At 39.8% G+C, this 144,179-nt stretch overlaps 1 protein-coding gene across 1 annotated transcript; it reads right to left on the bottom strand.

Annotated features, from left to right (window-relative positions):
* Window positions 1-30,784: 30,784 nt before the first annotated feature.
* Window positions 30,785-109,252, bottom strand: LOC122794409 (XK-related protein 6-like). Its single transcript, XM_044062774.1, has 2 exons — window positions 108,573-109,252; window positions 30,785-30,954 (listed from the first exon to the last, which is right to left on the bottom strand). The coding sequence occupies exons 1-2, from the start codon at window positions 109,235-109,237 to the stop codon at window positions 30,861-30,863; spliced, it is 759 nt and encodes a 252-aa protein (XP_043918709.1). The 5' UTR covers window positions 109,238-109,252; the 3' UTR covers window positions 30,785-30,860.
* Window positions 109,253-144,179: the final 34,927 nt, after the last annotated feature.

Below are 144,179 nucleotides of genomic sequence, written 5' to 3'. Positions count from 1 at the left end.
TCCGCTTGCCACTTGTCTGGAGCTGGATTTTGAGGTGGCTACTTTTACAGTGTGGGTTCTGTCAGCAAGCCAGTTGGCAAACCATCAAGTGACGTAGGGATTAATGCCCAGCTTAGTAAGTTTAACTATGATTCCAGAGTGGGGGATGGTGTTGAAGGCCTTGGAAAGGTCCAGATTGGCTATGTGGACTGCCTTACCCTCGTCCACAGCTCTGGAGACTGATTCAAAGTCGTCAATCAGGTTGAGGAGACAAGATCGGGCCTTTACGAAACCAAACTGGGTGGGGTCCAGTGTCTGAAGGTTGCCAATGTTTTTGTTTATAAGTTCCATGATAATACGTTCCATGGCTTTGCAGATCAGGCTTGTCAGACTGATGGGACGATAGTTCCCGGGATCCAAGGTGGATCCACCCTTGTGGAGTGGGATAACTGTAGCTGTGCACCACTCATTGGGCACAAAGCCTGAGGTGAGGCTATGATTAAACATGACACTTAGGTGAGGTGCCAGTTCATTTTGTAGTTCATGTAGTACACAGCCCGGGATGTCATCTGGTCCCATGGATGCTGTATTCTTAGCTTTGGAGTGTGGGTTTTTTTACCTGTGTGACCATGAGTACCAGAATTTGGCAATCTTTTGGTACTGAGATTGGTCCTTTAGGGGGGTGAAGTTGGCACTGAATCGATATATATATATATATACACACACACACACACACACACCCATACATACACACACACTGTATATATATATATATATATATATATATATATATATATATATATATATATATATATGTATGTATATATATATATATATATGTATATATACACACACGCACAGATATATATATACATATATACATACATATACTATATATATATATATATATATATATATATATATATATACATACATACATATACACATACACGTATATATATATATATATATATATATACATATATATATATATATATAAATATATATATATGTATATATATATATATATATATATATATAGTGACAGAGAGATGATTACATGATTATAGATTGTTTTTTCCTTCTAATACTAGAGACTGTCTAAAGACAAGAAAGCTTGAAAGAAGTTGGATTTGAGACTATACTGCAGCACTGATCCCTTACTCAAACATTTACTGATAATATAGTGAGTCATAATGTGAGGTCGGTAAGGACCCACTGGATCGTGCATGAATGGAGGCATGGGAAGGAGGACAGGTATACTGACAAGGTTGGATCTTCTCATATAGATTCAATTTTCCTATCTGGGATAAGAAGGTGCGTCCCTATTAAAAGCCAGACAAAGGTTTCCTCCTGGGTGGTCACCTTCATGGTATCCCTAATAATAATAACCCTGAAGGAAAACCTAGATCTAGAGGTTGTATCTGGTTTAGTGTCTTGCAAATGTCTTCAGTAAAGCCCACATAGCTGCTGCGCAAGTTATCCAAGACTACATTCCTGACAAATGATTTAGAAGTAGCCACTGCCCTTGCTGAATGACCTACATACATTGAAGGTAGATGTTTACTGTAGTTCTAACATTAGAATTTAACGTAGTCGCTCAATCATCTGGATAAAGCAATTTTTAGAAACTTTAACCACCCATTTCTTGTTGAAATACAAATAAACAATTGTGAATCTTTTCTGATAGACTTGATTCTATACAGATTAAATCTGAGCTTCCTGTGGACATCTATACAATGCAACAAACACGTCCATCTGTTACAGTAACTGGGAAAGAATACAAGCAAGTTAACACACTGATATTTGTCTCAGTGGTTACCTTTGGACATGGACAAGTTAGTTTAATTTAACTCTATACTTATGAAAAATTAAGTATGAGTGGGAGGGTGGCCTAATGGTTAAGGTGTTTGCCTTACAAACACAAGGTACAGGGTTTGAATCTCACAGGGGATAATTGGCTAGGCTTAAAATGGCTCGCAAGGGCAGTTAGCCTAGTACTAACCTATGAACCTATGAACACACAAGGCCCGTAACTTAGGCATACTCCTAGCAGATGGCATGGAGACAGAAAAGACAGTCTTTCAGGATACACATTTTATCTGCCACAGTAGCTCATTCAAAAGGAAGCACATTTCTGTAAAAGAAAGTATGTTCAAGTCTTAAGTACGTACACAAACCTTAATAGATGGCCAGACGAGAAAAGTATTTCTGAGAAAGAATTCACAGACTTTCAAGGATGCTAGTAATAAGGGTACTTGTTAAGTATAATGCAATGCAAGCAAATGGAGATTTTCTCCACTGAAAATAGATATTACACAGTTAAGCTTTCCCTGTAAACAAAGACAAATAATAAATAAATAAGGGGTTACCAACCTTGATAAAAGTTAGAAATGGATGCTACGAGTGCACCTTAAGAGAGAAAGTTTAATGCTGTGACAAAGATCTGAGAAAGGACTGTCACATAGTTCATTGATCCACTGCTCCTCAGAAATCACTTGCTTACTCTTAAAGCAAAAACAGTGACAACTCCAGACAGGTGTCTACTGTTTTGGGGAGATTCACCTTTTCCTAATGGTGTGCAACCACGGAGTTGGTATTATGCTTGTGGGGTTGCAAGGGGGGCTTGTCCCCTAAAAAACACATTTTTAAATCTGTTTAATTGGAATTGTCACAGGTAACTTATTATTGGATGTGAAATTATTTCTATGTGATCACTTTATATCCTGTGTAGTAAAAGCACAGAGAGAAAAAGTAGTCTGATACTGCAAGAACAGCAGCTGTGAAGAGATCTCATTCTTTGGATGTAATCCATATGGTGATGCTTCGCTACTCATGCACATTTTTCTAGTATTATGGCAAAAGCTGGCAGGCTGAGAGTCCCTGGCCATTACATGAACTGAAGTAATCCTGCGGTTAGATTTAGGGCTTCAAGGTCTGGATGAGGCTTACTAGAGAAATGGGTCAAAAGAATTCTGAAAGGCCTCAAATGAAAAGGCTTATTCAGAAGATGGGCTTTAAGCTAAGGAAGCTACACCAGTCAAGACCAAAATGGGATTATAAGAATGACTATGGACTTCTTCTAACTGGCTTTCTGTGTGAACTTTGAAATAATGGGTAATGGGGGGGGGGCAGAAAAGATACACTGATGGCTGTTTTTGGATGACTGCATCCATGGGATGTTCCTTCACAGGAGGTATGAGCAAAATAAATCTGTGTACTTGATGATGGCCAGGGATGCAAACAGGTTACAGCAAAGTTTACCCCCAGTATCTTCCGCATTACTGACAGGATGAGGGATCATTCATATGGCACAAGAAAGTACAACTGCCATATGCCATACTCATCCACTAAAAAACTGTCTAATGCATGGAATGTGGCAGGGAATCGGAAAACAGACTGTGGACATAGACCATTTCTATGCCCTTATCTTTTCTTGATAGGCAGAAGCAAGTTCTACCCTGCTTGTTTATGTCTCAGATTATTGTCATGTTGTCAGTGTGAATGGCAACAGCAGGATGAAGTCCTGAAAGGACTCCAGTGAGAGGACCGCCCTTCTCTGTAGGAAGTGAATGTGTAGACTGGCATTTGTCTGTGATCATACACTTTGGACAGTCTGTCAAAAGTCCCAGTACTTTGATGTAAATAAGTGACAGCCTGAACAAGCTGAAGTACCATTTTTTTAAGAGTAGGATCCTGTCCTTCATGGAAAACATGGTCTGCCTAACATTGCTTCCAGTATCCATTCGATAAATGTGAGCAACCGAGTGCTTCTTCTAAGACTATGTGATATTTACTATGATTCCCAATGACTGGAAGAGACTCAAGAAAAAACTCCCAAGCAGAAATGGGTCTATTATATGTTACAGAAGCTAGAAGCCAGTCTTCCAGATAAGGAAACCCCCTTATCTCTTGCGGACCCCTTGTTCTCTGCAACTTCTAACATGCATTGGGTGAACAGCCTGGAGCTGGGACCCAAATGGAACTGTTAGAATAGATAACAGCTGGCTCCCACCCAAAACAGCAGGCATCTCTGAGACTCCTTGAAAATCCTGGTGTGGAGGTAGGTACCTTGTAGGTCTTAAGAGAAAGTACAGTTGTGTAAAATCTTACCCATAGCAATAGATGTTCTTCTCGTCACTGCTGAAGTATTCTTTTCCTAATGAATCTCCTGCTAAGGACAGCCCAATATTCAGACAGTATATCAAAGCCTTTAGTTCTTATAGGCACTGTATGTCACATGTATGCTCCGCCCACAAGGTATAGGGTATAAAGGTGACACACAGACACATACTCAGAACTGAAAGAGCCACAGATGAAGAGAATACCCTCAGGGACAAGAAGAACATGTGCATCCATAAGGAAAAAAAGAAAGAGGAACTCCTCAGCCAGGATAGCAACAAAAATACAGGGCAAGAGCTAGGACAGAGGGGAAGAGGAGGGAGGGGCTGACTACCAAAACACTGAAGAGAGAGACATCTACTGTTATGGTAAGATTTTACATAACTGTACTATGTCCTGCAATATCACTGTTGCAGTATTCTTTATCTAAGGCACAGTACAACAGCTTAAGAGGAATCCTAGCAGGAAGAAGGCACAGAAGAGTCCTCTACAAACCCATGCAGGATAGCCCTGGCAAAGCCTGCCCTGGCTCTGGAAATAATATCCAACGTGTAGTGTTTAGTGAAAGTATGAATAGAGGACCAAGTAGCAGCTTCAAGGATGAAACTGGTATCCAGACCCTTAAAAAGGCACCAATCACAGGAGGCAACTGCTATAGCAGAATGCGTCTTTACAGATGAGGAAGGACATTAGCCATGAAAAGAATAACAAAAGTAAATGGCCTTATAAATCCAGGAGGAGATGGTTTGCTTGGAAACAGCAAAACCCAATGCTGGGATGATAGAAAACAAAAAGCTGCTCAGATCTTTAGTTTATCCAAATATCATCTGTGCTGTCTATGCACATCCAAGGTGTGAAGAACGTTCTCACTGGCAGACTGCACAGAAGGAAAAAAAGGAAGGAAGATTAATAGACTGATTAAGGGACAACTTGCTGACTACCATGGGCATAAAAAAAAGATTAGTATGAAGAGACTCCCTGTCTCTGTGAAAAACTAAGAAAGGGAGAAGAGCCATGACAGCTTCAAGTTTAGACGATCTCTTGGCTGAAGTGAAAGCCAAAAGGAAAACAGTCTTCCAAGTACAATATTATAAGGAAGCTAAAGATGCAGGCTCAAAAGAAAGCCTGGTTCAGCTTTTCAAGTACAAAACAGAGGTCCCAGGAAGGTGTAATAGGCTTCCTGGGAATCCTGATATGAAGGACGCCTTTGGGGAAATTGCTTGACCTCAAATCTATAGGTCAGAGGAGGAGACAAGGGAAGACCAGCAGAAATTGCTGACAGGTGAGCTTTCACTGAAGAATATGCTAACCCAGCATGGAGCAGATCACACAGATCCAGAAGAACCTGCACAGATAGGGGATCCTGATAGAAACAGAGGTATCAGACAGAAAATTGCTTATATTTGTCAATTTAAGAGTTGACAGGTGAGGATGGACAAGAGATCCCTTACCTTGTGTGAGAAGATCCACCTGATGAGGTAAACTTGGGGTGATTGCCCCGGGTCAGCTGAGAACAAAGGGGAACCAATGCTGCCTCAGCCAAAAGGGATTCAGCAGCAAAACTTTAGGAGAGTCTAGCTTGATCTTGTGTAGAACTTGGGGCAACGGGGGGCAGGGACACACAAAAGCACCCCCTTCCAAAGAAAAGGCAGAGCATCCACTTTCTGAGCCAGAGGACTTAGGACTCCGGAACAGAACAGAGGAAGATGTTGGTTCAGAGGGGAGGCAAAAGGATCTACTTGAGGAATACCTAACAGATGTCCAGGAACACATCTCTGTGAAGCATCCATTTGTGAGCTTGTGTGCTGGACCTGCTCAGTGTCTGTCACTAGACGGTGCTCTGAGGGAATGTAAACCACCTGAAGAATCACTTGATACTGGACAGCTAGACCCCAGACCTGAAGAGCTAGTCTGTAAAGGAGATAGGACCTTGTACTCCCTACTTGTTGATGTACCACATCACTGTGGTATTGTCTGTGAAGATGTTAAGGGGCAGGGGATTAAACAGGGAATAAAAAGCTTGGACAGCCACAACCAGAGCCCTCATCTCTTGTATGATGATGTGGTCTGACCTCTGATGAGGAGCCAGAGACCATGAAATTTCAGGGAGCCAGAGGCAGCACATCACCCACTGTCTGATGCATCTGTGAAAAGCTCCTGAGTGGGAAATGGAGCTTGGAAAAGGTAGCCCCAAATTGAGAGAGTTGATGAGTTCACCACTGAAGCTCGAGCTTGAGGGGGAACTCCAGGTGATGGCAATGCTGAAGCCACACCAATTTGAGATACCCCTGAAGTTTCCTCATACAGAGCCTGGCAAGGAGGAGCACTGGGGTGGAAGCCATGCACCCCAGGACTCTCAGAAATTCCCTGGCAGTGACGGATGCCAGACAAAGAAGGTATTGGAAAAGGGCCATCAGAGAAAGGGACTTGGGGGCAGGAAGGGATGCCAACATGAGAACTGTCTGGAGGCTGCATCCCAGGAAAATATGATCCTGGGAAGGTGTCATAACCGATTTCTGGAGGTTTATGGTGAACTCCAGATAGTGCAACAAGCAAGTAGTAAACCGGAGATCCTGAAGCAGACTCCAGGGAGAATGATTTTGAATAAGCAGGTTACCTAGATAGGGAAAAATCTGAATACCTCAAAGCCTGAAAAAAGGAATGACAGGAACAAAGCATTTGGTGAATACCCTTAGATAGTACAGATGCCAAAGCAGAGAACTGAAAATGCAAGGAAGAGACAGAGAAACACACTAATTTCCTGAACAGAGGATGGATGGGGATGTGAAGGTGTGAAACCTTGAGAACCAGAGACACAAGAAAGGCCTGAGGAAGAAGAAATGTCTGAAGAGATAATATCCACAAGGAAGGAATCTTGAAAAAAGCTGTTGACCAGGGAAAGATGCAGAATTGGTCTCCATGTACCCTTCTTTCATGGGACCAAACATATTCTGAAATAAAAACCCTTCTCTACCTGGGTGGGAGGCACAGCTTGAATGGTGCCTTGATCCAAAAGTGAGTGAAGAACCTCTGGGAAATGAGAAAGCTGTTCCTGGGGAGGTTGAAGAATTCCTGAGCAAGGAGGAAGGGACTTCCAGGCCAAAAAATATCCCTGATGGATAACAGACAGTACCCAAGAGTTTGAGGTGATTTGTAGACAATTTGGAAGAGACAGGGAAAGGAGGAGGGGCAAAGGAACCTGCCTGAGGGAAGGGGGGAGAAAACTGTCAAAACCAGGCTTGTACTGAAAAGGTTTCAAGGAGGCAGGAGTAGGAGTAGACTTAGCAGGATGCACATGTCTAGAACCCTTCTTCCCCTTAGGATCAGAACATTGCCTACAAATAAAGGCAGACTTGGAAGGATAATTTATCTGAAATTTAGGAATAGGAGAAACAAAAATGTTTCAGGTCCTGTGAGTCTTTGTCCTGGAGGAATATGAAAACGTCAGCAGCAGATACAAAGACTTTTGTTATTCAAAGGAGCATCGATGTCATCAGGCAAAGTTGAATACAAAGCCAAGAACACAACCCTGGAAGAGGCATCAGCTGCATCATAGCAGCACTTGACTGAATAGCAAGCGACTTGTGAAATGCAGCCCAGCAGGGAAAGGGCCAAAGGCTCCCCTCAAAGTCAAGAAGGTCAGAAAGCACCTTACAAACCTGAGAAAAGATAGCCAAAACATGCATGGTCATATGAGTCTGGTAGTTGATGGCCCAAAAGTGGTAGCAGTAAAAACCTCCTTACCCAACCTTTCCACTGCCCTACTATCCTTATCAGAAGGCAGTGGCTTGGTGGAAGGCAGTAACTTAGATGGCTTGTCAGAAGAGACTGACACTACACAAGAGTCAGGAGGAGGGCATTTATAAAGAAATTTGCACTCCTCAGGTACTTTGTAAAACCTACCTGGCTTTTCAGGTGCAGGAGGCTGACAGTCAGGGGTTATAAGTGGCAGAAAAGGTATCTAAAAGGGCAGCCAAGGCAGAACAGCAGGAAGTTTGTGAGACTCCATCAGACATTGTAATACCTTTTTTTGAGTATCACACACCTGGGAACAATCCTACTTAAAATAACCCAACATGCAGGCAATGGTATCCCCAAAAGAGAGCACTTCCAAAGCAGAGTCTGGACTTGAGGAATCCTCCTCCTCTGAACTGTAGCCCAAAGAGGGAAGGGATTAGTAAAGAATAATCTAGGGATTCTTCCCCAGAGTCCAGATCCTCATCTAAGGAATCCAATCCCTAGGTCTCTTGACTGGAGTGGAAGACCGGGGTGGGGGTAGCTGGAGCAGACACACCATGAGCTGGCTTCAAAGCAATCAAAGTAATGAATAAACCCCCCAGAAATCCTGCCATTCATGTTGGGGATACTTCACAATAGGGGAAATATACTTTTCTTTTGCTGTTTTTTTTTTTCTTTTATGGGATGTCTGCACAAAACATCCTTAGACGATCAGACTCCTGAAGAGACTATATAATAGTTGTAGGAATCTCTTCCCTCCCTAAAATCTAAGGAATCCCATCAGTCCTTCAGATATTATCAGCCAAGGTTCTCCTTCAACATCTGAAAAGCATCTAAGGACTTGTGACAAGCTGGATACATGCTGGCCTCTGATGGGGTTAAGGCAGAGGAATCCAAAGCAAGCACTGGACGGTCTTCAGGGGTTTCACCACCCTCAAGAGAGGCATTCATGGGAGGCTGGAGAGCAGCCAGATCAGGCCTGACTTTGACCTTTTTCTTGGCAAACAGCTGGCCCTTGGGATGAAAGGATTCTGCCATAGCACCCAGAGCCAATAAATTAGATGTCGGTTCTCCAGTTATATGGACAAAAAGGAGAAGTGACTATGGATGGTCTTGGACACAAACATCTGGCAGATAGAATACTGCATATAACTGTGGAAAGCACCCAAACACACTGGTATTTTCCCTTTCTGGAAGGCATGAGCATAACAACAAACATTAAGAAAAGGAAGGGAAGAAACCCCAATGGGGCACTTATCTGAAAAAATGGCTTGGTAACCAGCACAGCAGAAGGGCGTTCAGACCAACGTTCAATCATGGCATTCAGACTGGTGACAAAGAAGTTATGTGTGTGTGTGCGCATCTGTAGGTTACCTTTATGCCCTATGCCTTGTATGGGTAGCATATGTATGATGTACAATGCCTATAAGAACTAAAGACTTTGGGATACTGCCCAGACATTTGCCTATTCTTAGCAGAAGATCCCTTAGGTAAAGATTACTGCAACAGTGATGTGGAAGGGAATCTTCTGCTCACCTTCTGATAGACGTGGAACTATAGACTGTATCATGATCATATGAAAGGACTCTTTTGGAATAAGTCTATTTAGGCCACATAGCTTGTGTGTGCACCTGAGTTCCTTTGTCTTTTAAAAATTATAAAGAACCCAGAGATATAGCATGAGCTTTTTTGGTCTGGCAGACCTCTTAGATTACTCTTCTCTGAGATGAAAGACTTCTTTTCTTGATGCACTGTTTGGATGGTGTGGTATTGTCTGGCAAGAAAAAGTGGAGCTGGGGAGGGGTGAGGATGGGAATCCTATATCCTCTGGCTATAGCTGACCTTGCACAATGGCCTGTCAGTCTCTAAGTGGAAGGAAACATGACACCTGACCACCTCTAGAGCGAGACAGTTCCTCTAAAGGAGGACCATGGCACTAGTACTGTTTTGTGCTGGCAACAATATTTTTAAATTTAGCACGGAGGATTAAGGATATGAGTTAACAAGCTCTTTCCTGTAGTTCAGGGTGTGTCTCTCAGCCTCCATTTGCCTACTGTGTGAATGAGCAAGTCACTTTTATTTATTTAGCCTTTGTTAGGTTAGTCCCATTAGGCTAGTAGCCTCCTTTCAGGGCAGACCAGAGGTGGCATTTATACTACTAGGGGAAAGCTGGACAGAGAATCAGCAAACTCCCCCCTACTCTTTTTTGATAGCTCAGGTGGATGTAAAAGATCCCACTGCACCTTTTGCAAACTCAAGCAGATGGGGCCTCAGTTTGACATCTCATCTGAAGAATGACACACTCAGGGATGCAGCAACAATGTTATGCTGCACCGCAGTGTTTGCAATCCATCTCCCTGGTCTGGGGGCAGAACCCACAGCCTTTTGTACCAAGTGTGTATGCACTACCTGTTGCTTAATCAGACAGTTTTCTGAGGCAACTGGGAAAATGGTCAGGGTTCCTAAACAGTCTGATGGACTGTATGTCTTGTAGCTACCAATGAAGCACAGTCAGACACATTTCTTTCATAAACTCGGATTATCTTGCTGCTGTTGGCAACATCAAAACTACAGCTGATGTGGATTCTGAAGCATTTTCAAAAGGTGCTCTGCAGAGTTTGGAACTTCATATCAAGAGGCATGAGTACATCTTGCCCTCTTTTTCCATATTCTCTAGGTACTCATTCAATAATGGAATAGAAAAAGAAAGAAACATTAAAGGGTGCATTAATAAAGATCACTTTGGTGTCCCTGGAAAAGTCTGTAAAGAACTCCCAGAAGTGTCAGCCATCTGAGACTGCAAAAAAACTTCAGATCTCCATCAGGCAATTATTTCAGTGACTTGCCCATTTCATCAGCAATGCCTTATGGAATCTTAATATGAGAGACAAATAGCTTAACACCTTCCAAAACCTTAGAGGACATGGAAACATGTTTACCAAACCTGTCCATAGCTGTAGATTCTTTATCCTGGCAATGGAGAGCAAGCCTTTATGAATTAGGGTCACTTCTATAGGTTGCTGCAGCAAAATGTAAATCTGGCTTGGGGGCATCTGTCTGCAGACTTGGCCTTTAAGAGTTTGAAGGATCCTGTCTGATCTCCTTGAGACAGGTACCACAATATGGAATTAATGTGCTGGGGCCTATGATTTATTAACTCACCCTTTCATCTTTTAAGAGTGGTACCTTTCCATCTGTTCTAAAGGAGGGTTTGTTAACCCCTATTATGGATGACCTCATAATAGGCATATATTAATGCTATTTATTCAGTTTTTCTTGGACACTTTACAGCACATATGGTTAACCACAAAATCTCATATGATTTCTAGACTTACTGTGAAACTGTGTCATTCTGCATTCGTTTGTCTCCTACTTTTACAGAGTGGAAAGTTTGACATCTAGTGTACAAGTCGATTACTGTATCACTTCTAGTGTCTCAGACAGATTGGTATTGCGTCCTTCACTTTTTTGGTAGGTATCCACTGGGTACACACATGCAAATGCAAGGTTTACAGTATCACTGCTATACACCCAGCTTTACCTCTCCTTTCTGCAGGACAGTTTCTCTGGTGTGGACTCCTTAGGTAAGAACTTTGGAATGCATCCACAACTGAAACTTAAAGATGTCCAAGACTATGTCCTTGGTTACTCATGCCACTCTTAGGCAATCAGACTTCCCAGTCTTGAATACCTCAGTCACATCTGATGGAGACAAAATGCAGTATGTCAAAAAGGTAAGGAATCTTGATATTGTTTTTCAAAACATACTGATGCATGTGAACCAGATGACCTCTGCCTCTACCTAGTTAACGTGTTTCCATCTGTGAAACATTCCCATATGAAACACTGAATCCTGCCTCAGGACTTTGTGAGCGATGGTACAGGCCTCAGTCTCTTCTTATCTTGACTTTGCTTTACACCAAAATCCTCAGACATAGAACTTTATCAGTTGCAGTCAGGGCAGAATTTCGTAACCAGTTAGTTTCTGGTACCTCATACTAATATGTTATTCCTGTCTTATGAAGCATTTGATGGTTCCAAACAGACTCTCACATTACCTTTAAGATTCTCATGAAGGTTTACTTTAGCCCTATATGACATGGGTCTTCCATACATGAAACAGCTCAGAGTCCTCTACAACCCTTTAAAAGCCTGGAACACACCACTGTATGTGCTTTTTTTTTTTTTATCACAAAGCAGCACATCTTTAGAATCTTCTCCTTGGATAGTTAATGGTGTCGCTCACACTGGCTAGTTAAAAATAAAAAATACCCAGTACCAATATTTGAGATCTTCATGTGAACATGGTCATTAATTTTGTTCCGTCACTAATCTTAATGCAAAAACGCCATCATTGAATAGTATAGGTTGTAACTGTGTTTTTATTGCAACTGTTATTAAAATTTTAATTAATTTGAATCTGAATTCCCATATTGCCTTGACCAATAAACATCCCATCCTGTCTACATGAAGGACAAAAGACTGGAATGGTTCAGATTGGGAGGTCTCTTGTAGGATACTTTCTGGAGAAATTGTGGTGTCTGTAGGCTACCCCTCATTGCGTCATCATCTCCAGAACTTCTCCAAATGTGGAGTCATATGGACAGACAGTGGGGAATCAACACCCATATCCACATAAACATCTGGATAGCTGACTCCTGAATGCCTCTTCTTGCACTTGGGTTTTCTACCAGGCCTCAAAGGTGACAAATTTAAGGACAATGAAAAAGCCTGTAAAGAACCAGATACCCCTTACAGATCATGCAAATGGCCTCCAAAACTTCTTGCTGATGAAAGAGTAGATGGCTAAAATGTCAGGTGAAGAAATGTCCCCAGTGGAGGCTAAAGCTGGTGTTAAACAGCCATGGAAGTCAGTAAAGTAAACGCAGGACAGTTGTCAATACTGAAGCCAATGTCACATAATGAAGGCCTACACAAAGTACGGCTGCATTAGGTGCACAGTTGTAGGTGTTTAAGAATATTGATTGTTGCAGTACTGACTCTTGAAATTCTTACCTGCAGAAGCTGATGCCTAGCCTGACTTCTACAGCTCTATGGCTTTACTCTCTAAGCCTAACAGACACTCTCCAACATAGAAATCAGGCAGCTAGTGGAATAAAGGGAAGCTGGCCAGCATCACCTTTGGCTCACTCTTACCTTAATGAGCGCAGGTTTGATTGCTGGAGCATGACCTGCCCCAAGGATAACACTTCTCAGGTAAAAGTTCCAAACAGAGAACTGCCTCCCATGGCAGTTGCTGAACCTCGAGTATTTACTGACATTTGATAACAAGGAAGGTGGACAGGTCATCAGTCCCTTTTGAGCCATGACCAGGATCCATTAGGACAAATGTTTAGTACATAAAGTATTCCCAAATATCATACCAGTTATAAAGGTAAACTATTTACAATGCAGACAGAGAAACACAGAAAAATGTAGATTTACAACAAATATTTTGAGTAGATAAATATTTATCATGCAGAGAAAGACAACTGCAGATTCTACAAACGATATTCTGAATGCAAAGACTATGGCAGTGACATCTTCATTCTATAGTGGGTTTACAGTGTACAATGGTAAATGTTTTATTCTTTACAGTTGCTAGTACAAAACTATTCAAGAACACTACACTTGTTAAAAATAGCACAATAATCATAATAAAGCTTTTGATGTCCAAGCAGCAAGAACAGTAAAAAGCATATTCAGGAAGTTAAGTGTCTGCAGCAGGAATATTGTACACAGTGGCAATGTTGTGGCTATGTGCTTGAAGCTATTTCCTATGTGTGCTTAACCATTTTCTTTATAGCAGGCACAGCTGTATTTCTTAAGAATGGACTTCTTCAGCTTGCTTTTGGAGTAGGAAGGTGCCTGGTAAGGTTTTATAGAGTGCTGCTCTTAAAGGGATAGTCTTAACTATCCATCCCAACTCTTAGGTATCCCAGTGACAGATGGGAAGAAGTGAGGGTACTGGTATGGCAACAGTGAATATACTCAAAATTCTGCAACTCTGGTAAGCACCTAAACACAATTATACTATGTTCTTCATAATTCACTGTTGCAGTACTAATTCTTTGAAAGAGTCCCAGAAATTAGACACCAGATGGTGGCTGGCCTACTGAAAGGCCAGGGAATAGCAGGCCTTGCAGTATGCCCATTACAAAACATACTGTGGCCCAGGAAATGCCAGCTATGCTTTAATGTTTGTCAGAGGTATGCACTGTAAACCAGACAGCAGCTTCCAAAATGGCTTTAGTAGTAATCCCTGTTAGGAATGCTGTGATAATGGAAGAATGAGATTTCACTATGTCTGGGGAAAGGCTTGCCATGATGAGTGAATCAGAAAGCAATACAATGAGCCATACATTCTGAAATGGTTTGCTTGTAGACCAGCTTTTCCTCCCTTCTTGCGGCAAAGGGAATAACCTGGTCAGATTACCTAAAGTGCTTTGTTCTATCAAGGCAGAAATTTAATTGCCTAATAACATTTACAGAATGCAAAATATTTAGTCTGGAGAGTCAAAAACAGCATAGGCAAGGTGAAAACCTAGTTCAGTGATAGTTCTTAGAGAAAAAATATGGGTTAATTTAGAATGCAACTCTGTTCGTATGGAAAACCAGTAAGGGCTTCCCAGTGATCAGAGCCTGCAATGCTGATGGCAATGCAACCATAAAATGTTAGGTTTCCAATATAAAAAGTTGTATGGAGACAAAACAGCTGGCTCAAATGGAGAGAGTGTGTTTTTCAATTTCAAAACTGAGAACCAGTGGTAGAAAGATCTCCTTTTTTGGTAGTCTCAAATGTGTAACTCCTTAAGGAACTCTTTCACTTTTAACTAGGAAAAAGGGAGACATCCAGATCACTGACACAGAAATGGCTGAAGGATGACTACAGAAGCAAAGGAAAGGCCAAGTCTGTATAGCTGTGACAAGGAGACGAGACCCAGAGACAGATGTGCAGAGTTTTGGTCTGGTTCTCTACTACAGCACCAATGGAAAAATCTCTTCAACTTTGCCATACAAGACAACCATGTACTGCATTTCCTTGCTTACCTCAAAATCTCTAACATGCCCTCAGAAAAAGTGCCCGGAAAGGATGATTGATAGATCAATCTGCCACCATTACTGTCTGTAAAATAGAAGTGAATCACATGCCTCTTGCTCTGAGCTAAGAGGTGCACACACTGAGGCAGCACAAATGGAAGATACAGTGTACCACAGTAGATGTCCAAAGTGGTTGGTCTGTACAACTCTTCACCCTACAGAGCATCATGTAGAGTCTGCTGCTGCCCACAGTTCCATTCTTGGCTGAGTTTAGACAAACTCAGCATGTTTTTTTGGCGGTGGAAACCCACAGAGACACTGGGAGAATATGCAAATTCCAAACAGACATTTGCTGGAGGTCAGGATTAAACCTTGTAACCTGTGCATGGGAGGCAAAAACCTTAACCATTATGCCAAAAGGTCAATAAATTTACCTAGGAAATTACAGATGAGGACTAGTTGGGCTTATAGGTCTATAACACTATGGGAAGGATCATTATGGAATTAATAAATAAAGACAAACGTAACCAACAAACTCTCAACCCAAGCCAGTTCAGATAATCTGGTTGATTTCTTTGAGAAGATTACCAAAGCAATGGATGAGGGTAAATCAGTACACACCTCATATCCAGTCCTTGCAAAGTCATTCAGCACCATCCTTACTTTTATGCCTTTTATTGACTGAATCCTTTCAATCTTAAAAGGTTTAGGAATTCAAATTACTTAGTCAAGGACTTACTAATCCTATTATGATTTAATGACCCCAATTCCAGCAGCTATACCCATTTCTCACATACCTCGTCTTTGGGCAATACTTGCCATTGCAAGAAAAGTTATAACAAAGAATTGGAAATGTAAAATTGAACTGGCATTTGGTGAATGTTGTGCCTAGCTAAGCCTGTCTGCAAAAATGAGTTGTCAACTCTAAGAATGAGAACTTTAAACATAACTCATCAATATTTTTCTTGGCAAAAGTTCAATGATTTACTGGAAAAGTACTAATGATAAGAATATATAAATATTTTTGTTATGGATTTTTGTAAATAGTTATCATTTATCTTGTTATACATCGTTTTAAATGTTGATGGACTTGTTCAAACCAAATATATATATATATATATATATACACACACACACACACACATGGGTCTATATTGGATCATAGAATGCTTAAAAAAGCGAACGGTGATTAATCGACCCTATGTAAGCGAAAGCTTACAATGTCGAAGTGTCAGAGCAGCAATTTGTTTCTAAGGGAAAAAAAAAATCACTGTTCCAACAAAAAATTATTAAATAAATAAACAGTTTCAAAGTTTACAGTGACAACTTTAACAGTTTTCAACTTTACTACAGTGCCGAAAATGGCAAAGTACCAAAGCAGCCAAGCAAATTCTTTCCCAGGGAAAGAATTTGCTCAACAACCGCTTCGATATTTTGCATTTGCAGCCTTTTATGTTCGACCAAAACGCATTATATATACGCATTATATATACATATATATATATATATATATATATATATATATATATATATATATATATATATATAAAAAAGCATATATATATATATATATATATATATATATATATATATATATATATATGGGTTCCATACACTAGATCGAATTTTCACTAATTCGAAATAGTGCATGGAATGCTCACGGCAGCTAAAGTGCACTTAATCAAAAGTGCACTTACGCGAAGTTCAGTACAATGAACAGGTGTTGTACTGAACTTCCGTGCAGTATTCACGGACCTTAGGGCTTGGGCATGGGTCATAGTAAGGGGATAGCCTGTAGGGCAATCCCCTTAGCATGACCCATGCCCTAACCCTAAGGTCCATGACGACTGCAGCTCAGTGAAGGGCACAGCAATGTCCTCCACTATGGTGCAATAGTCACGAACCTTAGGGTTAGGGCATGGGTTAGGGTAAGGGGATAGATTTACTAATTATCCCCTTACCCTAACCTGTGCCCTAACCCTAAGGTCCGTGAGTAACGCACCATAGTGGAGGACATAGCTTGTTTTTTATGTCCTCCACTATGCTGCGGTGTTTTCGGTGAAGTGCACTTACTCAAAAGTTCACTTTTGTTAAAGTGAACTTTCGCAGAAGTGAGGCTTCCTATTACAAGTTCAAAGTAGTGAACATTCGTTCTTGTAATAGGAATCCATATATATGTACGTATAAATATAAAATTAAAAAAAACAAAAGTTATTCAGCACCATCCCACATTCAGGCATCATAGATAAACTTTCCAAGTTAAATGTCTCTGTGTAACTCACTGGATAACAAACTAGTTCACACAAAGTTCAACCACCAGTTCAAACAAAGCTCCTCATTAGCATTCTTCAAGAAAAATCTTGATGATTGGATGGGAAATAGGAAATTCACCCCGGGGATCACTTCTGTGGCTCTGCTCAACAGTGGCACAGGAAAATAATTTTATTGGGTGGCAAAAGCCAGTGTACCTTTTTGGCTTGTACAGGCCCCAGGGCCGATAGCCTAGTACCTACCTATGAACCTATATATCAAACAAATAAAATCCAAGAAATTAGGGTGGGCAGCTCTACATCTTCCAAACTATCACTAGCAGTGTACCCCAGGGTTCAGACCTTGGGCCACTCCTCTGTGGCATTTACTTCTCAGACATCAAAGCAAATGTTTAGGGTTTATGGTTAAAGAAGTCTGCACAGGACTGTAAACTTAGTAACATCATAAACTCTCCAGAGGACACCAAGATCCTCTAAAAGGGTCTTTCCCAAATACCTGCTATCAAAACAAGAGACAAACTAAATGCCAAGAAATGGGTTCAGGTGCCTAGGCAGCGAGACATTTCCCCGAGGTACATTTGGTTGGGGAAACATTCATCTCTGAGAAATATGGCTTTTTTAGAATCCCCTGTGGGCAAAGAGAAACACAGACTGCTTTGCCCACAGCTTAAATAGCCAGGTACATGGAGGCAGAAGAAGGAATGAGTGTTGTGCTCAGCATACAGCACATGCTTGTCTAACTACAACATGTAGAAGTGTGGTACAGCATGGAGAAAGTCTTGCATGCTACTGTAGTCACAGTTATGGTCCAGCATGCATTTTAGGTAATGTTCCTTAGACACTGTGAAAGGGGTACTGACTGACTGACACACACATACACACACATACACATACACATACACATACATACACACACACACACACACACCACTTATAAAGGCACTGTCCATTGTGCACTGCATTTTTGCTGCCACTGACCAGCCTGCTGCTGATGCCAGGCATGGCACCACAGTCTTCGCTTTACACGCAAGCAATTTGTAACAGCAATTTGTAACAGCCATATTACTCTGCAGCTGAACACCACTTCAGCCACATGTCCTCAACCACATGGGCCACAGGGAAATGTCACGCTGTCTAGGCACCTGAACCCACCAAGAAATACATAACTGTAGCAAGCATAACTTCACTTATAACCATCAAACTGCCAACACAACCCTGAACGTTGATCCCATAGTCAGGGATCTATGATCCTGTATCGACAAACTGTCTTTGGATCACTGTGTATCCACTTTTTCATTGCACAGGTTATATCTAAAGGTATGGCATCTAGGTCTAGGATGCAATCGTTCCACTGCACTCAGCTCACATTAAGCTGATCTTTGACTATAATGTCCCTTTCTGTAAGTACATGTCCAAACACTTGCCACAGCTGGAATGAACACAATGCTTTCTCACTAAAAATAGAGGGGCTAAATCATAAAAACTAAGCAGACTGTCTCAAAAGCTTTGTCTGTCTTCTCAGTATCATAAAGGCTAAAAAGGGATGACGTCTGCCTCTTGTATACATCCTCAGCAGACCCTATGCTGTCAGACGTACAAGCACATTTCAAGTCCAGTGGTAGTGTAAACACAGTTAAGGATTTCTACCTCTTTTGCAGCATAAACAGGACAAGGTTGGAGGAATAAATCTGTATCACTCAGAATACCACATCTATGGAATGGGTCTATGTTCAGCTATCAAAAACAAACCCTTGAATGGCTAAAAATCTTATGAAAATCATTACTGAACATTACCGATCAGTAACAGTGAAAAAAATTCATCGAATGGCCACAGTTGGCCAACAACCAGGAAGTTATGAGATGCATAAGGTAAGTGAAGGAAACCTTTTAAATCTGCTCTATTCCATACCATAGTGTGATCTCGGAGTTGGTATATATAGTTGGGGAGTGTGCGGGTGCAGCCCGCCAGATTGGGGGGTGTGGAGAGCAAAGGCCCTCACCTTGTTTGGTTGTGTTCGCGATGATGGCCAACTATGGCTATTCAATGAATTTTTTTTTCAGTGTTACTGACGTTTGGTATTGTTCAACAATTATGTTTTCCATACAATATTTAGCTGCTCAAGGGTTTATGTTTTCGCTCTTACTCTATTCAAATATAATTTGGATGAATGAATGTAAAACTCTAAATTCAGTACCAGTTTACCACCCACATCTCTCATGGAAAGGGGCAACAAGTAAATGTCCCAATATATTCTTGTTCTGCCATCCACTGGGTTATTCATACACAAAATATAAAGTCTAGAAAAAGTACCATGGGAAATGTGATGCGAGGCTTCTCAATATCTTCACAGGTCAACAGCCTATTAAGTACCCTTGAACCTATGAACCTGTAAGCCGTGGACCTACCCTAGCATGCAAGACTGCAGTCTTGTTCATGACCACTACAGAGAAGCTTACCTTTAAAACAGAAGAATATGCACACCACATATTTACTTTTTAGTGCCTTGACAAAGTTTGGAAAAGATGTTCAACCAAAACAGTGTTTTTCTGACAGGATAAATGAGATAATGCAGATACCAATACACATAAAACATGTAAACAAATAACTTGTGTGAAGCCTACAGATCTACACTGAATTTCAAATCACTGCAGGTGGTAACTAAAGCCTGTAGAAACCTACAGCCATAAAAACTACTTGGAAAGGTTCTGCTTGATAACCAGATGGCCAAGTTTCCCCTTCATGAAAATTCAGCAAAGTTATTAGTTTGCTTAACAGGCTTTGCACTTTGTACACAATACCTCATAGCGCTATGTACATCCACAGAGTGTAAAATTCTTTCCCTTTGTTTTCCCTGCTTGAACCAGAAAACTGAAATTTAATAGACTGATGGAGTTAACTTCAAAGACCACTTTAGGCATAATTCAGTCTTCCTTATGTCATATTTGATGGAGTTCCTTGCAGCTCTTTGTACATTAAAGCCTGTAATTCAGAATATTTATTGTGGACATAAACAGAAAGAAATGCGGCCTTAGAAAACATTTCATGTCAAAAGCATTGACAATCTCAAAGTGAGGCCATGTCAGCTTCTTTATTACAAAACAGTCACTCCAGGCAATATGTCCATGTCTTTGGTGTACTAGTGGTAAAATATCCATCATGAATTGCTTAACTGTGTTAGTAGCTAAAATGAGGCTCAAACAACTGAAGCACTGTCAACACTGCCAACATGAAAAGACATTCATATGCCATATGGACAATATAATATATGTAAAGGTTTTCTAGTACTTGGCCTTTGAGAACACACACATTTTAAGTCTTTGGTGGCAAAACTGCCTGGAGGGACCTCAGTAAAACAGACAGTTCTTCTACACCTCTGCCCTTCTTCTGAGATGGGGACCAAGTTCTCCTTTACCAGTAGGTCATGAAGAGAGTTGTTTCAAAAATAATCCAGTGAATCTATGACAAGGATTCAAGGTTACCTGATGGAGTTATCACTAACCCCTTCACCAAACGTCGAGCAACAGAAGACTGGACTCCAATGACTGATCCTTCTGACTCAAGTTCCTAATGTACCACTGAATTTTCTTGACTACATCAGTATCAGTTACTGATGTGCAACACAAACAGTATAAAAGGCTAGGGAAGGATTAACCAGTGTGGATACCTCATCCCACTGGTAGACATTTGGTCATTTTCAAATAAGGTGCATTTTACAGACTGCGAGAATTTCAAAATAATTAAAAGACTATTCCTCAAATCTAATAAACTTACAAAGGGACTTTCATGTCCGGTTCTAGCAAAAAATACCTTGCAACATCCCGAAGCCAATTAGAACTCTGAAGCAACAATATGACCCAAGCCTAAATAAGCCACCAGACAGGATTACTAGGGAGCTTCAACAGAGATATACTGACAAAATGATGAAAAGAAGAAAAAGGACCATGGATTTAACATTCGCCACTTGACTACACAGAAATCTGTAAAGTTAATTACAGTTAAATGGATCATCATTTCCAAGAACAAACAGCTGGAAAAAAATACTTGAACCTGGGCTCTCTCTTGTGTTTAGAAGAGCAAAGAATGTGAGAGACTGGGTTGAGAACGAAGACAAAACTATGGAGGAAAACACTGGGACCTTTAAGACCACCCTATTGCATCTTTTGCAAATAGCTGAGTAACTCTTGACCATTTCTATTACCCAACTTCAGCAAGACTTGCTGAAGTCACAAGAGATGCCCAGCATCTACCAGACATAAGACTTAAAGTACTGAAAAATCCACTAGCGAAGCACCACTTGGAATACCCTGGACATGAAAGATTCAACTTTCATGTACTAGATAAACTAACAGATGGGGCCTCTTGAAGGCACAGGAATGCCATCTTAGAGAAGATGGAGGTCCACTGGATCAAACTAAATTCTTGCAAACCACCTGGACTCAATATTTACATTTCTATCAAAAGTTGCTCTAATACTAAGAGAACTAAATCACATTCTGTTTTATTGAAAAAAAGATGAACTGGTCCGGAAATCTACACAAAGTCCAACAAAAAAGGTGGACACCTAAGCGCTTGTACTGCTATAATGATTTCTCAGATGGATCTAAACAAGCCATAAAGGATCATAGGAGGTTACTAGGCTGATGACCCTAGGTCTCTTTCAAGCCTAGCCAGTTTTATCCTGATTTCCATGATCAGCACCTATCACCCCATCCAAGGGGGACATGAGTGGAATTTATTGTTACCCATCCAATCGTCCGGATTGCATTTAAAGAGGGACAATGAGATGCTCTGCTTGGCATGAAGTGGGAGTCTGTTCTAAAGGTGTGGTTACCTCTGGGAGACAAATCTGTCCCTCGAGCAGGTTCTATTAATGCCACATACCAGGTTAAAGCCTTTACAGCGAGTAACCTATGTATCACTTGACTTAAGGATATGCAGCATTTCCAATAAAGCAGGATCAAAGATTGCCTTATATGCAAGGCAGAGACCATCTCTGAGTAGTCTGTATGAAACAGAATAAAGTGACAGGTGATTTCTGACAATCCTTATAGGACAGATGCTGAAGACCTTGAATTTTTCTTGTGAGGAACCTTTGTGGTCTCTCCAATTCCTGCAGGTGCTTGGAAAGGTACACACCAAAAGGGGCATTGTACTCAATTATTGGCTTGAAGGTGGAAGAGTACAGGGAGGTTACAATTTCTTTTCTCTGGAGGCAACGCCCTTACGTTTGAGATAAGCAACATAGAATGCCCTTCTTACCACTGTGGAGATGTGGTGATCAAAGGTAAGGTTGCTATAAACCCCTGTGCCCAGTTATCTCACTTCTGAGTGCATACTTATGGTGTTGTTACTGATGTGGTAGTTAGCAGGAACATCGCTCTTACCGAAAGGGATAACTAATTTTTTTGCACCAAGTTTAAGGCCGCAACTTTGGCATAATCATTTGTTTCTGTAAGACCCTCTTGTAGGATGTTAATATCATTTGGAGATTCTATGACCACTCCCAGTTTGCAGTCATCAGCAAAGTTTGTCAGCCACAGACTTTTAGTTTTAGCTTATACCTCGGAGAAATAGATTCCAAAACAGTAGAGGTCCCAAGACTGATCCCTTTGGACCACCACTGGTTACAGGTCTGCTGTTGGAGGTTGATTCCCCTATTTTGACTATATGGGTTCTACCAGTGAGTCAGTTAGTGACCAGTCTAATGCTATAAGGGGTGATACCTAGCTGGGTGAGTTTATCAATGATGCCTGAAGTGAGGATTAGTGTCAAAAGCCTTGGCTAAGTCTAGGTAGGTGATGTGCACAGATTTCCCCTTAAGAGCCTTGGTGACTGTCTTGAAGTGCACCAGATTTAACAGGCATGATCTCCTTTGAAAAATCCAAACTGAGTAGGGTCAAGTGTTTGGAGATTACCTATATCACTGTCGATAAGGTCCATGATGATATGCTCCATGGCCTTGCAGACAACGCTAGTCAGGCTAACAGGTCTACAGTTCCTAGTGTTAGTGGAAGCACCACCTTTGTGCAGTGGGATAACGGTGGCCTTTTTCCATTCAGCTGGGACAAAGCCGGTGCTTAGACTATGATTGAAAACAGTACCCAATGGTGTTGCTAATTCTTGTTTGAGCCCATGTAGGACACAGCCTGGGATGTTATGTCCCATAGATGCTGTGTTTTTTGACCTTAGAGAGGGCATTCACAATCTGCTCTTTAGAGATACAAGGTAGAGATGTCATGGAGTATGTGGGGCGGGGACAGAAGAGTGAAATTTTCACAGAACCTGTCGGCCAACAGGTTTGCAGTATCCACAGGCTCAGTATATGAGGTATCATTAGCTACCAATTCACACAAATCTGGGCTTTTCCTTTTAGGTTACTGATGTAACTAAAAAGAATTATCTAGATCCAGGTAAATCTGAGCACTCAAGTCTCAAAAGAGCAAAACTAAGCATTTTATAACACTAACTGGTAAATCTGAGCTCCTCATTTTCTGGCATGCAGTTACTGGAGCTGAATATACAAGGTGCAGCAGAATGAATGTTAGAGGGGATCCTTGGTATCTCAAGCAGGACAATTTGTTCATTTAAAGTAGTAACGCATGATCCTGTTTAAAAAAGGAAAAAGGAATTATTTTGCTTGAACTGGCTGAGTCACTGTTGGACTTCTCCTGAACATGGTTAACTGATATTGATATACAAGACGAGCACTATAACAGGATAGGGGAGGATTAGTCAAAGTGGATACCCCACCCATTGGTTGACATGTAGTCATACACAAATGAGGTGCGTTTTACCTGCACCAATTAAAACATGTAGCTATTCTGACCTCTGCCTTCACAAAGTCCTTATAACCAGGGGAGAGCTCAATGTAAAACCATTAAGATTTGACTACAAAAACATGCATGCATCTGTGAGGACTAAAAGCATTGTTTTTTTCTAAAAACTGCACCAGTTGTCTTATTCGTCTGTAGAGGGGGGGTAAATAAGGCATCTACGGTCAGCTGTCAATCAGATTTGCTTGTATCCCAATAGAAATGTTTTGTTTGTCCTGAAATCCAGCTCCCTGGATTACAGGTATGATATCACAAGCAGCCTGAGTTGGACTTTGGTATTCTTGTAAGACTTTGTTTTAAGATGGCATCGAACAACCTCTTTGCTTGGGGGCTGCAAATCTAATTTCTGTCAGTTTAGATCTATACCTAGATCTTAAAAACAGGAAGTTTGTTAAAAAGAGTTATCAAGATACAGGTACATCTGAGCTCTCTAAAGTCTTGAGGGAACAAAACTAAGCACTTTATAACACTAACAGGTAAATGTCAGCTCCTCATATTTTTTTGGTATGCAATTATTGGAGCTCAATATACAAAGTGCAGCAGAATGAATAAAAAGCATGGCAGTAAGTTGAAACTGAGTAATGTCCACCATGAAGCTAAGAAATTTCCTGTGGGGCTAAGATTTGGAGGCAAGCATAGGCATCCGGCATACCATGAATCACCACAAAGGAACCTTTGACAGTAAGGCTGAACAGTCAGCTTTCAGAACTTTAGAACCTCTTAAGACTTCATTGGTCAAGTGCAGATCGCTACTGTGTGTGCACGTGTGTGTATATTATATTATATTACATTACACACACACATACTCAAGGCAATTAGTCTGTAGAACATTACAAGCCTAGCAAATAACAATTAAAAGTTTCCTCCCACCTCAAGGAGGGCAATATAAGATAGACTGGTGAGAATTTGTGACTACCCATCCAGTTCACTAGGTTTACCTTGAAATGTAAGTCCATTCCATAGGTGGGGGATATGTTGTGATATTGTGATATTAATCGATCCTATCAGTGTGTCTGTTGATACTAGCCATTTCCTTTCGGTCAGAGTGAGTTGTGTTATTGTGAACTAGCTATGAACATTGTTCTTGTATGGGACAAGGAAACATTTTAAGTAAACCCTATTCCCTCCTCTGCCAATGGAACTGCTTCTATATCCTGAATCTCCAGGAAATTAAGAATTGACATAACCAAAGGAATACACTGCTCTGGTGTAGAAACGATGGGACAGGGCACTAGGTTGTTGCATAATATTATGAAGTGGCCACCACTTTTGCACACTGGACTACCAATATTAGATGCCAGTGAGCTGCACAAAGAATGAAAATTGGTCTAGCATTTGCACTGCATGTGGAATGGCAGGTGTCAACTGATGCTAGACACAGGATTCGTAAATAGTTTGGAAATGATCTAGTTCACTGTTAAGACGTACCTGGCTGTTGTTGATGATGCCTTTATACTTCCATGCGATTTTTTTTTTTTTTTTTTTTTTAATATGTGCCTACTGCAAACTGAGTTTTTATAAAAAGGCTAACTCCATAACAGGAAACTTCTATTGTATTTCAGGACTGGATGGTGGTATATTTACTTTATACTAGAAAGAGGTTTTTCTCCTTTTTCCTTCAGCTGAAGCAGAACTTTCCGACACTATGCATCCCAAAAGGAAATGTTTATCTGGAGAAGGGATTACCATTTTGGCGGTTACATACTCAAAGGCCAGAGTTCATAGCCATGCATGCCTCATTGCAACTGAAACAGCAGCATTAAAAACAAGCACTTAATACACCACACCTGAGATCGCCCATATGTGATCCACCTTTCTCAAATGTTTGAATCAATTCTGACAACTTTACCCCAAGACACACACACAAAATTTCCGAGTCATCAGTCCATCAGACTGATACTGTCCCATGACTCTGGCAATTTATAGTCCCAGACATTTCACTACTGCAAGTGTAACATCTGACTGTCTATGGGACTCTTAACTGTATTGCTACAGAATAAGTCACCCCACTTCTGTCAAGTTAGTTGTGCCAATCCAGCACTTAAACTATCAGGCATCTTAGCCCCAGATAGCACAGTGTCCAGTGTCTGCCACCTACAATGAAAATATCATTATAATAACTAAAAGAAGGTACGACTACCAGAATGGGATAATCCAGTTTCAGACTTGTGAGGTACATCTGTTTAGGGGAATTTTTTTTTTTGATAACAGCTTAAATGTTCTTTCATCACACCGTCAAAAGATAAACCTTCATGAGAGGTATGTAAAAATAAGGAATTCTCATCACATTATCATTGTGTACATTATAACCAAAAGGGGAAGGTATAATCAAAGCAAGTAAGTTGCGACATTCTTCCTTACCATCACATCCCAAACATACACACATGGCATTCCTCCTCCACGCTTCTGTGGCTTTACTGCGTACACAGGATTTTTCCCTTTGTCCTGAAACTGGTGCTAGTTTACTTCAATTGATGAACACAGGCATCTTTGACCCAATTCCTGGAGATCCACCTCTCCATTATCTGGAAGGTAGATATCTACTTCCACTTCCTAACAGATGTACGTCTGCCCCACCAATGTGGGGTCCCCCAAACTCTGAATGGTAGTAGTCATTAGGGACAGAAGCTCTGCAAACAATGGCCAGAACCATTACAAACTATCCGATCTTGACGTTCCTGAATTCTTGAGATGGAACTTCACCATTTGTCTTTTATTACACATGGGAAGAACTGATACAGACTCCCCTTAGTTAAAGAAAAGTGGCTAGTTTGGAATATTGGAACTTAAATTGATTCCAACTTGTGGAAGAAATGGATGAACTGCTCTAGTGTTTGGCAAGGGAGTTAACCTCTGAAAAAAAGGCACAGGGGTACAAATAGACAGCACCTTAGTAGGTTCAGTGCACTCTACAGTTCAATTTTTTTCCTAAAGTTCTCCTATGTTGCTTATATAGTGGAAGACTACACTGGGATATTTCTAACTGCTGAAAGGTCTAGAAAACTATGGCAGACTACTTCAACAGAGCTAAAAACTCTGCAGCACTGACATCATCAATGTATCTATCAAATACAACTGCCTAATCACCATAAAGCACAAGGCCTATGCAATGCCCAAGAATGTACAACATTCCTTGAAAGCAGTAGACAGGGTTGCTACAGCAGGTTCTGAATAGGGTACAAGGCTAGCTAATGAAGATAACTGCATCTATGGTTGCTCAACTTTAAGTCAAATGAAGACAGGTGAAACAAATGCCCATAAAGGCAAAAAACAGCAAATGTACTCTTCTAGTTCTTGGGTATTACCTAAAGTATTTCTTGGATTCTATACCTAGCAGTTCTAGGGGAACCTGACAAGATATGCCTCAACAGTATGCTGCTACTACCAAAATTCAGACACCCCTTGCAATCTTACAAAGCAGTTGGGTGCATCAACTGTGTACATCAAATGTTAGCCTTCTCTGGAACATTCCAGTGAAAATAGTATGAAGTCTAGTTAAGGAAGAGAATACCAGGAAAATGGAACATTGTGCACATGTAGACATGGCCATATCTAACACTTTATATAAAATACGAAGTACATATTTAACGGAGAGAAATTCACAAACAAGTGTGGAGTGCACATGGCAGAACCACGATGGAGGGTTCATAGCAAAAAGAAAACTGAAAGCAATGGGTCACATAGTTTGGCTTCTTAAAATGAGTCTGGCCCACTTCTATTTTTTTCCAAACAAGATTTAAATCAGATTTGAATTGCATACCACAATCCCCACAACCATTACTAGGGAACAGGTCATCATAGCACTTTCCAGGGTCAAAAACATTGCACTGATAGGCCCCGATAATATGCCAGGATGGCTAATGAGACATTACCGCTTTGGCCCACTTCAGTCATTTTTCAAATAGAGCCTACAGTCAGGTTTTGTGCCAAAGGAATGGAAGAGGACTACAATCATTCTCCTGCACAAAGATGGTCCAACCAATGATCTGGGTAACTACAGACCAGCCTCTTATGTAAGGCCATGGAAAGAATCATCATGGACATAAATGAGGACATCTGACCTGCAAATGCTGGACCCATCACAGTTTGGCTGTGTTAAAGGAAGATCATGCCTTTTTGAGAGGGTCACCAAACCATTGGATGAAGGTAAGACTGTGCAAACAGCCTGCCTTGACCTGGCCAAGGCTTTTGATACAATGCTCATTCCGGCATTACAAACTAACTAATTTGGGTATAAACCCTTTTATCACCTCTGCTGGATAGCCAACTGGCTCACTGATAGGATCCAGGTCGTCAAAATAGGTGAGGCCACCTCCACCAAGAGGTCAGTCACAGCAGAGTCCCGCATGGCTCAGTACTGGGCCTGCTCCTTTTTGGCATCTATTTCTCTGAAATGGAAGCAAATGCTAAAGGCTTATGGCTAATTAAGTTTTGCAAATGATTGCAAGGTGGAGTTATCATAGACTCCCCTGCAGACTCCAGCATTCTTAAAGATGGCCTATTTCTGATTAACAAATAGTACCAAAGCCATGGTCTTATACTTAATGTTAAGAGATGCATAACTTTGCCCTTTGGAAAGCCAACCATCCCAGCTAATTACCATGTTAATAATATGCCTCTAAGAGTCGACCCATTGGTCATGGATCTGGGTACTGATGTAGACAGTAGCATTACATTCGACTACCCCATGTCTACAGTGGTGAGGAAATTCTTTTATGTTGTACAACTTAATTATAGAGTACACTGCTCCCTTTAGTATGTACTTGACCAAGCATAAACAGCAACTAGAACAACCTTAAAGGTTCTGTACAAAAAAATACATGGCATAACAAACCTGCCTTATGCAGAGCACATTAAAAGTCCTTTCCCTCAACTCAGTCCCCTATAGATTGCTTAGGGGTGATGTATGCCTATCTTACAATGCAGCTGCAAACCCCACACTTATGAATCTCCTGCATATTCTTAAGTCAAGCAGTGCCAGAAATGCAAGGTCTAGGGAAATGAATTTTGTCTGTGACTTAAAACAGAATATGCTGGAGAGACAGATGTGTCCCTCAAAGACTGTCCCCTCCTATGGAGCAGGCTTCGCATCCATAGGTTCATAGGTGTATACTAGGCCAATGGCCCTGGAGCCTTTACAAGCCTATCCCATAGACGTGCCCTGGCATCTTGCCACCATTAGTTCCCAGTGCCTCTATCAAGTAGAGCCACTGGAGTGATCCCGGGGTGAACTTTCTATTTCCCATCCACTCATCAAGATTTCTCTTGAAAATGGCCAGTGAGGTACTCTGCTTGACATGCATGGGATGTCTATTCCAGAGCATGGGCAGTCGCTGGGTTATGAACCTTTCACTCCAGCATGTTCTGTTGATTTCATGTGAAGCGGAGTTCATTTTTCACACAGTTTAAGCACAACCTAGACCAGTGGATGGGGGAATAGGAAATTGACACCAGGTCTGGCACCCATGTCACATAGGGACAGAGGTATCTTATAAATGCTTGGCCCTCTACACCTATTTGGATACAGATCATTATTCTTTTGGGGAAAACTTGGCCAAGCTTAAAAAGGACCCCCCTTCCAGGTTAGCTTAGTAACAATCTACAAATATATTAAAGTATTTTTTAAAAGGACTGTGATGGGGCCCCTGGAATGATGTACCAAAGAAAATGAAGTGCAGATCAGCAGAGGTCGTGAAGTAAATTTGGGTTAGGATGAAAAGGAACAGACAACTGCAACAATCAAGACAAGTCACCGATGTTCCACCTGCTTGTTCTTATGTCTGAACACAGGTTAATCAAAAAGGGCATGACAAGGTTATGATAATCACCACGCACATGCTGGATACAAGAAAGACTCCCACTTCCCAAACAAGAAAGATTGCCACTTCCCAAACATAAGTACTTCAGTTATTTCCATGGCTTTGATTAAGCCAAGAAAGACTCCCACTTCCCAAATATAAGTACTTCAGTTATTGCAATGGATTAATCCAAAAAAGACTCCCACATTCCAAACATTCCAAACATAAGTACTTCAGTTATTTCCATGGTTAAGCCAATGATATACAAGTGTAAAATATGTTTACTTTGTTTATCTTATTTGTTAGCCAGAGTACAGCATTGATATACATGTATACATGGATCTTTAGTCTCAGGCTAGAAACACTGGTTAAATGACTTGCTCACAGTCATATGGTCCTACTTCATGATGATATCTCCAGATAAAAATTAAAGAATTGCACAGACTCAACAAATCAAAGCTCACATGTGGCCTACAGTCTTTTCCACCAGCAGTTCCAACCATCACTGTAGGAGTTAGAATAAACTAAAATCCAATCTTGGAAGCAAAAATGGGAAGTGCAGGATGCCACCAAATTACTCCTAGTCTTTCAACATTTCAATGAGACACATCTGATTATGCAATGTAAAACACACATCAAAACTGCTTTCAATCTGCAACAGTATTACTAATGTGTTCTCAGATAAGAAATGTAAATTGGTACAATGCTCAAGAAATGAAACATTCATCAAGGTAAACCAGTCATTTATTTTAATGTAGATCACAGGCAGCAAGCTTAAGTCAGTAGGTGCTACTCACTGCAAGGATGGATGGAAGCAGTACAAAAGTATAAAGTCAGGTGGCCACCTCCCCTTTTGGACAAGTGTGAAATATTCTCCCCCAACATGTGTTATCATGGTAGGCATAACAAAAAAGTGGTGATTAGTAGACTCAATTCATAACACAGGACTACAAACTAAAAAAATCAAAAGAAGCACAGAAAATAACATGAACGAATGACAAATTATAATAAAATAAAACCTTTATTTATTATATATGTAATGGCATGAATTCGTATGACCAAGCAGAGAGGCTGATGTTCAAATAAAACAAGGGCAACAGAAATTGCCAACGTAAAACAGACTGGCCCAACTTCTTGAGAATGGAGATGCCACAGAAATTAAATCGGGATACCTGAAAATGAGAAAAGGGAAAGAAACGAATTAACAACCAAATCAAGTATAAAAGCAAAACTAAAGGGAAAATTAAATATGTGCAAATTAAACTCCTGATTTTAAAAGTTGAACATTAGCCACCATATCTTTTACTCAGTTCTTTAAAGTTTGATTCCAGTTCTGGAAATTATTCATAATCAAACAATATTTTTATAATTTCTTGCCATTTACAACTTCCTGTAGGTGTGTCAATTCACATTTTAAAAAACAAACAGTGCTTTACTGTGTGTTTCGATACACTGCCTTTAAAAATGGACATTTACTGACCAGACCCAGTCCATGATACATGAAAATTGCTCTAGGTCTCATTTCCATTTGTTAAACATGGAAGAAAATCAAACAAAATCAACCCAAATGCATTTTACAGCATGGCAATGGAACCAGCGGTTACAACATGCTATTTTCATATTAAACTCATCCTTATTGCAATACACATGTATTAGTGGTCAGTTAACAGTGATACAACTTACTCTCCTACAGAAAACTGTTAATTTATGCTGCCCTTGAGTACTTTCATCTACAGAACAGTGTAAAACAGAAACCAAAGGTAACTAAATAATTAAACAAGGTTCATATGTTCACAGTTGTATAATAGACTAACCCACCACCAGGACCGTTATAAGCCTAGCCAAAGGGGGGCAGTATGTTACAGCCAGACAGTAACGCCCAAACTATCAGAGACACAAGGGCTAAACCCAGAGTGAATTTCCAATTTCTTATCCATTGGTCAATATCACGCTTAAATAGGGTTAGAAATTAACTCTGCTTCACTTGAGGCTGCCCTCACCAACACCTTTTATTTATGTCGCAAGCAAAATATAAATCCTTGGATCTAGTGGCTCTGATGCTGTTCATTCTGCAGATGTGCAAAATGTCCATCAGAGCCAGGCACAGACTTCCTGTCAGTAACCTATAGGAGACAGAGTATAGAGATAGGGATTTAATATAATCGGTACAGGACAATGTGGTAACAAACTTTTGTGGGTGTTCCAAGATGAATGCTGCTGATACCTGAAAAAAGTGCACCCAGATGTACTCTAAGGCATGGCTGTGCCAGTCTTCTCCTGTGGTCCATGTACCCATTTTTTTAGGGATTTTACAGTATAATTATGGAGAGTTTATTTTACTTACTGTTGTTAATCAGGTAGCTGAAATAATCTACATACCCTTTTCAGGGTACAACCTGGACCCAAAAGGCAAAATACAAGTCAAGAAATTATTGTCCCACTAATATAATTAAATGCAATCCATTTTTATAAGGACTCCTGATCTGTTTGCAGGAGAAACTCCACAACTAGCAGTGGTAGGGGATGACCATTGGAGTCAAATGGGGCATGACTTATGCAAAAACGTTGAAAGCTGCTTAATATATTGCTTAGTGGATAAAAGTGATTACTGGTACAGTACCTGCTCCAGGAACACATCCATGACAAATATGGTAAGCACCAACATATTTGCATGTTGTTCAAGTATACAAGTGTATAGCTCTGAACTGTTTATCCAGACAAAAAAAGCATTTCAAATTACACCTTGCAAGTGGTTCAAAAGGTGGAAGGGTAACATCCTAAGTTAAAGTCCAAAAGAATAATTCAGGTAAGACTTGGAAGGCTTAAGGTGAAGATTGAGCCAAAGGAGGACAGAATAGCTTGTACTGACCACCCACGCATACACACACGGCCTTAGATAGAAATTCATATGAAACAATGCAGAGTGCTCATGGAAGGACTACTATAGACAGAGGGTTTTATACTAAAAAAAAAACAAAACTAAAAGTAATGGGTCACAGTTTGGGAAAAAAGAAGAAAATGGGAAGTATAAGGACCAGATTTGTTTTAAGAAGCCAGCTAGGATCCACTCATTAAGAAAAACAAGATGTGTAAGATTTAAATCTGATTAAAGCAATTTTTAAAAGGCACACACACACACACACACACGTACATTATGACATTTACTAAACAACGAATGCATACACACTGAAGTAGCTCAACACAAAGTGGGACAGAAGAAAAACAGAACAGTGCAACAATCACTCTACACCGTCCTCTTGAGAAGTACTAAATAATGATCAGCATGGACGCTCTGCTTACAGGCCTTCCCCTGCTCTCTCGCAAGACCCCCCTCTACTGTCCAACACTGCAGAAGCTGTGCCAGGTATAGGCAGCGCTACCTATATCTGATTTCAAAGAGATGGCAAGCATTTGATGGAAATACCATGAATTCTAACTTGTAGCCAGTGACTAGGATCGCTCTCACCCATATGTCCAAAGTCAGGCTGAGCTTGTGTCTCCTGCATCACAGTAAAAATGGAGATGGTGGCAAAAAGGAAAAGAGGATGGGGGTGCAGGCAGAAAAGTAAGTACTGTCCATATCCAACTCTGGGAGGACAAAACTAGCCTCCCCTTATCCAGCTTTGCAATTCAACCCTGCCTCTGCCACCTCTCCATACTTAAAAGGGGGACTCTCCCAGGCTCAAGCTCCACCCAACTTATTCTGATACAGTGGGAATTTGGGAAGAAGTTGGAACGGAAAAAAAAAAAAAAAGGCTGGAGGATGATAGTGAAAGACTGCTGCAGCCTCTAGATGCTACCTTTCATATTCACCAGTCCCATGCAATGGCCTGCCAAGCAAGAAACTGCAGGGAGATTCAACTCCCTGCTCCCAGAATGAGACAAATGGGCAAGTCCTTCTGTGAACCATCTATGCTTCTGAGGCAATATGGAAACATTCACACCTTTGTTGGCTACTGCAAGAATGCTGCACAAATGGTTGCTGTTGTCCCTTCCTAAAACATTAAATACCATCCACACTTCTGAATATAATAGAACATCCTCTATGCAGTGGAGACCTTAATGCCCAGTGCTCCCTCCTGCTCACTTGTTTGTCTGAAAAGCAAGGTACTATTTTACAGGGCTGTGATGAAAGACACTTCAAAGCTGACTGCAAAATTACAGTATCAGACTCGGCCATGATCTTATGTAGCTATGCTGGGCCTAGCCTCATGGGCTACTCCATCCCTGCAAGAGTCACATGGAAAGGGTAAATGCTGGCACAGTTGCCATTTGGAATGCTAACTTATATCTTAGATTCTCAGCTGGCATCCTTTTCAATGCTTCTAAGCTCTGATCCAGTGTGTCATGCTGAAACCCAGCCATTTATGTCTTGTAGTTCAAGTCATGAAATTGAAAATGTACCTGATGTATAAATATGGTCCTAAACCCATCTAAAGTCCTGGACTACTTGTCAGAGGGATGGACCACTGTACTGTTGTTACAGCTCTATTTTAGGGTGGGTGCCACCACAATGCAGTCAGCCATTGGAGCCCTACTACAACATTCCCGGTCCTTGGGAGGCTCGTGGATACTGTCCTGTCTCCTTGGTATAAATGTTACCATGTTGAGTTCTTGCCAAGCTGTTTACAATGAGAGACCAAGTCATCTGCAGGAAGGACTATCCACAAAAGTTAGGTGAAGCAGAGCACCAATCATTCTGTAGTATGTTTTCCTCAAGGGAGATGGGGTAAACAAGCTATGTTCTCCCTGACGCATTAATTCCAGAAGCACCCCAAACATGAAGTCATCAGAGAAAACATGAAGAATGTTCTCTCTTGTTCAAATCAGTATCCTGGATGTGAGACACTGTAGTAGGGTCTAATGCCTCCTTTTACATGTTCTCTTCCTAGGAACACTTGGAGAGCCCTCAACCAACTGTAAAGAGGAGTAATCCAATCCAGATATAATTGTGCCAAACCTGCAGCAGATTTCCACCCTTCTGTCCCTCTGTGGCAAAACCAAGGTATCAAACTGTTGCTCCATCCCAAGATACCCCTATTTCACTGCGGACTCAACATTTTCCAACCACAGAGATTACCTCTCCACAATCTCAGACCTCTTGGTCAAGAATCCAGATCTTAGTCAGGCTGCTTTCCATTATTCAGGGTACCGGGTTTGATTTCTTCTCTATGTTTATATCTACTGTGGGTCTCTCAGCAAGTCACTTAACAAGACAGTGGTTTGAGATCACCTGTGAAAAGGGGCACTTGTATCCAGTAGGCTTACCTGGTCAATGAAGGAATAAAAAAATCTTGACACCAAGTAGGCCAGTGCTCAAACAAATACAAAGGCCAAAAGAATCGGCACAGACTCCATGGCGCCAGGCCTCTGTATCAAGGACAACACTGGCAGAGAACATTTCTGGTGCAAAGAACTCTAACGCTGATGTAAGTCAAAGAGTGACATCAGCTCCAACTTTGGAGCCCCGAAATCAGCACTGACCTACTGATGAGGCACATTGGACCCTAGTTAACTTTGGCACCAAGAAACTTAGCAATGAAGTCACCAGTGCAGACAGGAAAGCGACTGTGCCAAGGGCTGACAGTATTTATCAGATCCAAAACACCGAGTGCCAGAAATAGACCCACATAAGGAGCAGCAGACAGAAAAAGAGGAGAGAGAGAGAAACTTTCTCTTCCCACCATGGAAACAGTCAGGGAAGACAGCACTCCTAAGTTAGTGCTTTCATCAGTGCCCTCATCTTGTACCTAATCTAATCTATGTAAAAGGAGGACTGCAGAGGTAATAGAAGGAATGTCTCATTTCTAAATAATGTTATTGAAGAAGCTGCTTTGTATCAACATCATGATGACACCAAGGAAAAACAAAACCTCATTTCCCAACAGCATCACACTGGGAACCAAAGTCATGCACAGCAATGCTTTCGGACACATTAAAAACATCTGGAAGGGATAGTAGTCTACAATCTGAACTACATATCAAATTATAGAAACATTTTAGAAAAGTAAAAAGAATAGTCTACAATGTAGTGGGGCAATGTCAGCAGGCTGAAGCACACCAAGAAGATGCTGAATAACAGAACTATAAGGAGCTTTGAGTTAAGCCAGAAAAAAGGTACTAAAGTTTATTTTATTTAATAAAATCCCTATCAGACTTGGGCTGATTTCCTAAACATCCATGGGTCTTATTGAACCTAAAATCAAATTCTTGAAAGTCAGGAACAATAAAGGTATGCCTTAGCCTGACAAGACTTACCATACTTAAAACTGCAGAAGACCATTACTCAAGTCCTGATCCACATACTGTATCCAGTTATAGAGATGCTTATTAAGGACAAGACAGAGCACACACTATCCACTACAACCCCACAAAGAGTGACTAAAGGACCTCATTAAATAAACCCTTACAAGACAGCCATGATAGAAGATAGGCTGCATATACCTTTCAAAGTTTAGAGAGAGAAAAACAATGAGTAGATGAAAAGTTTTCCCAAGGTATACTAGGAAACGTGTGGCATGCAGCAAAATGGGGGGGGGGGGCAGAGGGTATCACATCGTAGCTTATTGAAGGAGTGGTCAACACATCATAAAATAAATAGTTCAATTCATTTTGTGAGACCTCCTTTAGTAAATGCAGGGTCACAGGGGAATCAGAGCTTATCTCACCAACAGATGGGCATAATGCAAATAATCCATGATAGCAGACTAGTCCATGTACACACACACACAAATTTAGAGGACTGCCAATTCACCTAAAAGAAATCTGTAGGATGAGGGAGACCACAGCACTCAGAAAAACTCACATGGATGGACATAAGGAGAACATGCAAACAATGCCCAGACTGCACCCAACACCCAACCATTAAAAAAATAAAATAATAGATGACCAAAAGCTGTATGGCAGTACGACTAATTACTGCAACTGTAATGCCCATATCAGAAAATCTCTCAAAAGAAATGGTATACAAGTAAGATATCAAATATGCACGCAGATCTGCCACTTTCTGTAGGTAGCAGGCAACCTGTGTTTTGAGGCTGTTTTCATAATGATGGCTAGTTAATTTATTTTATTTGTTAAAGACTCATTGAATGTGAGAAGTACACACTCATGGTTGAGGACAACTGTGTGACCAAATTTGTCAAATGCCAGGTTACAATCATGAAAATTAATTTTCATGGAAGTTAGAGACAAATAGATGTGTTACAGTGTTAAGGATGGCATTATGTACAACAGCCAAGACTGAGCAACTTTTTTTTGCCACTGTTTTGATTTTAGCTGAATGATTAATAATAAGTGGCTAGTTTCCTTGCAAGTTTAGCTGGACAAAGTACAGTTGTGCAATAACTTGCCGTAACAGTTCATGTTCAAATACAGCACTGTTTTAGTAATGGTGACATAATGGATATATCCTCTTATCCTCTCAAGGATACTGTATGTCCAGCCAATATGCCAAACAGCTTATGCACTCCATCTCATGCCGTACTTCCAACCTTTGACTTAGGCATAAAGATGGTCTGCTTTTACTTAAGGGATGTAAAAGTGCAAAAATCCTCACAGCATCCTTGCCTCAAATAGATGCTGAAGACAGACTGGGGTAAAATGCAAAATACAGTGGGAAAGGTAGGCAAATAGTGGTTTCACCTCAACCTAAAGGCAACAATGAGATGAAAAAGGGATGGAGGGAAATGGAGATCAATTTTGACACCTACTACACTAAGTTCTTGGACAACTGTACTATGTTTATCATTAGATCACTGTTGAGTAATGCTGACAGATGGGGCAATTTCCGCATCTTTTAGGTAGACTGGGGGTTAAGAGAAACATTACTTGAGTCCAGTAACCCTTGACTCCGGGAAACCTAGTCCAGGCTCTTAACAAAAAAAAAAAAATCACTTTTTTAATGCTTGGCAAAGGTGTGAAAGGAAGACCAATTAGCTGTCCAAGACAGATTTGTAATCAAGCTCTTTAAAGAAAGCCCCTAAAGAAAAAGCTACAGCCATTATAGGGTTAGCTTTAACAAGCCATTGGAAGGATTTTCCATGGAAAGAGCAACAAAGTGAAACACCAAGAGAAATACATCTAGAAATTGTTCAGATAGTGGAAGACCCTCCTTTTTTTTCTAATCACTTTAGTCTTGTTCAATTCAAACCTTAATTGCCTGGGTAGATCTAGCAAATGAAATCCTTTACTTATGAGGATTAAGAAAAATGCATGAAGGTGAATGGACTGATTTAGTGTCATTTCAATAACCATCTTAAGCAAAAAGGATGGATTAGTTTTATCGGATATATGAAAAACGCCAGTAGATCCAAAATATTTGCAGAATAGCAAATACACTTATCTAGCACCTCGGACAAATAGCCATTGATAGAGTATGAGTTTTATTGAATACCCTGTTCCTTTTGGAACACTAGAAAAGGTATAAGAGACATGAAAGCTTGTAACTCCGAAACCTTTTTTGGAAGGTTAAGGCTACAGGACAAACTGCTTCCAATGCCCAAAATTTTACGGAAGCAGAAGGATCAGGTTCAAAATGTGATGAAGTCAATTTCTCAAGACCATAAATTTAGGCCCCATTGAGGAGGCACAGATTTTCTGCAGGGCTTGATGTGCATGATGTCTTTTAAGCACTGCTTAGCCTCAAAGCACGAGGAAAGAGTTGTCTCTATGGGTTGATAAGTTGAAACAGGTGCCAAATGTACCTTAAGAGATATACCTGCTAAAACAGAATTGAGCAGCCCTCACAGATATTTGAAAATAAACTGTATCCCTATTTCATAAGGATCCAATCCTTTTTTGGCACCAGAGAAAATCTTTACCATTTTGAAATATATGATTTTGGAGTTTCAGGGTTCCCAGATTTTTTTATTACATGTAGTACATCCCTTGAATAAAGCTGCCTAAAAAGAATTAAAAGGCTATCATCCATACTACGATACTGAGAGTCTTCAGGTTTGGTGGAACTATAGAGTCTTTCTTCTGTGTGAGCAGTCCATCCTGAGGGATGTGCTGATTGCACTTGGCTAAAGTAGAAGAGAAGGGAGAATGACTGTGGTCTTTTACCAAAAGGGGATCACCAGAAAAATTCTGAGATTCACCTTTTGAATCTTCAGGAGGACTTTCTGCACAAGAGGAAAGGCACACAGACATTTCCCTTTCCATGGGAAAGAGAAGGCATTTATAATCCAGAGTTCCTTTCCAAGGAGGCCTGGAGCAAAACATTCTAAGGTGAGGGCTCAGAGGAGGCAAAAAGAACAATCTCCAGGTATCCAATCGGTGGACAATCTGTAGGAAGACTTTTCTGCTCAATATCTATTTGTGAGGGTCTGCCTTGGATCTGTTCAGGTAGGTTGCCACTCTTTTCCGTTTGAAGTAAGGTAGGCAGAGGTTGGAGTGGGGGGGGTCTAGATATAAGTTGGAAGGCTTATCTAGAAAGGGTCCTTTGGCACCTTTAAAACCAGATTTGGTTTTGTCCTGCCACTTTTTCTTTTTTTTTTTTTTTTTGCCTTTCCGCTGAGTCGCCTTTTTGTGGTAGAAAGGACCTAGTTTGGAGGAATTTATTTCTTTTGGAATTTTGGAACAGGGGAAAGAAAAAAAATTACTTGAACCCATGTGTAGCTTTATTCTTTTCTTTCAATGTCTTGAAAAATTCAGTAGAGGGGGGCCAAAGATATAGTCTTTATCCAGGGGAGCATCTAAAAAGGTTGGCTTTGGCAACCACTAGGAATGATTGGTAGATAATACAGGAAAACATTCTAAGAACAGATCCAATGGCAGCAACTCTAGAAGGAGCATCTGCCATGCCCCATGCACAATTAAACAGAATGATGTTCAACTTGAGGGAATAAAAAATCATATTTTGAAGAGCAGATTTACAATCACAGTCACAAAACTTTGGACATGCTGCCAAAGATGGATAACAGATGCCTGATTATATACATTTAATAAATAGTACCACTAACAGCTAAAGTGGCTGAAGTATAAACTGTCTTTCTTTACCTGTCCATTGCTCTAATGTCTTTATCATTAAGTAAAGCATTTGTGGATGGAAAAAAAGTTTAGATGACTTGTCTGAGTCTGAAGATATAACTGCACGATTCTTACAAAGGGACTTGTGGCGCTCAGGAAGGGGTAGCAGAGGGCTGGAGGACTTCCATATGTAATAGACTGTAGAATCTCTTTTGAGATTCAGAGTTGTTTTCCATCCCAATTAAAATGTTATAGCTTGATCTCCCCCATTCTGCAACAAACAAGCACATACTGCAGCTGTCTCTTAAGAACTGCCTGCTTCCATCTGCATTCCGCAGACAAAATAGCAGAAGCAACATGCAAGTTTACAGAGTGTGTGTGTACTTCCGATTTATAGCTTATTTTCCTTTTTTGTGAATTCCTCTGTGGCTGCTATAAACAAGGATCACAGTCTCAGGTGGACAGGGGTCTGACATCACAGAGCTTCCTGTATGGCTGCGCAGTGAAACACACACACTCCCCTTAGCTCTTTGCCAAGAAGAGGACTTCTGATTTTTTAGTAGTATAACTGAGGAGTGAAGTGCACTGGGTGGAGAGAGACGTATACGGGCTTGAATTTCAGCCAAACCCAAAGGAAAGATGCAGCAGGGTTTGCCTGTGACACTGATGGTAATATGGACACAAATAAGACCTGAAAGCAGCGATTCAAAAGAACATGCAGTCACACAAAAAAGAAAATTGGGGAACTGCAACAGGGCTTAAATGAGCTGATATTTTGCAGTCAATACTAGATGAAAATGTAGAAATGAAAGCAAGGCTGGAGAGGCTGCAGAAGTCAGAGCAGACTGTATGGAAGCTAAGTTCATTGACCTGGAGGAGAAGGCCAGGAGAAACATTAAAATTAGTAGGTGTCCTGCAGCAATCAGAAAACCAAACCCAAGGAGGCAGTTAAAATGGACTGATGAAGGGGAAGATGATTTTGCTATAGAGAGGGCTTAACGACTTGCCTGGACTACAGTGTCAGAGAAGTACAGGAAAATGTGACCGACAATAGTTAGGTTTCTAAGATACAAGTTAAAGGAAAAGGTCTGGAAACCAGCAAAGATATTAATAGTTGTTGAGATCAGAGTGCATGCATGTGGAGCAAGATTATGCCTTCAAATGTATAATGACAAAACCCTACCCACATAAACTCTAAGAACCTCCTAAGTAACATAACCCTCCCCCAAATAAATGCCCATGATACATAGGGACACAACTGGGTTGGGTTTCATGGCTATGCTTACAAAGGCCTTGATGGTCATTGCATAGTATATACCTGAGAAGAGATGAAACTTGTTTTTTGCCAGCCATCAGACTTTGAAAAGATAAGAGTTCATTGGCAATTGATAAAAATTCTCAGGACAGCTGGATGCAATAACGAGGGAGCCAAAACATGTTTGCAACCTGAGGAAACTATGGCATACATTCAGAAACCAGCTAACCATAGATCGACCACATTACAGGAAAAAGTTGAGACCAGTAAGGACATATGGAGTTTAAACAATGGAAAATATTCAGCTTCTGAATTGCTCCAAAGACAGCAGTGACCGAGGGAAAGGGGTGACAAAAGAATCTAGGAGGCGACAAGCCCAGCAACTTGAAATGGAGGAATGATAGGAGCTAGGATAGAGGGTAACAAATCATATGGAAGGAAAAATACATACATGGTGAAGCTTATATTTAGGATATGTGGTTGATTACTGGTTTCCTTTGTGTGCTTATACAATGGAAAGACACTACAGTTTATATTTGGACAAACACTGAAGTATCAGATTGGTTCATGTAGTATGAATACTTTGCTGCACCCAAAATGTTTAGCATTACAAGATGTCTGCACAAGAGTTTTAATTGACACCAATGACAATGCAGTACTGAAGTCAGTGTGCTGTAAAAATTTATGATGAACTGCAAGTATCTGTCAGTAAGTGGACATGTTATACATACTGTACAAGAGCAAAAGCCGGTTATACCACTATAAGTATGTAGAGGAAAGGAGATTCCAGGTATAACCTTTAAAGGTGATCATGATGAACACAGCAGCAGTAGGAACTGACCGTCAGTGCACAATAGGGGGTGAAACAATGTCTCGAATGAGAGAGGGAGTTTTTCCTTTTTGTTTTTCCTTCTCTTCTTTGGTTCTTTCCTGTAGAAATCTGCCAGAGGGGGAGTTTGTAAACTAATAAAAGATGGGAAGGTTGAAAATAAACTGATCTATGCTACAGGTGAATTCGGCAGGCATGTTAAATAAGTGCCAAAGATTTTCATAAAGGGAGATAAACTAACAGTTATTTCCTCTAGGTATTGGATTATGGCCACTGGAATAAGAGGGTTGGGGACGTTATCTGCAGGCACACTAAAAAAAGAAACAGGTGACTCTCTGGCAAAAGAAAGGAACATACTGGGAATTGTATATGTAGGTTGATTCAAAGTGATGACTTAGAGAAGCAATGTTGGAGTGGAAAGAAAGTGGATCAACAGTCAGGAGGTGAGATTAGGTGACACAAAAGGAACAGCATAGATTACAGCATCATCTCGAACTGGAAGGTTAGGATGAAAAATGATATAGTAGTGTAGGAGACAAAGAAGTTTGATAAACCCCTGTAGGAACTGATTGATATGGAAGAGAGGATAGATCAATTAAAGGAAATTACAGTTGTGTAAAATCTTACCATAGCAGTAGATGTACTTCTCATTGTTGCAGTATTCTGTACAACTGGGATATCCTGCCATGGATAGCCGAGCATCTGGACAGCATACCAAAGCCTTTATACCTTCCAGGTGCCATACATCAGACATACATCCTATGTCCAAGGCATAAGGTCCACATGTGACATATCAGCACGTAATTCTCAGAAATGAATTGCCCCAGAGGAACCACAGCAACCTAGGTGTAAATCAAGAACATGTACATCCGGGAAGGGAATAAGAATTTGACAATTAAAGTATGAAAGATCCATCGGCCAGAAGAAAGACAACAAAGAAAAATGGAGGGAAGGAAGGAGAAACAGATTACCTACAGTGAGAAGTAGGACATCTACTGCCATGGTAATATCTTACAAAACTGTACCATGTCCTTCCTTGTTATTGTTGCAGTATTCTTTACCTAAGGGAGAGTACAAAGGCTACTGGAGAGGACAGAAGGAGGAAACCATAGAGGAGCTCTCCAAAAACCCATGAAGGATGGCCCTGACAAACGCCACCATGGCCCTAGAAATGACATCTACCTTGTAATGCTAAGTAAAGGTGTGTGCAGAAGACCAAGCAGCAGCTTCCAAAATGGATTTTATATCCAGATACTCAAAAAAAAAAGCACCCAAGAAGGCAACTTACCTAGTAAAAGGAGTATGAACAGAAGAAGGCTGCTTACCATGAAAGGAATAACAAAAACAAATGGCCTTAGATATCCAGGAGATGGTTTGCTTAAAAACAACCAAACCCAACATCCAAGAATAATAAATAAATATATAGATAAATAGACAGAAAACAGGTGCCCAGACTTCCTGATATTTTCTTTCTTGTCCAGATAATATCCAAGATACTGATCTATGTAAATCCAAGTTGTGAAGAATCCCCTCACTTTCATTCTATGGAGAATGGAAAAAGAAGGAATGTGAACCATTTGATGATTCTAGGACAAATCAATAACCACACTGGGCATAAAAATAAGGACTGGTATGAAGCGAGACCTTGTCCTTGTAAAACAAATAAAAAAGGTGGAACTGCCATGAGTACCTTAAGTTCAGAGATGGTCTTAGCAGAAAGTACACTACAGTAAGGAAGAGGAAACTTCAGGCTCAAAAAGAAACCAAGTTAATTTCTCAAGAATAAATTTAAGCTCCCAAGGAGGAGGAATAGTCTTTCTTGGGGGCCTAATATGAAAGATACCTTTCAAAAATAGTTTGACTTCAAAACAAGACGCAAGGTGTAGAGTCAGAGACAGACAAGCAGAGATGGCTGACAAATGTGCATTAACAGATGAATATGCCAGACCAGAAGTGATGAACTCACACAAAGAAAGGACCACAGGAATACTGACAGAAAAAGGGTCCATGTCATGCTTGAGACACCAAAGAGAAAATCTCTTCCATTTAGCCACATAGGATTTTCTAGTAGTGGCTGCTCCAGCCTTCCTGCAAACCCTAAGCATTTCCTCAGAAAATTAGTGTTGAAATGGAATCAAAATCCTATCACCCAGAGAGTCAACTGAAGGGTGAGGCAAGTAAGGGTGAATGAGAGATACCTTGTCCAATGCGAGAAGATCTGTCCTGTGATGTGACCTCTGATTATCATCCCCAGCTAGATGAAACAGAAACACTGAAATAAATAAAAGGAAATGGGAATGAGCTGCTACCACGTTGCTAATGCTGTCTATTGAACACACTTATTTAGCACTTTCTGGGGTCACAAGGGAGTTACCAAAAACATTTTGGGCCTATCCCACATTATCTTGTGCAGAAGATTTGGTAGTAGAGGAACAGGTGGACAGACATATAGCAACATCCCTTCCCAGGAAAAAGACACTGCGTCCACTCTCCAAGCCAGAGGACTTAGCACTACAGAACAGAACTTGGGAAGTTGTCTGTTCAGAGAACAGGCAATAGATCTACTTGAGGCATACCCAATGAGATACAATGTCCAGTAACACCTCCCTGTGAAGCATCCATTCGTGATGATCTGTCCTGGACCTGCTCAACGAATCTGCCACAAGACTGTGCTCAGAGGGAATGTAGACCACCTGAAGAAATAAGTGATGGGGGCCACAAAATCTCAAGCCTTTAGACTCAGTATGCAAGTAATGTAAGAATTTGTGTCCCAAAGATAAGACTTTGTACCCCCTAGCTTGCTGATCTACCACATGACTGTGATATTGTCTGTGAAAATCCTTACAGAACTTTGGACCCAAAGGGAGTGAAAAGCTGAACAGTCAGAATCTGAGTTCTCATCTTCTTGATGTTGATATGGTCTGCCAGGTACTGGGGAAACCAAAACTCCTAGACCCTGATCTTGCTAGAGTAGGCTCCCCAACCCTGGCTGGAAGCATCCATGTACAGCTCCTGAGTGGGAACAGAAACTTAGAAAGGTAGACATGGATTCAGGGAGATCTGGTGACTCCACTAGTAGAACTCTAGCTTACAAAACAAGAGAGAAAAAGGAAAATCCAGAGGATGGCACTGCTGAAGTCTTGACATGCCATTGAAATTTCATTATATGGAGTCTGGCAAAGGGGACCATGGGCATGGTGGATACCATGAACCCCACAACTCAAAGAATTTCCCTTGCAGGAAGGACTGGAAGACTGAGAGGAAACTGAAAATAGGCTGTCAAGGACAGGACCTTGGGAGGTGGGAGGAAAGTAATCAATGTTATGGTCTGAAGTCTGCACCCCAGAAACCCGGGGTCCAGACAAGGGGTCAGTACAGACTTTTAAGATTTACAATGAACCTTACTCTGCAGAGATAAACCATAGTTAAGTGTAGACCCTGAAGCGTAGCTGCTGAGAGGGGGCCTGAGTCAAGCGGTCATCCAAATAATGGAAGATTTGAAATCTCTGAGGTCTGTAGAAGGCTATCACAAGGCTAGACACTAAAGACCCTCAGAGCCATAGAAAAAACAAAACACAAAGCAGAGAACTGAGTGCAAGAAACAAAGAAATGCAAAAAATTCCATATGAGAGTAATAATAAAAATGTGAAGTTAAACATTTATTAAATCCAGGGACTCCAGAAAAGCTTGGAGAAGCAACAGAAGAAAATGCACCTGGATAGACAACATCCTGAAAGAAGGAAGCTTTAGAAAGCTGTTCAGAAAGGAGAGATCCAGGACAGCTTTCTAAGACCCCTCCTTCCTGGGATCCAGAAACGTCTTGGGAGTAAAAAAAAAAAAAAAAAAACTGTGCCCTGCTGAGAAGGGACTGGCTGAATGGTTTCCTGTACTAGAAGATTTTTTGAAGGACCAAAGGAAAAAGAGGGAGCTGGAAAGAGGAGGGTGAGGAAGGGACTTCCAAACCATAAAATAACCACGTTATAATGGAAAGTACCCAAGAGTCCATGGTTCTGTTGAAAGACAGGAAAAGACAGTCAACCCGAGGGACACAGGGATCTGGCAGAGGGACAGAAATGGTTACTACTGTTGTAGTACTATTTACTTTGTACCCTCTAAAATGGGAAAAAGGGATAGGATAGTCCAAGGATAATGACAGATAGTATACAATTGGACTGGAGGGCTTTGAATGTTAATGGGTTAGGGGCCATATTTACAAAGGAGAGGATACTGGTGCACATTATGGGAACAAAGGCACAGATACTATTGCTGCAAGAAACCCATGTTAGTCAAGAGGAACATCAGTGATTAAGGAAAGAGTTATAAAATAGAGGCAAGTTCTTCATCAGTGGGGGGGGGGGGGTAACAGAGGTAGGTTGCAATCATAATTAAAAAGACATGTCCAATAAGAGTCACGAGTAAACTAGAGAATAGGAAAGGCAGGTAAGCTGGCATTAAAAGGATTATAGAATGGAATAGGACTTCTATAGTTAGATATAAATTCCCCCAGAGCATCCATAAAGGTGATAAGGAATGCGGTCCCTGAGATGGTGTAAGTTTCAAGAAGGGATAGGATTCTGTATGGGAGATGGTAATGTAATCATTAAGAGAGAGGTGGATGTGGGAGTGGGGTAAGGACAAAAAACAAACAAAAAAAAACAAACAAACAACTAAGGAGTGGATGGTTTGTGCCAGAATTTATAAATTCACTTGGTTTGGTAAGATAATCAAGTGAGGTGCACGCAGAAAAGCATATGGGGAAAATATACAGACTATTCAGCAAGATACAGAAAATGGTGAAATTGACATGGAATATGTTACAATGGAACATATGGAGTGGGTTAAAGAAGGTTGAATGGACCCAATCACATTAACAGACCATGCTATGATAGGTTTGAAAATAGGGGGAGGTAGTGGCTTACAGATTGTGAGACAATGGAGATTTCCAGCACATTTGTTTGAAAAAATTTAGGGCAGATCACTACAAAAGCATTAAAATGGCAAGGGTCCTGCAGTGCAGAAGGATGGGACAGGGTAAAGAAACACAAGCCAAAATTAGAAGACTACAGAAGACAGCAAAGAAGACTGTGAGGGAGAGGATGGAGTTGATGAAAGTGGAGTTGGTAGCTATAAAGAGACAGAGAGACAGGAGAAGTAGGAGACAAAGTAAGAAATGTTTCTCTATTTCCTTCTCCCTTCAAGACAGAGGATGAAAAGGTCTGGCACAAGGCATCAGCAGTAAAGACACTACTCTTTAAGCTCAATCCCAAAGCAACAAAAGTTTTGGCAATGAGGGTGAGGCAGCAGGAGGAATACATGAACCGGGCATGGGGTGTGAGACAAGAAACAGTCACTTTGAAGAAGAGGTTCAGAATTATTACTCAAGGCTCTGAAAATTTAGGACTCAAAACACTAAAGTCAGATGGCAAAATGAAAAGTGAAAGTGGAAAAAGATGCAAGAATTAAAGGAATGGGAAAAACCAATGATAGCTGGTAGAATTAATATGGAGGAGGTGATAGCAGCATGGAGAAGGATGGCAAGGGGTAAGTACCAGAAAGTGATGGCCTCTCAACAGTGTTATTGGAACTTCAAAAGGAACAGGTTAAGATAGCCAGATTAGAATTGTTGAATGAAATAAATGGAAGTGGGACAGTTACCAAGATCATGGAAAGAGGTGGGTAATTCCAAAAGGAAAGACCCTAGAGCACCATCTTCCTATAGACCTATTTCAGTCCTAAATAGTAACTATGAATGCTTTACAATTACACAGGCAAATAGAAAGTACAGTTGTGTACACTTACCATAAATGTAGATGTTCGAGTGTCTTCACTGTTGCAGTCATCACTGTAGGGTTCTTCCTGCCGGCAGGCAGCCCTCGGTCGGCCAGAATCCCAAAGTCTGGGTCCGGCGTCGGCTGTGTACTCACCCTCCCTGACGTCAGTGCGCCAGGGGTACAAAGCTCCCAGCCGAAGCAAAGTTCTTCAGTTTTTCTTGCCCCAGATGTCAGGTGCCCAAAAGTGAAGGGTAAAAGTAAAACAAAAATGTTACATACAACAAACCCCATACCCTGTAGCAAATACACCTCAGAAGAAGGGTGAAGCAGGGAACCACACCAATAAAAGTATAAAAGGGGACAGGAGGGTGGGTAACCCAGACTGCAACAGTGAAGACACTCGAACATCTACATTTATGGTAAGTGTACACAACTGTACTATGTTCATCGTGTTTCACTGTTGCAGTCATCACTGTAGGGTTGAATCCCAAAGCTGAGATAAAGGGTGGTGGTTATTGAGTAGAAGGGGCGGCTAAAAGGCCTTGCAAGACTGCAGAAACAAAGCCTGCCCTAGACTTAGAATAAAGAGGGAGATTATAGTGCTTAGAGAAAGTATGCACTGAACTCCAAGTTGCAGCTTCCAAAATATCTTTGGTAGGTACTCCACTGAGAAAGGCAGCTGAAGTAGCAGCAGCTCTGGTAGAGCGAGTCCTAATTTTTCCTGGGATTTGCTTTCCATGATGAGAGTAACAAAATCTGATTCCATGAGCAATCCATTTAGAGATGGTCTGTTCTGAAATAGCTTTGCCTTGGGAATTTGCTGCATAAGAAACAAACAGTTCTGTTTTCCTGGTATCCTTGGTTCTGTCCAGGTAAAAGCGAAGCTGCCTGTGCACGTCCAAAGAATGCAAGATCCTCTCCCCCTTATTTTGTGGATTAGGGAAAAAAGTTGGCAGGTGAATAGTTTGGTTTAAAGCCACTTTAGAAACCACTTTAGGCATGAAAGTAGGGTTAGTCCTCAAAGAAGCCCTGTTTTGATGAAAAATAATGTAAGGTTCCACAGCCATGAGCGCTTGCAACTCCGAGACTCTCCTGGCTGAAGTTAAAGCCAGTAGGATAACAGTCTTTCATGATAAATACTTTATATCAGATGTGGCAGCAGGCTCAAAAGGAGGCAGAGTAAGTTTTTCCAGGACATAATTGAGGTCCCAGGCAGGAGTGGGTGGTGTCCTAGGGGGCCTTAAATTCTTTGCTCCTCTGAGATATAGTTTCAGAAGTGGAGGTGAAAAAATTGGAGGATCTGTATTATAATGCACAGAGATAGCAGAGGCATGTATTTTTATGGAGGAAAAAGATAAACCCTTATGCAACATATCTGTTAGGTAATGTAGAATCAATGGAATATTTGGAATGTGAGGATCTGATTCCAGGCGCAAAATCTCTTCCATTTACCTTCAAAAGATTTCCTAGTGATAGGCCTTCTGGCTTCTAAGATAACATCCATGACCTGTTTGGAAAGGGTAGGATTAACCATAGACCCTGAATACGCCAGGCTGCCAGGCTGAGAGTTTTGATATGAGAGTGCAGGACCTGGCCCTGATGTTGAGACAAAAGATTTGGAGTCCGAGGTAGAATCCAATGAGGTTCCTGGGATAGATTTATCAGTGTTGAGTACCAAAACTGTCGAGGCCAATTCGGGGCTAGTAAGATCAGCTTTGGTTTGTCCTGCTTTATTTTTAATAACATCCTTGGTAGAAGAGGTAGTGGTGGAAAGGCATATCCCGAGAGGTTCCTCCAACTGAATGAGAGAGCATCCACTTTCCATGCTAGCTTGTGATATGTCCTTGTGCAAAAAGTCTGTAACTGGTAGTTGTGGGGAGATGCAAATAGTTCTATGTCCTGGCAGCCCCAGGCTTCTGTAATCATCTTGAATATTTGGGTGTCTAGCATCCACTCGTGTGGGTCTGACAGGTTCCTACTCAGGCTGTCTGCCAGAGTGCTTTGTTTCCCTGGCAGGAACTGAGCTTGTAGGTCCACTTTGCAAGCTAGTGCTGTGTTCCATAGAGTCATGGCTAGTCTGCAAAGGGGGTAGGAGTGTGAACCCCCTTGCTTGTTTATGTACCACATAACTGTGGTGTCTGTCCATATCAGTAGCTGCCCTGGCTGTAAAAGATCCCTGAAAGCCAAGAGGGCATTCTGCACACCTAACATCTCTTTTAAATTGATATGTAGATGCTTCTGATCCTCTGTCCAAAAACCTTGCAGGCCTTTCCCCTGCAAGTGGGCTCCACATGCATAATCCGAGGCATCCGTGGTTATCACTTGGTAGGCTAGAGGTAGACTGAAGGCTTTCCCTTTGTTTTGAAGACATGCCATGGCCCACCAATGGAATTCCTTTTGCAGGCAAGGCAAGACAGCAATCACTGTTTCCAGACTGTGACAATGCTGGGGCCATACGCTTTTTAGGAATCATTGTATCTTCCTCATATGCAGTCTTGCATATGGTATGAGTAGGATGCAGGAAGCCATGTAACCCAAAGCCTGCAGGAATTTCCTTGCAGTTAGCCGAGACATTAACGCCAGGCTTTTGAAAGTTGAAGCCAGCTGTAGTTGTTTTTCTGATGTCAGAAATGCCATCTGGGTTGTTGTGTTTAAAAGAGCACCCAGGAAAGTTATCTGTTGAGTGGGTGTTAAATTTGACTTTTTTATGTTCACAGTGAATCCCAGGTACTTAAGTAGATTCTGAACAAATTCCAGGTGCTGGAGTAAAATGTCCTTGCTGTCTGCTTGAATAAGGCAGTCGTCCAGATAAGGGTAAATTTGAATTCCCTTGAGTCTGCAGTAAGCTACTACTGGTGCCAGGCACTTGGTAAAGACCCTGGGTGCAGTAGACAAGCCAAAGGGCAGCGGAGAGAATTGGTAATGTTTCAAGCCTGCCTTGAACCTGAGGTATCTTCTGCACTCCTGTCTGATAGAAATGTGTAGGTAAGCCTCCTTTAAATCCAATGTCACCATCCATGCATTTTTGCTCAACATTGGCAAGAGCTGCTGCAGAGTAAGCATCTTGAACTTTGGTATTTCCAGGAAAGTATTTAAGACTGACAGATCCAGGATGGGTCTCCCAAGTATTTTGCTTTCTGGGAACTAGAAAGAGTCTTGAATAAAAGCCTTGTCCCGTCTCTGAATTTGGAACCAGTTCTATGGTCCTCATAGCCATGAGGGACCTCACCTGTTTTAATGCCTCTGTCCATTGAGTTTTTGGTAGGTCTGGCCATCCGTTTGGTTTTGGTTAGGTGTGAAAGTGGAATTTGTAACCTCTTAAAACTACATCCAGAACCCACTTGTCTTGTGTTATGTAAGTCCAATTTCGGTGAAAAAGAAAAAGTTTTCCTCCCAGAGGAGCTTCCAGGCGAGAGGTTCCCGGAGCCATGCAGGGTAGGTCATTGAGCCTGTTTCCTATAAGGTTAAGACCTATCTTCTCCACCCCTGGGGGTGGAAGCACTCCACTGTCTAGGTCTATAAGAGGGTCTGTGCTTGGACCCTCCCTCTGGGGCACCTATATCTACCCCTCGGAAGCCTGTCTGAGCCAGGAAAGGACCAATTTTTAGCTGTCCAATTTCTGCTAAATCTAGGAGGCTGAACTTGTAAGAAATCCTTAACCATTTGCATGGATTTTGCCTTATCCTTCATGTTCTTTATAACCTCTTCAGCCTTAGACCCAAACAAAACATTATGTTGAACAGGAGCATCCAGTAAGTTTGCTTTCACTTGATCAGGCAAATTTTGTTTCTTTAACCAAGCATGCCTTCTAATGACCGTGCCAGTGGCAGCCACCCTGCAAGAGGCCTCCAAAGCATCAAAACCACAGTGAAAGGTATGGTTTCCCACCTGCTCAGTAGCATGCATCAAATCATGTAATTCCTTATTGTCTGCACATGCAGAAATGGTACCTAGTTTTTGTTTCATAACAGACAAAAGGTATTGCTGATATTTCAACATATGAAATTGACAATTTAAACCCCTAATAGATAAAGTAGCAGAAGTGTACACTTTTTTTGCCCCATCTCTCCAAAGCTCTAGAATCCTTATCTGACGGAATAGGGTTCTTAGCAGTGGTGGCCTTAACACCCTTAGAACCCTGAGAAATGGTTTCTGGATCAGCAGTAGGATTTTTGTAAAGAAACTGATGGGAGTCAGGGACTCTGTAATATCTATCAGGCTTAGCAGGGGCCGGAGGAAAGGAGTCAGGAGTTAAATTAGACTCAGAAAAGACATTATCCACAATATCCAAAATAGGAGGAATAGCCAGGGGTCTGTGTTGGGGAAGAAGAAGAAACTCCCTAAGCCTTCTCTTAGATTCAGAGTACTCCTGTCCTTCCCAGTGAAAATGTTCCCTCATGTCATGTAAAGTTTCCTCAGTATCAGAATCCTCATAAGGAGGAAAAGTATAATCCTGTTCAGAGGAAGACACTGAAGAGATAGATGCCTGATCAGAGGATTCGTAATCCAATTCTTGTCTTGGCCTTTTGTCTGGAGGGGGATGTGAACCCCTAATCATAGTTAGCAAGTCCTCCGCCATTTTAAGCATTTGTTTTTGAGATTTAGGTCTCGGATCAGAGGAGGCCTGAGCTTGAGTCTTTGTTTTAGGAGGAGTCTTTGCCTTTACCTGAAGCTGCGTAGGCCTGAAAACCCCCTCGGAAGCCGGTACCTGCACAGCGGCTCCGGACCAATCTGAGGGAGTATTATCCAAAGGTCCTGCACCTGGAGTATTTGAAGACCTAGTTGGCTCTTCGTGGGAGTCCATTTCGGCAAGCGGTTCTGTAATGGCCAATGACAGGGGCTGCGAAAGTGCCTCACTGACGACGGCCGAAATGGCAGCTGGCTCTGATTGTAAACTGATGTCTGATTTGGACCTCGGAGGCCTATCCTTATTCTTGCGCCTTTTATGAACTCCAGTAGTTGGAAGCGTGTCCGACGCCATGTTATAATTAAATTGCCTCCCAAAGTAATGAAAGGCAAAATCGTATCTCCGTTTAATAGTACGTGGATTAAATCTAGCACAAAACCGACAACTAGCTACGTCATGGTCAGGGCCTAGACAAGGAATACAGTAAGAGTGAAAATCCTTATGAGGTATTTGCTTCCCACATGAAATACAATTATTAACTTTTTCTGACATCAGTCTGGAGCAAGAAAAAAGTTTCCCCAATGGGGTACTTAGCTTTGAAAAGAAGAATGTCTTCGGTATGAAGCACCAAAAATAACAGGAGTCAGCCGACCGGCACTTGCAAACTGCTTCCACCGCGCGGCAAGAAAGACTGGAGAACATGGCGTCGGCTGGGAACTTTGTACTCCTGGTGCACTGACGTCAGGGAGGGTGAGTACACAGCCGATGCCAGACCCAGACTTTGGGATTCTGGCTGACCGAGGGCTGCCTGCCGGCAGGAAGAACCCTACAGTGATGACTGCAACAGTGAAACACGATGAACATCTGGCAATGTCACTTCTGACACAGGGACCAGACAGGGTTTGTAGCAAATAAATGGACAGTAAGAGAAAAGGAGTTGGCTTTACCCAGGAAGTTGAAAAGCTGTTTGTCAAGGTAGGTTGGAAACAGTTATTTGAGAAAGAATGAGTTTCTAGATAGATGGGTAACAATGACAGAAAAAATATATCAGGGAGCACAGGCAAAGTTCTAGATAAGAGCATGGTTGTCATGGTAAGACTAAGATAGAGAGAAGAACAAAGTAGGGGTGCCCATTACTCCCACTATTATTTGCACTGTATACTGAGCCATTACCACAAAAAGGGATAGTCCAATCAGAGGGTATAGGTGGAGAAATGAAGAAAAGATATAACTGTATGCCGATGACATGTTAACACTGCCTGACTATAGGGGACACATGAAGAGGTTACGGGAAATATGACATTTAGCAGGGAATCAGGGTATAGAGTAATTTTTTTTTATTTTTTTATTTATTTAACATTTGTTGACCGGGAATGTCTGACTAGGTTCCACAGAGCCTGTTTTCAGCGGAGGCCCGGGGAGAAATGCTCCAGATGCATGTCTTTGGAATGTGGGAGAAAACCGGAGTACCCGGAGGAAACCCACGCGAACACAGGGAGAACATGCAAACTCCACACAGAAGGCACCCCAGCCGAGAATCAAACAAGAGAACCTCTTGCTGTGAGGCGACAACGTTAACCGCTGCACCACTGTGCCGCCCAATGCTGACTAAACTAAAATAATCCTGAATAAGAAGAGGCTAGAAAGAGAGAAAGAAGAATAACACAGGATGGTGAGAAGTGAAATATAATATTTAGGGTTCAGAATGTAGGAGACAGTGAAAGAAACTGAGAAAGATGTATGAAGGGATATATGAGAAAGTGAAGCAATAAATGGCAAAACGGATACTGCTGAACCTAGAGACGATCTGAGGAAGACAGCAGTCGAAAGCGCTTCTCGGATATCTTCAAGGGACAGTTTTGGGCTTTTTTATTTTTCATTTTATTTTCAAGTCAAAGTTTTATTCATATTAAAGGACTACATTTTAATTGGAACACTTGTGGATTTAGTTGATTGGCCATCCTTGGGTGGATTTTCTGTCTTTTTTCTGCCAATAGAGACTGAAAAGGGTTCAAGTTCTGCAGAGTATAATACCTCATTTTACATACCCAGGACAGGCTTTCTGGGAACTCTCTGATAATATATTGTTAAAGAAAGTAAAAGAAGGTGCGCAGGGGCTTTATTTGGGATATATGTAGAACAAGGGTAGCTTGGGAAAGAATTGCAGAGGTCACAGGGAGAGGGGAATTGGGGGTCTCAGATCTCAGTTTGTACCTGCAGGGATGTTTATTAGTAAATGTTCGGAGACTAGTAGATACACAATATAAAGCAAAATGGAAAATACTGATACAACGAGGAGAAAGGAGTCGCAGAGAGATGAACATTATGGAGGTGTTACTGGAAGTACCAACAACTGACATTAATTTGCCTTGGGCTATCAAATTCAGATGATGTTCAGCACAATATGGCAGTACAGAGGAGGACGCAAAGGATGGAAATGGAGAGTACCTCCAGGGAGATTAAAAGAAGATGGAGAGAATAAGGAGGCAGTGTGGAGATGGAGTAAGAAGCACAGGAAAGTGAGATAGTGGGTCTCATGTAAAGGTGAGGGAAAGACTGAAGACCTGGAGTATATAGAAGTGCAAAGTAGTTGTCAAGAAATGGAGATGCATGGATAGTACAAGACTAACCCCTGGACTGGTACAGGAAATTGAGAATAGAAGAACAGTTGGTAAGGAAATGAAAGGATTAGTGAAAATAGGCAGAGACTGAATAAGCGTTTTAGTGGCCCCCAGCAGATATCAAGTTGGGGGCCCCCTGTGCACTTCCAGTCTACATATCACCCTGTCACTACCTTCCTTCCTAAGCATCCTTTTATTTCATGCTACACACACCTGTAGCTACAATACTCTTACATTACAACAGGCCTATGTGCCACACTATGTTGGCCCATCTCATATACGGACATTTACAGTTGCTGGCATTTAATTGTAGCAATGATACATTGCAGCACGTTTGTGTGTAGGCCTGGACTTAGGTGAAATGGCACCCTAGGCCGACTGTTTCAGACACACACACCTTCCAGCCCCCCCCGCCCAAACCGCCATCTTGGACTCCCCATACCATGCACATTACTTTTTTCTTCCTTTTCTCACATTTTGCCTCACTCTTCAGCTTTTTCAAGAAGACATAACTTCCTACATGCTCTGAACTGCATTTTCAATGTTTTTTTTCTTTTAACACAACCTTTTCATTCATGATGACTTGGACATAAATTGTAATTAAGGAAAGAAATTGTGTTGTTGTTCAGCTTTAGTTTTCATTGCAGCCTTTCAACACACCTTTCCTGTATAAGACAGCACAGTAATAACCATTTAAGAAATAACTCAAATAAGCCACTGCCCAAGAAGCCATAGGGTTCTAGATGTTCTGGGATGTATTTCAGAGCATTTTCCTAGCCTTTTAATAAAATGGTGACCCAAACAAAAAAAAAATAAAGTAAAAAAAAATGTCAGTCTTATTTTTTTTTTCTTTCAAGGAAGACATAAGATATACCCAAGACTTGATGTTCAACGATGACAAAAAAGTAGCTCACAATAAGCTAACAAGCCAGTTGTTGTCGGGATACACAGGTCCTATGGGAAATGTCTACCCCCCCCAAAAAAAACAGTCTTATGTATCCTTCTGGTGTTAGATTGGGATGAAAACTGAGGTTCAAATGGCCACAGTCATGTATTTCAAGTGACTACTGACATACATAGCATGCCTCCACACTCCTCAACCGAAAAGGTCAAAGGCAGCTACTTGTATACATGTCTGAAGTATGATTGTGAGGAAAGTGAAAAAAAAATAATGATTACAGTAATGTATTCTACTTTGTCCCTACCCAAGCTATAGAAACCTTTGTAGACCTCTGAGGGCTGTGAGAAAAGTAATGGAAACGATGAACACACTGTCCTCAGCCTAAACACAAGCTATAATGACCTCTAAGGTTTAACTTTAAATTGAAGTAGTAATAACCACTCAATCATCCCCCCTACACACACATATAACCTACAGCAGCTTTCTGTACACACACGTCTGAGCAGGGTTGGTTTTAGAATTGGTGCAGTTGAGAGCAGAGGCCATCAGCTTTATCCTAACAGGGGCATATCACAGCCTGTTCAGAAAATTAATACATTTTCCCTCCTCATTTTTCCTCAACTAGCAACAACTTTTGTGGGGCCCCCACATAGTCAAGGATTATTAAGGGAGCCCATTTATATAGTCTGGGGAGTGTGGGCCCCAGACAATTAGAAGATCTAAGTATCTGAATATCCTGTGATGGATCTACTTTAGTAGAACAAAATTCCATAAATAAAAACATCGTAAATTAACATCTGCGAAAGTTAACAATGTCAAAAGTATTAAAAATCAAATCACCTAATGTGCATATCTGGAATCACCACGAAAATCAAGCAAAACTCAAACAACTTACATAAACACATCAATTAAAAAAATAGATATTTTTTTCCATGTTTTGCAGGGGGACAAACACCCCTGCACCCCCATACCCCCTGCAAATTATATATATTAACTCCAAGATTGCACTACTGTGAGGAAAAGGGTAAATTTCCTGATCCTCACTCTACATCAAAAATGTTACATATTTAATGAATGTGAACGGAGATCACTTGCATATCATGCTTAAATGAATATCAGCTCGATATCCATTGTGATGCTTCCGAACACGCCCATTAGGTGATTTGATTTTTAACAGTTTCGGCAAGGTTAAAATTCATTAAAGTCTGCAATTTTAAAATCTGTTAGTTTATTTTCAATCCTTTCATCTTGCTTTTTTAAATTTTGGTATTACGGCATTTCGATCTACTAAAGTAGATCCCCTGTGATATATGTTACGCCTTTCTTTTGATATATAATTGCTTGTTAGCTACTTTACTTACTGGTATCCAGAAGAATAATGCATCTGTCCTGACATTACTGAGTATGTGCACAGATAAAAATCACTGATACTTTTTACACACACACACACACACACACACACACACACACACACACACACACACACACACACACACACACACGCCATAGCACAGTCTATAGCAATTCAAGTTTTGTACTGCTTTCAGCAAATAGCAATACATTGTGAACCCTGGTACTGCCACACCAGATCAGTGACTGCTCTTTAGCAGTAATCAAAAAGCAGTAGAAGTAAGTAACTTGTATTTACCTCAATGAGAAGTAATGCAAACCTGTCACTGTATCTCATTTCACAGAATTTCCCTGATTTTGCTCATAATATTGCTCCGTCATTCGTATAAAGTTTGATTTGCTTGTAAATCATTCAGAACTACAGACAGTCAATATATCCAGACATCAGAGTTTTATATTTATTGTCCAAAAAATGCATGTTGATGCAAAATGTGTTATTCTATTAACTTTTTAATAGAAATATATTTAAAATGGGCTTCTGATTTTGATCCTTTATTCTGCTGTTATTGATATTGTGTTGAATGTATCAGCAAAGAAGAGAGTTATAGTATCTGATGTTCTGCCAGCATTTATAGAGCTCCCTGAAAGAGAGAACTATCCATGAAGATTGGAAACATCAGATGATCTTAAAATCCAAGGTATGCACTGAGATCAGTCACTACGGGCTGCTGACCTCTATATTGCTTACCTTGATTAGGTTCATTATCAGCTTTATCCTAACAGGGTCATATCACAACCCTGTTCAGGTTAAAAAACATAAATCAGAAAATTAATACATTATTTCTCCTCATTTTCCCCAACCAGCAGCAGTCTTTATGGAGCCCCGACACTGTCAAGGGTGATTAAGGGGGCCCTCTTGCAGCCACGAGTATTGCAGGTACCCAAAGCTGGCTGTGGGGTTAGTTTTAGTGGACAGAATGTCCACTAGCAAGGTTAACTAAGTCAGGGGCACTATGTAAGTGGTAAAATATTTAAAGGAATTGTGAAAGCTGTTGCTTGATAAAACATCGTTACTATAACCAGAGATATCTTTGAATTTTAAAGGTGATAACAGTTATTACCCACCTGCTTTATTAAATATACAAATTAATGTACTAGCTTTTGTTGGTTTGACACACATATTACAAAATATCAAGACAAGATAACTTGCTGTGGTTGGGGGGACCCCAAGCGACCACAGTGTTTACTGGTGTCTAAAGCAGTATATGTGGATAAGACAATGATGCATGAATGTTTCAAAATGAAGGATAGTTGGGAAAATTAATTAGTTGAGTCTATAACACAGAGAAAATGGGAAGAAGTGATTAAGCTGCTGAGATATGCAGCAAAAGCACATATATTTAGAATTTTTACCTGGAAGTGTTTACATAAATGTTGCAACCCATTAAGATTGGCTAGAATGTTTCAGGGAACTACGGGAGTATGCTGGAGGTACAGAATGGAAGAGTGATGTGGTTACAAATGTTTTGGGATGGTAAAAGACTATGAGAATTCCAGGCAGGGTTGTGGAATGTTTTGAGGGGAAAAAGGATACAGAGGGGTGACACTGAGACAAAAGCTGCTTTTATAAGAGTACAAGGAAAGTAAGCCAGTTAGGAGTAAGAGAATAATAGGGCTCATTATGACCATAGTGAAGAAAATAACAACAGTTCACTGGAAAAAGCCAGACATTCCACGAAAGGTAGTGATGGATGGAAGTGAAGCAGGAACAATTGAGTAAATTTCGAAAAAGGTGCAATGGCTGGTTAGAAGAGGATGAGGAGGTGTGCTAGAAAGGGAGAGTGAAGGACATGAAGTGGCACTGAAGAATTATTACAGGGGATGGGGGATCATGTAAATATGTAAATAACTGACTGTAGAGGGAGAGGAGCACCATGATTACAGAACAGATACAACAACAGTATAGTCATGGAAGAAAAAAGCAAGACTAATTTAAATGCTAAAAACACAGAGGTGGGGGATGTGTGCATTGTACAAAAAAGATGATTAGAAGATAGTTATACTTTAAAAGTTCTCAATTTTTGCATCATACTGACATATAATGGAAAAACTATGTATTTAGTATGAAGTGGAAATGTATACAATCAGAGCTGGTAAAATGTGTACGAAATTAAAATTGAAATTACAACGGGTAGATGAAGTAAGGGTAGTGGAATAGTGTAAACTTGTCAAAATGATTTTGTACACACCCTATGACTTAAAGTTGTGTTATAGATGAAAACCTGTACAAAATGTGAGCTGTGTGGATATGCAATAAAACAAAGTATGTCACCACAAAACCAGACAACTGGGTGATCAGGCATCTGTAGTAAAGAACATTGAGGCTGACTACCAGCTCCAAGGCTCTTTGCAACACTTCTTTTAAAGTGGAGACTTAACTCTTAACTCTTACCAGTGTAGAACCATAAAAGTATATGACCTACAATACAGCTATATCTTCAGCCACAGCAAAAGCAAACCGGATCAGTACTCTAGTACTGCAATATCCAGTGAAATGCAGCCAAGCATAAAGAAATTACACTGCCCCAGCCATTTGCTTTGGTACAGCATAATTCAAAATCGCAAAATAATAATAAAAAAAAGTAATGTTTACTCTCGAGCTTCAACACCATGGTAAACCACACTAAAAATGAATACATCTAGCCTGACAGAATTTATTGCAGTACTGCAACATCTCTATAGAAAGTACTTCCACTATTCCACTTCTTTAAATTTCTTCAGTATCACAAGATGATTTTTTTTTTCAGAAATGGCATTTCCTTTGAGAAGCTGTGTGTGAAGACGGCGGACGGGGTTCTACTATAAAGTTCACTATGGTAAACAGACTTCTTGGTTTTAGTCATTACTTCCAGCTGGGCTTGCAGTACTTGTGGTTTTCCCAGAAAGAATAAGGGCTTGCAGTACTTGTGGTTTTCCCAGAAAGAATAAGCAAAGTACTTCCTATTTTAATTAGTTTTATCAATGAAAAAGATAACCGATTCATCCAGGATGAGGCTTACTAGAAGTGATGGGTCCCAAGGAATCAGAAATGTTTAGCTTATTCCGTTTTCTAAATGGATATGTGGATTTTTATTGATGCAACTTTGTTCAGAATGTTACTTTTTGACATTACATATTCACATACGTTACAGCTGCAGACACTGGCACTACTAATCTGAGATCGCAGAATACTGCTGGCAAGGAAACCTTCCACTGGGCCTCATAGCTAACTGTTCTCGATGGTAGAATAACCTCAATTTAGTAATCAGAGATAGAGGGAAGTACTGTCCATCATAAGGGTGGTGCAGATGAGGCTCTCCTTTGCAAAAATACTTTTAGTTGTGTTTTTGGAGAAAGACATTTCTATTATTGACTTTATTTTTCTTACATTTCAGTGTCATCACACAGTAGTATGTTCGGCGACTTACTATGAATTATTCCCTAAAACTTTCCTGATTTGCTTGTTTGTGGTTTATCTGAAATCAATACAATGCATCTAACAGCCCTTCTATGTTATATAACTTTCCGGTTACAACAGTAGTACACAGACAGCAAAAAGTGTTCTTGTTCATTAAACGATAAATATACCCAATGTGTGTATTCTTAGAGTGCAATAAACTGTTTAACTGATAAGAAAGTCTCCGTTCTTTTTTTTCCCTCATTGCAGTAGTGATGAAAGCACCACAGTTAAGTCCAGTCCTTGTTTATTTACTGCTGTTGATAAACCTATTACACAAAGATGGTTGCTGACACAATAGGAAGATTTATCACTGTTGCTTCATTTCAAAGAGCGTGAAAATCATTATGAATTACTACACACTGGTGTCCTTCCAATACCTGATAACTATAAGGAAAAATCCTGCTTTTCATTGGCCCACTGGATGACTGAACTATAACTCATTGACTGCAGCTTGCCTTGCTGTTTTTCTTCCTGCAAATTATTCTACATTCATTTCTATACTCACCAATAATTAAAACATAGACTTAGTTGCACATGTTGATGCATTGTGCAGGTCTTCTTGCCTATGCCCCCCTTTTGTTTTTTTGGCAGAATGTGTTTATTGTTTCTGTACTTGTGGGCCTTCTCTCTAAAAATGCCGTGAGAATTGCCGCCTTATTTAATAGTAATAACTTGCTATGACTACAGATACTTTATTGTGCCTTTAGAGTCGTAACATCATCCTTCTCTTACTGCTCTTGCCATCTCTGACACTATGCATATTTACTTCTTAAATCATGATTCACTCAATGGGCTGAGCACTGCTGAAGCATTCATGCCATTTTATGTTTAATAACAGTGTAGCTGAAATCATATTAGGTCCTTTTCATCAGTCATTATCACAATGGCATAGGGACCATCCAGAGGCATATCTATGGGGGGAGAAAGAGGGCAGTCACTTCAGGTGCAAAGTGTCGGGGGAGCAATCGCTTAGATGCAAATTTATTTCATTTACAGTTTGTTTCCCAGGATAGTCCAACTAGGCCACAAGGAGCCCATTTTCAATGGAGTTCTGGGGAGAAAAGCTCCAGAAAAATACAAATACATAGTACACTGTGCACATCTGGATTACAGATCATCTCATAGGAATACAAAGTAAATATAATAAGAAAAGGTTAACAATGATAGAATACATCAGTATAGTTTGTAAAACAGCAATAAAAAAACACAAGTAGTTGGTCAAATAGTTCAATAGAGCTGCGGAATTACAGAAGGCAGTGATGGCGTATTTAGTTCTAGGACAGTAGGAAGTGGTATTAGAAGGATTAGGTAGGATGGGAACAGGAACACAGGAATTGGGTAGTAGTGCGGTAATGGCATCCTCAGCTGTCCACCGAATTACCCTAGTTCATTAAAACTATGGTTACTTCTATGGTTAGTAATACAAACAGCAACTCATCACTTCACATGCATTTCCATTACAATCAATGGCAATATCCATGCCATTTTAAGGAAAGAAAGAATACAAGGCTTTCACACTGAGGACTCTCCACTATAATAATTTTCTTTGTACCATTTCATGACTCAGAGACAACATGCAATAAAATAACTGTTTTTAGGCAATATTTGTCAGGTAGAAATGCCTCCTTTAGAAGTTTGTCAGCAGGTTGCTGCAAAAACTGGAAGCAGTAACAAATTGTTTCATAATAGACTTTAGCCATATTGCAGTAATATACAAATAAGCTGGCTGACTGCTATTTTTTTTTTATTTTGTCTCAATTAATGTGGCCATTTAATGTACTAACTACTCTATGTATGATTGTGAAATGAGCTAGTCCATCAGATAACAGAATGGCTTAAACTGACTTGCTCTATTTTGAATGGAAAGAATTTGCCTGGTACAGCAGTTCAAAAGCACCAGCATATGTGCTGATCTGTTGTTCAGTTACGTTGTATGCACAAGTCATGTATTTTACAACTTGCTTTGCCATCTAAGTAGCTGAGTAGACAAATACGCCCCATTTTACAAAGACACACCAGTAACAGAGGAAAATAATGAAGAAGTGTTATAAAACATTACATAATCACATAAGTAATTGTCTGCTGCCCTGTTCTGAACCTCCGTTACTACAATAATTTCAAGAATATTCAGGTAGCTTGTTCTACTAACATTTCACTATACTTAAGTTTGCTGACAGTGGTGGACTTGCAGCAAAGCGAGGTGTCAGCACAAATGCAGCCTATATTAATATATGCTGTGACAGTTGGGGATAGATGGGCGAAGGCTGCCAGCCTAGTCAAATAGAATTTGATATCTAATTCTGGCATTTGTAAATAAATGTAAAATACAGGCATGCTTTCTTGATAATAAAATGTAAAATACAGGCATGTTTCTTGAGTGTAAAGAATGTTTGTTTGTTCGTCTTTTCACAGTTAGGGGCCGCCACAGCAGAACTCTGGTCCGCTAATGATTGGCAGTAGATTTTCATGAACGATGAGGTGCCAGCTCAACGTCCAACCTTCAATGAAGGCATGCCCATTTATGCATGTCTTTCGAATGCCCATCCAACCGTGGGGAGGACATGCAGACTCCACACAGAAGGCACTCCCCGCACTCCAGCCGAGAAATCGAATGGGAGAACCTCTTGTTGTGAGGCAACAACGCTACCTCGTAAAATGTGAACTTCAAGATTGTTACAACATTACCCCCTTGCTGTAAAGAAAAACTAAGTCAAGCCTTTCAAATTTGTCTTTTGAAACTGAAATGATTTATGACATTCTTTGATTTTTAAAAGTTGGTTCCGGTCAGGCTGGCTGGAGACATTCTGTCTATTGTGTTAACTAAGGACTAATTGCTAGAATGTATATGTGAAATGCCTTTTATTGTTGTATTCTCCCTGTGCAGATGTTAGCTTGCTAAATAATGTAAATGGAGTTTCTATTAGCCTGGGAACTCAGAGCAGGTGTCAAGATGATGCAATACGAATACTGGGAAAACCAAAGTGTCAACATGATGTAATTTGGGGAGGGACCCAGCAGACATGTTTGTTAGTAATGTTTAAATACTATTTCTCTTAAGAGACTAAAAGCATTTTGATCTTGATATCCAACTTACCAGCACTCTGCTTATGCTCACATGAAACTTTTTAGCACTGTGATTTCTTGCAGGAATAGTTACAGCTAGTAAAGATTAATTAGGTATTTTTCCTTGAAATCAGACCTGTGCTACTGTATTACTTTAAGTTTCTGTGTGATCTCTGAACCCTTAGATATCTCTGTGGTGTAGTAGTTTTGTCTTGTGTTTTAATTATTTATTATTAAATATTTTTAAAACCTTCTACCTGTGGCTGTGGTGTGGAGAGATAAGCTCTAGAATACATTGCATATTTATAGAGGTTATTGTAATAGGCCACTTTAAAGTAAGCCTTTACTGTTAGTCATACTACCATTGGATATTAATATTGCACAGTAATAATTGGACACCCTTTTAAGGGCCTTTTAGTAGCTGATATTATTAACTGGGTGGTGGCAGTAATTATTACTGTTTAGTCTGGGTAAAGGGGCACAGCTGGAGAATCTGTGTCAGCCTTTCCCAGGAGAGTCTGTGAAGTTGTATAAATACTTATCTCAAAGTGTGTGCGTGTTGTGTCAGCTACTTGGCAGGGACATGAAGCACTGGTTGGACAGAGAGGGTACTGGAGGTTCTAGCTTGCCAGTTAGGCTGAGACCTGGACCCTATAGCTGTGCCAGTGGGGAGTCTTACTGGAGACCTGGTGAGCAAGGGAGTAGCCAGCCCCAGACTGACTGTGATCTCTGTGTGCACTTAAGGGAACTTGTACTTTACTGTGTGTATTAGTTATCCTTTCCTCTTTTAGGAGACGACCTCCCTGGTGTTAGTGGTGAGGATTGAGGCTCCTTTATTGCTGGGCCAGGGCACGGTTGTCACATATGCATATTGCTATATTGTGCATGTGAACTTATTTCCATGAAAATGGTGGCGGATTCTGCTGAAAATCACTTGTTACTGGTTAACTCGGCTGTCAGCTGCAACAGATTTTGTTGGGATCTATTTATATACAGACGAAGTGTAACAGCAGCCCTGAAGGTAGGGAATAAGTAATGTGATGTACTCTTACGGTATAAAACCATACCACCAGAACTTATTTTTGTTTCAGCATTGTTTTATGGCTAAAATACTGCATGTAGTTTGAAGTCCAATCTGGTGTCTACTTCTACCAGTGCTACAGTCTGGGAATACATTCTGTAAGTGTAACGCTTTGGAGAGCGACTAAGAAATTCAGATAATGTGCCAGTAATGAATCAGGAAAAGAAAAAGCAATGATCATAATGCTCTTCGATCACTACATGTTTGCTCTCCCTTTTCATCCTGCCTGAACTCCAGTCCCTAACTACCCAGCCGAATGTATTACAGGATACAGAGGATTTGGCTCACTTCTCCATTCAAAACCATATTGTGCATCTGAGAGAGAGAGATCTTAAATTCACCTTGGAACAAAGTACCCACAGTGTTCCACTTCTAAAATTAAAATTATTACATGCACCTGTGCAGGAGTATTCTTACCGGATTTGTGTCCATGTACCACCTTGTGTGCAGACCTTACTGCTGCCAACAACCCTAACTGCACACATTGCCATAAAAACATTCCCCAATAATACCATTACAAAAGGCAGTCAGAGACACACACACACACACACACACACACACACACACACACACACACACACACACACACACACACACACACACACACCACTACATTTATCCCCTACCTAGCTCTTACTGTAACCCTAACCACCTAACACCCATGCATGCACATGGGTGAACACACACACACTCCTACCTCTAATACTGAAGCTTTTGGTATTTCTGAAAGGTTAAGCATTGATAACACCCTACTTAACCTTAATATAAGCAAATCTCACACACTATAGGAACAATTGATGGTCCCAGAATTGATATTTCTGTCACTAAAATAAAACCCCACTAACACACATCAGCTTCCTTTGCCTATAAAAGTGGATTAATCAAGGAAATATAATAGTTTATATGCATATTAAACTAATTCCCTCATTTTCTTCAAAACACAACCTTGATGACTGGCTTGGTAATAGCAAATGCATCCATGGTCTGACCACACAAACTCTCATGGAAAGGGATGGGATGTAGTGGGGACTTCAGCTGCTAGACTACACGTGATCTTCATAATCAATTACCTTACAGTGACCTATGAAACTATAATTGTCTTGGTACTCAACATGGCACCAGTCTATGTTCTGTTCATCTTAACTTTAGCGACACTACCAAATTGGAGGCATAGAAACACTTCAGGCAGTTATTCACTGTCAGGAAACTTTCTTTCCTGCGAAAAATTTATAGTCTAAAGTACAAGAAATGAGCAGATGAAGGCAGAGTGGGTGAACACTAATTTCTAAGAGAAAGTTAAAGATATCTGGAATACAGGCATAGCAGCCCTAGGCTCAATGTCTTCCAGGGTCTTCTTGCATGAAGTCCTGGAACAGAATCTTGCCAATTATTTGTTCAGAGAGGGTGCAAAGAAGTGCACTCGAATCCCCCAAAGATGAATGAAATCTTGGAAGATTGCTTGATCTACTTTCCATTTGTGAGATCTACATTGGTCCTGCCTCAGCCTGTCTGCCACAAAATTTTGCTCTGACAGAATGTAGGATGCCTGTAGAGTGAGACTGCGCTATGAAGCTGTATCCCCAAAGCCAATATGGTTAGTCTGCAAAAAGGGGGGTACAACATGACTGTGCTATTTTCTGAAAACCACCTGAAGAGATCCCAGTGACCAAAGATGGTTCAGAGAGTCGAGTGCCTCGATCAGGACAAGCATCTCCTTGATATTTACATGCTTGCATTTGTCCTTGGTGTCAAACACCCCTTCACTTTTATCCCTCCTGAAAATGCTCCCAAGTACAGTCTGAAGCATCTGTGGTGACTGGCTGCTTTGGAGTAGGTAGTATAAAGTAGCAATCTGAATTTAAGGATATCTGCTGTCTCTACCAAATGACTTCTCTTCTGACAACCCCCATTACTGGAATTTGAAAAGATAAAGGGTGTTGGTACTAGGACCAAAGAGATTTCAGATGTCACTGTATCTTTGTTATGTTGAGTCTTGCCAGGGGTATGAGAATCATAGATGCCATGACATGCAAAATCCAGAGAGATCCCCTTGCAGTGAAAGAAGTCAGAAAACCTTAGAATACATCTAGATATATATCTATTTTCTTCTGAGGAAGAAAAGCTCTTTGAACTGAAACGTCTAACAGACATCCCAGAATCACAATGCTAAGGGGAGGAGCCAAAAAAGTCTTTTGAATGCTGTCTTGGAATCCCAGCTTGTGTAAGGGACCTCTCATCCAAGACAGAGATTCGTGCTTTAAAAAAGACTACAAAGATAAGCAAGATGTCTAAATATGAAAAAAAATGTGAATACCCTGTAGCCTGCAATGAACTATAACTGGAGCTAGACACTGTGAACATTCTTGGTGCAGTGGATAAGTCCAAAGGGTAAACTAAAGCACAAAACTGATAATGTGATCTAGACAAAAACCTTAAGAAATGTCTGAAGTCTGAATTAATAGAGATGTGGTGATAAGCATAGCGTTACCAGGAAACTTGAAAGAGGAAGAAGAGGTAACCGGTTGTGAAGTGACATCATTTTGAATTTGGGTGCTATCACAAAAAAGGTTTAGGAAAGAAAGACCCAGAACTGATCTCCAAGCATTTTCTTTCTCTAGCACTAAGAACATCCTTGAATAAAAACCCTTCCTCACCTGGGAAGGAACTTGTTTGAGCATTCCTTTGAACAGCATGTAATGAAGAACTAGTGGAAACAAGGTCTCTGATCTGGAGGATGAAGAATAATCCACTGGAAAGGAGGAATTTCCTCCCAATGGCATTCAATGATTTTTCAGAACCCATTTGACCGACTCTGTTGCCAAAGAGAAAAATGAAGAGTCAGACTTTTGAAAGAAAAATGGGGGTGGGGATAGGAGGGGTCACAAGGTCTCTTGAATCATTATTCAGACTTTTGAAACCCTCTTGTCATTTCTTCTTAAATATCTGTTTACCAATATTTTGATGAGCCTGTTTACTGCTTTTTGCCAAAACCGGATAAGATAAAAAAAAAAAAAAACACCTTGGAAATTTTGGGAAAAAAGGACAGAAACAAACGAACAAGCTATCCACACTGCTAAAGGAGACTCACAAACAGACAGTAACTAAAACAAAAATGTAAATGTATGAGTCAACAAACACGGTCCAGGCAAATAAATTACAGAACTACGAGAGAGTACAAAACAACTAGAGAGATTAGCACTTTGGTGGGGTTACTTGGTCTAAAGAAGCGGCAACCCCACAAAAGCGCTAATCTCTCTTTTTGTACTTTTTGGTAGTTTGGTAATTTATTTGCCTGGACCGTGTTGGTTAATTCACACATTTACATTTTTGTTTTAAATTTTGGAAAAAGGAAGGATGAAAAATCTTAAGAGATGCCCTGAATCAAATTACACCTCTCATCACCTTTACAGCAGAGGGACAAAAATGAAGTCTCTGTCTAAAGGATAATTTAAAATATCATCATCTGGGAGGTTCCAAGAACGCAGACGTGCAAACCTCCTCACAGTACCAGTGGCCAAAACCCTTAAAGGAATATCAACTGAATCATACACACACTTTTAACAATGAGTAGTAAAGAAACTAAATTATTTAAAGCAGATTTTCTGCACAAGAAGATACTGCAGACAAAATATTCCTCATATTTTCACAATTAGTCAAAATAAAGCTTAACATATTTATTTATTTATTGACATTTGTTAACTGGGTTAGTCCAACTGAGCCAGGGGCCCATTTTCAGTGGAGACCCAAGGAGAAAAGCTACAGAAATAATACAAGTAATTACATTTACAAAATATTAGAGTCACATGAACAGTTACGTACAGTTTCCAAAATTTAACAGTATATAAGCATAGTCCAAACAATTAAAAGGTTTAGAGACTATGACACCAAGAACAGTATGAATACAGTTTGCTTGAGCAAGTAGGAGGGGGGAAAAAGAGTTGCTAGAGGAAAGCAGGTAAGATGAGACAAGGAGACTAGCTCAAGTGGGGGTTTGACAAGGGCATGACCAAGTCTTCAGGAGAAGAAGTTTAAGTTCTTTCTTACACAGGTGTTTATGCTGAATGCTTCTTATGTTGAGAGGAAGTGAGTTCCAAGCATGGGCTACAGAGTATTTGTAAAGGGTCTTACCAATGTTTTTGGTGGGTTTGTGTAACTGATGGGGGCGTTTACTGGCAGTACAGAGGTGATGAGGGGAGTTACAGGAGGACACTAAATTGGAGATGGAGGGACAGGATGAGGGTTCATATAGGATAGAGTGTGCAATATGTAGCTGGGGTATAAGTAGCTGTTTGGAGAATTCTGCCCATTGGAGTAACTTAAGGGCAAGACAGTGGTGAGATCTGTAAGGAAGGTTAGCAGCAAATTTATTATAAGCTTGCTCTAGTTTAGTGATAAGAGATATTTGAACATGAGTAAGGTCAGGGGCAGCATAAAAAAGGCAGGCTAGGAGTAGGGCCTGAGCGAGGGAAGGTTTGAAGGAGGTTGACAAATTTATGATTACGAAAGAGAAGTCTACATTTCTGGTGGGTCTTTTTTATACTTTGTTGAATATGAATATCAAATTTTAATTCATTGTTAATGATAACTCCATGTAGTTTAGTATGGGGTTCAGGTTTAATAATGGTGTTGCTGAGAGAGGATATAGAGAAAGAGGCTTTGTGCTGGGCAAGTGTTTTGGGGAGGAAGAGGAGGAGGAGTTTGTTTTTTTTGGATTTAATACGAGTTGGTTATCATATGAGCCCGACTATTCAAAATTCCGAAAATCAAAGTTGCAGAAGAACATACACTTCTCTCCATACTTCATCCTCTCTGATTTTTGAATTTCTCCAAATCTTTTGGGTTTCTAATACCATGATGGGAATGGATCCCCAAAGTATGATTAAAGTTAGTGAAATTAGTATTGTTTCAATCTCCGTCAGCTAAAAGTGCTCTTCGCAGCACCTGCAATGTGCAGCAATCCTCTCTGCCATTTAAGGGTAGTTGGTTGACTACAAGGAAAATTGCAGGCAGTAACACACAGTCTCTGAAGTTGACAGAAATGGAGGAATAGGTGAAGGTTCGGGAAAGTCCTTCTGTAACACCTTGTGGCACTTTGAGAGACTGAGAAACATCAGTATTCACCCAAAGAAAATACTGGGACATTCTGGAAATGGTCTCAGAGAAAGAGAGACTCCCAACAGGGAGAATAAGAAACTCAGCTCTCCTCTGAGTCTGAATCAGAAATCACAGGAGAAATCCCTGTATCTGACTCTTCATCTTCTTGTCCATATCCCGAATCTTGAACATCTTCAGGAAACAAGTTAACCCTCTTTCTTTTACCTGTAATTTTGTTTTTTTATTAAGAAGGATTGACAGCCCATATTTGAGCAGTAGATGCGTTTAGTTTTCAGTTTGTCTTTGATGGGAAAATGGGGCCAGTAGTGTTATTACAGGCAGCAGCACTGACTGGTATGGAGGTAGAGCCTCATTGTAAAACATAAATGCAGGAGACTTTCTTGTTAATGTCTCAAATTGACTGGTGGCATCCTCGCCTCTGGTGGAGAAGGCTGTATTTTTTTTTATTATTCCCACACCAGGTAATTGGATTGATTTGCCAATACTGACACTGCAGTGCTGCTTAAGTGGGGTGCTGCACTTCTGAGTTTGCTATCCTGTGAATGAGACATAAACTGAGGCCCTACCTGTTTGATGGCAACTCAGGTGGGTATAAAAGATCCCACATCAAGTACTAGAGAGAGAGTAGTGGTCCTTTACTTATATAAAACTAATTACAATGGGGCTCTACCTCCACACCAACCAGAGTGCAAACACCACAAAAGTTAAAAATCCACAAGTCAGTTAACATCAACAATTTGTGCAGCAAATGTCTCCTAATGAAACTGCAAAATTCCATACCGTTCAGGTGTTGCAGCTGTGATCTAGATACATTTCTGGTGCTTCACAAGTTAAATCCACAGGTATGCTTACTGAACTCCCCAGGTATGCTTATCAAACTCCCCAGGTAAGTCTAGAGGTATGCTACTGATACTGGACAGATAAACCCACAGTTAAGCATCTGTTATTTTGAATTTGCTTCTGGTAAGGGCATGCAATAAATAAGTTAAGGCTTTTGAAGACTAGCCACTGCAATCATACTGGTATACATAGCTAGTTACTCCCCTTTTCCATAAGGGACAGCAGGGCTAAGCATGAGCTAAATGAACAAGCCACACCAGGAAGCTGCAGGAAAAAGCTTTACTGGTGTATCCGGTACCTCAGCTTACGCCTTCAAGGAACATTCATCACACATACAGCTCACCATTACATACTAATACAATTATGTAATTAAATAATTGGATTTGATTACATATAATCAATTCCACATTAAATATAACTGAATATCAATTACCATACTCCTTCCCATTTAATAAACACTGCACCATTTAATTTAAAGTGCTCTGCTCTGAAATATCTGGACTGCATTCTATCTCATAAATAGCATCAATATTGTATACTTCTATACCTCTAAATGTCTAATATTGTATATAATAAAGACTGATAATGTTTGAAAACATTCGATATTAGAAAGTGCAATTTTGGATATACTTGAACAGACCAAAACAGAGAGAAATCATGTACATTTCTGAATTTATCTACCCTTGCCCTACATTCAAATTTATGTCAAGATTTAAGCCCCTTGGGCACAGAGTACCAAAATTAATAATGCATTTAGCTTCCAACCATGTCAATTTATTTATAAATTCATCCCCTTGACATTGACTGGGCTTTGCTAACACACAATAAAAGAAGGATGTGTCTGAACCATCATGGTATTTGACAAAATGTTCTGCAGAAGCCCTTCAACTTACCATCATTGGAAATAATAGGCCAAAACCTATTGACTAGCCTTTTCAAAGTTTCGGAAAAAGGTGAATACTTGTTAACAAAAAAAAAAAAAAACATTCTGTCTTGATCCTCTTTGTTCATACCACCTTTTCCTTCTAATACCTACATCCTCTTTTTGCATCGTAATGTGTGTCAGCCCCAATCTTCTTCCAACTTTGTTTTCAGCTGTATGTAAAACATCCAAGTCATAATGCTTAAGAGTTTGTTCCTAACCCTCAAAAACTCAGTCCCTAGCCTTGCCTTGTCTGAGGTATTATTAGCTATATGTAAATATTCACCATGTGATGATGATAACAAATAGGGAGCATGCATGCTGTCAGCACTGAGAAAATTGTCGACAGCAGTGACTTTAGAAAAAGGTCTGAATTCTACAGTGTATTCCTTGCCCACAAAAAATTCAAAATCTAGATATTGTACAACTTCTCTGCTGGTATTAAATGTAAATTCCAGTCCAAAAATGATTATCCTGCAAATGCTGCATGAAATCATGGAATTCCTCCACATCACCCTTACAAACAAAAATGAGATTATCTCTGTATCTCTTAAACACTATGACTTTGTGTTTGTAAAACTCAGAATTATAAACATAGGCCATCTGAAAATAATTAATAAACAGGATTGCATATACTGGGTCATAAGATGCCCCCATAGCTGCCCCTTCCTTTTGCAGGAAATATTTGTTATCAAAAATGAAGCAGTTATGGGTTAGGGAAAACTCCAACAACCATACAAGAAAATCAGTGCATGAACCTTCCCCCAGCATATATCTTACTGCTTCCAAACCCAATTTGCTTTTGATGTTTGTGTATAAAGATTTAATGTCCACACAGGCCCAATAATAATCATGGGACCATTTCATGCCTCCTATAGTGTCTGCTAGCTCCTTTCCATTCTTAATGTGAGACATGATTTTTTCCAGATACTTTTTAAGCTGCCAGTCCAACAACATGCCCACATTCTGCAAGTAAGCTCCCCTCCCAGACACTATAAGCCTCCCTAGTGGATTCTGAATACTTTTGTGTATCTTGGGTATCACTTTGAACATGGCATCTTTGGGGTTTTTGTGTGTAATGTCTTGACATCCATTGCACACAAAAAAACAAGTCTTTCCCCTCTTTCCAAGATTTCCAACAGGGACATATTGTACTCTTTAACTGGATTGTAGGGCATTATCTCATATACTGACGTATCCTCAAATAGGGCTTTGGCCATATCATTGTACTGATTTTTAAATCATAATGACCCAATTGACCCCTTGTCTGCCTGTGTAAATGTGTATCTATGAAAATTATGTCTAAGGTGTTGCAGAGCCTCCCATTGTGTTTAGTTAAATTAAATTGCTTACTGCTCCTTTTGAAAGTTTGATATAGTTTGATATTCAATTTCCACCCGTTTACATAACACATTCTCAAAAACACAAATGTTTACATCATAAGGCACGTGTGGTATTTGCAATTTGCCATATCCCATATTGAAGAATACTTTACTATCACATGTAGAATCCCCCCCCCCACCAAATTATCAAATGCATCATCATCTCCGTAGTCTTAAATTGACATATTTAACAAAGAATCTTCCCCAAACAGATCACCACTTTCCTCATTTACTGTTTCTTTAGCATTTTCCACATATTCTTGATATGACTCGCTTTTTTTTACTATCAAAAATACCCTTAGAAGTAACTTATGGCAAAAGCAGGTTACCTCCAGAATCAAATCAGTAAGGCTAGGTACATGCGTGGGGATAAATTTTACCCCATTATCCAACAGAGAAACAAACTCTTGGTTTAAGGTCAAGTCACATAAATTTACAGTTTTTAAACTGTTCACATTGTTTCCATTTATACATAGTCCAATGTCCAACAAAGAAGTCACATCTGCCACCGAATGACATGTATCTTCATTTCATACATTAATTTCTCCTTCTGTTCCTGTAGTCCTTACCACCGTTGTTATTACCAGTATTCAAATTCCCCTGCCATTTTTGCCCTTGTCCTCTGGAAGTCTCAGAAGTCCCTTTATACTGCGTAGAATCCATTGTTTCTTCATTTAAGTCCTTAAAGTAAACGCTCTTCTTACTGCTTGATGCAATCTTTCCAGAGGACATGGACGAATCTCATGACTCTTGGTCTTTACTACTGGATCGCCAACCGATCAGCTGTACCCTGGTCTCTTTCCGTTGCCATACAAAAATCATGGTACTTTTGTAGTAGTTGATATCACATTGAATTTTACCCTTCTTTCGAAGGGTTACCGACTCTTCCACCTTCTCCACTTTGCCTTTATCATCATTCAGTTTTGACTCCAGAACAGCTTCGGCTCTTTCGAATGGTTACCGACTCTTCCTCCTTCTCCACTTTGCCTTTATCATCATTCAGTTTTGACTCCAGAACAGCTTCGGCCGTAACCTCTGCTAAATGCGTCTGTATCTGCAAGATGTCAGCCCTTATTTTCTCTTGCTGCCTGACATTACATTTGATAAGCACCCCCAACCAAACTTTAGTGCAAGCAAGGGAATCTGCGTTCCACTCGTTAAGTAGATCAGCTTCATCCTCCATAAAATTTATATGCTGGCAATTTGTTAATTCTTAGGCCTCGGGAAGTAATATCCAAGGCTATATATCTCTCTAGGAGCTTGATGTCATAGAATAAAGTTACCTCCTTGGTTAGTAGCTGCTCCAACTTAAGAGAAATCAGCCTCATTTATATTAACCTCTCCTGTTGCCCAAAGGTCATCTCCGGCCATCCTTTCTTCTCTTTCCCTCCATATTTTAGAGCAGGAAAAATGGGAACCATCCACTGCCATATTCCTCACCTCCTGGCAAACAAAAGTAACATAAATATACACCACAAAACATAAATCCAATAAACACACCACACCAGGAAACTGTAGGAAAAAGCTTACTGGTGTATCCAGTACCTCGGCTTACGCTTTCAAGGAATATTCATCACACATACAGCTCACCATTATATACCATTACAAATTATGTAATAATTAAATAATTGGACTTAATTACATATAATCAATTCCACATTAAATATAATTGAATATCAATTACCATACTCCTTCCCGTTTAATAAACACTGCAACATTTCATTTAAAGTGCTCTGCTCTAAAATATATGGACTGCATTCTATCTCATAAACAGCATCAATATTGTATACTTCTATACCTTTGTCTAATATTGTATATAATAAGACTATATTTAAATGATAAATGTTTGAAAACATTAAATATTAGAAAGTGCAAATGCATGCAGGTGCATAAATTGTTGCAAGCGGCTTGCTACAGTTTAAAACTTACAGCTTTTTTTTCTTGCTCCTCAAGTTTGAAGAGTGAAAATGTTGAAGAAAGGAACCTGGCCTGCCTCTAAATAAGGAAAGTAGCACCAGATCAGGAACAGACTTTTTTTTTTTCTTTACTGCTTACACTTAAGCATACATAGATGGAAAAGAAACTGTTCTGGCTGGAACACCAGTTTGGAAACAGCATACCTGTTTTGCTTCTCAAATGTAAAAATGTGAGGGCACGAGATCAGAAGTTGCCAAAATAGCTAGCTACACCTCTGCTTTGGGAGACATACCTGTCACACCAACATTTACAGCAATGTAGACTTTGATCCCTTCGTCTTATAAATTATGTTACTCAGTTTTGTGACATGTAGTACATCATGCATCTAAATCGCTTACAGCTTTGTAAGTCAGACACAAATCACCATGTGGGAGGCAAAGAAAAAAAAAACAAGGCTTTTATACACTGTGGAGTGGCTTCTGCTGGGATAATATCCCTAGTAACTGTAGATATAAAAGCAGGACCACAGAGGTGCGATCCACATTAAACTTGGTGTAAGAATGAAACAGAAGAGTTAAATAACACCCCAGTATGCACGGTCAGGAACTACTGATAAATGAATAGTTATGAAATAAATTGTGGGACAGATTAAATAAATTCTGCAGCTGAACTAAGGCATACACAGACTGTAGATTATGCCTAAATGAAAGAGTGAAGCGCAGCCCACATCCCATTGTCCACTGTAAACAAGAAGTAACTGCAAAAGACAGTTCTAAAGCCAGCAATAAACAATAGGCTGGAAAAGACAAAGACTAGGCAGTTCTGTCAAATCTATCAGAGTGACAGTAAAATGTCTAGTCTGGAGGCTGAGAACCTATGCTGTATGAGGAGAAAAAAAAAGTGAGAATGTGGACTTGTACAGACATTTTTGACAATAAATAATGCTACAGCATAACCTGAAATTCACTTTTTATTTAAAATTATGTATGAAAGAATGGCTACAAGGATTGTGAAGTAAAGGCCATAAACCTGTCCCTCAAAGGACATAAAGGAATGAAAATATAGCTAAATCTAAAGTACTTACTGTCATAATCTTTTTGGTTCATGAGCTGGTGATAAGTGTAAATGCACCCTATGCCTGCCAAGTAGTGGATCTCACAGTGACAAGCAGAAGTGGTTCAATAGAAGTGAGGTGTACACACACACACACACACAGGTTCATAGATATTCCAAAGTCAGTGAGTCTTATGACCACTTGCAGCTTGGTGGCACCCTCCTTAAAGACAAACCTCCATATTTATCTCCACCAGAGTACACTGACAGTGCAAAAGGATATTAAACCTTGGTTAAAAATCTGGTGTGCCAGTGCCCCAATAAGAAAACTAAAAATGATGAGAAAGAAATAGTCAAAGAGAATTCTAAACAGAGACCTCATCAGGAGTACAGGCACTGCCTGAATGGATATGTGAAGGGAAGTGCAGAAAGTCCCCATTCAAATAGTACACATCATTTTTCCAAAGGCTAAATTCAACTATTCCTATAAAAATCCAAAGAACAGAGGATTGTTCAAAAATAGACATTAAAAATATACATCACGGAGAGCTCAAAGCAGAATAGATAGCACCACAAATATAAATTCAATGAGTTAGAAATGTATTACTTATTTAAGGATTATAAGCAAAAATGTGCAGTAGGAAACCTAGTTGTTAGTTTTTCCTAGATTATCCCTGGAACACATTACATGATAAATAATAACTAAAGAAAGCTTTATGCAAAGACAGAAGGATAATAAAAAAGCATTATCAATTCAGTTGTGAACCAGGTGATGATGTGAAGTATTGCCAGCTATGCCAGAAGAAGCAGGGCAGTGGATGTGTAACATATGCCAGCATAGCTTGCTGGAGTTTTGTAAAGAATTATATGTCATTTGTATATCAAACTGATTTGTAAAGCTGCTTGCCTTAAAAATGAACCAACAGTGGATCCTGTTGCACAGAAAAGAAATGCACTTGTACGTCAGACTGCATTGTAACTGTTGAAATGAATATATTTGTAACAGAGGATACTGGAACAGAAGAGGTTAACCTTAGTCCAGCTAACTTTGAAAAATAGTCTGAAATTAAAGTACCTGGTTTAGGCCATAAAGACTGTATCTTACAGTTCTGATTGCAGCCAGAGACAAAATGTCTGAAAACCAGAACTAGGAATCCTACTGTACTGTCCTTAGGGGTGAACTAATTGCTACCCTGGAAGGGTGGAAGTTTCTGAAATGGTTTTATAACTTCCAGATGCTATAACACATCTTAGCGAAGCTGTTTGTGTATTATGACACACATATTCTGGTTCAGTTGCTAGTTAAGGAAGTAGTGTGGGAAACAAAAGCCAGATGACCAGATGTGTGTGATGTCATTCTGTAAGACTGACATGATGCTTTAATACTAGATGAGACAGACGTCTCAGGGAAGTATGTTTGTGAAACCTGACAAAGAAGGACCACTGACCTACATAGTGAAATTAGTTAAATATTGTTTTTCTGTATCTGCATGAATCTTTCTATTGGTGTTATTTTTAATATTTCCTGTGACTAAAACTCTGGTGTTTACTATAAACAGATATTTAGTATTTTCATTTTCTTTTATTATTTTTATTAAATATGTTTAAACTTTTCATTGTGGTTGATCTTTTAGAGAATATTTTAACCTTTGAGTACTTATATTTATTTGGTGACACTATGGCCATTCTTGAAAGCCTTGCTGCATTGGTCATACATCTATCTTATAGTCTTGGCAAAGCAGGGCATAAGCTGGTTAATCTTTGCCAGCCTTTCCAAGGTGTGGGTGTGTATGTGCATGAAATCTCAAGACAGTGTGTGTGTGTGTGTGTGTGTGTGTGTGTGTGTGTGTGTGTGTGTGTGTGTGTGTGTGTGCGTCAGCTACTTGGAGCAGGGATACAGAGCACTGGTTTCACAGAGATGGCTTGGAACACTCAGTTGAGGACTCAACTCTACAGCTGTGTAAGTTGGGAGTCTTATTTGGGGCCTGGAGAGAGAGAAACCCAGCTCCAGGATGGGAGTATATTCCTTGTGTGCTTTTAAGGGAAACTGTGCTTGGTGAATATAACTGCATTTGAAATTACTGTGTGCATCTTTGCTCCAAGTGAATGTCCCTCACTGGCATCTGTGTTGAGGATTGAGGCTCCTTGATTACTGACCCACAGCAGGGACATCAGAAAGCGTATCACTTTAGCCTATCAAAGGGGAATAGAACAGAGAAAGATACAAGACAGGAATGTTCCTTTTACAAGGGAGAACTCCAGGTACAGCCGATGTCTGCACTGATTAGGACCATGCAGAACAGACACATTGCTTGCTGGACAAGCCAACTTTAAGTGTAGTCAGCTAGAAGGAAAAACAGAGTGTCAGATGGATGGGGGTGGTGGGGCTTGACAGTCTAGGAAGAGAGTGAGAGACAGACACACAAAACAATTAAAAGGAGCATCATACTGCAGTTTATTACACAGATTCAGTGCTACATGGCCACAGCAACCATTTCTTTATGGAATGTCGGAAACTGCCCAGTGTTTGTTAGGTGTAGAAGATCAAACCCTAAGCACTACTTCTAAAAAAACAAATGCGTAAAGGCAGATAACCATGACCAAAGCTGCATTTTATCTGTAAATGTATTCAATTTTAATTGATTAGGACCAGTCTGTCACACATGATCACTTTCAAACCTAAACAAGCAGTTTGGTACAGTTAAGAAATTTGCTCAGCTTCATTTTATGCAAGTGCAGACTATATGCATAAAACACACACCTAGATGATGTTCATTTCCAGTCAAAACCTACTATGCTTACAAATAGTGCATTTATTTATTAAGTAACCAAGCAGGATGCAATGATCCAGAGGAACCATTTCTGACCTGATTCAGCAAGTTAAAAGAAATCACCACTTAAGGTGACAAGAGAATTGGTGGATGGTAGGGCACTGCTCACCAAGGTGTGAAATTCATCTGGTAGGAACAACGCAACATGAAGATATCAACATGTATGTATTAAGATGCAAGAAGCCAGCAAGGGTGAAAAAGAATGTGCTGCAAAAAGAATAATATAAAACAGCATTTTTCCTAAGTGAACTGCAGGCATCATAAAATTGTATTAGTCACAGTTCTTTTAATTCTCTCCTTTACTCAAAGCAACCACCCATTGAATCCAACTGCTCAATTTTCAAGAAAGCACCGCACAAAATTATAAGTTGAGCAAGTAGCCTAACCTAGTTCCAAGCACTGCAATTGCATTATGTAATCACAACACATCCACAGCACAAACCAATGGCACACTGTAATTTCAGCTTAATGGTAAATTGCAGTTTCAACTGTCAACAATGTGTTTTCAACAAAACAACACTAGAAATTTTAGCTGTGAAACACTGGGTTCTTCAGCAGGCAGCTTAGTGTCTCGTTGCTTCAGTGTTGGGCTGCCACAACATGGTAATGACTAATTGCAAACAAAAGCCACAACAAGGTAATGACTAATTGCAAAAAGAGTGCACTACAAAATGTCTAGGTATTCTGCCAAGATCACACACACACACACGTCCCATTAGTGTTTGTCCTCAAATAACTCTTAAAATAAATTAATTAGGGAATATAAACAGCAACCTGACCCTCTTTGGTTGGAGGATGGGAAAAAAATGTATCTAATTTATAACACATTTACATAAAAAATAGCTATCTAGAATTTTTGCTTTAAAATTAACACACAAGACAGGGACAAACAATCAGAACCAGCTGAATATACATAGTTTTGAATAAGCCAGAAAAAAAGGCTAAATAAGTGAAAGTGATCTTTTAAAGGGACCAACAAAAGACAGTCAAAGCAGGCTACATAAAAATGAGCAGTAGTAAAGATGTTATTATACTCATTGCGTCCTCTGACTATGAGTTGTTCTATTTTATTTATTTTATTTCTCGGCTGGAGCGCCTTGTGTGTGGAGTCTGCATGTCCTCCCGCAGTCGAGTGTCGTCTAAAGACATGCAGGTAGGTGCGTGCATGAATGGGTGTGCCTTCTTTGAAGGTTGGGTGTCAGACTGGCAACTCGGCACTGTAAAAATCCACTGCCAATCATTAGCAAACTAGAATTCTGCTGTGGCAACCCCTAAACGGGAAAAGCCGAAAGAAGATACAGTCTGACTGGGCAAGTTGCACTTTTTCAGTGGAAGCCCAAGGAGAAAAGCTCTGATAAAAACAGCAGAGTTTGAAGGCTAAACATAGTATTTATACAATTATATGTAAAAAGGTAGAAAGTAAGTTAGAAACATGCTATTGAAGGCTAGAGAGGTTACTAAATATTGTTCATCTTAGACTGCATCGTTTTCTTCATCAATTTCTTCATCAATATCAGTGTATATTTCATTCTGACAAATGCAAATACTAAAGAGAACATTATAAATATAAGATAATAAACCAAGGAGAAAAATGGTTTCGAAATGACTGCATCACTGGACGTTGTACAACTACTGCCTATTTGTAGGTTTTTTTGTAGTAGAGGCACAGGGAGTGGAAGCAGAAAAGGTTGCTGCAGTAGTTATTAGAGGAGGAGGGTAGAAATGAAGTTGGGCCGTGGGATAAACAAGACAAAGATAGAGCTGCTTTTAGAGGTGTTTTGAAACGGTTTGGGTTAGAGATCTGCCTAACATTTAGGGGAGGTTTATTCCAAGAGTTAGTCACAGAGTAGCTGTAGAGGAGTTTTCCATTGGTTTTCTTGGGAGCATATACTTGTAGAAGATGCTGTTGGGAACCACAGAGAGCCCAATTAGGGCTGGATGAGGGAAGAAAGAGGGAGAGGCAGGAGGAGGGTTCATAAGATGGAATGGGTCAGGAGAAGCTGCAGTATTAAGACTGGATGATGAAATTCAGCCACTGTAGGTTTTTCAAGGCTAGGCAGTGGTGAGAGCAGTAGGGTAGGTTGGCAGCAAATCTAGTAATTTTGTTATAGGCAAGTTCCAGTTTAGAAAGAATACTGACATGGATGTTAGTGAGACAGGAGCCCACAGAGTAAGGTGGGGAGTAGGAATGCCTGAGCAAGAGAGAGCCTGGAAGCATTAAGTGAGGAATTTTTTATGCCTGTATAGCAGGCCTAACTTCTGATGTGTCTTTTTAATTCACTGTTGAATATGGAGATCAAACTTTAGTTAGTCATCAATAACTCCTAGCAATTTAGTGTCAGGTTCAACAGCGATAATGGTGTTGGAGAGACTAATATCAAGAAAAATCCCCACAAGCTGGAGCAGCAAAAACAGCACCCAAACTAAACTAAATAAAATCCACTAAACAGGTAGAACTAAGACCACCAGGAATTTCAAATCACACTTCTTTAGCGAATAAAACAACTTCATTGTCGCTTTTGTCCCTGAAGAGACTTCATCTCTCTGTAGTGTTATTAGCCAAGAAGTGTGATTTGACATTCCTGGTGGTCTTAGTTCTACCTGTTTAGTGGATTTTATTTAGACTGGAAAGATTGTTGTGAGAGGCTGTGAAGGTGAGAGATATTGTCAGAAGAATAGATGGAATAGCCAGTGTACTGTACGACAGAGAAGAGTGGACAAGAAGAGTATAGGTCATTAGTAAAGACAATGAATAAGAGGGGTCCAAGGATGGAGCCTTGGGGTACTCCCTTGTTTGTACAGGTGAGAATGGAGAGAAGATTGAGGATAGCTACTTTGGTTAGAAGTTGTTGGTGGGAAACTGTCCAAGGCTTTGGAGACGTCTAGAAACAGACAGGAGATTAGCTTGTTGTTGTCATTCCCTCCACCCATAAAAAAATATCATTTTTAAAAGGGCAAAGCTGCTTATTCTCAATTAAAAGGACAGCTGTGCAGAAAATATTATAACAGTAGATGTACTTCTCTTCACTTTTGCAGTATTCATTACAATGTGGATCCCCTGCCAAGGGTGGCCCAATGTCTGGCTAGTATACTAAATCCTTTAGGTTGCTTTAAGGTACACTGTACGTCACATATATGCTCCTCACGTCACACAGGACAAAGGTGACATCTGGACATACTATCTTCAGAACTCCAAGCCCCAGTAGGACTGCCAATCCAAGGAGTATAGAAGTAATCAGTATATCCAGAAGAGAAATGGACCGGGGTAGGAGAGAGGGAGGGAGTGAATACTGCAACAGTGAAGAAAAGGACATCTATCATTATGGTAAGATTTTGCACAACTGTACGATGTCCTTCCATTTCACTGTTGCAGTATTCACTACAACAAGGAGAGTACCAAACCTCAAGAAGACAAGGAGGAGGAAGGACCAGCAGAGCTCTCTAGGAAGCCATGAAGAATGGCCCTAGCAAACCCACATCTAGCTCCGGAAATTCCATCCACACAAGTCTAGGTAGCTGCCTCAAGAATAGAGTTAGTATCCAAACCTTGAAAAAAAGCAGAAGCCGCCACACCTCTAATAGAATAAGGCTTAATAGAAGGAAGGTTCTTACCATGAAAACAACAAAAAGAAATGGTGCTAGAAATCCAAGAATAATTAGGACTGGCCGTGTCCAAGCAAACTAAGAACCTAGGATGAAAGGAAACAAAAAGCCAATCAGATTTACAAAAGTCTTATCCAAATAAAATCTGAGTTATCTATGCACATCCAATGTGTGCAACACCTTCTCACTGGCAGACTGTGGAGAAGGGGAAAAATGGGAAATTAATAGACGGATTAAGGGACAACTCAATTTACCACCTTGGACATAAAAGGAGGAGGATTAATATGATGGGATACCCTGCCCTTATGAAACATCAAAAAAGGATGACAAGCCATAACAGCTCGATGCTCAGACACCCATTTGGCAGAAGTAAGGGCTAACAAAAGTACAATCTTCCAAAAACAATGCTGCAAGGGAGATGAAACCTCAAAAAGAGCCTGGGTCAAGAAAGATACCAAACAGAAAACCTCTTCCATTTGGATAATTAGGATTTCATAGTATTGGGTTTCCTGGCCTTCTGCAGGACCTGAAGCATGTCCTCAGAAAAAAAAGTCTCTCTGGAATCAAAATCCTATCACACACAGTGTCAGCTGAGGAGTGGACAGGTGGGAATGAATGAGAGATCTCTTGTCTTGGGTGAGTAGGTCTACCATGTACATAACTTGTGACAACTGCCCTTGGCTAAATGCAGAAGAGGAGGGAACCAATGCTGGCTCAGTCAAAAGGGAGTCAACAACAAGATTTTTGGACTTGAGTTTTGAACAGGACTTTTGGGATGACAGGAAGGGAGAGAAAGCAGAGAGAAACATCTGCTTCTAAGGAAAAGAAAGGGTGTCCACCTTCCAAACCAGAAGGCTTGGCACTCTGGCACAAAATACAGAAAGCTGCCTGTCCAGAGGGGAGAGACAACAGGCAATAAACTGCCTGAAGAGTCACTTGGTACTGGATAGCTTGTTCCCATACTAGGACAGCCAACCAGCAAAGAAGATAAAACCATGCCCCCCTCTTCCATTTGTTGATGGACTTCATCACTGTGGTATTATCTGTAAACACCTTGAGAGATCCTAGAGGCATGAGAGGATGAAAAGTCTGAAGATCCAGCAGAAGAGCTCTCATCTCTGACATTTCTGTGTTCTTCATGTTGATGAGGTGTCCAGACTCCCTACACCTTTAGGGAGCCAAATGCTGCTCCCCCATCCCACTTCTGAAGTGTCTGTGAACAGCTCCTGAGAAGGGAGAGGTAGATGAAAATGGAGCCCTGGATTGAGAGTCAATTACTGAATGCACCACAAACGTTCCTGCTTGAGATATGGCAGGAGATGAACTACAAACTCGAGAGGATAAGAATATGTTGGAGCCAAATTGACCTCAGAAACCACTGAAACTCTCTTATGTGGAGTTTGGCAAATGATACCATAGGAATGGTGGAAGCCATAAACCCCAAAACTCTCAGAAATTCCCTGATTGTAACTGAAGCAGGAGGAAGAAGGGACTGAACAGGGAAATAAAATGATGAGCCACCTAGGAAGAAATCCCTAAAAGAGCAGAAGTCTTCCCTTCAGAGTCTGGGAGATCAGAAATTACCTTACAGGCCTGGGAAGGAAGAGCCAACACATACCTGGACATATGGGTTTGATAACTGACAGCTCTAAAAGCTAAGGTAGCACATGTATAAGCCTTCTTACCCAACCTTTCCATATTTCTGCTATCTTTATCAGAAGGAACTAACTTAGGAGAAGGTAGCAACTGAGTTGGCTTATCAGAAGCCACAGATACAACTGAAGGATCAGCAGAAAGGCACCTACATAGAAATTTAGTCCTCAGGCACCCTATGTAACCAAATAAGTTTCTTGGGGGCAGGAGGCTGGGAATCAAAAGCATTAGAAAAGGCATCCAACAAAGCAGCCAAAATAGGAGGAACAGCAGAAGGTCTAGGAGAATCTGTTTGCAGGAGCTCGTAACACCTCTTCTGTACCTCGGAAACCTGAACACAATCCCATTTAAAAAAAATTCTATCATTCTGGAGATTGTGCCCCCAAAAGAAATTTCCTCAAAAAAAGTGTGTGTCAGAACTAGTAGATTCTTCTTCCTCAGACCCACAGTCTAAAGGACAGGGAATCTGAAATGATTAAGCAAGGGATTCCTCATCTGGATAGACCTCCTCCTCAGAGGAATCCTGTTCTCGGAGTCTTTTACTTTTGAGGGGAGCAGATGACCCGGTGGGGGGGCTGGAACAGAAACTCTCAGGAGACATTTCTAAACCATCAAAGCACTAAACAACCCCAGAGTGAAATTCTGCAGCTCACTCGATGAGTCCGCAAGAGCTAGAGAAGTATGCAAGTCTCCTGCTTCTTCTTCAAGGGGACATCCACCTTAAAGAACTTAGAAGGTTCAGACCCTGGATGGCATTCAATAGTAGTAGTTGAGACTTCTTCTCAGACCAAAATTTGAGGAACACCATTAGGCCCACTCAAAAATAACTAGCCTTGGTTCCCAATAATTGTCCAAAGCGGATGTCTGCAAGGCCTCCAAGGACATGCTTAAGGTTGGATCCACACCAGCCTCTAGAACGGGTGCTGCAGAAGACTCCAGTGGTGGAGCCTGTGATGCTCCAGGCTTTCACTCTCCTCAGGAGAGATGCCCAGTGGAGGCGGAATCTGGCCTTGATTTCTTGGCCTCCTTCTTCACAGATGTCTGAACCTCAGACTGGGAAGTTCCTTCTATTGTGTCTTTAGCTAAAAGCTTAAGGCACTGATTGTCCAAATACAAGGTCAAAGAAGATAGTCAACCATGGAGCGTCTTAGGGACAAAGGCCTAACAAACTGGACAGGAAGTATGATTGTGAGACATGCACAGACAAAACAAGCACAGCCCATGAGTGTCTTTGTGAGGAATCTTGTCTCCCACATTGGCATTAACCCTTTTTGAATGACATGAAACCCCCAAGCAACCAGATCAAAAGGAAAAGATAAAATACAAAAAACACAATGGGGCACTTATCTGAAATGGCTTGCTGAACCAGCATCAGAATGGGCATTCAGACCAACGATTAAGAAATGTTATCTGGACTGGCAGCAAAGAAGTTCTCAGGATGATACATCTGGACGTCACCTTTATGCCCTTCTCTACATGAGCAGCATATGTGTGACGTACAGTGTACTTTAAGACAACCTAAAGGCTCTGGTATACTGGCTGGATGTTGGACCACCCTTGGCAGGGGGTCCCCTTTTTAATAAATACTTCTTTCTGCTTTTCCCAGTTAGGGGTTGCCACAGCAGATCACCTGTCCACTCATGATCGGCAGTGGAGTTTTACAGTGTCAAGTTGCCAGCCCGGCGACCTTCCACAGAAGGCACACACATGCACGCACTCACACCTAGGGCCAATTTAGAGTGTCCAATCCACCTACAGTATGTCTTTGGGATGTGGGAGTAATTCAGAGCACCCAGAGGAAACCCACGTTAACCACAGGGAGAACATGCAGACTCTGCACAGAAGGCATCCCAGCCATGAATCGAACCGGAGAACCTGTTGCTGTGTGGCAATAATGCTTACCGTTGCACCATCATGGCTGCCCCTACAACAGTGAAATGGAACATTGCATTGCATTGCATTTACTTCAAATGCAACATGAGTGGCATTCACACTTTTTCAAGAGTTCTGGAAAATGATAGCAGACCAAGACAATTTAAAACTTACATTTTTACAACGTAAATCAAAGCAGAAAACAACTCAACAAGTAAGTAACCAATCCAAGAATAGGGAGAAAAACACATGCAATCACATCAAGGTTCAAATGATAAATTCACCACCATAACAGGTACAAGCAAGCAAAATCTGAGGGTAATGCTACTCAATGCTAGAAGTCTAAACCTCAAAATGCACTCACTCGAGGCACTCCTTAAAATGGAGAACATTGACATCTGTGCAGTGACAGAGACCTGGTTCAAATCCCCAGAGAGCACCCCTGCATTACCAGGATATAATTCACACCACACCTTTCGGCCACCAAACCCGGACCGAAACAGTAAAGGTGGATGCGTGTCCATATTCATTAAGGATATCCACACCTCCAAGCTAGTAGCTCAGCATAATGCATCTGAGATTATCCAAGTTAAACTAACTTTGGGAAAAAACACAATCCAGATTGTAGCTTGCTACAGACCCCCCCACCATGCCCGAGGATTCCCACTCCTCTTTTCTTGATGCACTGGAAAATATTAAGGTACAACCCAACACTCTAATAATGGGTGATTTCAACTACCCTACCATTAACTGGGAAAACTACTCATGTACCAACTCTTTTGCTCAACGTTTTCTGGAAATCATCAATTCCAATGCTTTGGATCAACTTATCCACACCTCCAACAGGGGCAGAAATATCCTAGACCTGGTCATCACCAACATGGGTGACTGGTGTTCCACACCAGAGGTCAGCTCCTCATTGGTCAGATCCGACCACAAGCTAATCACCCTAGACATCTACATCCCGCTCCCACCCCCCATTAGGAAAACAACCGTAAAAAATGTCTCCAAAGCCATCTTCATGCTTCTTAAGACAGAAGTGGCAAACTTCACGACACCCATGCAGATGGACAATAGAGATACGACTGCTGAATCCTACACAAATGCACTTTATAAGCACTTACATGAGTGCATGGATCGTGCTATCCCTAACAGAACCAAGATGCTATCCTCCAAAAAAAGGAAGCTAATCTGGTGGTCTTCTCCATAAACAAACTCTACAACAGAAGAAAGAAACTGTTGCAAAAAAGAGTAAAATCCCACAATTGGAGGAACTCCCTGGTCAGCCTCAATAAGAAGCCGAGATCCCTCATAAAATCCCCCAAAGCTAGTTATGAAAACAAAATTGCCACTGATTCTAAAGACAACCACAAAGCATTCTATAGCTATGTCAAAAATCTCAATGGCAACACTCAGATCTGCCCTGAGTTACAGCACAATGACACTAAATATACAGAACCAACTGATATTGCCAACATCCTGGCAGATAGGTTCAGTGCTAACTTTACCCCCCTCTCATCCCTAAAGGGCCCATCTTTATACCGGAAGAATGCAAAGTTCCTGTAATTATGGCTGCACAGGTAAAAACCCTCCAAAGCCAAGAACACAGCATCCATGGGACCTGACAACATCCCAGGCTGCCTTCTAAGCGAACTACAGAATGAACTGGCACCCCCACCTAAGTACCATGTTCAATCATAGCCTCACCTCAGGCTTTGTGCCCATTCCACAAAGGGGGGGGCACAACAGACCCCGGGAACTACCGCCCCATTAGCCTGACGAGCCTCGTATGCAAAGCCATGGAACGTATCATCATGGAACTCATAAACAAAGACATTGGAGATCTCCAAACTCTGGACCCCACACAGTTAGGGTTTGTAAAAGGCAGATCATGTCTCCTAAACCTGATAGACTTCTTTAAAATAGTCACCAAAGCCATAGATGAGGGTAAGGTGGTTCACACAGCCTATCTAGATCTTGCCAAGGCGTTCAACACCATCCCCCACTCTGGAATTATAGATAAACTCACTAAACTAGGTATAAATCCTTGTGTCACAAGATGGGTTGCCAGCTGGCTTACTGACAGAACCCACACCGTGAAGGTAGCAGACTCCAAATCAGACTTCAGACCAGTGACAAGTGGAGTACCAGAGGGTTCAGTCCTGGGTCCTCTCCTGTTTGGTATCTACTTCTCTGAAGTACAGGCTAACACAGAAGGTCTTTGGCTAACTAAATTCTCAGATGACTGCAAACTAGGAGCCATAATTGAAACTCCTAATGATGTGGACGTCCTACAAAAGGGCCCTACTGAGACAAATGTCTCAAGCTCAATGCCAAAAAGTGCATTGTCATCATCTTTGGTAAAAACTCTGTACCCATGAACTGCCACATAGGCAGTAGTCTACTTAACACCGAAAGTGTGATGAGAGACCTTGGGACACAAGTGGACAGTAGTCTCTCCTTTGATAATCACATCGCCACAGTGGTCAGGAAATCCTTCTATGTGGCACACCTTATCACAAAAGGTTTCTCATCCAGAAAAAGAAAAAAAAGAGGTAATTGTTCCCCTCTACTCATCACTCATTAGACCCATTATAGAGTACAACACCCCTTTTGGTATGTACCTCACAAAACATCTACAACAGGAAAGGCTGCAAAAATACCTCACAAAGAGGATTACTGGTCTCAAACAGATGCCTTACGGAGACAGTCTCAAAAAACTCCAGCTTTAGTCTGTCGCATATCACCTACTCAGAGGTGATCTCTGCCTAACATACAAAGCTATGTCAAACCCAGGGCTGTTGGACATGCTCCACTTAAAGAAATCCCAATCTCTCTGAGCTACACGCTCTAGGGACCTAAACATTGTCACCACAATAAACAGAACATGCTGGAGGGACAGATTGCTGTCCTACAGACTTCCCATACTTTGGAACAGACTACCTATCTTTGTCAAACAGAGCTCCTCATTAACACTATTCAAGAAAAATCTTGATGATTGGTTGGGTGATAGGAAATTCACCCAGAGGATCACTTCTGTGGTTCTGCTTGACAGGGGCACAGGAAAATAATTTTCTTGGGTGGCGATAGCGAGAGTACCTTTTTGGCTAGGCTTGTATAGGCCATAGGGCCAATAGCCTAGTATCTACCTATGAACCTATCAGAATTACTCAGACACATTCTGAGTGAACATGCTTCACATCTTTTACACTCAACACACCAGCTCGGACAAGAAACACAACTTGAATGCTTTTTAAAACAAAGCCAGAAAATAGAGGGGGGAAAAAGGGTCATGCCACTTAACATCTCTTCGTGCACATAGCTCTTTGTCAAATGCAAAGCAATAAAGAAAAAGGGGCAAGACAAATATTTTGTACTATAAGTGCACGCAATGTAATCCCAAGACCCAGAAGTGATGCAAGTTATTCTTTCTTTAATATACGAGTGTGTGCATATGTGTATATTTTACTTACACTCATGCACATACACACGCGTGTGGAGGTGTTGGCAGATATTACATCTGCCAACTCAAGCACCTGCAAATCATGGTTGGCAGAAGCCCAAAACTTTATTTAAGCAACCATAAAGCAAAGCTGACATGGTGCAAATGGAAAAACATGTTACTATAATTTCTTGACAGTTAAAGTGCCATCCCAATTAGTACGTGTACTACCCCACACCAGACAAATAAAACAGCCTGTAAAGATAGCAGATATAAGCATGAGCACACACACACCAGAAGTAAAGCTGCAATTAACACCTGCTCCACCTACACCACATATGGAGTAACCCTGCAAAGACAGATTTAGCTGCACTATTCCACTTCACTTCTCTGTTTAGATTCTCTAATTAAGTGTGAAATGTTTAGCTAAGCACCTGATAATCTGGCAGTGGTCCCTTCAGCAGCTGAAATCTATCCCATTTAAAGTAAGAATGCCCACATTATACTCAAAGCAGTCAGAATAAATATCTTCAAGAAAGAGATTACATGAATATTTAGAAAAACGTGGGTAAAAGCACAGACCCACAGATAGAGAGAGAAGAGAAAAAAATACTGAAGCGTAATACAAGTTATTGCAATGTGGTGAAATGGCACAGGAAGGTAGAGGGGGGGCTCTGGTCAAAGTAACCAAGATTAATCAAGATGATTTATGGAAGTCATATAAAGAACTAATATAGAAAAAAAATCTAGTGTCTGTTAGAGAGAGGAACACTGCTACTACAGTCATCCAATTTCTACTTGTGTTGCTTTATTTCTGCACCTGTATCTGAACCATCAAAACTTTTCCTCTCTAATCAGATTTAATTGCAGTAATGGAACTTGGATGCATGCACAGAGATGTAATCCTTGCTATCGTTATCTTCACCACGGAGCTGGGTTTACAAGCATTTACTCAAATGACATTAACAGAAATGGAGAAATAATGTGGTGAAAACAAAGGGAAGTTTGTCAAGCAGATGAGTCAGCAGGGTTCTGAAGACGAGTTCAATCCCAAAAGAACAGGAGCGGTCAACGAAATGCAAAAAAGGAGTAAAGTAACACTGGGGGACCATCTCCTGAAAATAGCATCATTGAGTCTTCCTCCGAGTGGAGATTAGGTAGTAGAAGCTTCTACATTGATGGATACAGAGAGGTCACAAAAAGGCTTACTCCTCCACCCTAACAGCCTCATAAGGGGCCAGCTGTACGGCATCAGCCAACACTGGTTGAGTCTGTCCAAAATACAGGTTTTTACACAGATTCAAGTTGCTACCAGGAAGAAATCTGTAAGCACAGCCCATTCTCATACTCCACCGCTTTCTCATTACAGAGGCAACAAAGTCCCACTCTGTTTATGTACCATACCACTGCCATTTTTTTATGTACCATACCACTGCCATTTTTTTTTCAGACTTTATGGCACAGACCTCTTGGGGAAGACAGCCCTGAAAGGCCTGCAGAGTGGGGGAGGACTGTCTTCAGCACCAGAATGCTGATGTGCAGACAGGCCTTTATGTGTGACTATGAACTGTAAGATTGGTGGAGAAGCATGGGAGGGGGTGGACAAAAAGGTAAGGGTGTCCAAAGTAACAACTGCTAGAGAAATGGGGCTGTTCACAGCAAGAATGGGCAGGGAGGTGAAGCTTCCAGTACAGATGCACTGTACACTCTTTAATGATGCTGCTAATGATGCTGATCCAAACAGTGACCGGTGAAAAACTTGGATATAAAACCTTGCATGAAAAACTAAGTAAACTGTAGCTACCACTATGCTTATTAGCATCTTGAGGCAAACAGCTGCTGAAATTCAGTGGGACTGAACCAACCGCAACACTGCATAAGAAGGAATCCCATCTAGAGACAAAAAGTTGAACACTGAATGCAGTCTTACAACCAATGAAGCATAAGAGTATATGATGATTCTACCAAAGTGGTTATCTAAATTCCCCAAAGACTGCAAGAAGTGACATGGAGACTGATGCTAGCACTAGCTACTCTACAGTCAGAGTGGTTAGAAACAGCTATCAAGGTAAGGAAACATCTTGAAATGTTAGACACATGTTCACGATAATAGTATACATACAGACGTTAAATAACTTAGAAGCTGGAGCAAGACTAAGTGGTATCAAGAGAAATTGATGAAAGCTCACCTTGGTCAAGAAGCAAAGAAAACTACTTGACACCCTTTGCAATCTATGTAGAAACAGCTACCCTGGGCATCCAAAAAAAAAAAAACAACCAACCAACCAATCTCCTTTCAAACAAGCAAGGAAGAAATGACTGTAGTTTGACCATCTAGACATTTTCCTTAGGAATACACTCATTTCAGCTGTTTGGATCCAGAATTAGTCTGAGAACCTTGGTCTTCTGGTGAACTAAAACAAAGCTGGAGTAACATCCAGACTCTGTTCTGGTAAACCTCTCTTGGATGGCTGTTTTTGAATGAGATTAAATTAAGACATCTTTTCTTGTCACACCCCTGATGGGGCAAAATGTTTGGCAATGGAAGACAGTGCAGTTTGTAAAGAATGTGGAATGAGTGAGGAACTGAATTTTGTACCCTCTGGATAGAATTGTCTGAATCCACCAATCTTTTACAATGGTCAGCCATTCAGACAAATGGAAGGACATCTGATCCCAACTGCTTCAACAGTCAAAAGCTGGGTAAGTCCCAAGAGTCTGCCACTGCTGTACCCCCAGACCAAGTCTCAGAACTCTTGCCTCTAGCCTGGCATCTGCTCTGAAAATTATAGTGGCTGTTCTTCTTCCTCACAAACTTCCGATTGTTCTGAGACTGCTGACCCTTTATGTGCCACAAATAGTGTAGAACCTTTTGACCTAGAAGAGGAATGCTGCAAAGTCTCAAACTGAGGGATTTTCCCTCTTTCCCCCCCACGTACTTCTTGACTATTGTGCCAGCTAGAACAGTTCTATTAATACCTTGGAATTCTCAGAAAACCAAAAAGGTGAACTAGGTGCAATAGCAGCATAGATTACTTCATTGCCTTCAATGCACCAATTGTACAATTATGGAACAGCTACCTTGTGAGGTTAGAAATCGAGTAAGGCAGCAGAGCCTGAGAAAAAGAAAGGTTTGTTTTAAAAAGTTCACCACTGTAACTTTTGCACCACCTTGATATTCTTCTCTGTAAGCCTTGTCTGCAACCACAGCATATGAGATAAACAGGTAAATTACCCTGACTGAAAAGGACATAAATACAAGACTTCCAAAGAGATCTTTCACCTTGGGAGTCCTTATCTGCGAGATAAAAGCACAATGCTCTGTGATGTGTTGAAAATAATAGTTCTACCACTTAGGAGGCTGAAAGACCTTATCTGGTCTACAAGACATTGGTGCCACGGCATCGGTCTCAATCCAATATTCCAGAGAACAAAGGTGATCATTTTGTCTGTGGGGAAAAAACAAACATCCAACCGAAGGGTGGGAATGATCAAAGAATCTCCTGAAAGATTTTTTTTGAAGATGCAGTGGGATCTTTGGGGTATTCTTCCTTTCCATAAAACAAATTCTAAAAGTTCCTTAAACTTGGGGACATCTTGGTGGGTCATCTAATCAAATCCCTATCACCAGAGTCTGCCATGAGGACTCCAAGGGCAGTCAATGTGCTTCTTCTTGCATAGGTGCTTCCTTCACCTTCTTGAAAGAAGGAACCAGAGAAGGAAAAAGTTATAACCAGTACCTCTGGTGATTTCACAGGTGGTTATTTGAACCTTCTGATACACTGTCAGGAAGAATGACAGGGCACAAGACCAAGCAGAAGAGTACCTTGGTTTTAGATTAGTGTTGTCACACATGCAAAGACTGCCCAAGTAGAACAGTTTGCAACATCAGTGTGGTAATTAAATGTGAGGAATGCACTCCAAGCTTAAGGCGTTTTATTTTGTAAGACAGCCAGTCCTAGTGTCGATGCTGATCATTTCCATTGCAATCAACACAGTCTGTACTGATCAGATGATACCGAATATCAATACAAAAGAACTCTGGTCCCAGGCTGACAAAGAAATGCTCACTGAACCTCTGGCAGTGTTGCAAGTTACTGGCATAATATGTGCTGCAGAAGACAATGTTACAAAGTAGGACTTGAACTTCACTTTTATGAGCACAACAGACCACTCCTCTTGATCACACACACGAACTTGTTTGAAGTTCCATCTTAAGGGCCAAATAATTGAGCATACCCAGAAAAAAAACCAGAGAATGCATATTTATCCATTCTGAAGTGGTCTACCACCTTGTACTCCTTATCTGGTAGGTGGACTGTTGGACTCTGTGGAATAACAGCCCTTTCTACAGCAGCTGCCAGTGCTAAAGTAGCCTGCTAGGGAGTCTCCAACCAAAAACTCTTAGTGGTGGCAGGGCAAAAGCCTGACAATATAGTTAACATACTTTGGTTATCTTAGGAAGCCTTTGTAGCAACCTCAGATATGTCGGAAGCCTTTGTAGCAACCTCAGATATGTCCGACAAAAGGAGGCAACCCAGAAGACTGCTGAGTGGACTAAAACAGCTTCTGTAGCACCCCCCTGTAGTGGGAGGAAAAGGGGTCAGTTGGCTAACAGAACCCCCTCACAGTAGTTCCATAACATCCCCAAACTTGTAATCATCATTGAAACACACAGAATCAATGTCTTTCTCATCATCCAAATTGGTTGGGATGAGAGGTGGGTGGTGGGGTTAAACCTATGTGCTTCGTCTTGGATCTATATTACATGATCGAAAAATTATTAGTGAACAGGATTTAATATCAAAATGCACTTAAAGAGCTGTTGATAGTGAGATCGAGGTACAGTAAAGACTGGAAAATTTGCCCTTTCCTCACTGTAGTGCGATCTCAGAGTTGGTATATGTAATTAGTAGGGGGGGGTGCAGCTCCCCAAAAGACCGAGTTAGATGAAGTGCATTTCGATATTAAATCCCGTTTCCTTAAATAATGTTTTGATCATGTAATATACACCCTTTCTTCTTAAACAATGCCTTACTGTGCGCCTTTACAGAAAGTGAGTCAGACAAAGGTTTCCCCCAGTAAGACAAAGTAGTCTGGGAAGTTGTTGATGTGCTTCATTTTCTCTGCCTTGAATGAAAAATTCTGAGACCCAAGAAAGACTCATAGGTAAGTACTAGGCTAACTGCCCTTGTGGGGCATTTTAAGTCTAGCCAATTACCCTTTTTGTGCTCAAATTAACCTATTCCATTTGGTTAGAAATTAGCCTTAACTATCACAACACGAGTAATTATATAGTACTTCTAATGAAAAGAACTAGGATGGGATAATACAATAGATAATTTAAGGGAACCCATGATGGGATAAAGCATGTAGGAGTGGTCTCTGTTCATAACAGTGTAGGGAGTGTCTTGGGGTAAATTTTATTTTTTCCAGCCATAGATCCAAGTTTCGTTTAAATACGGACAGAGGTGAACTTTGTTTTATGTTGATGGAGAGTCTGCTCCAGAGCACTGGTATCCTCTGTGAGATATACATGTCCTTGCAAACTGTTCTGTAAATGTTGAAGAAGAGTTTAGATCCCAAGACTCTAGTATTTCTGTTGCAATTTGACTTGCTGATGTGCAGTAAAGTTAATCGGTATTAGGTCAGAGGATGCCTTGTATGCCAGACATAGGTCACCTCAGTGTAGGACACATTGTTTAGACTCAATGACAGAAAAATTAGAAGATAGGGCTGGCTGAAACATAGGATGATGGTGGGAGAACACCACACAGAATAATTGTGGTAACGTGAATCAACACTGGAGTTAAGATAAGCATTAGTCACAAAGCTTCTCTACCCAGCTTAACAACCATCAAAGCAAAGGACTCTTGGCACTGGCACATAAACTAAAGGATTTGACACCAGTACCAAACCCCTGAGTCTGAGAAGTGAAAAAGGAGCCAGCAATGCAACATAATAAAGAGCTGAAGAACTTTATCTGGGAAGGGAAGATGGCAAGAGTCAAAGTGGGATAAGATGATTCGTCCAGCAGAACAGGGCAGATTGAAATACCCCTTCAGACTGGTTATTACCCAGACTACACAGTTAAGACTCTTATACATAGCACAAGCAGAAAACTGTAATTCAAAGTGGAAAGGGATGATCATGAAACATGGGGGAAGCTCAAGAAACAAGGAGAGACTGGGATTTTGGATGCAGGTCTTTAAGGAGAATGACGATAATCGTACAGAATATTATATCCATAAAGTAACAAAACATATTCTAAGAACTAAACCAACATCAGAATGGAGAAAGGAGATTCTGTCAATAGGGATGACTGCAATTAGGGATATAGATGATAGACAAGAGGGTGCCGAAATTTATTGGAGAAAACTGCAAAAGAATCAATGTAATGCAAGCAAATAACTAAAGAAGGAAAGATGATTGTTGGAAAAATATATAATAGTAATAGGTTCATACTAGGCTATCTGCCCGAGGGCATTTATAAGCCTAGCCAGAATGTGTTTGGCTTTCGCCACCCATTTTAAATTTATTTTGCTATGCCCTTTTTTGAGGTTAGTATACTGTGACTCTGTCTAACAGTGACACAGAAGTGATACCCGGGGTAAACCTACGATCTCCCATCCACTCATCAAGATTCCTCTTAAAGAGAGTCAATGAGGGACTCTGCCTAACCTGGACTGGGATTTTATTCTAGAGTGAAGGGAGCCTCTGGGTTATGAATCTGTCCCTCCAGCATGTCCTATTTATTTCAGTGCTGAGGTTCAAGTCTCTCGAGCGCGTAGCACGATGGGATTTGGATTTTCTGAGGTGCAGCATGTCCATTAATTCCGGGTTGGACATGGCTTTATACATCAGGCACATATCGCATCTGAACAGGCGGTATGCCACTGAGTAGAGCTGGAGTTTCTTTAACCGGGCAGCATATGGCATCTGTTTGAGCCCTTTGATCCTCTTGGGGAGGTACTTTTGGGGTCTTTCCAGTTGCTGCAGGTGTCTGGTAAGGTACATCCCAAAAGGGGCATTGTACTCAATTATGGGCCTGATGAGGGATGAGTAAAGAGGCACGATGACCTCCCCTGATCTAGATGTGAATCCCTTCATGATTAGGTGGGCTATATAAAATGTTTTTCTAACCACTTTGGCCACGTGGTTGTCAAATGAGAGACGGCTATCAACTTGGGTCCCCAGGTCCCTAATTACTTCTTCTGTACTTAATGGATTACCAACTATGTGGTAATTTGTGGGCACTTTGTTTTTGCCAAAGTTGTCTGTTTCTATGACGCCCTTTTGGAGGATACTTGTGTCGGCTGGAGAGTCGATTATGGCGCCCAGTTTGCAGTCATCTGTGAACTTGGTCAGCCACAGTCCTTCCATGTTGGCCTGTACCTCCGAGAAATATATACCGAACAAGAGAGGTCCCAGGACTGAGCCTTGTGGGACACCACTTGTAACTGGTTTGGAGTCTGACATGGCTCCAGCAATTATAACCATGTGGGTTCTGTCCTTGAGCCAGTTTGCAATCCATCTAGTGACATAGGGGTTTATATTTAAGCTGGTGAGCTTATCTATAATGCCCGAGTGGGGTACTGTATCAAAGGCTTTTGCGAGGTCCAGGTAGGCTGTGTGGACCACCTTCCCCTTGTCAATGGCCTTGGTGACTGTTTCAAAGAAATCAACCAGGTTTAAGAGGCAGGATCTGCCCTTAACAAAGCCGAACTGGGTAGGATCCAGTGTCTGTAGGTCCCCAATATCTTTATTTATGAGGTCCATGATGATCCTTTCCATAGCTTTGCAGACCAAGCTAGTCAGGCTTATGGGGCGATAGTTTCCGGGATCCGTTGAGGCACCACCTTTATGGAGAGGGACCACTGTTGCTGTACACCACTCTTTGGGCACATATCCTGTAGTAAGGCTGAGATTGAACAGTAGTTTTATGTTTGGGTTTAGCTCTTCTTGGAGTTCATGTAGGACGCAGCCCGGGACACCGCCTTGTCCCATTGATGCTGTGTTTTTTTGCTTTGGAGGGCGGCTCTTACCTGAGCATCTGAGATGTCAGGGGGGCAGCACTCTGCTGGGATAGATATTTGCCCTTTTGGTGGGGGGGGGGGGGGGGAGTTTGCGCAGAACCTGACAGCTAGGATGTTGGCAATGTCTGTGGGTTCAGTGTATTTTTTGTCATTTTGGACTAATTTGGACAAATTCTGAGCATATCTGGGAATTACCACCCAGGTTCCTAACATAACTAAAGAAAGCCTTGTGATTATCCTTAGTGTCCTGTGCAATTTTTCTCTCGATGCTAGCCTTAGACAATTTTATGAGTGCCCGTAGTTTTTTGCTAATACCGATCAGTGATGCCTTCCCTTTTTGGGATTTTGCTCTATCATTTAGTAGCTTCCTCCTTCTATTGTATAGTTTGTTTATGGCTGGGGTCCACCAGACAGGACGTCTGCCTTTGGAGGATTGGTCTTGGTTTTATTTGGGATCGCATGATCCATGCATTCCTGAAGGTGTTCATAGAATGCGTTTATAAAGGATTCTGCGGTCTGGGCCGTATTTTCCACAGGCCCGGGGGCTTTGAAGGATCCCACCTCGGTTTTGAGGAGTGTGAAATTTGCTTTAGAGAAGTTTTTCACTGTGGTTTTCTGGGCAGGGGGTGGGGTCAGGATGTGAATATCCAGTGAGATTAGTTTATGGTCTGATCTTACCAGTGAGGGATACCAGTGAGGGATACACTTCTGGTCTGGAGCATAGAGTCCCCATGTTGGTGATGATCAGGTCCAGTATGTTTTCCCCTCTTGTGGGAGTGGTAACAAGTTGTTCTATAGCATTTGAGTTTATAAATTCTAGGAACCTTTGGGCTAGGGTGTTGGAGCTAGAGTAATGCTCCCAGTCTATGTTTGGGTAGTTGAAGTCGCCCAATATAATGGTGTTTGGAGAGACCTTCATATTTTCCAGTGTTCTCAGAAAGGCCGAGTGGGGTTCCCGGGTTTGGGAGGGTGGTCGGTAGCAGGCTATAAACTGGAAGGCAGTTTTACCCACTGTTAGTTGCACATGGATAGTCTCTGATGCTTCGTGCTTTGCCACCAACCTGGAGGTGTGGGTATCTTTGAAGAATATCGATACTCCCCCTCCTTTTGTGGTTCAGTCCAAGTTTTGGGGCCGAAAAGCATGGTATGAGGTATAATCTGGTAGTGCTGGGGTGCTCTCGGGAGCCCTGAACCAGGTTTCTGTTACTGCACAGATATCGATGTTCTCCATGCTAAGGAGAGTTTCGAGTGCATGCATCTTGAGGTTTAGACTTCTGGCGTTGAGTAGCATTACTCTTAGTTTCTTATCCCTTGTGATACCTATGGAGGTGGGTTTGTCTTTTGAGCCTTGCCTAAAAAAGGCACTATGGGGTAGCAAGAGCCTTGGCCAATATCCGAAAGCCCAGGGGTGACAGGTGCAAGCCGTCCCTAGCGAAGCATCGTGGCTTGTCGAGCATATCATCCCAAGCTGACAGGCATTGGATCCCCTTTGAATGACACCAGTACTTAAGCCAATTGTTGAAATTGATCATCTTGTCTTCATATTGTGGCATCATTCTTGGTGAGGATAAGATGCTACTCAAGGTCAGGGTCATACCGGCCTGGGCTACATGCTCAGAGAGCTCCTTTAGGTCTCTTTTCATGTAGTCCAGGGAGGTACGTCACAGGTCATTCACACCAGCATGGACAATGACTGAGTCATATTTGTACTTGCCTTGGAGTGACCTGAGTGCTTGTGTTATGTGGCAGATCCTAGCGCCCGACAGGCTGCTCACCATGACCCTCTCCTTCTTCAGCCTGGTGAGCGGGACGTGCCTGACAATAGAGTCACCTATTACAAGTGTATCAGGTGTGTTGTTTAGTCTTAAGGGCTGTGACTGTTCGGCATACTGGCTTTGTGAGATATGTATTGCACGTGTTTTGTTTTGGGGTAGCGGTTGCTTGGGTGTCTGCTTTGGAGGTCTCTGCTGTTTAGGCAGATCTTTATTTAGAGCCTCCGAGTATGTTTTTGTGTGTTTGTGTGATTATGTGTTTGGTTTGCTGTCGTGGTAGGTCTATGTGAGACTGGAATTGTAGCGAGTGTGGTTTCCTTCTCCTCCTGACTGGTTATGCCAGTACTGAGTTGAGAGAGCTTAGCCTCCAGTTTGGCTATATGGTTGCATCTTTCACATGTGTTGGAATTTGTTGGGAGGAGGAGAGGGTTGTCTGTGTACATGAGGCAGTTGTAACATTGCCAGATTCACCAGCTTGACCAGAGACGAGATTGACAACTGACCTTTGGACATGCTAGAATAATATTGGGAATTCCTTAATAATTGAAAACAAGAGCCAGTGGGGAGTGAGGGTGCAGTGCTTGGTGCTGACTTATATAATTGCTTTAGCGAGCAAGTGCCAGGTAACTTAAGTGCAATGTGTTACAGGTAACTTAAATGCAAAAACGACAAACAGTAATCTTCTTTCAAGTGAAACAAGGAAATAAGTACAGTAAGCAATGCAGATATCACTAGTGATCCACAGAAGCGCTGAGAAGCCGTGTATTAGGTGGAATTAGAGTTCCAGGGAAATAACAAGGATATAAACAAAGCTAGATTCAGCAGGCCTGGATCTAGTCTATGCTACAGCAAACAAGGTGTACCAATTTCAGTAAGATACAGTTCAAATATTCAGGCACTATAAACCTTTAACCAGAAATTCCCAGCTCAGAAGGGCAGAGTCCAGCCTCTTCTCCCACAAGAGTGCAGACCACGAACCTTCTTAATGTAAAATAACTGGCCTGAAGCCCAAGTGCCTAATAACAGACACTGGGCTTTCAATCAGCAGTTCCCAACTTAGAAGGATGAAAGCTACCTGTCCTGCCACCACAGTGCATGACACAAACCTTCCTAACTGGTCTGAAGCCCAAGTGCTTAATCCAAAAGACTTAGAATGATAGCTACACTTTAATCAAGTTACTACCAAGCAGTAATAAATACAATCGAATACTTTAGAGAATGCCTGGATTAGTGCTCAAGTTACACAAACAAAGCTAGATCCAGCAGGCCCGAATCCAGTCTATGCCACAGCAAACAAGGCGCACCAACTTCAGTAAAAAGCAGTTCAGATATGCATGCACTATAAGCCTTTAACCAGAAATTCCCAGCTCAGAAGGGCAGAGTCCAGCCTCTCCTCCCACAAGAGTGCAGACCACGGACCCTCTTAACATAAAATAACTGGCCTGAAAGCCCAAGTGCTTAAACCAGAATTAATACACTTTTAGAATAACAGACACTGAGCCCTCAATCAGCAGTTCCCAACCTAGAAGGATGTAAGCTACCTGTTCTGCCACTACAGTGCAGACCACAAACCCTCTCAGTGCAAAACAACTGGTCCGAAGCCCAAGTGTTTAAACCAAAAGGCTTAGAATGAGTTACACCAAGCAATAATAAATACAACTGAGTACTTTTAAGATGATGCAAAAGTAAAATAAAGTAGGTAAAAACACAAGTACAGTAAAAGCAGATGAATTTTTTTTTCTGAACAAGTGCTGAGATCAAAGTAATATGCATGCTTATGCATGCTTAGTGCATTCAAGGTTTAAAAGGGTTAATACATTTATTCTGTTCACACTGCATGAATCTGCACAGCTATTAGAAACTTAAGAAACATTTCATTTCTGCTAATGTCATGAAAATAACAAGAAACATTTAATTTCTGCTAATGTCATGAAACTTAGAGATATTTCATTTCTGCTTATGCCATGAGAAAGTATGCAGCTGCTAGAAGCTTTGATAAAGAAAACAATAGATGCTTGAAAGTATAAACCATAGTCAGCATTACTTGCACTAAAGCTAGAAATGTACCTTGAATCTAGAAAAAATGTATTAGAACTGTACAATTGAAGAATTGAAAAGTTAAGGTGGGCTAAAATAAGCCCAAGGCCAGGTTGTTTTTCTCAAAATGTTTTGCAAGTCAGCAAATAATCTGACCATGTCAGCAATAAGTCTGGTAACATTTTTTGTAGAACATACAGAAAGCTGTGTCTAACTACGTCAGCAATAGAATAGTAACATTTTCTGTGTGACGTGAAGAGAACTGTATAAGAATAACATATTGATCACCAAAGAGCCAGACAAATCCTGTACCTACATGCTTTGTCTCCTTGCTGCAAGTAATAAAGGGTGCCTTGCTTGAACCTAACGTGCACTGGTCTTTGAAGTTTTTTTCCTTTTACAATGATAGACTGGAAAGAGGACTGCAGTTTAGAGACTGCCTTCCCTATCAAGCACTGATATCAGAGTACAGGCAAAGAGAAAGAAATGGTAGGTCCTAAACATAAAACTAGCACTGGTACCATTTTTAATAGAATCTAGAGAAAGTTAGAAAGGATTGGGAAGTGACTGCATAAGCAATTCACAAAAACAATGGGAGGATATATGTATGTCTCCCAAATAAATAACAAAATCTAGAAGATTTAGGGTTTTTGCCTGGAATTGATTACATCGACATTTGTATACCCCAAGTAGACACCAGAGAATTTTTCCTCAGGTGGCCAGTAAATGTTGGGGGGTGTGAAGGGGAAGAAAGAGATTATTGGGAACATATTTTCTGGGAGTGCAGTGAGTTGGTGGACTTTAAGGATTCTCTGTGGACGCACTGTCAAGTGATGCTGGATGGGCAGATTGGTGTGATGAGGGAGATGATTTTTCTGAGTTATGATACAGAATTGGAACTGCCTAGACATGGTAAGGCCTTGTTGTGTCAAATTATGGTGGCTGCCAAAAATGCAATTACTAGAAAATGGAAATCACACTCTAAACCAACTATACTGGAAGTAGTGAATATAGTAACAGAGATAAAACAACTGGAATTGTGATCTTTAGAAAAGGGTAGGAGCAAACTACATAGGAAAAAATGGGAATTGTGGTAACAATATATGTAGAGAAGGAACAAGGTTTAAGAGGCAGGATTTGAATTAACTGATAATGACTGGATAGATTATAAGTGATGTATAATGTTTGCAAATAATGTGGTGTCAATGTTTGCCTATATCATACATGATAATTTAATAAAAATATTTATTAAAAAAAAAGTAGAACAAGTCTGCCAGAACACAACACAATGTAAATGATAAAATGTGACAGGAAGACAACAAAAATAAGTCTTTGTGTTTAGCACCATCAAAGTTTTAGCAAAGCATTAATGTCTCATAGTACAATAAAACAAGTACCAGTTTGTACATATTCCAGATTAATTTGGGCAGTCTGCCTCCCCCCTTTTTTTCACTGCCAAGTATCCAAGAAGACAGAGTATGTGTGTATCTACTGTGCACATGTACTTACATATTTCACACACACACAAACAAGGACATTTTGAACATAGACATTACATACAAAATACATTCTGTACATATCTGCATAGAAACAAAAATACATATATACTTGTTTCAATAAATCAGTATTAGTACACACATTTTAATAATATAAATAATGCAAACAAGTTATACTTACCAAAGTCAGACAGAATCCATCATCACTGTACAACTAATAGAAACTTTCCTATTCTAATGTGGTATGGGATGAAATTTACCAAGCTCCTTTCAGAATTGTTTGAAATGTTCTAGACACCAATTATTTACCAATTGCTCATAAAACACTTAAGTGGCCAATCTAAAATACTTAATCATTCCTGCCTGTTACCTGGATATTGCACTCATTTTTCAAACAGCAACCTATAGCAAACATGAAAGAAACACCATACTTACCAACAAATATTTTGATGGCAGGTAAACACAGCCTACCTACTTTGCTTATAAACCTACCTACTGGGTGAATTCAGATTTTACTGAGCCAGTTTGTTCTCATTGCCTCATTGAAAATTATCTTCAATTTACTTTCCAAATAGTAGTAAAAGTAACTCAACATTGTCCATTGTCTTTATTCCATTGGCAACTTTTCAAGTGCTTAGTACCAGGTCAGATCAAAACATGCATGTACATACACACATTCTCTGAATCTGTAACACATCCATGTTCACACTCTCTCCCTCTTAATTCAGACTACACACAACACAAATTATATAGCACACAGCAGTTGCTATCCAAATACCAGAATTAAACTCAACTGAAAACTACCAGCTATCTGCATACTACAGACTTCTTAAAGGACATTGACTAAAACTTAAAGTGTGCACAAAAAAAATTATGAAATACGAGCAAACATTGTGAAGTTCAGCAACTTAATTCAAGTACTTAAATTCAATTGAACTCTGTTACTATAACACAAAATAACCACTATTTTGCTGGGGTAGAACCTTTTCACAGTAAAATAAAGCACAATTTATTTTATAAATTTAGCATCTAAGCTGTTAATTTGAGGGATACGTCATCACTTATTTTTAAATGTATGCTAGAGGTTTGACCTCACTGTTTGCATTACAAACTCCTTGATGTACCATATTATTCATGGTTGTCAGACAGACAGAGCCTCTCCAGCAACAGATGAATACAAGGCAGAGGAAAAGCCCACAATCTTGTGAGTAAAGCACAGTGTGCACCTGTACATGTTCTACTGCTAGATTTATTTGCACTCTGGCAAAAAGCTAGTCCAGAACTTTGAAGCCTGTCTTATAGTCTGTAAATTTGTAAACACAAATGGCACCAAATGACCAAAAGTGGTAGTAATCAAAAGGAAGAAGTGAAAAGGACTTGCTTTATGTCTGAACAGATACTAGGCTATATTAAATAAACGATGCCATTCATTTCAAAGTAAAGAACAGCAAAAAGCAGTACACCCATCAAGTCACGAATTACATAACAAAACTCAAAAAAATAAAGTTGGCACTGGGAAAAATAAAAAAAATACAATTGCTGTTTGAACAGAAGCATATAGAAATGACAAAGAATAAAAAAGGGATACAGTCCATGCATTTAACATACAGAAAGTTAAGACTGAAAATTCTGATTAAGTAGAGAGTGAAGATTTAGTATTAAATAGTGAAGGTATGTAACCTACCTATTGACGAAGTTTTTTGGCTCATATAATCAATCAGACTCGAGTAAAACTGCAATAAAAGTAGTCTACTGCTGCCAAACACAAAGATTTATAAACCTACCCAAAAATAAAAACATGGCAGCATTGTAAGTAACGGATTAAAGACAAATGTGCAAACCACAATTTACAACCACTGTTTCTGCATTCAGAAACACAGAAATTAAATCAGCGCAGCATGAAGCACATTTACCATACCCTTGAGACTTTATATTACTTTCATAGACAAGTGGACACCTATCCAAATTAAACAAAACTGCATTATCAACTTAAACATATATTTGATGATTACTAGATACACCAATTTAATAGGAAAAAAATCCAATATAAAAGATGGAAATGCAGACTGTGTGTTATGTGAGGAAAATCTCCCAACTTGATAAGTCACCAAAATGGCTCTCTCATCAAAGTGTAATTTGCAATGTAAGAAAATTATGAAGTCTAAAAATCAAGTTTTATATGCATCTAATAACACAACATCTTTCCAAAGTGAGCAAGAAACATTTCCCAGACACATTTTGCTACCTGTATATACACACACACACAAACACATTTTGTTAGAGTTGTCACGTGCTTACGATTTTTAAAGATAGCATCAAAACTCCAAATAAATGCTAAACCGTTTAGCTACTTAATTTTGAATGCCCAGAAAACACAAATAAATGTGAAACTTAAGCCATCACTATTCTGTTATTGTAAAACTGCCTCTAGTCTGAACATTTTTTCTTCACAATTTTCAGGTTTTGTCACTGAATCTTGAATTGAAAGCCTTGAGAGCTACAGATTTTGCTGGCCCTGTACATCCAGCATGAAAACTCAAACAATTGTAAAAGTGAGTGATGCTAGTCAAATCCATTTCTAAAAAAGAATTTAACGCACATCACAAACAGTTATGTAGACAGTTTTTACACATGAAACAAAGAAAGCACTTACAACAAAACACAGCAATAAAGCAATCAAAATAACACTTACAAAATATCCAATGGAATTAATAAAACACCACTACATTTCAGAACAGGAACACCACTATACCAGTAAATATGTATCCATGACTTGAACAGAAGAGTGGCCAAATAAAAAGAACTATTAAAATAGCAAAGCTTTACAAATTCAGTTTAAACATATCATGCGATTAGCTTTAATCTGCCTAAATGAATAGCATTACTTACATTCTGTAAAAAAAAAAAAAAGATGTACTCATTCCATAACAAGGATGAATGGACCATAACTGGAAAATAAGTAACGCTTTTAGCAGAAGAAACAGTAAGGCTGAATAATAGGGGAGAGCCGCTTGCGTCAGGTATCAAAACAGAGATTTTAGAAAGGACAACCAAAAATTGCATTTAAGTTTACACAAGTTGTTTTTCATTAGGAAAAAAAAAAAAAAAAAAAGAAGACAGGGCAACTTATTTACTCATAGTTACATATGGTGAAATTTGACAGAAAGCTGGGCACTGCCATGGCAGCAAAGGAAGAAACTAATATTACTGGAATGATAAGGATCATTACTGGGTCTCTAATTTAGTGGTAACACTGCTAGAAAAAAAAAAGACACCAGGTAATGAAGTATCACGGTGGTATCTAGGAAATATGACACTGCCTCACAGACTATTTCTTTTCAGTAAACTGATGTATTTACCATATATATCACTAACTGAAAACAATGCACAATTTTAAAAATAATTGAAAGGTCTCAGTTGACTGACACTGACATATTTTCTATGACTGATTTGAGCCTGGACTTGATAACACTGGGTAGGCAACAGCAATACAAATTAAATGGCACCTAAAATGGAAAAAGTGCATGTGTATTTTTTTTTTTTTTTTGATAAAACAACATGCACTGCAATAACTATATGGATCACATCAAACCCCAATAATAATTAACACATTTAGGTTAAAACAAAGACATTGTAATAACATTTCCCTTCATAACCATGTTTATGAAACATTTTCAAATTATACTTACTTCCAAATAACAAGCACAATTTAAATTTAAACAAATTTTGCATAGTTCAATGATTTATGAAGACATTCTAAAATGATAGTTGGTAAAACAACAGCTTCCATGCCCAGCTGTACTGGAATAACTGCTTGCAATAAGAGCAGATAATCTTGGCATCAATAGAAGCAAAAGGCCGTATGATCACTATACTCAGACTACTGACCATTAAGCAAAACTGCAAACACAATATTTTAAAGATAATAATAATAATAAACAACAACATGATTGATAACATATGCACAAGCCAATAAGCAACATGCACTGAACTGCATCATTCAATTTGCAAGTTTGGATAAAATGACGCCCCCCACCCTCTTGGTACAAGTGTGCATCTTGAAAGGCTAATTTTGGCACTGCAGAAAAAATATAATGTCACAAATTAAATCAAGGTGCAAACATCTCTAATACAAATGTGCTATAATAAGCCTAGCATTCTAATCAATCAAGACCTACAATCATTTGAAACTGCAAATTAAAATAAAACTAACCAACTGTTAAAGTAGCATTCCTCATTAAAAGTACTTTCAATGCACCCTTAGTTTCACCTATTTGCATCAAGTTAGTTCAGAAATACATTTAGAACAGATACATATAAAAGTTAAATGCTCTTAAACAGGCAAACTGATACTTATTTTACAGTGACATGTTATGCAGAAATTCTCAACATACACATGCATGGCAAATTTCAAAAGACTGCCACATCAGTCCGACACTGCAAATATCAAAACCAATATATTGCAAGCTCACATCTACATGTTTGCACTATTTTCTCAGTAATGACATAAATGTGAACACAATCATGCATCTGCGTATGCAGCAGATGGGGTGGCAACTGCTCATATATGCATTTTAATCACCCCTCCCCCATTCCAGACACATTGCATGATACCAACTGAGACATGCTCATATCAGAGTATAATCCTGAAAGCCTGCTTGCTTTACATTTCACACCAGTATACCTCCCTCCTTCGTCAGCCTCAGGTATTGAAATCTATCACTGACTAAGCATTAACAGTCGCACAGATGCAGAAACACAGTATGCTTTGAAACATGTCATGCATGCATACTAACAGTATGCTTTGGCTATAAGTAGCAGCTCACATTCTACTGTGATTATTAAACATTTAACTTAAAAGAACTGTACCACCCCGTGTTATCTGCAAATAGCTATTCCAGAGACTAGAAGGCAATGACAATGACCCAAGGCAGATACCAATATAACCAACAAACGAGCTAAAAATGGAAATCAGATGAGCAAAAGCATCACTGCAGAAAAAAATATATATTGGAACCACTAAACTTTTGACACCTTAGCACAATTACATCTATTACAGCCACCAACATCTTATTGTTAGTTCAAATACAGAAACATACATGCTGAGTCTTGCCAGCTACTGCAGGCTTAATGCAGTCTAGGATTTTTTTTCTTCGATTTTAACTACTACCTCCACCAGTTTAGTTTAGCAAAAGTCTGCAAATGTCCAGTATGCAGAGGAACCAAAACAGATTTCCCTGGGAGCTTAGACTCCAGCTACTCAACATCACCAAAATGAATCACATTCTCAATGACCTGCTCTACTGCTTCAAGTGTTTGCATTGTGGAGAATATAGTACATAAAGCAAGAAGAACCAAATGCCTGGAGAAACTCGGGAGTAAAACAGTATTTTGTTTACATAATATAAAGCAACTCCAAAAAAAGCCAGCGTGAATATACCCACACAATTAGCAAACTATAATAAATACTACTACAGACCAGCTAAGAAATAATTGCTTTTTAAACCAGCAAATCTTATTACCATGCTTGACGGCATGCATTTCAAGCTTCATTCATTCAACTGTATCTTTGGGTACCCGCTGATGCTGAAACAATAAACAAATAAGAACATGTGCAAAGCGAGCAAATACAAGAACTAAAGATCAAAACGGTCACTCTCCAGGGTGCTGCAAACATGGCATTCCTCAAATGTATCAGCTGAACCAGTACCACACACAGTCATTCCTTGCACGTTACATCAAAAACATTTAGTCACTCTCACAGTCAAATCTGGGGGGGGAAAGTACAACGCAGAAACAGGGATATGACATCCCTCTATGTAACCACGTCCCCAGTCTCCTCGTTCTTACCTCCAGACTTGTCCCATCTGCAGCAAGTGGATGACAGACTGCCAGATCCATACAGACAACCTGCAAAACCTCACCCCTCCGGGGGTTGAGGTGGCAGTAGCCACGCTGCCCATCATCGGGGGACCCCGGCTGCTAAGCCCCTCCACTGCCCCCAAACCCCCGCCTGTATAGTCCTGCACGAACCACCTAAAACTCAACAGCTGCACCATTACTGACGGGACGAGCACGAAGAAGAGCGTGAGTCCGAACCATAAGTGGTCCCGCTTGGTGTAATAGTCCACAGCTAACCACAAGTCTGTGCCCACGTCCCAGAAGAAAACAAGTAATGCCAACACAATCCATAAGCAGTCCAGCCACGGTCGTTCCGGTTGCGGTGGTGGTTGCTCCTGCCGCTGGTCCTCCTCGCCTTTGCGCCTCTTGGTATGCCGCAGGAGGGAACGCAGACAAGCACTCCGGCAGCCCCAGTAGCAGGATGACGTGTTGCAGCAATGACATATGTGGATGGAGCTGCTTTCCCCCGGTTCCCCTTCCTCGTTCTCAACCGTCTCGTCCAAGTTGTGCAACTGGGCGAAACCGGTAACAACCCCCACACCATCAGACTTCGCAGCCATCTTTCCTTCTGAGGCTCTCCGAGCACTCTCCGCTTCCGGGATTAATGATGTCATTTCCTGGGTACCCCTTGTCAAAAAATTCAATATGGCCGCCCTCTAGTGTTCAGGTATGAGAGTGTTGTTAACTTAACCCTTTAAGAATGCTTGCATATTTTATGACAATGATTCAGAACAAGTCTTAACATTTTTACATGAATTAAAATTTAATAACGTTTTGATGAACAGACTACAGAATAAATTAGGGACTGCTGTGGCTAAACCCAGTAAGTAATATGCTCTATTGAAGAGTTAGATACTGTGTAGGTCTTTCGTAGAAATTGTAGTTGACCTTTAATCTCGTAGCACTGCTATTATTATGGATATAATTTCTTGTCCTTAGATAACCTGGTGCCCTACGCACGCAAAAGAAAGAATCATCTACAGAGACAATATACGTTATTTTATTGTTGTTGCTAAACAGCAAACAAGTTCATGTCAGGTGTTTGCAATTTGGTGACATTTTTACGTGGCAGTAGGTAAATTACCCATAATCACCTAAATAAGAAACTTCAGTTTAATTAAAATTTTATTAATACGTGTGGATGTATGTTAGATTTTCTTTTGTATTAATTCTGTTAAGCGGTTTTAAATTGTTGATGACATAAGTTGTCGTTACAAAAGGGCATTTTTAAATAACCCAACTATTCACTTAGAAGTTTAAGAAAGTAAAGAGATTTCCGTCAGCATATTTATCTAAACATTATAGATCTCGCCTTTGTAATCTATGCATTCATTAATGAACTTTACTCCACTTTGTAAAATAACTCACCGATTTTAAGGAAGAACAGAGCACATTTTTGAATTTGTATAGAATTAATGAAGCCCCCCCCCCCCACCATATTTAATTAGCTGTTGATGGTGAGAAATTGTGGAATTAGCCAAGGATGCAAATATTGCAAATCAAATTATCTAAATACGCTCTTCTTGCTGCTAGAGTTCCTTTCGTCTATCCATAATTTTTTTTAGAATGTGCAGGTTTTTGTCTCATGTTTTGGACATGTTCATCATAAAATATGAGTTCCCCCCACTCCGGTAAACCATTGAGGATTGAAGTTACTAAATAATAAGAGGCAAACATGTTTTTCTATCAACTTTTTAAGTTTACAAGAGCAATATTTAAAATTGCCCCCCATTATTTTTGACTTTGTCCAGAATTGTTGTGCTAAGAGGTTCAGATATATGGATAGAACAGTACAGTTGCCTATACCTCTCAACTGTCCCCAATTTTGACTCAACTTTTAGCTCTGTCCCTTTTAATCCCTCTTAAAACTGGTGACTTGTGGAGAAGAGGTGGTGAATTACACTTAATAAATAAAAATAATTGGTTATAGACATTTACTTCAGAAATGTTATACTAACTCCCATTTTCTTATTCTGTTGATGACTCAAGTTAATACTATTAAATTTAAATGTACCTGATTATTTCTGGATTTGCCCTTGATTTATTGAAAGATAAAGGACTGTCCCATTTTCAAATGCCCAAAGTGGAACTTTTCTTATGGAAACATGACATTTTGCAGGGCAAACCATATTTGCAACCAGTTCAGAGGATTGGACTTTTTTTCCAAAATAAAAGATCAGTTTTGTAGAATTTGAGTTGGCTGTGCTGTTTTATATAAAATTTAGATGTTTCACATACAAACTAATTGTTTTGTGCAACTATGTAAGGAAGATTGGGAATATTTGTGTCATAAAATCTCAGGACATTTGCCATTTTTCATGAGTTTATTTTTTCCCTACAGGACACAACTCTCATAGGTTCATAGGTTCATACTAGGCTATCTGCCCGAGGGCATTTACAAGCCTAGCCCATAGTTTTGTGGCTTACGCCACCCCTTTAGTATGGGGAACTATACCCATTATTTTGCTGTGCCTCTGTCGAGCAGTGACACTGAGGTAATCCCTGGGGTATATCTGCGATCTCCCATCCATTGGTCAAGATTTCTCTTGAACAAGGCCAGCGAGGTGCTCTGCCTCACATATACCGGGATTTTATTCCACAGCATAGGGAGTCTTTGGGTGATGAATCTATCCCTCCAGCACGTCCTATTAAACAGCGACTGTACTGCATAAAGACAGGTTGGAACCATCAGGGCTAAATGGTTCAATTATTTGCTATTTGGCACAAAAATACGTTGCCAAACAATTTTCTCTCACCTGTCTTACTGCCATAATGCATTGCTTGTATACATGCACATTATAATCCAAGTTCATTTTTATTATTACACTTAATCACAAACACAAATAAAATGTCACTCACACAAAAAATAGAAGAATAAATACGGATACAAAAGCAACAGACATAAATGCTGTGCAAAGTGGCTGAATAAAGTGCAAGGTAAAATGTAAGGAATACCTTGACTAGTCAATAAGACAAACAAAAAAAGAACACTTTAATGAATGCTTAAACCCACTTCTTTCCTGCTGTGAAAGGGAGTATAGATACATGTTTGTCAGCCCCAAGATGATATCTTCAGATAAAATTGCAACTTTTTAGTCACATTTTCAGCACTTGTTATATGGCAGCATATTTTCTTAATTTATTCAATTTTCAAATGAGTAAATTTGATTTCTTCCTCTCAACAGTGATAGAATACTGTGTAGCAAACTGATTCTTGCCATCAATAAAGTATTTTGCTGTCTGTATGTCTCACAATACTCAAGGTGTTTCATTTATGGATGCTTTAACATCTGCAGTAGTAAAGGCAGTGCAAAAACAGTGGAATAGCTCTGTCACTTTGGAATAGAGTTTTCCACATTTAGCTTGGCTTGTACATCTAAAAAACAATTCTCTAAGGACAAAATAGAAGTTCAGTAGTCACACTGGCAGTCTTGTTTCTCTGATAACATATTTGATAAGCTGTTATAATGATGGAAGAGGCAGAACCTAGACCTAAACTTCACAACTTAATAATAGCAGATCATCAGAATCAGGGCTAAGAGGCTCCTCCTTCTTTGCCACAAGCAGTGTTCTTTCCTATTTCTTCCTTTCTGGGGACACCATAAACATCTGCACCCATTCTTTCTTTCATCACCGCCACCTATCAGGTGTGTGCCAATCTTCCAAATGATAGCAACTGTCAGCTTGTTGTAATCTATGAAGAAATGTAAGCTGCACCTTTTGTATGCATAAGACCTTGGGCAGCCCACCATCTGCTTACTGGTGTTACTTTACAAGTATCACCCCCCTCCCCATACTTGGTAGAACATCAGTCCCCCCCCCCGTTAATGACATCTGTACCACTGATGTTAGTTTACCTGATGTCACATTTCCTGACTTCAGTTCCATGGACACTAGTTGGATTGTCGTCAGTCCCTCCATCTCATTTCCTACGAATATCTGTAGTTTTAATCTGACCATATTTGCATGTGAAAAGAATAGCACCTCTTTTTTGTATCTTCAGAGGCACATATCCTATCGAGTCACATTCTGCTTTTCTTTCCAAAATTTTTAGTTACACTATTGCTTCATCCTGTCTGGTACCCCCCACCTCCACCCAGTTGTGACTTTCCCAGTCTCACTTGAAGCATTCTGTCCCTCACTTGGTGGTACTTTGTTCCCCTTTTAGAGGATCATGACAAACTGGTGTAAAAGAGAGACAGAATTTTCTGTTTCAGGCTTTAAATCAGTCAGAAGCCCAAATGAGAAGTTTTGGAAGAATATGCATAATTGAGACACCTTGAGCAGATCTCCAGCAGATTTTTGAAGATATTAATGTGAAAGAAGGGGCAGTCCTCATTACATCTTTTATAGATGACCACATGTTTGAAAAAAATGTATAAAAGTGATACAGGAGAGAGTGCGATAGCCTATCAGTGCTGCACAATTTCTAAAGATGGGACTTTAGAAGGCCTGCAAGGCAATGTAGCCAACATTCTGGATTGGAACATCACCATTTGAGAGCACTTTTCAGAATATGGCCTGCTTAAGTATAGGAATGCCCGGGTCAAGTGATCTCAGTATTGGGGAAAGTTGAACTGATATTCCACTGTCCTGGTAATTCTTCACTATAGGCTGACACCATTATGGCTCTAAAATGGATGTATACACCTGAATTCCCAGTTGTCCAACATCTAGAAACAGAATTGTGAAACATAGATAGGTTTGTAAAGGATATGATTGCTTCCCTTAGTCTGTATGGAATGCCAATGTTTTTTTATGGTGAAGTTCTATTCCCAGTATTGTATACTGGATGAAATACAGCAGTCTGTGACAGACATGCAAAGAAGAGCTCGAGAAAAGGTGCAAAGTTCAGGTTTTCATAGCTCTACATTAAGCAAGCTGATGGTCTTACAAGGGTGGCAAGAATGGTTTTAGCCCTGTGCCAGAAATCTTGGCTTCACCTTACTCCTTCACAGATGATGTCAAAGAGACAGTCATGGATTCACTTTTTAGAGCCTCCTCTGCTGTTTGTCCTAAAAAAAAAAAAAAAAAAAAAAAAAAAAAGATGAAATCCTAAAGTACACGAAGAAGAAAGGGCACACCATTCAACTGTATGAGATTTTCCTCTTCTGATCTACCTTTTTCAAGAACATCGAAGAGCCAGTAAAATTTGGCTCTACATGAATCTCTAGGCCTGAGAGTAAGATGTTCAGGAAAACCAGCAATGTCTATCAGGTCCTAACTAGGTCAGTGATTCAAAGAATGGGGTGTTGACAATATCATGGAGGCTGTGGGCAGACAGTAGTACTCTTGACTCTCATTCACCACCTCCAAATGTTTATAACTGAAAGAAGATGGTCCCTTCACACTCTGGAGTATTTGTTCTGGTAGCCAATGCATGATTAATGGAAGTGATCACCAATGGCTGTCATAAAAAGTTATTTTTCTTTCCCATCCATTACTACCCCACTAGATGTATCCATTATCAAAAAGAGGTAGCATTAAAGGAAGGTATGATGTTCCTGGAGAAAAGCACAATCCAGGAGGATTTCATATCTCCAGGATTCTCTTGAGTTCTAAAAAAGAGGAATGATCTTTTGTGACCTGGCTATGCTTACCCTTTAAAGAGTATTTTCACATGTTCACCATTTAGTCACTTATTTGTTACCCTGGGGAGACTGAATGTGATGTTTTAATCTTTAAGACACTCGCTTTTCTGCACAGGAAGATTAAGATGCATTGTTGAAGATTATTATACCTTCAAATAGGAGATAGTGGTAACAAGGTCAAAATTCCACCTTTCAGTCTTAGATCCACCCTAGAGTGTTCAGAAAGTGCATTTCAGTAGTAGACACCTTTGCATGATTACACAGGGCAAAACTCTATACCTGTTCAGACAACTGTTTTTTAATATCTGTCAGAAGAGATCATGTCCATGGACCCTTCCACAGACCTTTAATTTCCTAGGGGGTCATTTTGAAGTGTAAAGAGTTTCATCTAACTCTATTTCAGCAGTTTACATTCATAGCCTTTTTATCCCCCAGTATCAAGACATTTTAGGCATCTATAGAGACATATTGGATATTTTTTACAATTATGCTTTCATTCTATTGAATAACTAGTTCTTAGTAAGTCTTGACTCAGGACCATATGGCTCATGGCAGCTACAGTTATCATGGTACTCCCCATACGATTCCATGTGAGAGTCCTGCAGTTGACCCTCAAGTTCAGTGATCTGAGGATTTAGAACCATTAGATTCCATCAAAGTATCCAACAGATTGAAAAGTAGACTGTTGTGATATATGAATTCACTCATTTTCATGGTCAGCAAATCCTTCATACTGCTGACTCCTAAAATGATGTATACTACAGGTGCCTATTGCTTAGGATGTGGGGAAAAAACTACAGCAGCAATATGATACAAAACTTTTGGTCCAAGTAGTGGCAAAGCTTTGTTTTCATGTTCTGCAGATGAGACTGGTTCTTTTGTCACTTTAAGCCAGATAGGAGTGGATACCAGCAAGCTTCATCTTCAGTTAGACAACACTGCTATAGTGTGGTATATCAACAGCAAACAGGAATCTCTTTTTTATCCCTTATTCAGGAAAGCCATCAGTATATGGAAATGGGTCTACAGATGTATAGATCCCTATCTGCAATCCATATTTTGAGAGTGTTCATTTGACTTGTTGACATATTAAGAAGGAACATTCTGATAGACCACAGAATGGTCATTCACCATCTTCATAAGAGATGTGTTAATCAAGATATAGGTGTGTGCTGTCTTTGTCCTCTTTACCTTCACAAATTTGATGCATTACAAGTCTTTCTTTTTGAACTTTCCAAAAGCCAAGAAAAAGGACACATGGATGTGTAACCCTTGATCAAGGGTCTTCTTTACCATTTTTGTCAATATTCCTTCACAAAAGAAAGGAATGCACTGCATCAGTGATTCTGATTGCTCCTTACTGGCTGAAATATATTTGGTTTCTTATAATGCAGGAGTTTCTCCATGTGCCTTTGTTTTGACTCAGTGCCCTAGAAAATCTCATCAAGTATTCACTTTTTCTGAGTCATTGATTGCTATATTTATTTATTTATTTATTTATTTAACATTTGCTAACTGGGAAAGTCTGACTGAGACAGAGCCCATTTTCAGTGGAGGCCCAGGGAGAAACATTCCAGATGCATATCTTTGGAATGTGCTGAGGAAACTGGAGCACCCAGAGGAAACCCACATGAATGCAGGGAGGACATGCAGACTCCACACAGAAGGCACCCCAACCAAGAATCAAACTGAGGAACCTCTTGCTGTAAGGTGACAATGCTAACTACTGCACCACTGTGCCAGCCTGAAACGTAGAAACCTCTTGGAAGACTGCATTCATAAATCAAACTGGAGAACCTCTTGCTGTAAGGTGACAGTGCTAACTGCTGCACCACTGTGCCACCCTGAAACATAGAAACCTCTTGAAAGACTGTATTCATAAGTACATCTTCCTAGCTGTTTATATGTAGTGGACTTTCCAAGGCAAATTAAATCTCTGTCCCATATGGATTTCTCCCTCTGCAATTGGTTAGCTATCCTTTCCAACCTCCATAAAGGGGAAACTCTAAAGAGTCATTTAAATCAAAAGTTCCACCACCAACCTCTTGCTGCAAGTTTGTTCCAAATTCAATGTCATTGTTGTTTAAAATATGTGATTCTTCATCATATCTAAACACCACATCAACATTGGGATGTGTGGATCTTACTCTTCTGTCAACAGTATTATTCTTCTTACTATTGGGCTTGGAGTATGCTGTCTTGTCTTTGTATTGTTTTCTTGCCCTAACAGACTTCTTATTTTTCCTTTTTTAATGATGTCACAATATCAATTTTGTTAAAAACATTATTATACATATTTAAATAGGCTGAAAGCAAGAAGTTGTTCTGTATTTTGTTGTTCAAATTAGTAAACTCAGCTATATATGCAATATTTTTTTCATTATAAATTAATAATTGCTTGCATGAGTTTAAACCCATGATGATCAAACATATCCATCAATCCTGTATAAAATAAAAAATTAGACTCAGTCCCATTAGGGAACTTATAGCAATGCAATCCTGTGGTACAGTACGCAAGTTTAAATACTCCCTGAAATATACATTGTCTAATTGAAGACCACATAATGTAGATAATTTCTTTTCCAGAGTCTGAATCATAGATTATAAGGAAGAGCAAAATAAACCATTTGATTCAACATCATCCATTGCAGGCTGTATGAAACTGTAGATGTTATGTTGTCCTATCTTGCCTTCATTCTTGCTGGTTGAGTTCAGAGCCGGTCCTCGGCTCTGACTCGACCACATACTAAAGCTCGAGAACTTCAACTGGCTTAAGGCTACCTCCTATCCCAAGATGCCTAGTGGCTGTTCCCCAGATCTCATTTGCTGCTTGAAGCATCGGGATTGTCTTTGCTGGCTCAGGCTAGTTATTACCATTTATTATCTTTTTATTACCTTTTCTGACCTGCTCTTTGATAAAAAAAAAACTATTAGTTAGAGGTTGTTAATATATGCCTCTCTGAGTGCTATTACTTGTGAAGTATCTTTCCCTAATTGGTGTGTTTTTTCAGCCATTTCTTTCCCTCCCCCCTCTCTTTCAGGCCTTTCCCTTTTAAAGGATCCATTTAAATTACAGGATCCTTTTCTCATTCAGCCCGTTTTTTTCTTAGAGGGCTTCCTTTATATCCCTTGGAGTCACCGTTTAAGTTAGAGGCGTCTCCTTAGGTTGGAGGAGACTGTCATTTAACTTCAAGACTTCTCTTCCAACCTAGTTTCCCCTTCTTGTTTAAAAAACAAAACATTTCTCTTCCTTTCTTTTTGCATTTTGTGTGGCTGACTGTGTTGTTACATTACTTAATTCAGTAGCTGGTTTTCTTATTTAGCCTAACATAATGTCTGCTATGGAAACAAAACTATCTGGGTTTAAAAAGTGTGATTCATGCACCCAGAAAATGTCTTTAATGGACGGGCACACGAGTTGTGTTTATTGTCTATGGGGAGTCCATCTGCAGGACTCCTGCTCCATTTGCATGGTTTCAGTGCGAGGGTCATGCAGGAAAGAAATAATAAACTTATTCTAAGAGGTTTACTGAAAGTGCCTTTTGAGATAACAGCAGAAGGTAATCAGGCCTCCAAATGTGACAAACCAAAAAAATCAGCTTCATTGGCTCCAGCTTCTGAGCTGTCAAGCAGCCATGAGAAAAAAGTGTCTTCAGAACCGAAGATTGTCGGTTCCAACAAACCTGATCTCCCCTTGGTTCCATCTGAATCTTCAGGACTGCCAAAAAAGGAGTCAAGTCACCAACATTGGAGCCAGTACACTCGGTGCCACAGTCTCCCTTACTACAGTCCGTGGCGGGTACCCACTTCTCTCTGTCCTCCAGAAGTTTACCAGACAACAATGTGGAGTGGGTGGTGAAGAGGTTACTGCGGATGCCAGCCCTGGCCAAAATTCTTTCGAGTCCAGCCCATCAGAACATGGAACCGACCATTGAATCTCAGGTACCATCCATTCCTCCTCCGACTCGGATGAGTTCAGAGCCAGTGTCAGGAAGTCATTGTGCTGGAACCATCAGAGCCAGTAATCACCCCCAATGTCTCGGTTCCAATGTCTGCTCCAATCTCATTGATGCTGTCTTCAATTGAGGGATCTGGGAGCCGACACTCCCTGGCTGGCTCCGGGGGGGAGTTGAGTCAGACCCTTGTCGGAGCCGACTCTCCCTCTCGGTGCTTTGGCTCAAGTGAGTTTGGTGCCCACATCAGCCTCGGAGCCCTCCTCCTTGGTGCGGGGAGATCTCCTGGTTCCTCAGGACTGGAGTCTCTCTTGGTCCAGGATCGCGGTGGCTTCGAGGTGATGAGGAGTGTGCTCTCTACTGAGTCTGCTCCACCTTCGGCTCCAGCCACTCTTCCCCCTAAAGGGCCAGCATCTACTTCTACACCATCCCTCCATCATCCCCATAGTAGAGTGTGAGTGCCACAGGAACCCCCAATGGGGAGAACCCCCTCTTCCGACAGCTCCCCAGAACATCCCCCCGAGGAAGTTCCTTGAAAGAGACAGTGTAAGAGGAAACACATAGACTCCCCTGAGTCTGCCACTTCTGATATAGATTTACAGGACTCAGAAGGGTCCCCATGGTTTCCCTCTATGGATGTCTCCTTCTCGGACATCCTAGAGATCCTTAAACAGAGGGGCGGCTGGAAAACCCTTTCCCCTTCTGAGGATGAATCGGTATACTTGGAGGCATTTGGATCTCACCCTTCCACCTCTTGGGTGTCTCTGTCTTTTGATCAGCTTCTGGCTGTTTAAAGTCAGAAGGTGTGGGGCTCTCCAGAGTCAGTGGAGCCTGTTCCAAGAAGGCCAAATTAATTCATTAAGGCCGCAGAAGATAGACAATATTTGATAAAGGGAGTTCCAGTAGATGCGAAGGAGTTAGCTGAAACTTCTGCATCTGTCCATCCACCGAACAAGGAGTCTCAAATGATGGACAGATATGGGAAGCGTATGTTTTCCTCAGTGGCCTTTACCCTAATGTTGCTGAATTACTTATCGCATTTTACTCAACTTCAGAGGGATCTCCTTAAAGAGCTAGGAGATACCCTACAAGGTGCTACAGCTCAGGGTATGTCAGACAAGATAAATTCTCAGTTTGTGACCTTAAACTCTATTATGAACTCTTCCATGCACCTCGTCTCCTATGCGGCCAATGGAGTAAGCAGGGCAGCAGGCACAGGAATAGCTCTTAGGAGACATTCCTGGATGTGCCTTTGTGAGTTTGCTGAATCCTTCAAGTCTTCCTTTATTGACACCCCATTCGATGGCTCATGCTTGTTTGGGCCGAAAGTAAAGGAGACTTTCACCAGGAGTGAACAAGATGGCAAGACTCTTATCTGCCATAGGAGTGCATTTCTCCACCCCCGCTAGACCTTATCCTAAAGGTCAGAAGAACGGAAAAATGTGGTTCCAAAAGTCCAAAGGAGCTTTGTTGGATGCTCATGGTGATGTTTCCCCCAGGGGAAGAGGGGGAAATAACAATGGAAGACACCATCCATGCGCTAGAGGGGGTCCACAGAATCAGGGCGACAGAGATACATTCTCCGGTCGGCCCTTCCAGAACTCCTGAAAGGAGACTCACATGTCCACTTCCGGAGGCAGTTGGGGGAAGGCTATCACTGTTCCCAGCAGCCTGGCTACAACTGACTCAAGACAAATCGGTACAGTCCATTATATCCAGGGGATACAACATTCCAGGGGACTGGAGACCAATATTGGATCTCAGCAGACTCAACAAGTCAGTAAAGAAAGCGAAGTTCCAGATGGTAACACTGCAGTCTATGCTTCCTTTTCTGGGACAAGACAGTTGGATATGCTCCTTAGATCTTCAGGATGCATACTACCATATAAAGTTGGACAGGGGATCCAGAAGATATCTATGCTTCTGGCTGGGAGCCATTCATTATCAGTTCAGAGCTGTGCCCTTCGGATTCACTACAGCCCCCAGAGTGTTTACTAAATGTATGGCAGTAGTTACGGCTCACCTGAGGCATCAAGGATTCCAGGTGTTTCCATACTTAGATGACTGGATCCTGACAGCCACCACCAAGCATCTACTAATCAGAGTGAGGGACGCCACCATCCATCTCTTCTCAGACCTGGGCATTACTATAAATATAGAAAAATCTGCCTTGTTGCCGTCACAGTGTATTACCTTTATAGGGGCATAATTAGACACAAATGACATGGTAACAAAATTGCCTCAAGAGAGAATACAAACACTACACAGTCAAGTGTCTATCCTACTCAAGAAGAGAAAGGTACAAGCAAAATTTTTCCTCAAGGTCTTAGGTTCAATGGCAGCGGCAATAACACTAGTCCTGCTGGCACTACACATGTGGATATTACAGTGGCTACTCTTCACCCAGTGGTCCATGTAGGAGTTTCCCATGTCAAACAAGATTCTGATTATGGATACTTGCAAGAGGGATCTACTATGGTGGCTTCACTTCACTCAGGTAACAATAGGCAGACCATTTGTTCTTCCCCAGCATGTCAGTACAGTGACCAAGGATGCGTCCCAGATAGGGTGGAGAAGCATTATCTGGGACAGACTGTCCAAGGGGTTTGGAAAGATCATGAGTACCACTTGCACATCAATGTCCTAAAGATGAGGGTGGTGCTTCTGGCATTGCGAGCATTCCAGAGTTCTCTTCCCATAGGAACTATCGCGATTCAAACGGACAATATGTTGGTGGTATGGTACATCAACAAACATGGGGAAACCAGATCCTATCCCCTATGTCGAGAGGCCCAGAGAGTTTGGCAATGGGCAATTTCTTCTCATCGCTTTCTGACAGCAATGCACATCCCAGGGAAATCCAACGTAATAGCAGACAGACTGAGCAGACCAATTCTCATGCCTCACGAGTGGTCCCTGAATCAGGAAGTTGCAGATCAAATCTTTCACAAATGGGGCCAACCTTGCTGCAACCTTTTTGTCATGCCCTTCAATGCCAAGTCCAGCAACTATTTGAGATTCACCGAGGGATGCACTCATTCACAATTGGCCCCTGGGACTTCTTTATGCCTTTCCCCCATTTCCATTAATTTCAAAGATTGTTCAGAAAGCCAGGTTGTTGAGTCACAGGATAATTCTCATTGCTCCTTCCTGGCCTTATCAAAAAATGGTTCCCCTTTCTTTGGCCCCACCTTCAAGAGGAGCCGTGGATCCTGGACCCAGTGACGGATCTTCTGACGCATCAGTCAGGAATGCTCCACCCCGCTCTTCAGAGCCTCAAGCCGACAGCTTGGTTACTCCATTTCCAGTCTTAGCCTGGCTTCCTGAATTAATTCCCCGCAGTACTACACATTTTGGTTTCCTTGCACAAAAAGACGACTAGGAAACTGTATGCAAGTAAATGGAAGAAGTTCTATTGTTGGGCAGACAAAAGGCACATAGATTCTTTTGCACCCCCTATACCTGCAATTTTGGAATTTCTAATGGAAATCGTTAATCAAGGGGCAGCAGCAGCTACAATACGAGTACAATTAGCCGCCATATCAAATTATCATGTCGGAGACATCGGATCTAATGTAATGTCACACAGATTATGCAAAACCTTCCAAAGAGGTACATTTCTATTAAGACCACCCTTAAGAGAACCTCCTCCTCCATGGGACCTAAATTTAGTATTATCATCCTTGATTCTTCCACCCTTTGAACCAGCATCCTCTTGTTCACTAAAATGTTTATCTTGGAAAACAATCTTTTAACAGCCATTATTTCCACTAAGAGGGTCTCAGAATTGCTAGTTCTGTCTATTCACCCTCCATATTTGATTTTTCACAAATACAGAGTTTCCCCTCAGAACAAATCATTCCTTTTTACCAAAAGTCTGTTCTGAAGCTAATATGAACTAATCTATTGAATTACCTGTATTTGTTCCTAATTATGGCAACAAGGCAGAACACAAGCTCCACCAATTGGATGTGCATACATAGACAGTTGCGCTTTTATTTGCATAGGACCAAAGAATTCAGAAAGTCAGACCAATTGTTTGTTGTTCCCTCTTCAGAGAACAAAAGAGGCATGGCACTTTCAAAAGTTACTTTGTCTAAATGGCTTATTGAGACCATCACTATGTCTGTAGCTCTCACAATAATGAACCACCAGGGAAAATTAAAGGACATTCAACTAGAGCAATGTCAACTTCCATTGCTTTTCAATCTAGACTTCCATTGGATTCAATTTGTGCTGCTGCTACATGGGTCAATCCTCACACCTTTATCACTCATTACAAACTAGATGTGTCATCCTGGAACAGGGCATCCTTTGGTTCCACTGTTCTGAAGAGCTTATTCTATTGAGCCACCCAGGAAAGAAGGTGCTGGGGATGCTGTCCCAACCAGCAAAAATGAAGGCAAGATAGGACAACATAACATAAAGAAGTTATGTACTCACCATAACGTTCCATGTTTGTTGTCCAGAGTCTCACCTTCATTCTTACATCCAACCCATCCACCCCCCCCCTTCCTGGAGGTCCTAGAGGAGATTATAGATTGGCAACATATGGTCTGATTCCCTTCTTGCCTATTAGCATACTTTAGTGATTAGTTTCACAAACGAGATCTGGGGAACAGCTGCTAGGAATCTTGGGATAGGAGGTAGCCTCAAGCCAGTTGAAGTTCTCAAGCTTTAGTATGCGGCCAAGCCAGAGCCAAGGATCAGCTCTGAACCTAATCAGCAAGAATGAAGGCAAGATTCTGGACAACAAACATGGAACATTATGGTGAGTACATAACTTCTTTTTTTCTCCAACTAACTACAGAAGTGAAATTTAGAACTGCATTCTACCCCATTGGGTGTGCCATTACTACAGGATGTAGTTTCATCTTTAAAAGAAGCAATGATCACAGTACCTTTGTTTAGTACATCAGTGACAAACCCCATCACAGGTAATTCCAGTATGATTAGAATCAGTGCCATTGTCACAACTCAAATAAATGATTCCTGATTGATTTGAAAACTGGGAAAATAATTCCAAGTGAGTCACTTCACCTTTGATATAGTTGACATCCATAGTCAAAGAATCCAGATTCACAGATAAAACTTGCAATATCAATAATGGTAGACTACCAGCAGGAGACTTTATAGTGTAGCACTCAAATGCCTACAAAAATCAAATTCAAACAAATCAGACCTGCATGCAAAAATACAACAAAGAACAAAAATAACTACACACAGGTTATATCACACCAAAGTAGTCAACCAATTGCAGACCACACATTTATAAAAAAAAATAAAATAAAATTTTAGTGCTTTTGTCCTAAACTAGTGACCAGTACTTCATCAGAACCAATACACAAAGCATGTCTTCCTTAAAGTACATCATGCCATGATTGCGGCACTCTTAAAGAAATACATGTTTGTATAAAAAAATGCAACAGAATTCAAATCAGTGAATAAATATAGATCAACATTCAAAAAATGAGGATGGAGTATAAATAAAGACAATTTAAAAAGTTAAATAGCAGAATTTATTTTCAAAATCTAATATCAAAACCTTGTTTTAAAAATATTTATATAATAAATTTAGATATAAAATAGTAATAAACCAATTAAATGCATTACTCATACAATTTTATGAATGAAAGCACAGCTTTTATTGCACATTATAATTTTGCTGCCTGTAATTTTATGACAGTGGTAATTGGTACATGTTTATTTAATCCTGGGGTAGTGTCATTTAGTCTAAGTTGCTGCAATAACTTCTTGTATTCAAGTTTATTTTCCCATGTCCCTCCCCCAGGATCAAGAGCAAATATTTCTACAATTGCAAAAACAAAATTTTCAAAGTTGTTACACATTAAGTTGTGCTGAAGCTGTGAATTATTCACATTTCCTTTCAGAATGTCGTAACATTGCTCACATATCTTTTCTCGTAGTGCCCTCTTCATTTTCCCTTTATGAAAATTTCAGGATGTCATAACATTGTTCACATATCTTTTTTTATAGTGCCCTCTTCATTTTCCCTTTATGAAAATTTGGGCATGTCAGACATTTAGCTGTATACACTAGTCCTAGACTATTGCAATTACCCTTTTGTAATAATGCTGTTGTACCTAAATATTTCTTAATTGTGTGTTATCTCCTACAACTGTATACATTGATTATAACTCCCACATTTGCAAGCGCATTTGTCTATACCTTCATTAAAAGTCTGTTGTAGATTTTCCTTCTCTAATAAATGTTTTGTGTTATCACTTGTTTTATAAATGAAACAGTGTTTCTCCCACAACATAAAAATTACATCTAATAAATGTTTCAAATTGTTAGTTGTTTTTTAAATGAAATACAGATTTTCCCCATCAACTCAAAAATTGCTTCATTAGCTTTAAAAATGTTCCAGTTGTTCTCCATTTTATTTGATCCAGCCAACATTGATGCCCTTTGAAAAGGTTTATTAATACCTTCCTGTTTTTTCATTGATAAAGTTGTTCCATTGTTAAATCCATTGTTAAATCCAGTCTCAAAAGTGGCTTAAAGTTTGCCTTTCTTTGTCTGACTGTCAAGTCAGTGACTTGCAGGACCAGTCTCTCAGGGTACCCCTTTCTAAAAATATACCTTCCAGCTTCTTTCTTGCAAAATTAAAAATTCCATCATTGGAACACATGGGCTAGTCTAATGAACTGGCCTTTAATTAACCTTTTCTTGAAGGCAAAAGGAAGTGAACTTTTAAATGCAAATACACATTACTAAATTTTGATTTCCTGTACATGATGGAAGAAAACAGTTTTTCCTTTTTAACAATGGATGTATTCAAGAAATTGGTCTCCCGTTGAAAAAAACTTTCAACTTAGGCAACTAAGTTGTCAACTTAAGAAAATTAGTTGTTTGTCAACTAAGTGTCAACTTAAGAAAATTAGTTGTTTGTTGTAAATAACCAATAAATCAACCATGATATCTTGCGGGTACATCCCACAAAATAAAAATATAACCTGCAATTACTGTAAACTTTGGAGGGGAAAATAAATGTCTTTTCCCAATTTAAAATAATCAAATTTGCAAATATATTTGCACAAACCACACCCACAGCAACAGCCTTGATCTGTTTCTACAGCACCCTCAAAAATTAAAAATTGTTCTCTAATAATATCTTTAACATTCCCTAAGGAAATTCAATCTCAGTGAGGATATAAAATTAAAATCAATAAAGGCTTCATAAAATAAAGCCTTAACCTCATCTTGGGAGATGCATGTGAAAAAGTCTACCACACCAACAGCTAAAAAATATATATTTTCATGCCATAATATACAGCAAACAACTAATCGTTTTAACTTTACACACAGTTTTTCAACAGATGAGACCAGTTTCCTGGACAACATGTACAGAATACCTATCTTTAATAATGCATATTTGCATTTTAAAAGTTCTCAGTTAACCCTACTGATTTAAAAACAGGAAGACAGTAATACAAACTCATGAAAGGACACTGGTGATACAATACAATGCTAGATCCAATAAAAATGAAAGACATTATTCAAAACAAACGGGACATGTTTAAAGCTAATGATGCAATTTTTTTGGACTGGTGAGTTCTTATTTTTCCAAGTTTTTACATATGGATGTTAAAGATCCCATGGCACCTATCAAAAGAGTAGGGGTCCTTTAACTATATACAAAAAAATAATTCTTACTTACAATGAATTTACAAATATTTTTTGGACTGGTGAGTTCTGATTTTTCCAAGTTTTTACATATGGATGTTAAAGATCCCATGGCACCTATCAAAAGAGTAGGGGTCCTTTATCTATATACAAAAAAATAATTCTTACTTACAATGAATTTACAAATATTTACAAATGTAGAAATATATAGATATACAAATCTAGTTACACATATTTGTAATTTCCTTTCCATCACACTAAATTTTTGTCCTTATTAGAGCCCACCTTATTTTTCCATAATTACCATCTGATTTTACTTAATATTGTTGATAAAATACATTTGCCATTAAACATAATTTCATTTATTCATTCATTCCATGTAACATAAAATAATCTATTATATATTCTTTAACATATTTGGGGTGCCTTCTGCATGGAGTCTGCATATCCTTCTTGCTGTGTCATGGGTTTCCTCTGGATAATCTGGTTTCCTCCCATGTTCCAAAGACATGCAGTAGGTGGGCTGAACAGTCTAAACCGGCTCTAGGTGTGAGTGTATGTGTGAGTAAGTGGTATGGATGAACTACCACAGCAGGGCTAACCACCTGGCAGTGTAAACCTTGGCTCGAGATGACTGTTGAAGTGACACCCCAACCCTATGTGCGAAATGGGAAAAGGGGTTGAGGATGGATAGATAGATATTCTTTTAACATATTCTTTATTTCTGTTCTTATAATATCCATATTTAATCATATCCATGTTTATTGTATTAACTTCTTTTGTATCTCTGAACAAATCTTCTTTACATGGTTTCCCATAACTTTTTTTTACTCTTATATTTCAAAAACAGATGTTCCGTAGTTGTTTCTTCTTATTGACAATGTAAACATATTCTATTACTTTTCTTTTTATGTGACATATTTCCTTTTACTGGCAGTTTATCTACTACCAGTCTCCATAAAAAGTCTTGACATTCTACTTTCTGATTACACCATTTTTTTCTTATTTTTATAGCTTTATTTTTTATATGTTAGATCTTCCCATGGCTTTACATAGTAATGTTTTATCATTACATTCTTATACCGTACTTTTCTATTTTTTCTATATCATTCATTTTTATTTTCCAAAATATTTTTTCTTTGTAACATTTTATTCCTTCATTTATTCACTCCTTTTCTATTTTACTCTTGTTTACCATACCCCCAAATTTATCATACTTATATTTATACAGTTTTACTACTAATGTCCCATTTTTTATTTATCCACTTTAACCCTTTGTACAAATTTAATTAAGTAACATATACCACTGAGTTAATTAACCCTAAACCTCCTTCCTCTTTATTCACACACAGAACTCCTTTTTACTTGGTTTAATCTAGAACCCCATGTAACTGAAAAAATATCTGCAGTAATTCCTTTTCAAATACTTATGGCAACATAAATACAATTGCTAAGACTAAGTATGCTATTGTTCCCATCTGTACTGAATTTATCAAATAAGCCTTTTTGTTCTGAATGATAATTTATGTTCTCCAGAAAATACATATTTATTTTATTTTGTCTGTTTTATTTCCCGTTGAATTCTACTTACGTCTTTATTCACAAATTGTATACCTAACACATAAATTTCATTCATTGTAAAATATATATACCCCTTATCTTTTCAACATCTCCTAAACTTTTACTTTTCTCTTTATGTAATGTTATCCCTCTCACGTCTAGACACTTATCTGTGCTATTTATTACTTGTTTTATCCAAATTTTGTTTTTTGCAATTATTATGATATCATCTGCATATGTTAACAGAACTGGAGTTCTTAACCCATGGTTCAGATGTTATATACCCCACCTCTTTCATTTTGTGATTTATTTCACATAATCTCTCATTCATAACTAATGCAAAAGGTATTAGGTATACTAATGCAATTGGGTATCCCTGTCTTACACCACTCTTCATATGTAGCTCTTGGCTTAACCAGCCATTTACAAGTATTTTTACTTTATTATTACTATACACTGAGATATATAATTTCCCAACTTTCTCACTTATAATATATTATTTCATTATTACCCATAAGATCCCATGTCCAGTTGTATCAAATTGTTTATCAAGTTCTCCTGTCATAACTTTTGCTTCTTTTCTAGTCATAATATCATCCACGGTTTCTCTGACTATAATTAATAATTCTTGACCACCCTTCCCCTTTATACTATATACTGTCATCCATAATATTTTTGATTTTAGTTTCAAATCTGTTTTGTATTATTTTCATAAGATCTTATAACAATTATTATTCAGTATATTGGTCTTCAGTTTTTAATTGTTTCTATCTTCCTTCTATATAATTCTTTATACATAACACATTCATTTAACAATTCATTCAAAATCTTAAAAAATATTCTTTTTGCCAGTCCCTTCAATTTTTATACATTTCATACCCTATTCCATCTAGTCCTGCAGCCAAATCTATATTTACTTGTCATAATAGTTTACCTAGCTCATTTAAAGAACTTTCCTTTTCCAACTCTTTATTCTGTTTTTTTTTTGTTAACTTTTTTTACTTTCTCTGTTTTTCTACTACCTTTTTTTTTCTTTAACTTTTTTTTTGTAAATATTGGTACTACACTATTTATACTCTTTTCCTGAGTGATTTCTATTTCTTTTCTTACATTTTTTATTTCTAATTATACCACCATCTTCCTTTACTAATCTGGTCTAGTAACTCAATACTTCCTCTCATTTTCTTTGTAAAATATATTTGCTTATATAACAGTTTTTGTATTTTTTTCTTGATTTGTTTCATACAATTCTTTTTTTTTTGTCAAAATGCTTTCTATCACTTTGTTCTAAAGTGTCTAACTCATTGTTATATGTTATTTTATATATTTATCTTTCGACTTTTCTGACATCATATTACTACTGTAAAAACATTTTTAATATTTTTTCTTAAATATCCACCATTCAGACCTATTTTTATAAAATGTTCTCATAGTAATATGATCTTTCAATAACTGTATTGCTAATCTCTTTCTTTATTCCATGCTTTTTTGTTTATCCTTTTTATTCCTTTGCTTATTTTTATATAATCCTTGTTTTCTTTTTTCTCTATCCATATTGCCAGATGATCAGAAAATCCTGTTTCAACTACCTCCCCTTCTCCAATATCGAAACCTTCTGATACTATAAAATAATCTAATTTAATTTTATACATGCTCCTTTTTAAGTCCACACATTTTTGTCCTAAAGTTTTAAATTGCCACATCTTATAACTTCTTATATAATTTCCTTCCTTTTTACACTTTCCTCTTAAATCAAAATGAAAGTCTCCTGTTATTATAATATTCATATTTATCACTGCATAGTCTAAAATCTGATGAAATAAGCTTTCTCTTTCTTTACAGTTAGTATAAGCATACAATGTTATACTTTGATATACTTGTTCTTTCCAGCTTAAATCTATAGTGGTTAATCTTCCCATTGTTTTACATCTAACATATTTACTGTAGTTCTACAGAATATGGCTGTTCCAGAACATCTCTCTTTTCCCAAGTTCTAGATTATTGTAATCTTTCTTCATTTGTTAAAAATGTTGTGCCTTCTAATATAATTACATCTATATCACATGCATTACACCACTCCAAACTCATATTCTTATTATGGTATTCTTTATACTATTCACATTTACGATCCACGCTGGTGGTGCTGCAGTAGCGTTGTCGCCTCACAGTAAGACTCTGTCCGGTTCGATTCCCAGCTAGAGTGTCTTCTGCGCGGAGACATGCGTGAATGAGCGTACCTTCGTTGAGGGTTGTGCATCAGGGGTGGTAACTCGGCACGTAAAAATCAACTACCAATCATTAGCAGACCGGAGTTCCGCTGTGGTGACCCCTAACCGGGAAAAGCCGAAAAGATACAACAACAGAAAGCACTCTAAAATTTTTATTTTCCGTTTTTCTAAGATTCTTTCAAAAGTTTATAGCTATATACTCACCAAGCTTTCTTAATAGACCAGTCTAAGCCTATTCAATTTCCCTTCTAAAGGTGAGAATTGAAAATTGTACTTTGTGTCTGTGAGTCAAACACCTTAACCATTATACCTACCCCCAATCATTACTTCTGCATGTTCTTTTTCATCCATTTCATTTCTTTTTTCTTTTGTACTTATCCTGTTAAAATTTCCTTTTCTTTCTTTTATCCTTTTACCAATAGAATTATTTTGTTTGCTTCCTCCTAATTTATGTCTTCTTCACTTATTTCAGAACCTTCTTTTATGTCCTCTTCATTTTTTCTCATATAATTTTTTTCTTCTATTTCTACACCTTCTAAATTTCTTCTTTGTTCGTTTTCTTTCTCTTTCTTTTTCATTTTCCTTACTAATATTTTCATTTTTGCAATGCATCCATAAATGCCCAATTTTACTATATTTATAACATTTCAATTCAGTTTTTTGCATCATGTCCCATTTCCCCCCAAATATAACATTTTCTTTTTGTCGCAGTTACTCATCAAATGTCGACATTTTGCACACAAAAATGTGTTTTGGATGGTCCCCAGTATTTTACCACACATATATTGCCCTCTACATTTATTATGTTTGGTATATGTATAATGTTTTCTCTTTCTGTGTTTAGCACAATATTACAATCCCAGACACCCATCCATAAACCCCTTTTGTCATAAACATTTGCAATGTCTAGTACTTCTTTACATAAGGTTTTCAAATCTCCTTTCAAACTCTCTTGCTACCTATTTTTGGAATTGTACTGTAAATTAATTTTCTTTTTTTCCCCTGTTAAATGCTTTTATCACATAAAGATTCCATGGGTTATAGTCTTTCATTTTTTGTATTCTCCAAAAAAATATCCATTGAAAAAACAGTCTCAAATATAACGTTAAAAAATGTTTCTTTATTAATAAGAAGAAATGCTGTTAACCACATGTGCTTTTATACCTAAAGGCACTGTAAAGTTGTCCGACCATTCATACTCTCCATTTCTTTGTCTTTTTTACTTTGAATCCTTACCACATTACTTCTGTTTTTCATTTTCTTTTCCTTGCTTTTCTGCTACTCTGCTTCTGTCTTCTTTTACTTTCTCTGCATATGTTTTCTTTTCCTTCTCACTGCTATACTTCAAGATTGTCTCTGCATCCTCCTTTTGTATTTTCTCCATAATGCCCCCCCCCCCCAGGAAACATCTCCTTCATTTTCTGGCTCACCCTGCATCATGATTTCTTCAAGTAAATCATTCCTCAACCCTCCCGACTGGAGGGCTGCAACTGCATATCCATCATTTGCTGACTCCGCTCTATCAAACAGATTTCTTTGAACCATCTTCTCAGAATCCTGCACACATTCTCTGGTCTCGATATTTGCCCTGCCCAAATCTTCCATAGTAGTATAAATAATACCTCAGGTCTCCCCTGAAAAGTGGCTACTATCCTTGTTTGACTAACCCCGTCAACAAAGGATAAATAAATATCTTCTTCAGAGCAAACAAAGAATTTGCTTAATGAAGACTAGCCCTGCTGCAGATTATTTTGTACTTGCACTATATATAATTATCTTTATTCAACCATTCTTAACCATACAGTGCAACTATCTGATCACCTTATAAGTGCACCTTTTGTAGTCTATGTTCAGATCTTGTTTTTGGCATTTCATAATTTTTCTTTAATAAGTACTGCTTACCACTGATATCAATAGATAACATGCTTATATCACATGAACATTTACCAGATTACAGTACTTTTATATTACATCTGCAGATGATTAGGGTAAAAAAAGAGATAGAAATGAAGGAAAATACAGCTGTCAAAAAGATGAAATACCATCTTTACGTGACCGCAGAAGTCTGAGACAGTCAGGATTCCATCTCAAATCCTAATTCTTAATGTTTTTATAGGTAAGTACTATTTTAGGTGCTCTGGTGGGCCATTTTAAGCCTAGCCAATTTCCTTTTTTAAACCATTGATGGGGTCTTGTGGAGAATCAAAATGTTTAAAAATAATTTTTATTGAAGTATTTTGTTGAAAAGAAAACAAGAATCATTTAAAAAATCCATAACATATTATATCATATCCTATAACAACACAACAGTACCACTATTCTAACATTTACAGATAACTGTATACATATTTGCCTATGACCAAGAGGTGAGAAGTCTTATTTAGAACTAGATGTTATATTATGCTGACTTGCTTTTTATATCTTTGTTATGTTCTCAAAGTCTCTCTAAGTGCTTTTTCTGTCTTTGCTTTCCTTACTTCAAAGCCTCAGATCATTATCTATCAACCTACCCCCATGCTTTTTAACACAAAATTTGCTCCAAGGGCTTCCCTACACCCTTGCCTATTATCTCTTAGAATGATACTACTAATGTACAAATCAAATATTAATGCTATGTCCGTAACAATTACGTGATGTTTTGTGGAAAACACATGTAGTCAACATCTAGTTTTGTCTACAACATTGTGTATACTATTTTAGATGATTTTTGGACTTTTAAGACCCTCGCTCGGAGGGGTGCGGGATACATGGTTACATCTAATTTTCATTCTGCCCCTCTTTATAGTGTCTAATAATAAACTCTCCCTCTCTGAGGACTTAAAATTTAATCAAAATAGTGAAAGGGAACGCACTTTGAGTTTCTTAATGCAATATGGTAAAATCTATACAGGATTACATTTTTTTTAACTTCATCAATTTATGCATATCTATGACTGCATTCTCAAGTCCATATCTATTTCTAACACTTCTGGAACTCCTATGTGTTCTTATAATCCACTTGAGATTTCTGAAGAACAGTGCTTGCTACTGCATTTGTGTGTGCTGAAACTCTGAATCTGAAGTTTTAGCTTTCTTTAATTGTAGCTTAGAAGATTGCTTTGTAAATATATGTATTCAGATAGACATATGAAGTCATCTGTGTCTGTATCTATTTCTTTTTCTCACTTTCTTTATATATATATATATATATATATATATATGTGTATATATATGAGTGTATAATATGTCACACATATATATATATGTGTGTGTGTGTATATATATATATATATATATATATATATATATATATATATATATATATATATATATATATATTATATACATGTATATATATCTATATATATATATATATATATATATATATATATATATAGTTGTTTATATATTTATACTTAATCAACAGTACATTTAGTTGCTCATTTTACGAGTTAATCCCCACAAAGAGATTTCAAAGGATCCTACTTTTTCACAAATAAAACTGAATGCTATGTGTTCTAGAATAAAATACGTTACTGCTGAGTTTCTTTCCAGTAATTTGAAGGGCACTGTTTTGTTTGTGCTGTTAATTCACTTCTGAAGATGTTTTATTTGATGTAAACAGCAATATCAAATCTAATAGATGCATATCTGAGTAGTAAACTGAACAAAATGGTTAAGGTGGTTACCTTTCAGCCACAAAGTACAGGGTTTGATTCTCACCTTTGGAGACATATTGTAGGCTTAAAATGGCCTGCAAAGGCAGCTGGCTTATCTCTTAATGCTTGGGGGTTGATATAACAGTTAAGGTGCTTGACTTGCAGACACAAGGTACAGTCTTAAAATCTCACCTTTGGGAGGGAAAATGAGTAGGCTAAGAATGACCCATTAAGACAGCTAGCCTAGCAATTAGCTATAAATGTATAAGCTTTACTGGAAAAGCTCACCCAGACTCTACCACAACTTACTGTGAGGGAAAGGTTAGTTTGCTTTTGCTTTCTTGTATGTTGTATTACTTTATTGCCTTCTTCTATTTTATATAGTGTGATTTGTTGTCTTTACACTGTGTTTTACTTGTATTCTGCTTTTAACTGCTTATTTAAACTGTGAAAGAAACCACACCTGTGTCTCTTGTGAGTCACACAGAAATTCAAACAGGTCAGTTAAGGTTAATTATCTGTGAATTGAAGGTGGAGCCAGGAACTAAACCTTCTGTTTAAGTGGTAAAATAAAACGTTTGAAGGCTTTACTGGGAAACCTCACCCAGATTCTGCCACAACTTCATGTGTGAGGAAAAGGTTAATTTGCTTTTGCTTTCTTGTATTTTGTATTACTTTATTGCTTACTTCTATTTTATGTATTGTGATTTGTTTTATTTGCACTGTGTTTTACTTATATTCTGCTTTTAATTGCTTATTTAAACTGTGAAGGAAACCACACCTGTGTCTCTTGTGAGTCACACAGAAATTCAAACAGGTCAATTAAGGTTAATTATCTATGAAGTGAGGGTGGAGACATTAACTATACCTTCAATTTAAGGGGTGAAATAAATATTTCAAGGCTTTACTGGGAAACCTCACCCAGCTTCTGCCACAACTTCATGTATGAGGAGAAGGTTAATTTATTTTGCTTTCTTGTATTTTGTATTACTTTATTGCCTTTTTCTATTTTGCATATTGCGATTTGTTTTCTTTACATTGTGTTTTACTTGTATTCTGATTTTTATTGCATTTTTAATGCAAGAAAGAGACCACAGCTGGGTTAAGTTTTTGCCACCTGCCTACCCTGGTGCTGTTGTGTTTTTAAATCTCAACAGCCTTTCTTGTTGCCTGCCCCTTATGTTAATTTGACCACATATCTCCTTCCCTGTCTCCTTTTATTGTCTGTGAGTAAGCACAGAATTATCATTTTATGAAATTGCTCCCCTTCAACTATTTAAATTTATTGGCCACCCCACTGTATTCTATAGAACCAGAATACAAAGTACCCACCCCTTCCAGTCTGTCTTACTCTGTTAAAATTAGTGGATTTCCACTTGGATAGCTAAACCTTAAGTAATCCCCTTTCATATCTAACAGCTTTGCGAACACTGCAGCTCTGATGATATTAATCCATTTCCATCTTGCCTTTAAAATTTGCAGCATCTACTCCAAGACCACCTATTATTGGAGAGCACACATTCTGCCTCTCAGTGGTCATCTTGGGATTAGTGCTGCTGTTGTGATCCTGGTGAGAGAAGGAGCACAGGGTCATTATTTCCTGGAGATTGTGATCACCGTAAAGCCTAATAACTGCTTCATAAGTGCCAGCTTGGAATTTATAATTATATTTTGCTCCTAGTGAGAGAAGGAGCAGAGTGCATTCATTCCTGACTGTTTAGCATTAAGTGTCTGTGCTTGCCTTTCCTGATTGGACTGGTTGCTCTTCAAGGCATCTACCAAGAAAAGGCTACAGCAAGCCTACAGACCCTTGCATCATCTGGGACAATACTGTGGCTCACCAAAACAGCTGTAGCCTGCTTCTCATCTTGGGATTGGTGCTAATGTTTTGCTTCTGGTGAGAGAAGATGCAAAGGAGCATTGTATCCCAGCAGAGTGAAGTTGTGGTGGGACTAGCACCAGCAGTAGCCAGGCAGTAGCCGTTCATGTGACTCTCCTCTTTTCATCATTCTTGACAAGTTAACTATTTGTTTTCAGTAAGAACTGCTTGGTTTGTTTCTAACTTCAGAATATCTGCATAAATAATTTAGCAATACATAATCATGATCTACTTATTAGTTTCCCCTCTAGCATTTGGCAGTGCCCTGTATAGACACAGACACTTTGAGTGACATTTTTCCTCTAAAAGCATGTTTAAAATTTCACCATTATCTAGTTGCACACAGGACAACTAGTCTGCAGTGACATTGCAAGCAGAGTTGCAAACTGGATAGTCCTGACATTACTTTATATTCTCACTCCAACTATCTAGTCAATAAAAAAGGGGTCTGTTGCCATGGATATTAACTTTCCCACTATCTCTGTTACCATCTTGGTGGAGATGGGCATCCTGAGGCAATGTAGAAATTTCCTCATGTTTACTGACAACCAGTCAATGTATTTATACAATGTCACTGGAGGCAAAGCTTTCGCATAAAAGTGCTTCTAATGTCAATAAGGTTGTCAGTATACACACATTGCAGCCAACACACACAATTCAAAATAGACATATAGACCCACATATGTTGAGGTGCTTAAATGTAACCTTCCTAAACCCTAAAGACCTCCTAGATGAAGTACACATAAATACCCTCAGCAGCCCCAAATGCACTCTTTCAAAGCAACACCCACATCAACACATACAGCCACATCTCATGGAGCTTCTACTTCTAAGCCCATAAAGCAAGCCACCACACTATCCAACATTCTAGTCATTGGAGACTCCATTGTGAGACACACTGATGTCCCACTCACCAGGTTGAATAAAGAGAAAGTCATGGTCAGCTGCTTATCAGGGATTAGGATCCACCACATTACACACGTACTCAGGTCACTGGACTATAAGTGCCAGTATGACTCAGTCATAGTCCATGTGGCTGTAAATGACCTGAGATGTACCTCCCTAGACTATATGAAGAGAGACATCATAGAGCTCTCAGACTGGGTGTCCCAGGTTGGTATGAGCCTAGCATTGAGCAACATTTTACCTTCTCCAAGGATGATGCTACAATACAAACAAAAGATGACTGACTTTAATAATTGTCTTAGTTTCGGGTGTCATTCTAAGGTGGTGAATATTTGTCAGCATGGAAGGATATGATCATCAGACCACTCTACTTTGCCAGGGATGGTCTGCACCTCTCCCCTCTAGGCTTTTGAAAATTAGCAAAAACATTGTCTTCCCCATAATGCCTTTTTTAGGCAATGCCAAACTGAAAGTACTTCTAACATAGCAAATCAAAACCAAGAAAATCTAAAGGTATTACTGCTCAATGCTAGGAGTCTAAACAAAAAAACTCCACTCCATAGAAGCTCTCTTCAACCTAGAGAATGTTGATGATGAGACATGGTTTAAAGTCACAGACAGCACACGAACAGTGCAAGGTTATAATGCCTTCCACACACTTAGACCAGCTACTACACAGACAGGGACTAAAGGAGAAGGTGTCTCAGTTTACATCAAAAATATACCTCAAGGCTGGTCAAACAGGATGATGCAGTTCAGCTTCTCCATGTTCAAATCACCATAGGCAAAATCCAATACCTCTTCCTTGCAAGCTATATGTCCTCCTCTATGAACCAGGAAACCCATACCATGTATTTAAACGTAATGAAAACACTCAGCATCCAACTCAATAACATATTCATGGGCGATTTTAATTATCCCACTATTAAGTGGGAATCCTAGACAACACCAAACATACAGGCACAGAGATTCCTGGATTTTCTAAACACAAACTGCCTGGACCAGATTGTTAATACACCAACATGGGTGCAATCATACTGGATCTAGTCTTACCTAATATGGGAGAGTGCTGCCCATCCCCTAGTGTAATGTCTTCCCTGGTAAGGTCAGACCACAGAATGGTCTCCTTTGAAGTAAAAATAAAACCTGGAGCCCCTGCTAATTCTGGAATATTCAGGGACTAGTCTAAGGCTAACTTCCCGCTATTAATTGATAACCTGGCAAAAATTCAACTCCCCATAAACCCTGAGAACACTGCTGCCTATGCAGAACTCTTCGCAGAAACCCTATACAAGCATGTTAATAGCTGCACAGAGGCAGCTATACCCACCAGGAACAAGTACAGAACTAACTCAAAAAAACAAGCCATCTTGGTGGAATCATAACATCAATATGCTGTATAATAGAAGAAATAAAATCATGGCAAAAAAATAGAAGGTGCAGCTAAAAGCACTCTCATCAAACTAAAGAAAAAACTCTGAGAACAAAGTCTGTTAAAGCCAGATTTGAGGTACATTTAGCCTCCCAGGCTAAGAACAGCCGCAAAGCATTCTTTAGCTATGTCCACAACCTCAAAGGAAATACACAATTGTGTGCAGAGCTCATTGGAAATGGAGCCATCTATACTAAGCCAGATGAAATAGCATTCTTACTGGCTGACAAATTCAGCTGCAACTTTACCCCTCTCTCCTCTCAACCTTCCCTTAGGAAATACTGTCATATATAATTCCCCCTGCTATCGCTGGGGAACAGGTCCTTCATGCTCTCTCTAAGGCTAAGAACACTGCATCAGTGGGCCCAGGCAATATCCCAGGATGCCTTCTAAATAGCATAAAAATTACCTATCAGGCCTTCTGGAATTGCTTCTGAACTGTAGCCTCCAAACAGGCTTAGAGCCTCATGAATGGAGAAAAGCAACAGTCATCCCTCTGCACAAAGGTGGGCCATCTACACACCCTGGAAACTACAGAATCATAAGTCTCAATAGTCTTATATGCAAAGCCATGGAGAAAATTATCATGGAAATGATCAATAATGAGATAGTATACCTTCAGACACTGGACCTAACCCAGTTTGTGTTAGTCAAGTGCAGGTCATGTCTACTCAACCTGGTGGACCTCTTTGAGAAGGTCAACAAAGCAATGGATGATGACAAAATGGTTCACACTGCCTACTTTGACCTGGCCAAGGCATTTGACATAATATCCCACTTGGGCATTGCTGACAAACTCAGAAGTTTGGGTACAAACCTTTATGCCACCCAGTGGATAGCCAGCTAACTCACAGACAGGACCGAGGAAGTTATGCCGTTACCCAGAAAAGCTAACCTTTGAATTTTTTACATGGGAAGAACTGTTTTACTGATTGCTCTAACCTCTGCAAGAAGGATATCTAAATTGTAAGCTCATATGGTGAGTCATCCCTATCTCATTTTTCATAGAGAATGAATCCTTCTTGTATGCATAAAATGGTATTTGAGTTTACTTTGTCAGACTATCCATCTCCCTATTTTCTTTCCTGAACCTAAAACTGAGGGTAAAAATATACTTTATACCTTGGATATCCACAGACAACTTAGGTACTATTTTGACAGAATTAAATCTTTCAGATCTTCAGATCAATTGTTCATTTCTTGCAAAGGTAACAAGAAGGAAAAACCTATGTCAAAACAAACAGTGGTTCTCTAAGGCTATTACCTTTTATTATACTCACCATAAGAAAACTATTCCAGTCAGGGTCAATGCCAACTCTACCAGGGACTTGGCTTCACCTTTAACCTTTTGAAAAGAGTTTTATTGTAGAAGTATTCTAAAAGTTGCAGCTTGGTTTTCTGTACATATGTTTACAAGGCATACAAGCTCGATTCCTTCTCTAGGTGTAGATTAGTTTTTTTTCTAGGACCATTTTCCAGGAGCTTCTGTACCCTACCCCTTCCACCTCCCAAATGTAGTAATCTAGGGAGGGTAAGCTACTCGTATAGCTAAGGCTACTGCAACAATGATCAGCATGATGAACATAGTACAGCTGTATGAGTAAACTTACCATAACAGTAGATGTTCAAATGATTGCTGCTGCAGTTGCCACTCCCTCCACCCCCCTTGTTTTTTGGTGTGTGTTTTTTATGCTAAGGTGTGGACATTTATTTTTTGTTGTCCATAGCATTGTCCTTTCAGGGCTCATCCTCCATCTCTCTGCTGGAAAAAAACTTTGAAGGGCTTTGGTTTTAGTCATATCAGCTCAAGCTGCTTGACAGTTTGAGTGAGTGCAAGGTGCCCTGAAGCTTTGAAAGCTGGCAGGCTGTTACATCCTTGGCAGGATATAGCCCATACAACTAAGGCTATTGCAGCACTCATTTGAACAGCTACTGTTATGGTAAGTTCAACTTACAGAACTGCACTTTCCTTCATCCATGCCCTTTCGTCTGGCATAGTTAGCAAGTGATTAGGGAAATGCCATTGTTTTTTGGGATGTTTGGTTTTCCTACATTGTATAGTTAAATTAATTGACACACAGTCAGAGAGTATGATAGGGCATGCCAGTACCTGGTGTTTTAAATAGGCATGCTCCTTTATGACCTAACATTTATCTATTCTGGCCCTTATACTGTGTCACCCTGAGTAAAAGGTGAAATCTCTGCCCTCTGGTTTCATTTCCATTACACCAAGGAATTAAAAAGTATGCATATATTTCCCCAGGCAAATTCCTACCCTTGAAAGTGAGAATGGCCTTAGCCTTCCTGCACCATGCGTAGTATTTGTAACCACATTCCAATACCGTCCTACTATTAGAAAAGCTTCCTTGAACTCTATTAGCAGTGTCAGTATAGACTATATTTGCATCCAATTAGTTCTTAGTGGAATATGTATTGATGCTATTGTAATTTTTTTGTCCTAGCCAGTCCCTTTATAAAGGCGTGTCTAACCAGTTTATCTATTTTATCCCCCTCTACCTGAAACTATATGCCATTCCTAACCAAAATTAGAGTCCTTCTCTTCTTTTCCCCTTGTATGCCTGAACTGTATTCTGACTTTCCATTCACACCGATAAAGTCTTTGTGTCCAAGTGTAAATGTGTTTCCTGAAGCAATGCAATATCCACTTTTCCTTTGCTAAATATGTCAGCACTTTCCATCTTTTGCAATTATCAGGCAGCATGTTTACATTCCAGGAAATAACTGAAGTGTCTGAACTATGGTTAGCATGGGGGTCTATATTGCAACATCGAACGCTAAAAACAGCGAATGATGTTACATCGACACATTTTCAGCAAAAGCTGAAAATGTCGAATCCACAGAACAGCGATTTCTTTCCCTAGGAAAGAAATCGCTGTTCCAACCCCCACAAAAAAAAAAACATTACACACTTCCAAACACATACACACATACCCAATCCTAATTATACTCCCCCAAAAACCGGTAAACAACTAAATACGCATATGCACATATCCCAACCATACATTTAACAAAAAAAAAAAACAGTAAACATTTTAAACTATATGCACTTACCTTAACCCGCACCCTAACATTAAGGTCAGTAACTCTCGCACATTTACATAAACAGTTCCAAACACATACACACTTACCTCAAACCCAATTCTATCCCCCAAAACAAAAGTAAACAGCTGAAAACACACACGTAACTCAACCATACATCTAACACAAAATATAAAACAGTAAACACTTTCATACATATGCACTTACCTTAACCCACACCCTAACCCTAAGGTCAGTAACTGTTGCACAATCACGCTCGGGAGCTATACCTGACAGGGGACCACACTACACTTCAGAACACGGCAAAACAACAAAGCGGTCACGCGACTTCTTTCTCAGGGAAAGAATTCGCTGAACAGCCGCTTTGCTATTTTGCTTGTTTGCTCTACATGTGTTGACGAAAACGCATTTGACATAATGCGTTTTCGTTGTACTCATAGTAACACGTTAGTATGCCATCTGGTCCAAGTAAGTCTTTGCTATTTTAGCAACATTGTCTTTATATTCTTATAGGTTCATAGGTAAGTACTAGCCTAGCTGCCCTTGAGGGCCATTTTAAGCCTAACCCATTTAATTTTATGCGCTTAAAATAACCTGCCCCATTTGGTTATAGTCTGGTCTTACCCATCCCATGGTTGATAATTGTATATTTCTTCCAATGAGGATAACTGTGATCATACCATAGATAATTTGAGGGGTCCATGCATGGGATAAAGCATTTAGGAACTGCCTCTGTCCATTAATAGTACTGGGGGCAGTCCTGGGGTAAATTATTAGTTTTCCATCCATTGATCTAAGATCCACATGAATATGGACAAGGATGAATTTTCTTTTAAGTGGATGGGGAGTCTGTTCCACAGCAGTGATATCCTCTGTGAGATATATCTGTACCTCTAAACTGTTATATTGATGTTGCAATAGAGATTTAGATCCATAGACTGAGTATTTATGATGCTATTTGACTTGTTTATGTGCATTAAATCCAGCAATAATGGGTCACAGGATGCCTTGCATGCCAGACACAGGTCACCTCTTAGCAGTCTCTAGGATACCATGTATAGTGATAAGGCTTTGAGTTTGGGCTTTCTTATGCTCCTATTCAGCCGAGGTCAGGTCAATCTAGCCTTATACTTCCTGAAGCTGATAGAACAATAGACCAGGTCCAAGAAGCTATTTCAAAAACCTTTAATTTGAATATCATACCAAACCAAAAACTAACTACATACATCCCTGTATGTATTGCACATGTATAGTTTGACTGGGTGCTTGAAGAAAAACTAGCTGTAGGCTAGCTTTTCATCTTTGTGCTGAAATCTCATCTTGCAGAGTTGAGGAAAAATGATTCTTGAGTATTAGATTATAGTAAAGATAAGAAGGGAATTGAACAAACAAGAGTAACATCATCAATGCACTGAATAAGTGTAGCATGATGACATACAGATAGTAAAAACTGTTTATGAGCAAATTAAATAGTAGAGAACCAAAGATATATCATTGAGGAACACCTGTTTGTAGTAGTAAATAAGTTAAGAAGGTGGAGTACCATTTGACTGTTTGGGACCAACTGGAGAAAAAGCTAGTAAACCCTCTAAGTGTAGAGGAAGAGGAGAAACCTAGAGAGAAAGGGGTTTGGCATAAGATGCTACTAATCTCCATGATGGACTTGAACCTTGGTATCCAGAGTGATAGGTTGGGATAAGGACCACTTTACTAAAGAGGAAGACAAACAAGTGTAGTATAATACACTTTGAAAAATCAGCAGCACCCATGCTGCTGCTATGTAAATGGTAGCCCCCACAATTAAAAAAAAAAACAAAAACTGACACTGTTATTAAAGACTTGGGGACATTTGTAGACCATAAGCTCTTCTTTGAACACCATCATCTTTAGAAAATCTTCATAGCTATCTCAGATGATTATGAAGGTTATAACTTCTAAGTCCAAGAATGTCACTGTATCTCTTAGCTTATACCTCATTAGGCCCATTATTTAATGCAGTATTCATTTTGTCCTTTCCTGTCCAGACACTTGATTCATCTTTAGAGATCCCCAACATTTCCTTTCTTTAAGGAAAAGGGTCTGAGCTGTGTTAACTATATAGAACATCTTAAAACCCTATCCCTCTACTCTGTTTCGTACAGACTCCTTAGGGGTGATTTCACTCTAGCATGTATGACCTCAAATGACCCTGTCGTGAATGATGACCTCCATATCTGCAAAACTGAAAACACCATAAATGCCTTCACAAAAGTCCATGTCTTTCACCTTAGCATAACTAGAACCTGGTGGTGAGGATATCTCACTAAAAGAATTCTGTTCCTGTAAAATAGACTACCCATACATATTCAGCAAAACAGCTCCCTCACCCTCTTCAGCTACAGCCTGGATGAATGGATGGGTAACCATAAATGCACCTCCCGTTTCCTCTTTAGTCACTTATGGAAAGGGGTTACATGCAGTGGGAATTTCTATAGCTGGGCTGAAAATGAGCTACCAGGCCAAATGAGTAGTAATTACCTAAGAACCTGTAACTGTTGGAGGTGGGGTGGGGTGGATGAAAGTAACTTACCTACTCATTATTTATTCACTTTAAATAGTAATTAATCTGGCTTTGTAGCAGTAGTGTGCATTTTTGTGACTTTAGTTGGAGTGATTTGCTCTTAATACTATAAGTTTGTGTTTAGCAAACTTGAAATACATTGCTGTAGTCATTTTAATTTTTACCACAATCTGACATCTGTGGTGCATGCAACCAATAATGCAGCTATGTCTTCTAAATACATGGACTGTCTGTTGATGAAAATGACTCTGCTGTCACGATCAAGTTAAAAAGTCAGCTTTGTGTGACTAGTGTGCATTTGTGTAAAGTTGTAATAGTTTACTATGGTCATTTTTATCACAATCGTAAATGAAGTCTGCACTGTCAGTAAAGTGGCTATAATTAATAAATGTGGATGCTACAATTCAAGTTCTCTTTCATGGTTGAAATGTTCTGAAATTGGAAATTTTGTTAATGTTGATTAGTATTTTTTGTGTCATTTCTTGCTTGAGAATGTTCAAGACAAATGTTCAGTTTTAAAACACACTCAAACAAATGTCCCTTTATTAAACAATACATGAAATAAAAAAAAAAATAAGAAAATGAATCCAAAAAGAACTTGGTTTATGCATAGCTCTAAGAAATGTTTGCAGCTACTATTGACAGAAGAAAAACAATTCCAGAAATGTACGAATGATGACTTAGAAATGCAGCTACTGAAAGACATTAAGATGAAAGAATGGCCTCAGATAAGGTCATTACTCTGGAAATAAATTTGGTCATATTTTGTTTCGAGGAATAAATTGGTTGTATCCAGGAAGCCAGTGCCTAATGTTCAGAGCTGATGCAATAACAGACCTCTATCAAATGGACACAAACGATTGAGGTTATACATGAATCACATCTGGAAAAAAGCAAAGTTCAATTAAAGCAGAAGAGCTATAATGCACTGGGCAAGCATGCAGACCCAGAGCAAATAATACAGACATGTGCCATCTGCCACGCATACCTAAGGATCATGTCAGAGGAAACAATGCTAGATTGGTACCAGATCATCCTCAGAGTTGAAATTGCCATAGATTTCTTCCAGTTCAAAGAATTCTTGCATCTTGTATATAAA

The sequence above is a fragment of the Protopterus annectens genome, chromosome 2.part1 (genome assembly GCF_019279795.1).
Source record: "Protopterus annectens isolate FY-2018-M chromosome 2.part1, PAN1.0, whole genome shotgun sequence".
Classification (NCBI taxonomy): Eukaryota; Metazoa; Chordata; order Ceratodontiformes; family Protopteridae; genus Protopterus; species Protopterus annectens.
Note: the sequence above shows the minus strand (reverse complement) of the source record. Positions and strands in the feature narration are given on the sequence as shown.

Bases quoted from the DNA above. Each gene is read 5' to 3' on its own strand.
- LOC122794409 (XM_044062774.1), bottom strand. From the start codon at position 109,237: ATGACATCATTAATCCCGGAAGCGGAGAGTGCTCGGAGAGCCTCAGAA. The intron at 30,955-108,572 runs GTAAGAACGAGG...TCTCATTTTCAG, and splicing joins CAGATGGGACAAGTCTGGAG to GTATCCCGATTTAATTTCTG.